This window comes from Hippopotamus amphibius, chromosome 16 (genome assembly GCF_030028045.1).
Source record: "Hippopotamus amphibius kiboko isolate mHipAmp2 chromosome 16, mHipAmp2.hap2, whole genome shotgun sequence".
Classification (NCBI taxonomy): Eukaryota; Metazoa; Chordata; class Mammalia; order Artiodactyla; family Hippopotamidae; genus Hippopotamus; species Hippopotamus amphibius.
Window position 1 is genome coordinate 54,675,392 of NC_080201.1, and position 144,179 is coordinate 54,819,570.

Genomic DNA, 144,179 nt, shown 5'->3' on the forward strand with positions numbered 1-144,179 from the left:
ATACAAACAGGGTATAGAACATTTCCATCACCAAAAGGATTTATCATGTTGCCCTTTTATAATCACACCCCCTTCCCTTTAGTCCCTCCTCTCTCTGGCAACCACTAATTTGTTCTTTATTTCTATAATTTTTTTCATTTCAAGACTGTTATATAAATGGAAACATGCAGCATGTACACTTTGGGGACTGCCTGTTTGTCACTTGGCATAATTCTTCAGAAAGTCATCCAGGTGGTTGTGTGTATCCACAGTTTGTTCTTTTGTAATTGCTGAGTCATATTCGATGCTATGTATGTACCACAGTTTCTTTTATATATTTATTTATTTTTGGCTGCGTTGGGTCTTCGTTACTATGCGTGCAGGCTTCCTCTAGTTGCGGAGAGCGGGGGCTACTTTTTGCGGTGCAAGGGCTTCTCATTGCGGTGGCTTCTCTTGTTGCGGAGCACGGGCTCTAGGCATGTGGGCTTCAGTAGTTGTAGCATGTGGGCTCAGCAGTTGTGGTTCACAGGCTCTAGAATGCAGGCTCAGTAGTTGTGGCACACAGGCTTAGTTGCTCCACGGCATAGGGGATCTTCCCAGACCAGGACTCGAACCTGTGTCCCCTGCATTGGCAGGCAGATTCTTAACCACTGCACCACCAGGGTAGTCCCTGTACCATAGTTTCTTTAACTGTTCACCTTTGAGGGGCATCTACATCGCTCTCGGTTATATTCAGTTTTCATATTATTGTGACTGTGACATTTTTTCACAACTAAGTCATGTAGTATACTATTTATTTTTCCTTTTTTGTGTGTATCAGAAGCTGTAACTTTTGTTGAAAAGTGCAGCCAACCTGTGACAACCCGGCAGAGAGAGAATTGGGGGGTTAGATATTCCAACTCACTTGTCTCCCTCTCTCCAAATTCTCCTGTTGTGACTGCCCATTGGCCAAAGACAAGCCAGGCCAGAGGGCAATGGCGGCCTCTCAGGGCAGGCGGCAGGGTGGAAAGGTGGGGAGTGGATCCGGAGGTAGAAAACCAAAGATAATACAGCCCATGATGCCTCAAGACCCTTGCTTTTCCTCACCTGCCAGAGCCCACACCCTCCCCCACAAATGCTTCTCATTCATTCAATCCAACCATCACTCTGATCTGAGTCACTGCAGCAGGAAGGAGACTGGGTGCCCATAGCAACCTCTCGAGGGCGAGAGGACTTAGAGGGCAAGCTGCAGCTGAATTTGGAACTGCAACTGCCCAGAAATACAATCAGAAATATAAGCCCTGTGTCCTCCCCCAAACACTGCTTCCAGATTCCCGGCTCATTTTCCTGGAAGTTCTAGAGGCTGCAGAACTGAGGAAACTCACCTGAATTCTTCCAGATGTACCCAGAAACCACGTGGAATCATCTGGGGACCAGGATAAAGACCATTTCCTCTGTGTGTGGGAGGGTCAATGTCATGTGATCAAGTCAAAGTTGTAGATCTGTGATCTGTGGCTATCTGAGCCAAAGGACTCTATTATGAGAACAGCTTCAGCTGTTAGGGCCTGTGGCAGGACTGCAGACAGGGCAGTCCTTCATTCACTCTAATTTGCCTTTGGGCAAATTAGAAAAACACACACCTTCCTCAAGATCCTTTCCTTCCACCTGCTGGAAAATTACCATAATATACTGATTTTGTTATAACAAGGCACTTTCACTGCCACCTGCTGAAAAAGTGTGTGTGTATTCTATAATATGAACGGTACACTTTAGGTGTGGTCTCCTTGTGCAGTACCCAACCTGCACAACTGTGCACTGTGGCTCTGCCCTCAGAAAGCCCATCCAAAAACCTAAGACTAGCGAGACGTGACTGTGTGCAAATGACAAAGCTTGTTACTGGCTAGGTTCAAGTGACTATAAACTATGGGACTGGGGAAAGCCTTTTCTAATGACCTTCCGTATCCCCCACCCATGGGGATCATTCTTCTACAGATCCTGTACAGACATCCATTGTAACACTTTTCACACTGTACTGCAGTTTTTCTGGTTACTTTTTCCTTCCTCTCTGGTAACATGTGCTCCTTATGAATAGAGATTGTATTATATTATTCATGTACATGTTCAGCATGCAATTGGCCAAACAATTCTTAGACTGAAGAGGTCAGATGGTGAGATCAAAAGTGCAAGGGAAACTGTTCATATTTGACTATGAGAAAAGGCAGCAGAGCCTGGGTATTGAGACAGTAGACTCTGAAATCAGACTGCCTGGGTTCAAGGCTTGGCTTTGTCATTCACTGGCTGTGGGTCTCTGGGCAAACTGTCTCCTGGTGCCTCAGTTCCTTCATCTGCACAAGACAGGATATTAAGAGAACCTATTTCATAGTGTGGTTTTGGGAATTTAAGTTATGATACGAAAAGAGCTCAGAAGAGTGCCTAGCATATAGTGAAGAGTCAGTAAGTGTTGGCTATTGTGCACTGGGCTGTGAGCTAAGTGCTCCAGGTGTAAAAGTAAGATTTAGTCCTTGATCTAAAAGGGAGGCAAACCAGAAGCTAGAGGAGTGAGCCAATTCATTCACTGGAATGTGAGAAGGGCTGCAACAGACACTCCACAAAACCATACAAAGACACAGGGAAATAGGAACCCAACACTCCCTGTGAGGGGTCCAGGCAGCCAGGGAAGGCTTTAGAGAGGAGATGACAGTTGAGCTGTAGCTGATGCCTGAAGAAATAGTAGGCATCTGCCAAAGTGACATGGAAGGGAAAGGATAAAGGACCACAATGGCAGTGTGAGCAAAAGAACAGATGTGGGAAATACTGTGGTCCAATCAGAGGACTGGAAGCATCGGGTACAGACAGGAACACAGAAAATCACAACAGGGCAGGGTGGCTAGGATGGTGTCAGAAACATTACCAGGGGCCAAACCCTGAAGAATCTTGGATGCTACGTTAAAAGGAGTTTGAACACTGTGTTGTTATTATTTTCTTTCAGGTCTCAGTTTAAAAATGTCACTTCCTCCAGGAAGTCTTCCTTGATAACCCCTACTATGTTAGGTACTGTCTTAGTCTGTTCCGGCTGCTACAACACAGACTGGGTGGCCTATAAACAACAGAACTTTACTTCCCACAGTTCTGGAGGCTGGAATTCCAAGACAGGGGCAAGGACCCCCTTCCAAGTCACAGACTTCTTGTTGTAGTCTTACATGGCAGAAGGACAAGGGCGCTCTCTCGGGCCTCTTTCACAAGGGCATTCGTCTCATTAATGAGGGCTCTGACCTCAGGACCTGATCACCTTCCAAAGCCCCAGCTCTTAACACCATCATGTTGGCCATCAGGATTTCAACATATGAATTTGAGGGGGACACAAACATTCAGACTGTGGCAGGTACCATGTCTCCTACCATAGCACTATACTGTGGAGGCTTCATTATCTTCTGCCTTTGGCTCTAAGCTCAGAGAGGACAAGGACTGCATTCCCTTGGGCAATGCATATTTATTAAGTGCCTACTGGATGCCAGGCAGTGATCTGGACATTGAAGATACCGCAGTGATCATCGCTATGGAGCAAAAACAAAGAGGGGGAGGGGGAGTAAAACAGCGTGGTCAGGAAAGGTCTCACTGAGGTGATATGTGAGTGAAGACCTAATGAAGTAAGGGAGTGAGCAATGCAAGTATCTGTACAGGGTGTTCTAGACAGAGGGAACAGCAAGTGCAAAGACCCTGAGGTGGCAGCATGCATGGCATGTGGCTAAAGTGCAGTGAGTGAGGGATTAGCAAGAGGAGAAGAAATACAGGTAAATGAGAGCCAGGTGGTAGATGGTGTAAGATCACTGGAAGGATCCGAGCTGTCAGTCTCATTAGTTGGGAGCAACGGGAGGATTTTGAACAGAGGAATGACGTGATTTAACTTAGGTATTAACAGGATCACGCAAGCTGCTGTTAAGAATGGACTACAGGGACTTCCCAGTGATTAAGAATCCGCCTGCCAATGCAGGGGACACAGGTTCGAGCCTTGGTCTGGGAGCAACTAAGCCTGTGCGCCACAACTACTGAAGCCCGCTCGCCTAGAGCCCGTGCTCTGCAACAAAAGAAGCCACCAAAATGAGAAGCCTTCGCACTGCATTGAAGAGTAGTCCCTGTTCACCACAGCTAGAGAAAGCCCAAACGCAGCAACGAAGACCCAACGCAGCCAAAATAAATAAATAAATAGAATGAAATTAAAAAAAAAAAAAGAAGAAGAAAGAATGGGCTACCAATGGCAAGAGGGAGAGTAGGAAGACTAGTTAGGAGGTTTTCATGAAATCCCAGCCAGGGATGTCGGTGCCTTGGGTTAGGGTGGTAAGGTGGAGGTAGTGAGAAGTGGTTGGGTTCTTCATTCACATTGATGACCTGGCAACAGAACGTGCTGATGGTTTGCATGTGGCCTGGGAAAGAAAGACAGGAGAGGAAGGTTTGGCCCCAGCGACTGGAAGGATGGAGTTGCTGTTTACAGAGATAGGAAGACCATAGGAGGGGCAGGTTTTGTAAATCTGGAGCTCAGTTTTGGAAATATTAGGTTCGAGATGTTGAAAAACATACCTATACTTACCGACATAGAAGAAAAAAATTATCCCTTTTGCAAAAGACAAAAGACATAAATGACCCATGAATCAATTTCATTAAGGAGGAAAACTACAGAATTTTATCGAAAGGCCTGAAGCTCCGATTGCACCTTGGAACTCACAGTGACTCTCAGGGCGTAGGGGTCTAATCTGAAGGGGAATTCCCACATGCTATGTGCAACTAAGAGGAAAATTCAACCTTCCTATGCTTCAGGCACTTCCTAGTTAGTTAACTGGAAAATTGTTTCCCAAATACTTAATTATGGACCTTTCTAACCCAGAGAATAGTATGATTAACCCCCAGGTAGCAATCACTTGACTTAAACAAGTATTAACAAATGGTTACTCTTGTTTCAACTATACCTCTATCGGTTCCCCACATACTCACATGTTATCTTGAGGCAAATCCCTGCCATCATATTAATTTGTCCATTAATACTTCATTAAGTAGCTCTCAAAGATATGAAACCGTTTTAAAAATGCTAATATTACACTTCAATAATTAACATTAATTCTCTAACTTTATCAAATGTAGAGTCAGTGTTCAAATTTGTTGACTGCAATTTAACAATTTACAATTTGCTATGTGTTTTATAATCCTCAAAGATTGCGCTTCCCTGGCTCAGAGCATGAGAAGTCAGAATGGGGTTAATTAATTTGGGGCAGTTCTTTTCAAACTGTATTCCGAGATACACTCCAGATTTATTACTATAGAGAAGGGATGTAAAGTCTGAGCTGACCCCTTATTTCCGGAGGCCAGAACTTCCACCAGAGCTGCCAAATCCCAAACGTTCAGAATCCAAGATTCCAAAAATCTAGGGGTGCTAAGCCCAAATCACTCCCCCCCACAAAACTGAGGAATGAAAAGCCCAAGCCGTCCCCCATACAGATGAAATGCTTGAGTCAATTCCTCTCCCCAGTCAGGGGCGCATAGCCGAAACCAGCATCTCCAAAACCTGAGCCAACGCTCCCTGTCCCCGGCCTGGGTCCAGAGATGCACGTGCCAGGACTAACACCAAGCCTGACCCGAGAATGCACATCCCAAACCACTACCCCGAAGACTTCAGAGGAACCACCTGAATCAATCCTTGCAAAAGAGCCCAAGTTCTCCCGATCCCATCCCAGGGAGGCCGGGCCGGAGTCCCTCACCACCGCATCCCTCCCGGAAGGCTTTTATCGGTCACCAGTCCCCGCCTCCAATTCCTCCTACTCCAGTCGACAAGACTGGGTTACAGCTTCAAACCCCCCACCCCCATGCCCGGTGACACTTCGGAAGGGGGCGCGGTCCCGGCCGCACTCACATCAGTGTCCCAAACACCGCCCACAGCACCCCCTCCAGGGACCACTGCGCATGCGCTAGGTAACCTGTGGACTACAACCCCCAGAACCCCTTGTGTGGCACCTGCAGCCGCGCCAGGTTGCCTGGGGGTTCGTCGTGCTGCCGGGTCTACCGGGCTTTATATTTCTAAGATAATACCAACAATCGCAATAGCGATAAAATAACAATGAAATGTTAATTATTTTAAAAAATCTCTCTCTACCCATGATGAAAAAGTAGAGGGAAGAGTCAATATCTTAACACCTGGAAATGAGCACTTGTATTTTAGTGAATATCTTTATAGGTTCTTATTCTATAGATATATCCTTTCGTTTTATAAACACGCAACTTTTCAATTAAAATTTACTTCGGTTTTTTTCACGGTTTGTTTCGATTGAAGGAGACTCTGGAAAATCTTCCACACTTGAGGCCTGACATAACCCTGTAATTTCCCCCTTTGGAGGAGCAGACAGAAATAACAACTAGTAAATACCTGCTGTCCTTTATCAGGGAAATAGTACGAGTCTGGGGTTCTCTTTAAAGAGACATATTTCAACAAATTACGAAAACATGAAAAGTTTTCAGATTCTCTTTGAGAAGTCTCCCTTGTTGGGACTTAACGCTTTTTCTCAGTTTAAGATATTAAAGAAAATATCGTCCTTTTTGATGCCCTAAAGTTTGAATTGGGATTAATTGAATTGGGCCCTAAAACTGAATAACGATTACATTAGAGTCTATAATTCTGGCCTGTAGGGAAAGAGCCACCAACAACAAAACCAAAAACAACCAAAACAAAAAACAAACACAAACAAAACCCCCCAAAATGGATGAGAACAATTCTCTGTCAGCTCTAATCCAAGATTAGACAGTTGGTGATTGGCAGAAGCTGGAGGAATAATATCCAATTTACAGAACTATAGCTTGGCATTGCAACTTGGGGCACATAGAGAACAGTGAAATGCTTTTGGCCTGTCTCTTGCCATTTTATGTCTTGCCATTTCACTTTCTCTGATTTTTTTAAAAACCTAGTAAAATCTGCCACAGAGATGAGAGTCATCCTTAGATTTGGCAGATCCTAACAGTCTCTTTTTTAATCAAACGGGGAGGAGGATGCTTTAATATGCCTCAGTGATATTTGTGATAAATACATAGGTCCTCCACATTTGAGTTAGTTTTTTCTTTTGGCCCCTCCTCTTTGACCTCATCGTCCATTGCTTCCTGACTTGCCCCTTCTGTCCAATCACACTGGGCTTTGTGCTGTCACACCTGATCACTGTTCCCTCTGTTGGTATGTTCTTTTCCTCTGTGGCCACAAAGTTTGCTTCACCTTCTTTATTCTTTGCTCAAATGTTACTCTCAGCAAGGTCTACTATGACATTGCTATTTAAAACTGCAACAGTCCCTGACCCATCACCATCAGCCTTACCCGCTTTACCTTTCCCTTCTTGGTACTTAGCACCTTCTAAAATGCAGGCATACCTCGTTTTATTGCACTCCCCAGATACAGTGTTTTTTCACAAACTTAAAGTCTGTGGCAACCCTGGGTCGAGCTAGTCTATCAGCACCCTTTTTTTCAACAGCATTTGCTCACTTCGTGTCTCTGAGTCACACTTTGGTAATTCTCAGTATTCAAAACTTTTCCATTATTGCTGTATTTGTCAGGGTGATAAGTGATCTTTTTTTCTTTCTCTTTTTTAAAAAATCTTTTATTGTGATCAGTGATCTCTGATGTTAACTTGCAAAAAGATTACAACTCGCTGAAGGCTCAGATGATGGTTAGCATTTTTTAGCAATGAAATATTTTTATTTTGTATTTATTTTTTGGCCATACCATGTGGCTTGCAGGATCTTAGTTCCCCAACCAGGGATGGGGCCCATGACAGTGAAAGTGCCAAGTCCTAACCACTGGACAGCCAGGGAATTCCCCAAGAATAAACCATTTTTAAATCAAGGTGTGGACCTTGCTTTTTAGACATAATGCTATTGCATACTTAATAGACTACACTGAAGAATAAACGTAACTTTTATATGCACTGGGAAACCAAAAAATACTTGTGACTTGCTTTATCTCAATATTCGCGTATAGCAGTGGTTTGGAATCAAACCTGCAATATCTTTGAGGTATGCCTGTAACTTAGATTCTTTTTCTTGCAGCCCCAGGTAGCAGAAAGGAACGCAGCCCAGGCCAAGTCTCAGGTCTCCCGAATCACCCAGATGGAGAAGTTAGATTGGAGTCATGGTGCGCTGTCCATGAAGCCAGGCCTGTGGGCTTACTGGTCCCAGAGGGCCAGAATGTAGAACAGGAGGGCCAAACGGGTCCTCCCAATTATGCAGGCCACCTCATTTCCTACCAGCCAGCAAAAATGATGCAGCCTCTGAAAGTACCTAAATCACAAATTTCACAGTTCTTTTGCATACCTTATATTTGGTACCGGGTGCTAAGTGAACAGTAGAAAGAGAAAAAAAAATTATAGAGGTTATAACATGGATCTTTGACCATAAGGGATTGCTCCAGCAGACTAATATTTAAAAAATAGTTTTACTGGTGCTACAAAATTGATATATACTCTTTGTTACAAAGTAAAATATATACAAGCACATAAATGCATTACAGACCCCATATTCCACCCGCTATAAATAAGCAGTTATGATATTGACCTTTCACACATCTTTTTCTTTCTCTTTATAAACACACACACACACCCTCTAACACTATGGGGTCATAGTATAATTGTCATTCTACAACTTTCCTGGTTCACTAGTTTGTGGGCAATATCATTACAGGTGTATCTGAATACTTCTAGTGGCTGGTCCTCGTATACATGTGCCTTAACTTATTACAAACAGAGTATTAACATTTGTGGGGTTTTGCTATGGTACAAAAAAAAATGCTACTGAGCTTGGCCATATACATACACCTCTTCCCACATGTGCAATTATCTCCCAAGTATAAATTATTACACACTTATTGCCACTTCAAAGGTTATACAAATTGAATTTGATACACTGACAAATTCTTTCAAAAAAGACTATTTTCACTCTCACCAGTAAGTGCGTAAGAATGCATGTTTCTACAGATCCCCACGGACATGGCTTTGGTGAATCTGTTTTACCACTGCTATTCTGACAAGTTAAAAATGATATTTCTGATTTTTAAAAATGTTCACATATGTGTCTTATAGGTAAAAATAAAAAGCCAACCAACCCAGCATGAGATAAAATGGCTAAAAATATTATATGCATGATAGCAATAAAACATAATCCTAGAAATATAAAAATATTCAGAACCTATTTTTTTACATTTCTAAAAACTTTTACTGAAAGATCACTTAAAATACTTTAGCAAGTGAATATAAAAATAAATAACTTGAAAATGGAAAAAAATTTCGCATTTCAAAGATGCAAGTTCTTCCCAAATTAACCTATAAATTCAATACCATGCCAATTAAAAGCTCAATCAGATTTTGTTTAAAAATGATAAAATACTCCTGCAGTTTACATAACCTCTCTATGAGAGCAGTTTATCTCTCTGAGATAAAACTCCATCACAGAAACATGATGAAGATGTGCTGGAGATACATTACCCAGACATGCCAAGAGAATGCCTCTCCCTGAAACCATCCCTGCCCTTCTAAAGGTTACTTTCCTCAATGAACGTTAACATCATCCTTTAATTTTTATAAAAAAACTATCTTCTAAAAGGTACTGATGATATCGGTTTGAGTAAGGGGACAACGTTTTTTCTACATTTGTGCCACTTGTAGGTATTTGCCCTCACAAAGAATCCATAATCTGCTTCTTTGATATATTCTCACTACTCTCATCATTTGTAAAACTTCCCTTGTGGGCCAACTCTGATGAAAGTAACCATTTTTACTGAAGCCACTGGCCAGGTCATTTCCTTAAGGACTATTTTCTGTGCAACAGACTCTTGAAGACTGAAGTTTGTGACTGAAGTGCTTTCCCTATTTTCAAAACTTCCACATTTTTCCTTCCTACTATGCTTCCCTTCCAGCTGCTAAGAAAACATCAGCCTCTCCTGAAGACCTCCCTACACATCACGTCTGTAAGGTCTGTCTCCTGTGTTGACTCTGAGATGAATGTAAAATTCTGAGTTCTAACTGGAGACTTCAACTCATGTCTACTTGTAAGGTTTCTCGCTTAAATGTACCCTCTGGTGATTTCGAAGACCTGAGCTATAACTGAAGCCTTTCCCACACTCTGCACACTTGTAGGGCTTCTCACCAGTGTGGACCCTTTGATGGATGTGGAGACAGGAGCTTCGACCAAAACCCTTCCCACACTTCTCACATTTATAGGGTTTCTCGCCAGTGTGGACCCTCTGATGGCCTTGGAGATGTGAGCTGTAGCCCTTGCCACACACATCACATCTATAGGGTTTATCTCCAGTGTGTACTCTCTTATGACTGAGGAGACCTGAGCCATATCGGAAGCCCTTTCCACATTCATAACAAGTGTAGAGCTCTCCCGTGTGCAGTCTCTGGTGGGTGTGAAGGTTGGAGCCATAACTGAATCCCTTGCCACACTCATCACATGTGTAGGGCTTCTTCCCCGTGTGGACTCGCTGATGTTTGTGGAGGCTCGAGGTGCATCTGAAGCCCTTCCCACACTCTTCACATCGGTATGGCTTCTCACCCATGTGGACCCTCTGATGGATGAGAAGCCCTGAGCTGTAACTGAAGCCTTTGCTGCACTTGCTGCATTTATAGGTTTTCTCTCCTGTGTGGACCCTCTGATGGGTGAGGAGATCAGAGCATAAATGAAGCCCTTCCCACACGTGTTGCAGATGTAGGGCCTCTCCCCTGTGTGGACCTTCTGGTGACTTTGAAGGTCTGAATTCCACCGAAAGCCTTTCCCACACTCGATGCATCTGTAGGGCTTCTCTCCCGTGTGGACCCTCTGATGGACATGGAGGTCTGAGCTTCGGCTAAAGCCTTTCCCACACTCACATCTGTAGGGCTTCTCTCCTGTGTGCAGCCTCTGATGCATGAGAGGCCCCGAGCTATAGCTGAAGCTCTTCCCACATGTCTCACACTTGTAGAGGCGCTGGCCAGCATGAACCCTCTGGTGAGTCTGGAGGTGTGAGTTGTGACTGAAACCCTTGTCACACTGGTCGCGCTGGTAGGGTTTCTCTCCTGTGTGCGTTTTCTGATGACTGCTGAGATGTGAGCTACAAGAGAATCCCTTCCTGCATTCAACACAGCTATGCGGCTTCTCCCCTGGGTGGACATGCCGATGCTTATGTAATGCAGACTTGGCGTAGAATCCTCTGCCACACTCGCCACACGTGTAGGGCTTCTCCCCCGTGTGCAGCCGCTGATGGACCTGAAGCACCGAGCTGTAGCTGAAGCCTTTCCCACACTCACTGCATTTATACGGTTCCTCCCCAGTGTGGACCCTCTGATGGACAAGCAGGTTGGAGCTTCGCCCGAAGGCTTTGCCACACTCTTCACACTAATAGGGTTTCTTTCCTGTGTGCACTCCCTGGTGAATGAGAAGGACTGATTTATACCTGAACCCCTTCCCGCAGACATCACATCCATATGGCATGTCTCCTGCATGGGCCCAGGGGAGGCTGTGAAGGTGTGTGTTCTGCCTGAAGCCCCGACCACGCTTGGTACTTTTAAAGGATTTCTCTCCTGTGGGGATTCTCTGATGTCTCTCCAGACAGGCACTCGTCCTCAAGCTCTTAGCAAACTCTTGATATGTATAGGGCTTCTCTTTCAAGGGCACTCTTGGCTGAGTGAGAAGGTTTGATTCTTCCCTGCAGCCATTTCCACGTTCGTTTCTTTTAAAGCCATTCTCTCCCAGGTGAGGGTGTTGAAGTACTGACTTTTTAATGCAGTTTTCTCTACATTTATCACAGTTACATGGTTTCTCTCTTTCAGGTTTTCTGTGGTCATGATGACCACATGATACCCTGAAGCCATAATCACCCCAGTCACATTTACACATTGTATCTTCCGAGCTGACTTTTTTACACCTTTCTTGAATGTTCCATGGCTCATTCACAAAGGCTTTTATCCAAGATTCTTGAGTGGAGATGGGTGTTGCAGTTTTCCAGGCTGGAAACTCTTGATTTTCTAAACTGATGGACCCATCTCCTAGAAGACTGTCTACCAAATTTTCCATTTGAGAACCCTGAGTAGATGCTCCTTTCCCCTCCTGACAGAGAAAAGCATCTTTGGAGAACTGGAAATCTGTCCCTGGAAGGTTTTCTCTACAGTCTTGATTCTGAGTTAATTCGCCAGCCATGCATTCCCAGATTTCCCAGTAGGAGAGCTCTCTGTACAAAAGCAAGCTTTGCTCCTCTTCTTGAATATACTCCATGTCCTTTTCATCCTTGTCTCCTATGGGGTTAAAGGCAACTTGTGAGAACAAGTACAAGACTGGCTCAGGGATATCAGGCTTTCAGACTTGGACCAATAATGGCCTAGAGAAAAATTCCGCTTTACATGTCATAATATGATATGATAACAACATGATATGACAACAGTATCGAACATTATTATAACATTTCCTATGTGCCAAAGAGGTACACATATTAACTTATTTAACCCTCAGAATAACATGGAGGAAGGAACCATCATGATCTTCATTCTTCAGAGAAGGCACAGAGAGGGTAAGTAGACTAGGTAAGTTACTCCACTGTGCATGAGGAAGTGTTGAGCTTGGATTCCAGTATACAAGCCTGGTTTTAGAGCCCACTCTTAGGGGGCGCTCTCTCCACACTGCCTCCCAGGGTAACTCTGATGCTGGGTATGTGTGAGCTGAACTTGGGAAAGGAACAAAGCCACAAATCCTCCGAAGTGCTCCATCTGTGTCTGTATCTTCTGTGAGCATATTCAACAGGAATCCAGGGGATACGAATAAAGTCTGGAGACATAAAAATTTCAGCATTATCCCCATCACTGCTGGCGAGCCAGCAAACTGTGATATTTGCCACGGGGCACCACGTGATTTGAAAAATGTGTCCATGCTTTCTGATATTCTTTATTAGTTAGCTTTTTATCTTTTAAGGCTGAGGTAACATGAGCCTGTTTATGGCCATGAACTTGTAGGATACTGGAGTTAAGTGAGAAATCCATCAGAGGACTGCCAACCTTCTGGAACAGTCTCTCTGCCACTGGCTTGCTTGTCTTACACTGCCTGTCTCTTTCGATCAGAGGGAAGGAAGTCCAGAGACGCCTCACTTCCTTGGGGTATGCTACTTTCTGGAAAGCATGAAGAAAGCATGGGGTTGAATAACAGAAATGAGGTTGCACAACAGTCACCTACTACCGTACCTGCCATATACATAGGCAAGATCAAGGGTGGGGAAAGGCCTCTGCATGGCCAGCTCACCCCTCACTGCCTGGCCAGGATTCTAGACTCCATGGTTCTCACCTGGATGTGCCTCTCTTGGAGTTTCTCTCTCTGTCACCCAAGTCTCTTCGTTTTGTTCCAGCTGGCACAGCTTATCAGGCTTGAAAGGTTGTTGCCCTGAAATTGCAAGAAAATGCAAGGCTAACGCTCATTTTTGAGGTGTAAAAAAAATAATCGAAGGGGACTTCCCTAGTGGCACAGTGGTTGAGAATCCACCTGCCAATGCAGGGCACACAGGTTCATCCCTGGTCTGGGAAGATCCCAAATGCCGAGCAGCAACTAAGCCTGTGTGCCACAACTATTGAGTCCACATACCACAACTACTGACGCCCGCACGCCTAGAGCCCATGCTCTACAACAAGAGAAGCCACCACAATGAGAAGCCCACACACTGCAATGAAGAGTAGCCCCCGCTCGCCACAACTACAGAAAGCCCTTGCAGCAACGAAGACCCAACAGAGTCCAAAAAAAAAAAAAATTGGAAAATACAGCCCTAATCCCATGGTTTTCAGGCATTTGAAGGACAGACAGGGAAAGATTCAGGACTGGTTGAATGAAACTGTTATAACATTTCTATATAAAGGATTAACCTGCATTTCAAGACCAAAAATATCCTCTCTCCAGGGAATAAGAACACACCAATAAGTTAAGTTTCAGTTGCTTATAGGTTTCTCTCACCCACAGAGACCACGTTCCGGAAGTTCTCCAGCATGACGTCTCGGTACAGCTTCCTCTGGGCGTAGTCCAGCAGCCCCAGCTCCTCCTCCATGAAGACCACAGCCACGTCCTTGAAGGTCAATGGCTCCTAGAACGTGAAGCACCATGAACACCAACACCCACTAGACGAAAGGAAACTTGGCATCACGAAGTAGACCAGGAGAGCAGGAAGTTGTTCAGGGCAGTGAGTCAAATCCAGTTTTATTAATGTTTGACGCCAATAATTTTGATTCTAACCAACTGACCCTCCATGGTTGTCCAAAGAGTTAAAGCAAGGAACATCCTTCACTTAGTGTGAGCACTTCTGAGGCCACTTCCTAGAACTGGAATGGCTGCACCACAGGGTCTGCACATTTTATACTTGGACTCTAACTGGCAGATGATTGACTTGTCCTCCAGAAAGACTGTGACAACTTATAGCTCCAACGGTGCCTAATTTAAGAGTGGCTGTGTCTGCATACACCCCCAAATCACCTTCTCCCCCACCAGCCCCTCACCCCTCCATCAACAGTTGGGCAAATCCTGCTCTTTTTCTGCCATAGCCCCCACGCCCTCCTTTTAGGGGCTTCCTTGTCAGAAGCAACCAACGTGTTCAAGCAACCATCTCCTCACCCAGAGGAGACCTCTAGAGCAGCAGTTCAAACTGGGGGATTTAAAATCATACTGTGTCATCCTTAGTTATGAACTGTGGCCCAGGTTTCTTGGTTTTTTTTTTTAATAAAGAAGACGTGGTATATATATACAATGGAATATTACTCAGCCATAAAAAGGAACGAAATTGGGTCATTTGTAGAGACATGGAAGGACCTAGAGACTGTCAAAGAGTGAAGTAGGTCAGAAAGAGAAAAACAAATATCATATATTAATGCATATATGTGGAATCTGAAAAAACTGGTATAGATGATCTTATTTACAAAGCAGAAACAGAGACACACAGACGTAGAGAACAAACTTATGGATACCAAAGGGGAAAGGAGGGGTGGTAGGATGGATTGGGAGATTGGGGTTGACATATATACCCTATTGATACTATGAATAAAAAAGATAACTAATGAGAACCTACTGTATAGCACAGGGAACTCTACTGAATGCTCGGTGGTGACCTAAATTAGAAGGAAATCCAAAATAGAGGGGATATATGTATATATATAGCTGATTCACTTTGCTGTACAGTAGAAACTAACACAGTATTGTAAAGCAACTATACTCCAATAAAAAAATTTTTTTAAATCAGCTGAGTACTTGATTTTATAATTGAATATATCTGACATATAACATTGTGTAAATTTAAGGTGTACAAAGCCTTAATTCAATACATTTATATGATTTCCAGCATAGCTATATTTAGCACCTCTATCACGTTACATAATTATCCTTTCTTTTTACTGGTTGGGATGTCAGTTTTAGTCTTTTAGCAAGTTTGATGATTGTAGCACAATATTGTCATCTATATTAATTATACTGTGCATTAGATCTCTACGGTTTATTTACTACTAGTTGCAAGTTTGTACCCTTAAACAGCATCAATATTATCACCCCACTCCCCCATCCCCTGGTAACTACCATTCTGTTTTTTATGAGATTGACTTTTTTAGATTCCACATATAAGTCATATGTCATATGGTACTTTTCTTTCTCTCTCACTTACGTCACTTAGCATAACATGCTCAAGGTCCAGCCATGTTGTTTCAAAGGGCAAGATATTCACCTTCCTTGTGGAAGAACTATATAGAGAGAGGGACCCAGGTTTTTTAAGAGAATTGCTTTGGTCCAGTGCGAAAAAAAAAATGGTATTTATAAATGTTGAAATGTAGTAATCAACTATATCATCGTCATGATCTTCACTTAGACTGCAAAATGCTTTCTTAAAGAGGGAGACAATTGTATAGAAGGGCTTTGAGAATGATACTTTCCCTTCAGCCAGTCCCTGGAATACCTGTGACAAGGTATTACACAGTAAGAGTGAGTTGTGATTCCACAGGTATTTCACTTAAAAAAAATTCAAGGATATATTTTTAATAAAAAGGAAGAGAAGGTATCTGTAGTAAGGTTTAGTGCATGCAGGTCAACATATTCAAGAATTATTCAGTTCCTATAAAACAGTATTAGGCCCCAGGAATTAGAAATAAGTAAGAAAGACACAGCCCTGCCTTCATGAGGCTTGTGTTGGCAGTCCCCAGGGTCACCTCCAAGGTCTATGATTTGCTAGGACTCAGTATATAATCCCACTCATAGCTAAGACTTATCACTGTTCAAAGGGAAAAGGCATGTGGGGTGAAGTCTGGAGGAAGCCAGGCACAGCCAAGGGTGGTGCTGTAGTAAATCTTAGCCACGAGTGAAACTATACACTGTGCCCCTTGAGTCCTAGAAAAATCTCTGAACACGGGGTAGTCTTGGGGACCCCGATCCAGGAGGTGGAGTAACTTGGCTAAGGTCACAGAGCTAGTAAGAGACAGGGCTAGAACTTGAACACACAGAGCCTTGTTCCACAGACACTGTACTTTAACATCTGTTCCTATAAAAGCCAAGATGTGTTACTAGAGGACAAGCAAATGAGAAGAAACTTTGAGCTATGAAGTAAGTCAAGGGGATGTAATGTACATACGGGGAATACAGTCAATAACATTGTAACAACTCTCTATGGTGACAGATGGTAACTGGTCTTATTAATCATTCCATTAGGTATAAAAATATCTCACTAAGCTGTACATCCGAAACTAATATAACATTGTGTGTTAATTATAACTCAATTTTAAAAAGGGAAAAAGAGAAGATATAAAGCAGATAATATCAATACCTTATATGTACAGCTCACTGACTGTAAGGTGGGTACTAGACTAAGTATTTTTATATGCCTTATCTCATTTAATCCTCACAGAAATCACCGACAGCTCCTGGAATGTCAGAAATGCTCTATTACCTTGGTTAGGTCAGCAACTACTCACAAGGTAGTTACTATAGCTCTCCCTTTCCACAGATGAGAAAAATGGGGTCTCAGAAAGCTGAATACTACTTATCCAAGGACATACACCTAATAGTGTCAAGTCAGGACTGAGCTTGGGCAGCCTGACTAACCGCACTGGAACCACCCTGCTCTCCTGCAGCCCAAATGAGATCAGAGGAGCACAGAGCAGAGGAACCTATATATCCAGTTTGGAGAAGAAGCATCACCAACAGAGCACATTTCCCAGCAGAGTCCTAGATCAATCTCAAGACTAGAGATGGGAGAAAGTTTAGGCCAGAGGTGGTCAGTTTGGAAATTAATTAAACAGACCAATCACTAACTTCCAAATCTTTATATCTAGCCCTGCCTTCCACACTGAGTCCTGCCATACCTAACTACCTTTTGGATGTCTAATACCACTTTGGTATCTTGAATCAAAAAAAGGCCAATTAGAATTGAGTCTTTCCTCCAAAGTGTTCTCTTCTTACCCCCTGGGGGTAAACAGTACCATCTACCTTAAAGTTATCCTGGATTCTTCCCTGTCCCTCATTTCTTGTATCTAATTCATTTTTTAAAAAGTCTGCTAAGAATAAAGTTTGGTCCATAGCAGATGTACAATACTTGCTGAATGAATAAATGAAAGGAAACATGAACAGACCTATGATTATGCAAATAACTGAGAAAAACTCATTTGAGATCAACCACGAAAAAGGGCACCTGGTTTGGAGATCACTACGACTCAGTTTCAGCCAAACGTTCATTTTAACATTATTAATTTTTTCCTTCATAATTTTGAATTTCAAAAGTATGTGTTCAGTATAAATAGTAAAACAATGCAGAGATGTACAAGTCACTCAGTGGACCAGAGTACAGAAGGCAGGAACAGTCAGATCATGTGAAATATGAATCAACTGATGTATTTCTCTCTCTTCATATATATAATATGTATATACATATATTCACTTATATATTTATATGTGTGTGTATATATTACATACACACACACATATAAATACCAAAATGAATACATAAATAAGGATGATATTCTGGTTATCTTGCAAATGAATGATTAATTTAACAAATGGCACTGTCATACTTAACTATCCATCTTGAAGAAAATCAAGTTAAATGTCCCCTCTATGGGACTTCCCTGGTGGTGCAGTGGTTAAGTATCTGCCTGCCAATGTAGGGGACATGGGTTCAAGCCCTGGTCCAGGAAGATCCCACATGCCACAGAGCAACTAAGCCCATGCGCCACAACTGTGGAGCCTGCGCTCTAGAGCCCGTGAGCCACAACTACGGAGCCCACGTGCCACTACTGCAGCCCACACACCTAGAGCCTGTGCCCTGCAACGAGAGAAGCCTCTGCAATGAGAAGCCCGCACAGCACAACGAAGAGTAGCCCCTAATCTCCACAACCAGAGAAAAGCCCGTGTGCAGCAACAAAGACCCAAGGCAGCCCCCCCCCCAACAACAAAAAAAGTCAACCTTATGCCATTTATAAAAGTAAATTAGTCATATTAGGTATTAAAAAAATTAATGGAAATATTAAAAAGCACTTAGGTGCCTTTTAGATTAAGCTTTGGATGAGGAAGGTCTTCTGAAATTAGATACGAAACCAGATTTTCAAAAGAGAACAAATCATTTACTTGTATAAAAATTTTAAATTTCTTTATGATCAAGTCACCATTCAGAAAGTAAACATTGAGAGAAAACAAGGGTAAGACTTCTGATAGGTGAGTTAACCCCACTACTGAAAGAGCGCCTAAAAACATAGTTAGAAATAATGCAATGATGGACAAAAGTATTTCATAAGCAATTCACAGATGAGAAAATACAAATGCAGCCAATAAACACAGGAAAAGATGCTTATTGTGCATCCACTATGCAGGAAACTGCAAAACAAAAAGGGAGAGCTTTGCCACACACCCTCTTCCATCAGATAAGCAACGTTTTGTACTGATATATCCTTGAAGATGTGGGGAAACAGTGTGAAAGGCTATGATTTCCTGTCAAATACTCTAGCAACAATGCATTAAAAATTTTAAAAAGAAGTGTGTTCCTTTTGGCCCAACAATATTTAGAAACCTATACTAGTGAATTTAAAGATTAAAGTAATAGGATATAAGGACATACGTGTTTGTGGGTATGAAAGGAGATTTATCGCTGTACTATTTGTAGTGCTAGAATTGGTAATAATCTGAATGGAATAATATAAGTAGTAAAATATGGACTACATGTAAAACACACACATTTCCATTTGTTTACAAAGGGGACGACCTACATACGTTTTTTCACATGACGAAGAGGCTGATGGGTACACATCCTTTTGTTATTGTTGGGCATCTCAGGGAGGACAGAATTGGAAGGGGAAGCCTAATTTTTTTCTCATAGACACTGATATCTGACTTGTATTAAATTTTTTATTTTGAAGATTATAATAAAATATATGTAAACCAGTATTATTAATGTGGCCAAGCTGCACAGGCTTAATCTATGAGTTAGTAAGATAGGCAGTCCAAAAACATCTATATGATAGTACCCTTTTATGTGGTATAAAAGGTGGGGTCAGGCAGGGGAAAAATCTCATAGCTGTGAACCACAACGGCTTTTGAAGAAATTAAGAAAGAGAATTTCCTGGCGGTCCAGTGGTAAGGGCTCCGTGCTTCCACTGCAGGGGGCAAGGGTGGCATCCCTGATTGGGGAACTAAGATTCCACGAGTCAAAAAAGTATGATACAAATGAATTTATAATTATCAGGAGGGAGGGGGAAGGGATAGTTAGGGGTTTGGGGACTGACATGTACACACTGCTGTATTTAAGATAACCAACAAGGACCTACTGTATAGCACAGGGAACTCTGCCCAATATTACATAACAACCTAAATGGGGAAAGAATTTGAAATAGAATGTACGACTGAATCACTGTGCTGGTACACTTGAAACTAACACAACATTGTTAATCAACTACGCTCCAATATAAAATAAAAAAGAAGTTAAGAAAATAGTCTTAACACCACCTGGGACTCAAAAGGTACGTTCCCTAGATTTTCTTTCTTTCTTTTGTTTTTTGGTGGAAGGGGAAAAACTTGCTAGGAAAAATAACAAACAAACCAGAATTCTTAAAGTGTAAAAAAATCACTGCTATGATTGCAAACAAACAAACAACACTTCAAGAGACCAGCCAAACTGAAGAATGAACATCAGTGAAGAACCAGCCAGAACTGGAAAAGAGATCACATTCCCGGAACACAATGGAAAATCTGAAGAAAAGAATAAAAGTTACTGCCGAGACCAGCTCGGCAACTCGAGGTGAGTGACGGGTGCCGCAAGCTTGAAGAAGACACAGACACAGACTGAAGAGAAAAGTGGGACCGGGGGGCTCAAGACCTCTCCGATCAAGAGCCCTGCTGACTCATCCCAGGTTGCTTTTATTGAGTTCCTGGGCTAACATTCTCAGGATACACCCATAAACAATCAAAGGCCTCACATGACTGAGGGAATTATCTTTTTTTGCTTCCTGGGTCCGAGTTGAGCAGGTGTGGATTTGAGCTGGGCCTGGAGAGCAAAACAGCCCTGGGGGCAGGAGACCTCTCTCAGATATTGGGGGTCTGTGCCCCACTCCTGTTGGCCCCTCTGCGACTGTGCCTGTCTTAGGTTGTTCCTCCCTTGAGGAATCTTACCCGTCTCTGGCTAACCAGTCATCCTTCAGGGCCAAACAGGGTGATATTAGTCTCCACGCCCCGCACCCTCAGCTCCTCCACTGCTCAAGCAGAACATTCTGAATCCCATCGCTCGGCCCACATACTTTAACATTTTCAAGGTTTCAGAAAGGCTCCTGAATGTCTTCCCACAAGTTACAGAATAGGGAAGACAGATCCAGAAGTTATACCATTTATAACATGAGTCCCAGTAGGATCAAATGAATAAAATAATAGCAACAATAGACATCCAAGGAGAAAAAGAACTAATCAATGCCAGGAAGATCACAGAGCAAGGGCAGTAAAGACCAAGGGTCACTGGCTTTCGAAGATCCTTGAAAATGATACCCAGCCAAGTTGCTGTCAAATATAAGCACGACAGACCTTTCAGGGGAAAATGACCAGAATAAACTTAGCTCACCAGGAGATGAATGGAGAAAGAACGATAAAAAGACCAGCACTTGATTTAATGCCAGTAAAAAAGGAAGCAACTTGTACAAAGTTCTGAAAGTGAATATAAGAATTTAAAGCCCAGACCATTTGCCATTTGAGCATAAAGACAACAGACCTTCTTTAGCATGGAAAACTCAAAGGATGTGGCATCCATAAGTCTTCTTTGAAAAAAGACAACAAACTGTGGAGGCAATTAAGCCAACCAAGAGAGAAATCAAAATAAAGTCAGGCATGAAGAAACCGCAGTAAAAGGACAAGCAGTGAGCAACGACTTATATAAAGAGACCTGAGACAACCAGCGGTGGGAACAGATGGTGACAGATGAGAAGGGAATGGTGATAGTAACAGTAATATACTATCAGGAGGTGGTGGGAAGTAAAAAAGTGCTGATTTCTTCAGCTTTCGTTACAGGGATTTCATCAATACTATTTAAAATTACAGCAAATGACTCAAACTTGCAAACTTTTTTTCCCCTTGGCCGTGCTGCTCGGCTTGAAGGATCTTAGTTCCCCGACCAAGCATCGAACCTGGGCCCCCACAGTGAAAGCGCTGAGTCCTAACCACTGAACCACCAGGTAATCCCTACAAATTTTTTTCCATGATCTCTTTTCATTAGAAACAGCTTTATAAAATATCATTATTACAAGAAGTATTTAAAATTCTGCAATTGCTTTGACTTTTTTCTCCCCAATTTAAAGATAAGCTACAATATAAGTTACGTGTATATAATGAAAGCGAAAGCATATTTCCACGTGCTAATATTTTCACCCACTTTATCTCACTTGATAGCAGCACAAGATTGAGACAAGAGGACACATGAAACCACATAATCCAGCAATCCAACACCAACCCAATGGATGGACATGGGGTCCACTCCACCATCTTTTTTTTTCCCCCACTGTTATAAACAATGCTGTGATGATCATTCTTTGAACACTTGCTCTGACTTAGAATTCTTGGAGTGGGAAATACTGGAGCAGAGGCTTGCACAATATCTACGAGGGCTGAAATGCCCCTGGAATTGTGTGGATGTACCCACTTCTCCATACGTTAGCTAACAGTGAACACTGATCTTTCAAATCTTTGGTCATCTGCTGGAAAAAGAATCAGATCTTGTTTCAATCTGCATCACTTTGATTACGAGACGCTGATCATCTTTTCATATGATTACTGGTCATTTGTTGTTCCTCTTTTTTCCCTTGCTGAAAATGAAAGCTCAGGTCTTTATTCCCAACTCCTGTTTTTAAAATAAGGATATTAAATTTTGTTGTCCATAAAGCACTGTGCACCTAATACGCTTTTAACTTTGCTCATGGTGTAGGTTTTGGTAGGGTGTATTAGGTGGAGAATACAACATCTGGAAATGAATAAGGAGAAATGTCCCACTGAGGAGAAAAACCTGGAGGATTCATTATCTGGAGAGTCACCTCTCTACATAATACGGGCTCAGGCCCTAAGGTGAAACTATTATTGACAGGCAACATGTAGAGCAAGAAGGCAAATTACAGAGTCCCACAAACCTGGGCTCAAATCCAGGACTCGCCACTCATTTCTTCATCTCTGAAGCAGGATCATAGCACCTCCCTCACACAGCTATTTTGGGGATAAATGCAGTGAGTAATGTAATGTGCTCACCTAATATGTTTTTTTTTCTCTTTTTCCTTCTACCAAGGGAGGGAGGTATGTTTACTCTCTGATGCCTTAAGTTGTTATTTCTGGAGAGAAAAGAAAACTCGACCCACCTGAAACTTGGTCTTGTCTTCCCCATGTTGGGAAAGGGCAGAGGCTTGAGAACACAGAGCTGTAGGAGGAGAAAGAAGCCTGGAGAAGGGTGGGGCCTGCCTGGGCTCTCTGACACCTACCTGGACCTCAGGAATGGCTGCCCCTTACAGACTGGTTTCTTTTCACTGGACGCAACTCCTCATCCACCTCACTCCCTCTCTCCATACCCGGCTTAGATTCTCCTCGTCCCACACCCTTCGTTAACTCTCACCTCTTTCCTCCTGGCTTGAGGTCAAAGTCTCCATGGTCTCCCCTCCTAGGTTTCTGGAGCATCAGCAGTTTTATTTCTTCTCTGATCTTCCTAAACTGGAGAAGGAGAAGATCCAGCGGTTCCTCATTCTTGAGACTGTCCAAGCTCTGACCAGGAGCTGCAGATGGACACCCGGTGTCCCAAGTATCTGCCTCCACCTTCCCTCTCCAGAGCCTGCTTGGCTGCCATGATCCAGGGACCTGTGGGCTCAAGAGGGAACTTGACTTCATCTGAGTTCTTTCCTCTGGGCCCCAAAGTTCACACCTTCTGGATGCCAGTCATTCAGAGGACATGTACCCAGCAGCTGTATGCAGTCCCTGTTCACAGTCCTGAGAGCCAAGAATGTCGCAGATGGCCGGACAGTCAGAGAAGTGTCTGCAGGGAGGGCCCAGCAGCAGAAGTCTCACAGGGAGACACAGGGCCTTACAGAAGGGTGCAGATCCCACAAACACATGGAAGCTGTGCCCTGTGAAGGAAAACCTGGAGTATAAAAGCTTCACTAACGCAATACTGTGGGGACTGCAAAAATAAAAAATCCTTATCCCTGTCCTCAAGGATTCTAAAAATCAGGATATAACAATGGCTACTCAGCCATAAAAAAGGAAATTATGCCAACTGCAGCAACATGGATGGACCCAGAGATTATCATACTAAGTGAAGTAAGTCAGACAAATACCGTATGATATTGCTTATATGTGGAATCTAAAATATGACACAAATGAACTTATCTATGAAACAGACTCACAGACATAGAGAACAGACTTGTGGTTGCCAAGGAGGAGGGGAGTAGGGAAGGGAAGGATTGGGAGTTTGGGATTAGCAGATGCAAACCATTATAGACAGGATGGATAAACAACAAGGTGCTACTGTAGAGCACAAGCAACTATATTCAATATCCTGTGATCAACCATAATGGAAAAGAATACGGAAAAGAGTGTACACGCATGTGTAACTGAATCACTTTGTTGTACAGCAGGAATTACAATACTGTAAATCAACTATTCTTCAATAAAATAAATTAAAAAAAGTAAAAATAAAAATCAGGATATGGGTGAGCAAATGTCTTGTAAATCAGAGTTTGTCACCTTTTCTGTTCCATGACCTCCTTTGACAGTTGGGTGATATTTATGGACTCCTGTTGAGAATAATGTTTTAAATGTGTAAAATAAAACACAGGATGATTTTCAAAGCTAGTTACACTGAAAGACAACCTTCAAAAATATTAAAACATCAAGTGTGTGCTTCTTTATTAGTTATCAAGAATGAATTAACTACTGTAATTTCAAAACAGTAATGAGCAGGAGCAGTATTTTGAAACATCTACATCAACTGTATTATAAGAATATCTATGATTTACATGGATAACGGAGTCACAGGTTCTGCTTATACTATTGTGGTTTGTTGCCTACATTCATAATGGAAGGAAATGCTAATTTTCAGTTTGACTAGTATACATTTTTCTTCCCACTCCAGTTCACTGGACCTACTGCATTTCGCCATGGACTCAAGTTCAGGAACTCCTTTTCTAAATAAAGCCTTCTCCTGTCAGCCCCAGACCGAATGACTCTCTCTAGGACCCAGCCACACTTGGTTTAAAATGCTGGCTTAGCCCCTACCTTTCACACAACCTGCCTTTTAACGTCTCTAAATCACTGAGGGACTCGAGTCTTCTTTTTATCTTTGCCATCTTGCATGGGGGTGGTATACCAGATGCACTTAGCAAATCCGATCAACAGGCTGGGATGCACATAGATGAACAGAACTCTCGGAATCAGCCTGGAGCTAGTGAGTAGGTAGCGCAAGGACACTGACCAGCAGCTTCCTCCTTCCCTTACCTCTTTTCCCTTAGACCCAAGCCACAGGGCAAGTTCAGACAAATAGATACACACACTTGAGATGTCCACTCTAAGATGCTCCCTGGACTGTAGTGCTTCAAGAGCTCAAGTCTCCACCTCTCCTCTAACCACCTGTCCCGCACCTTTGCAAAGCCCGCTCTGCCTGCCACCTGTCTCACACATGTGCACTGCCCTGCACTAGGATCACTCTCTCCGAAGCAAGTGCAGAAGACGGGGCCACGTGCTGACCTCCTACATGGAGGATAAAGGGGCAGAGGAAGGCAGAGGCCATATCTGTAACAAGCCCTCCACGCCAATACCTTTCAAACTCAACTCTTCAGGATCCTCCAGGACTGCACCTTGCAAACTTCAGTGTTTTTAAAATCACCAGGAGCAACTGCTAAAACAGATATCTGGATGCCACCTCCAAAGATTCTCACGCAACAGCTCTGCACTGGAGCCCAGGAATCTGTATTTTTAACAAGTTTCCAGGTGATGCTGATATGGCCGCTGCAGGGACCACACTTGAAGCAGCATGTGCTAAGACACTCCAGGCTGGTTTCCAGGGGCTTCCTAGTTTGCATGAAATTGCCTTGTGGTTCCTCCTCATGTCCCTGACCTCCGAGAGTTAGGGCTGCCTCAAGATTCAGTCCAGAAAGTTCTCCTCTCTCTTGACTCATCACTCTCTTGGTGGGCACATCTGGCTTCCTGACTTCAAAGTGCACCTGCAGGCTGATGACTCAACGCCAACTGACGGCTCCACTCGGGTGCCTAACAGGCGTCTCAGATGTGCCCCAAACCAAGCTCTAGATGTGCCCCCACAGGTCCCTCTCCCCTTTCAAAGGGGCAGGCCACGTATTCTAGAACAATCTGTGACTTCTCTCACTTTCATACTCCACATCAATCAGCAGCAGGAACCTTGAAATTATAGCCAGAATCAGACCAATTCTTCTTACTGCCACCATCCAAACCACCACCATCTCTGGCCAATAGCCTCCTAACTGGTCTCTCTGCTTCTATTCCAGTCCTGCCTGCAGTCTATTTCCTACAAAGCAGCCAGAGTGATCTTTTTTCTTTAATTAAAAAATACGTTATTGTTAAAAAATCCTAGCCATCATTTGCACCTTCAGAGAGTTATATTCTGGCTGGCGGAGGGTCCTGCCTGGATGCTGATGGCTGCTGACTGATCAGAGTGGTTGTTGCTGAAGGTTGGGGTGGTTCTAGTAATTTCTTAAAATAAAACAATATTTTAAAATTAGAAAGCCATGTCACTTCTGTGGCCAAAACCTTCACTTGACTCAAAACTTTCACCAAAGTCCTTTCAATAGCCAAATGACCTTATACTATGTGGCCTCCCAAGACCCAATTTCCTACTTATTTTTCTTATTCTGCTCAGCCTCTCAGGCCTCCTTACTGGTATTTAAGTAGACCACTCATGCACCCAACTCAGGGCCTTCACTGCCATTCCTTTTCCCCAGATGTCCACAGGCCCCACCACTTTCTTTGGGTCCCGACTCAAGCACCACCTTCTTGGTGAGAGCATCCCTGGTCACCCTACTTAAAGCTGTCAGTCCCTCTGCCAGTACCTCCAAAGCCCTTTTCCTGCTTCATTTTTCTCCATGAAACTTATCGTCTAAACTTCCATCTATTTTCCTTGTTTACTGTCTTTCTGTGCCCACTAGAATGTGAGCTCGCTGAGGGCTGGGATTTCAGTCTGCTCCTGCCACAATGTAGGTGCTCAATAAATATCTAAAAAAAAAATTTTTTTTATTATTGAAGTATAGTTGATTTACAATGTTGTGTCAATTGCTGCTGTATAGCAAAATGACTCACTTACACACACATATACATTCTTTTTTATATTCTTTTCCATTATGGTTTACCCCAGGACACTGAATATAGTTCCCTGTGCTATACAATAGGACCTTCTTGTCCATCCACTCTGTAGGTAATACTTTGCCTCTACTAACCGCAAACTCTCAGTCCATCCCTCCCCCACCCCTCAGTAAATATTTAAATGGAAAGTGGGACTTGCCTGAACTCAGCCTGCTGCTACCTGGATCCTGGGTCTGCTGATACCAGTTACAGAGCAGAATAGATTTTGTTCCCCAGCTTGTTCACTTAGTAAATTATATGCTAAGGATCTGGCTGGCTGTGTGGGGACACGATGGTGATCAGGGCAGACAAGGGCTCTGTGCTCCAGCAGCTGACATTCCAGCTGGTGGAAATAACAGATGAATAAATTACAATGAATAAAATTATGTACAGGGATGAAAAGGAGAACTCAAAGATGAGTCTGGGTTGAAGCTTGAGGAAAATGGGGAAATTCTGATGTTTTAACCCAGACAGCAAAAGCTGGAGCAAGGTTTTGGAAGTTATAGCTCTTGTCTCTCAATAGTGGAGTTGTGAAATGGTTTGGGCTCCAATTCTGGCTCAGCCACTTTGTAGTTGTACTGACCCTAGAAGAGTGACAAACCTCTGAGTCTCTTCTTTCTTCTGCTAAATGAAGATAATATTCCTTACTTACAGAGTGGAAAGAACTAAGTCTTTCTCTCTCACACACACATGCATGCCTATTTGAAAAAAGCTCACAGCCCAGTACTTAGCACTTAGAAAGTCCTCTATAAACTATTATCATTGCTCTTATTCATTCATCCCCCAAACTAGCCTGGGAATACAAGCATCCCTTCATGTAACAAATATACATTCAGCATCTACTACGTCTTAGATGCTACAACAAACACTGGGAATGCAGTAGTAAATAAGGTAGGCAAGGGACTTGTTCTTATGGTGCCTGCCTTCTGGTGGGTGAAAAAATCAACAAAGGTGATCTGCTATTACAAAAAGGGCAATGAAGAAAAGGAAACACGTGACCAATTCTTGTTACCACCCAGAATATAAGTTCTCGCCAACAGAACATCGATGGCAGGTGTGGGGGGGCAACATTAAATCAGGTGGTCATGGAAGGTCTCTAAGCCCTTCATGAAAATAAATCAGCTGTGCAAAGATCCTGCATGGGAAGAGTACAGAGGGAAGTGCAAGGGCAAAGGCCCTGCCTTCTGGTGATAACATCTCTCGGCCAAGTGACACTTGTTAAGTTTCTTAACCGTTCTAAGCCTCAGTATTCTTACCTGTAACATGGGACTAGTATCATCTAAATTCCAAAGCTGCTGAGCAAATTAAATATAAATTAATGTACTCATTCAAATATTTATTGAGACAGGCACTGTTCCAGGGACCAGGGATACAGCAGCGAAAGCCCTCAACATAATAACTGTCATGTAATAACCACCTCATTAATGCATACCATTACAGTTACTGTTAGTACTTCTTTCCTATATGTAGCACATGCCTAAAACAGTGTAAGCCTGAGTGATTTACTGACCAAATGAATCACTACTAGGAGCCAAGGGGAGAATATACTAAATAAAGACACCAGGAAATTCCCCAACCTTAGAAGAAACCCATTTCTGAGTAAAGGTGGGAAGGCTGAGAGGCCTGAATGGGACATTTGTCAAAACCACGGGATGAACAGTGAGGTCAGGAAAACAGGTCTCCATTTAGGAAGAGAGCTGGCATTGCCATAAAACAACCACAAGAGACCACAGTTCTACTCACCTGGAGCTCTAACGTCAAGAGACCTGCGGTTATTCCTTCCTCTTCTATGCAGTTCTCTCTGGCAAAGGAAGAGTCAGAAGAGAGAGAGAGAGAAAAAAAAAAAGAGCCATAAGATAACGTAATTTTATCACAATTCCCAATATCACAGGGAAAATATCTCTGAGCACCAGGTGGATGTAATCTACCCCTTCCTTTAATTTATGCTTCCTGTAATCTACTCATTACTGTACTTCCTTCAGGAGTCCTAGAAAGGAACCTCCCCTCCTACAAGACTCAGAGAGAAGGGTCCATGCCAGTCCTGCTTTGCGCCTTGTCTACAAGCCTGTACTCACTGTAGCTCCCAGGAGACAATGAGAATCAGGACAGTCTCAAAAACTGAATTCAGAGCTGTGACTTCCATATGCTGTGTCACATTTTATTTTGGTGGGGAGGGGGAAGAATTTTTTTTTAATTGAAGCATAGCTGATATATATTATGTAAGTTACAAGCTATACAATACAGTGATTCACAATTTTTAAAGGTTATATACTCCACTTACAGTTATTATAAAATGTTGGCTATATTCTCTGCGTTGTACATCCTTGTAGTTTATTTTACACATGACAGTTTGTACTTCTTAATCTCCTACCCCCATCTTGCCCCTCTCCCCACTGGTAACCACTAGTTTGGTCTCTTTATTAGCTACGTGACATTTAGACTGGCAATCAACCTGTATGTACTTCAGACGCTACAAAAACCAGAGCCGGCAACAATGCAAAAGCAAAAGAATCGCTTACAACTTGCACAATGCTTTAAAATTCTCCAAGGAATACATACAGACCATGAAGATTCAACTTCTGCAGATCTTTATAGAAATGCCTTCACTGACAGAAAGCTCTGAAATTAGTACAGAAGTGGGTGGGCGGCTACCGTGAAAGAATTCAAGATTATCAATTCGCGACTGCCTGCACTGGAGTCTCCCAAACCGGAGATGCCCGTCTCAGAGTCGGAGCTGCGGCTCTTAAACTGCTCCTTCCGAGCCCGGGAGTGTCAAGGGTGGCCGGCCCGGACCCCGCCCCCCATCCCAACCCGGGATGCTCCGCGACCCGCCTCCTCCAACCCTTCCTTCGCCAAGCCGAGCTCGATGAAATTCGCCGGTTCCGACCCTCCGCCATTCGCCGCCCTTTCCCCCTCAGGTCCTAGAGATCCGACCCCTGTGCCTGCGGCCGGAACCAAGACCTCCAAGAACACTCACGTCCCCTTTCCTACTCACCTTCGCAGAAGAAACCAAAGCACCGGTGCGGCGGCCGGAAGCGGAAGTGGCCGACTAGGGAGGGCCCGACTACACTTCCCAGAACCCTCTGCGGCGCGCGGTCTTACTTCGAATCCAGTTGGTGATGGAAATAAGCGTCTACCTGGAGCCCTGCCTAAAGCCTGGCGGAGGGCGGGGGGCGCTCAACGTTCAGACGCTCAGCTGTGGGGTACCCCTACACTTTTCTTTCCTTAAAAAAAAAGTTATCACTCAGTACTAACATGTTCACATTGTAGAAAATTTGACAATATTCTCAAATCCACACTCCCTCTCAGGGGATACAAAGCATTATTGATGTTTTGATGTAAATTATATATAATATATAAGATTATTATATATATATGTATTAAGTATATAATTTATATATAAAATTATATGTATAAGTTTATATATATACTTTTATATATATAAAATTCCAAAATAGTGCATAGAAAACAGGGAGAAAAACGTAAGAAAAAGGAGAAAAAAAGAAAAAAGGACTAAAGTCCTCTGTAATCCTAGCTCCCAGAAACAATCTTCATTAATATCTTGGCCTATTTACTTCCCAATCTTCTATGTGAGTAAATACGTATTAAAAATTTTTTTCTCCCCATAAAATTGGCATCATAAAATTCTGAAACTTTTTTCTCCCACTCTACATATCATGGGTAGCTTTCCATGTTACTAAATAATGAAATCATTTTAAGTGGTTGCTTAGGATTGTTTAGTTTTAGTTGTTACAACCTCATCCGCCAATGAAGTTATGCTTCCAGTATTAGTGTATCAAAACTAGCAATGAAAGTTTTCTTGAAATTTTCCCAATTTGATAGACCAAACACACTGTCTCTTTACAGAAATGTTGAATAAATGTTAATGTATCAGTGGTGGGTGAATTGCCTATTTATATCCTTTACCCAGTTTTCATAATGGATTTGAAACATTACCATGGCAAATACTAATTACAGTTCATACTCAAATGCGCATTCTGAATGCTCTGTCTCCTTCTAGGGATTATTCCAGCTGTTTGGATATTTTAAGCTGTTTCTTTTTTTCTGTTTTGTTTTCCCTGTAGGTTTATCCTGCTTTCATCTTATCTTGATTCCTACTGATTTCTTAATCCTCAATTATTTTTCATTCCATTTCCCAATTAGAGCTCTATGATTCATGTATTGGTTATATTTTGCTGTTGTGATAACAAGAGTTTAAAGTTATGCAAACTCCTAAAGATTTCAGCAAACTATAAAATTTAGTATTCTCTGTTTAGATTGCTGCTTTCCTGTACCTTACATGACTATCCTTTAATTGTGAGTTTAAATTCCCTTATAAACCAAGATTAAATAGAGATTTTATTCTTGCAAGTGATGGTTTTAATTATTTTTGTTTTAGTCTCGACATATAAAATTTTTAACTGTTGTTCTATGTATATATAGATACATATGTGTCATGGTCCGAGCACAGGTTGGAAAAGAATTTCCAGACACAAAGCAGAATGCAAGAAAGAGTTTATTAGAAGGGTCGCTGCAAGAACAGTGGGCCAACATCCTGGTAGCCAGGGAAGGTCAACCCTGAGCATGGGTTGCTTGCCTGTTTTTATAGCCAGGGAACCTGTGGTTATCTGCTGACTGGGCAAAGTATGTATACTTTGGGAGAAAAAATGGGGCAACTATCTTTCCTTATATGCGATGGGCAACAGACATGGCATGCTGCTTGGGAAGGCTTTGGGACAGTGCAATTGTTGCACTGTGCAGCGTGATAGGAGTCCTGTAACTCTTTTTTCTGGCAATATTGGCCCTTCTTTATCCATTCATCTGTTAATGGCTTTTTGGGTTGCCTCCATGTCCTGGCTACTGTAAATAATGCTGCTGTGAACATTGGGGTGGATATATGGCCGGGAGTGGGACTGCTGGGTCACATGCTTGCCTTCTTATATATACTTGAGTGCCTAGAAAAATAACCTGATAGATCGTAGTGATGATGTGGCAGATTCCTTTTACTACTGTAGCCTAACAAATGACCACAGACTTAGTGGCTGAAAACAACTACTTTATTATGCTCATGGGTTCTCTGGGTTGGGAATTTGGAAAGCGCACAGCAAGGATGGCTTTTTTCTGTTCCATGATGTCTGGAGCCTCAGCTGGGAAGACCCACAGGCTGCGTGGCAACTTGACAGCTGGGGAATGGAATCACATGACTGGTAGTTGATGGAGATGGTCAGCTGGGGCCTCAGCTGGGGCTGTCAACTACAATACCTACACGTGGCCTCTCCGTGTGGTTTCCCAGGCTGCTTCACAGCATGGTGGCTGTGTTCCCAGCGTGAATGCCCCAAGAGAACGAGAGAAAAGCTGCATCACTTCTTATGTCTTGGTATTGAAAGTCACATATAGAGTTGCTGTCATCATCATCACAAATCTGTTCAGATTCAAGGGCAAAGATTGATCCTCCTTCCCCAACCTCTCAATGGGAGGAATGTTAAAGTCACAGTGTAAGAAAAGTATGGATTTTTTGGAAAATACAATCTGCCACATGGTGCTTCCCCCAAAGTTACATTTTCTTCACTTTTATTTCCCATTTACCCCACTTGGAACAAGAATACAAATGAGGATCTGTCTGTGTGGCAACGGTATCAATCAGCTACACTAACTCCCTATTCTCAGAAACCTCACTTTGATGCTTAGGTGGCATGGCCCTCTCTCTCCATTTTTAAAATCAACAGCAATGGATCAAGTCCTTGAATCGCTCCGGCCTGACACTTCTGCCTACGTCTTCCATATTTAAGGATACCTGTGATTACGATGGGCCACCAGTATGCAGGGTAATCTCCCCACATTAAGAGCAGCTGATTAGCAACCTTAATTCCACCTGCTATGACTTTCCAAGTAGCATAGCCAGTAAGATGCCAATGAAATGCTGAAAAGAATTTGTAATCAGGAATTCTTGGCGGGACTTCCCTGGTGGTCCAGTGGGTAAGACTCGGTGCTTCCAATGCAGGGGGCATGGGTTTGATCCCTGATCCAGGAACTAATATTCTGCGTGCCATGTGGCCAAAAAAAAAAAAAAGGAATTTTTGGCTTCAGAGCTTGTATTCTCTCCCCTAGATCCAGCTGCCTCCCTCACAGAAACATTGAAGGGCAGGAAAATCAGAGGTTGAAGGTTGATTCATTGATTGAATATCTACATCCACCACTCATATTGAAGGATGTGGGTAGTACAGGATTCTTAGAAATTTTTTTCCTTGCTTATTTATTTATTTATTTATTTATGGCTGTGTTGTGTCTTCATTGCTGTGCGTGGGCTTTCTCTAGTTGCGGTGAGGAGGGGCTATTCTTCATTGCTGTGCCTAGGCTTCTCATTGTGGTTGCTTCTCTTGTTGCAGAGCACAGGTTCAAGGTGCATAGGTTTCAATAGTTGTGGCACTCGGGCTCAGTAGTTGTGGCTTGTGGGCTCTAGAGCACAGGCTCAGTAGTTGTGGCACACGGGCTTAGTTGCTCCTCGGCATGTGGGATCTTCCGAGACCAGGGATTGAACCCGTGTCCCCTGCATAGGCAGGCAGATTCTTAACCACTGCGCCACCAGGGAAGTCCCATTCCTTGCTCCTTTGGAAAAGTTATAGGAAGCCTTTCTCTCTCATTGCAAATAGTAATGATAAAGCCGTAGACCATATTATATAACTCTGAGGGGAATTGACCATGCATTGAATCATTTCTTGCAGACAGCAGAGAAGACAAAATGAAAGCAAACCTTGATGACCTTGTTAAACCAACACACCAACCAAACAACAGCAAGAGCCACCCCCAATGTGGAATAAGATTTTCTGATCATTGTGGGTGGACGCATTAACCTTGATATAGTCTCTGTAACATCCTTGTAGATTTGTATCCAAAAATCCTGTCAGAGGTGGACAGTGTTTTCAGTCATAACAAATATGATCATGACCACATCATGGGAATAAGTGTGAACTGCTCAGTGTGAAACTCTGTTTCCTTTTGTTTCCTCAGATACAGAACACTGTGTGGAGTCCCCAAGTCATTAGTACCCAAATGCTGAGAGACTGCTGTCTCCCCCAAATCATGACCTTCCTGGCATTTGAAGACACGGTAGGGATGGTGCTGGCCTGCACTGCTCTTTCCTGCTCTGTACTCACAGCAGTGATTCTCAGGATCTTTGTGAAATATCCAGAAATCTCCACTGTCAAGGCCCCAAATTGGGTGCTCAGCTACCTTATGTTCATTTCTCATTCTCTGCTTCTTCTGCTCCTTCCTTTACATTGGTGAGCCTAACATGGTAACCTGCACCTTCCAACAAACAACACTTGGAGTTGTATTTACTATGTATCTTTACTATTTGGCCCGAACAATCACTGGAGTTCTAGCCTTCAAGGCCACAGTATCAGGGAGAAGGATGAGGTGGTACTTGGTGTCAGGTGCTCCTAACTCTGTCATTCCCATCTGCTCTCTGATTCCCTCTGTGGAATCAGGCAGAAGGGTCACGCTGCCCAGCCAAGGGCTGCCAATGGCCAAAATAGTAAAGTCGGCCATTAGAAGTGTCCCTTCTGTGGACAAAGTGTGTGACAGTAGCTGGGGGGACACAGGGGATTCTCTGAAGGTTGTGGGTGAAAAGATAAGGGACATGGGGGTGGAAGCTGGTGAGTTCTGTGACTTTGTACGTGTTTCCTGTGGGTGATGGGCTGACTTGCAGAAATCTGGGGAAGGTTAGATAGTAGCATGTAGTTTGGGGAGTCAGGGCTGGGGGACTCTTCAGGCGAGGAGCCAGATATGACCTCACTCTCTTTAGATGAAGACATGATTGAGAAACCTGCAGCTCCCAGAGCCTCCTACTTTTTTTTTATGACCCCACAAATGGAGAGTAGTGTGCTGTGTGTGTGGTGGGACGGGGGCGGGGGTGGGTGGGTGGTGGACCATAGTCTCTAAGCAAATGCAGTAATAAACAAATGAAACAGACACAGAGAGATTTACTTACTGATTGTTCTGTCCTCTGTCTTCTGAGTTAGATTCCACACAGGCAGGACTCTGTATGAACCAAGCCCAAGGGGCTCGGACAACTCAAACTGAATGCTGCTCTCCCCTGAGAAGATCTGAGCAGAGAGAAGACGAGGTGGGTTTAAATACCAGGGAGGAGGTGGAGGCGGGGGAAGAGGCGGGGGAAGGGGCGGGGCTTCACGCCTTCTCAGGCATCTCATCCAGCTCTGACTGCCAGACTCTGCCCAACAGAAACTCCCTCTCCTAATTTGATTTAATGTTAAAAGTTTGGCACAATTTAAGGCAAGAACTTAGAACTTCTGTGAGCCAGATATATTATAAATTGATTCCGTTTTAAGTACTTAAAACCTTTCTAGAGCTGCGGTTCTCAGATTGTGTGGTCCTGGACCAGCAGAATCATTGCATACCCTCAAACTCCACCCCAGACATACTGAATCAGAAACTCTGGGTTGGGACCCAGAAATCTGTGTTATAAGAAGCACTCCCTCTGATTCTGATGCGTGGCAAAGTTTAAGAACCACCTGTGTAAAGGAAAAGTTTTTAAGTTGAGATATATGTTGTATAAATTAAGGTTTTGTTCTTATGTGGGGAAATCAAAGCTAGGTAGGCGGTGGATAGACTGCATTCATATGATTAGGTTAGAAATTCGAACATGTGGTTCTATATCATTAGGTCATCTAATTACTTAAATTATATTAAATTGTTTAAATTATATTTGTATAAACTGTGGGGCAGGAAACCACTGATAGTCTAATTTGTCCCAGATGTTTGGTAGATGGAGTACTGTTTTCCACAAGAGGAAGTAAGCCCATATTTCAATCAGCTTCTAGCGCATCTGACTGAGTGATGTGAGGTCCTCCTACCTTGACAAATGGAAGCAACTGTTAGGAGCAAGGGGATTAAGAAAACCATACAGGAAAAAGAACTATCCAGCAGAATTCTTTTTAGATATTTGGTTCCTAAGCCTATCAGTCATATATATACACATATACATATATTTTTTAAATTATTTATTTATTGGTTGCATTGGTCTTCGTTGCTATGCATGGGTTTTCTCAAGTTGTGGTGAGCGGGGGCTACTCTTCATTGTGGTGCATGGGCTTCTCATTGCAGTGGCATCTCTTGTTGCAGAGCATGGGCTCTAGGCACACAGGCTTCAGTAGCTGTGGCACGTGGGCTCAATAGTTGTGGCTTGCAGGCTCTAGAGCACAGGCTCAGTAGTTGGGTCTCGGCCATATATTTAATGTTGCTTTAGAATTGGTATTTGTGTCCCCACTCCCTTTACAGTTTGTCTCCCAGATAAATAATCTACACTTTGCCTGCCCTGCCCCCACTCCTATTTGATGACGTGGGCCATATTCATTTAAACATTTTTTCTCGTTTTCTTCCTAATCTTTAACAAAGAGCAAACGAGGGTTCTTGTGGAAGGTGAGTTATCAATAATCCCACTTCCCCCCCCTTATCTGCTCCCTTCAATGATAAATATGGCCGAGAACGCCTGGGACTCCTTTATTAACGTCATCTTTATGTGTCCTTACACAGCCCGTGGCCTACCCACCAGAGGCAAGTAATGAAGAGATCAACCTGGAGTGTCAGTTAGTGAGGGGCCTGAGCTGGAATGTTAGATGCCCCTTTAACTGTGAGATAAAACCTGTAGTTTCCAGATCATCATCCTAGTGACGGTTGCATTTTCTGGATGGAACCTTCATATAAAGCTATTTTTCATATGTCATAAAATTAGATGATGGCCAACACTGGCCTGCAGGGCAATTGAGACTGACCGATATAAGGCACCTTTTGTGAAGACTATTAGAAGTTGAGTTTGTGTCTGTTGTGGACTAAATGTTGGTGTCCCCCCCCCCCAAATTCATGTGTTGAAATCCTAACCCCAATGTGATATTAGGGCGTGAGGGCCTTTGAGAGGTGATTAGGTCACGAGGGTACCTCACAAATGGGATTAGTGCCCTTATAAAAGAGACCCCAGAGACCTCTCTCGGCTGTTCTGCCTTGTGAGACAGAACAAGAAGATGGGCATCGAACGAGCAGGAAGTGAGTCCTCAGACACACTGAATCTGCTGGTCCCTTGATACAGCCAGTTTATAGCAGCCTGAACAGACTAAGAATGCCTTTCTTTAGCACGCTTGATACTGCATCTCACAAAGGACCTGTGGCTCTGTATAGACCTACCTTTGTCCAGCTGTGCATAACTAATGGGTTCTCAATGCTCAAACTGTTCCTGCCTGGCTGGTAGGAATTCCACCCAGGTTAGTGGCACCTGTGGCATATGTAACGCCACCCAAATGTCTCTCAAAGTGTTTTTTAATCTATTAGCCACAAGATAGTATAAGCCCATTTCTATCTTTCTGCCTTAAGATAAACTACTCACCAAACAGCTCTGGTTTCACATTGCTGCTGCATCCCTGATGCACCCCCACGATGACGTACAACCCAAGAGGCTGCTCAGCATTTAAGGGTGTGAACTAAAGCTGCTGCACCGAGACCAGCTCAACAACTTGGGGCGAATGATGGGTGCCTCAAAGCATAAAGAAACACACAGACAGACTTCAGAGAAAGATGGGACTGGGGAACTCAAGACCTCTAGGATCGAGAGCTCCGCTGATTCATCCCACATTGCTTTTATTGAGCTCTCGGCATTCAGGAAATAAGATAGCATAAGGTTCCCATGCTCCAAGTTAAGTCCCACAATTAATGTTTTCTTTGAGGTAACCAATTTTCTCCTTGTACAAAGGGCATCACATGACTGGGGGCAGTGGTCCTTGCAAGAACAGCAGAAGAACAATCGGTGCGTGCGCAAGCAGCATTGTAACTTGCGCTGACTGGGCATTCCTAAGTCCGCACCCCTCGCTCCTCCGCTGCACAAGCAGGACGTCCTGCCCCCAGTTGCTCAGCCCATGTACATTAACTACTTTTAGCCATATTTTCTGTTACATTCTCAAGGCTTCAGAAAAACATCTGAATGTTTTCCCACACTACTGTTTCCAACTTAACTTTTTGTTTTAACCTAGTCTCCATCTTCTACTTAATTTTTTTTCTCATTCAATGTTTTCTGACCAAACTGAATGTTTGATAAACACAAACCCACCACAACTTTATAGTTTCATTTAAAGCTGGAAACTTTAGTTTTCCTTGTATAAAAAAAATGCAACTGGACTTTATCCAGCAATAACAGAGAACAATACTCCAAAGACAGTAGTCATTCCATCTTCCCACTTGAACATAGGAATGATGACTGGATACTCATGCAAGGTAGAGGCTACACCACCCAGGGATGGGTGTAGCCTGTGATGCCTGGGCATCCAGTTTTCTGGGGATACACTTTGGAACTGGCTGCATTGTATACAGGTCTAGTATCAATACTCTCAGCAATACCTAATTAAAGCACCAGATTACAAAAAAAGATTCCAACTCCCTTTACCCAGTGCCACATAAAGAAATACTAAAGCAGAGAGTATCAATGATGGAACTCCACATAATTAGTAGAGAATAGTAACACCAGAGACTGCAGATAAACAGTTTTGAGATTTCATCAGAAAACCCTCTTCTGGCTTTTCTGTAGGTTTGGCTCTTTTATAACCTAGCCCCCACTACTAAAATGCTAGCACATTCCACTTATGATCACAGCTACATATTACTTCTTAAAAATAATCAATTAGACATAGGATTAAGACAGCAGAGTAGGAGGACATGCGCTCACTCCCTCTTGCAAGAGCACTGGAATTACAACTAACTGCTGAACAATCATCAACAGAAAGACACTGGAACTCACCAAAAAAGACACCCCACATCCAGAGACAAAGGAGAAGCCGCAATGAGATGGTAGGAGGGGCTCAATCACGTTAAAATCAAATCCCATAAATGCTGGGTGGGTGACTCACAAGCTGGAGAACAGTTATACTGCAGAAGTCCACCCACTAAAGTGAGGGTTCTGAGCCCCACGTTAGGCTTCCCAACCTGGGAGTCCAGCAATGGGAGGAGGAATCCCCAGAGAATCAGACTTTGAAAGCCAGCAGGATTTGATTGCAGGATCTCCACAGGACTGGGGGAACAGAGACTCCACTCTTGGAGGGCACACAAAAAAGTGTGCTCACCAGGACTCAGGGGGAAGGAGCAGTGACCCCATAGAAGACTGAACCAGACCTACCTGCTGATGTTGGAGGGTTGCCGGCAGAGGTGGGGGGCAGCTGTGGCTTACCGAGGAGACAGGGGCACTGGCAGCAGGGGTTCTGGGAAGTGCTCATTGGCGTGAACCCTCCCAGAGTCCACCATTAGCCCCACCAAAGAGCCTGTAAGCTCCAGTGCTAAGTAGCCTCAGGCCAAACAACCAACAAGGTGCGAACACAGCCCCACTCATTAGCAGACAAGCAGATTAAAGTTTTACTGAGCTCTGCCCACCAAATCAGATTAAAGTCTTACTGAGCTCTGCCCACCCAGCCCTACCCACCATCAGTCCCTCCCATCAGGAAGCACCCACGAGCCTCCAAGATAGCTTCCTCCACAAGAGGGCAGACAGCAGTATCAAGCAGTATCAGCAGTATTTTGTCTTGTGGAACTAAAAACCACAGCCACAGAAAGATAGAGAAAATGAAAAAGCAGAGAACTTTGTACCAGATGAAGGGACAGGATAAAACCCCAGAAAAACAACTAAATGAAGAGGAGATAGGCACCCTTCCAGAAAAAGAATTCAGAATAATGATGGTGAAGATGATCCAGGACTTTGAAAAAAGACTGGATGCAAAGATCAAAAAGTTTACCAAAGACCTAGAAGAATTAAAAAGCAAACAAACAGAGATATGCAACACAATAACTGAAATGAAAAATACACTAGAAGGAACCAATAGCAGATTAACTGAGGCAGAAGGGCAAATAAGTGACCTGGAAGACAGAATGGTGATAATCACTGATGCAGAAACGAATAAGGAAAAAAGAATGAAAAGAACTGAAGACAGCCTAAGAGGCCTCTGGGACAATGTTAAATGCACCAACATTCGCATTATAGGGGTCCCAGAAGGAGAAGAGAGAGAGAAAGGACCCGAGAAAATATTGGAAGAGATTCTAGTTGAAAACTTCCCTAACACAGGAAAGGAAATAGCTACCCAAGTCCAGGAAGCACAGAGAGTCCCAGGCAGGATAAACCCAAGGAGAAACATGCCAAGACACATAGTAGTCAAATTGACAAAAATTAAAGACAGAGAAATGTTATTAAAAGCAACAAGGGGAAAACAACAAATAACATACAAGGGAACACCCATAAAGGTAAAGCTGATTTCTCAGCAGAAACTCTGCAAGCCAGAAGGGAGTGGCATGATATATTTAAAGTGATGAAAGGGAAGAACCTACAACCAAGAATACTCTACCCAGCAAGGATCTCATTCAGATTCGAGGGAGAAATCAAAAGCTTTACAGACAAGCAACAGCTAAGAGAATTCAGCACCACCAAACCAGCCCTACAACAAATGCTAAAGGAACTTCTCTAAGCAGGAAAAGTAAGAGAAGAAAAGGACCTACAAAAACAACAACAAAACAATTAAGAAAAAAGGTAATAGGAACATACATATCGATAATTACCTTGAATGTCAATGGACTAGATGCACCAACCAAAAGACACAGACTGGCTGAATGGATACAAAAACAAGACCCATATATATGCTGTCTACAAGAGACCCACTTCAGACCTAGGGACGCACACAGAAAGTGAGGGGATGAAAAAAGATATTCCATGCAAATGAAAATCAAAAGAAAGCTGGAGTAGCAATAGTCATATCAGATAAAATAGACTTTAAAATAAAAAATGTTACAAGAGACAAGAAAGGACATTACTTAAAGATCAAGGGATCAATCCAAGAAGAGGAGATAACAATTATAAATATATATGCACCCAATATAGGAGCACCTCAATACATAAGGCAAATGCTAACAACTATGAAAAAGGAAATGCAAGGCAGAAATAGAGCCACAGATGTAGAGAACAAACACATGGACACCAAGTGGGGAAAGCGGGGAGGGTTGGGGGGGGGGGAGATGAATTGGGAGATTGGGATACCAAATTGTACACACTAAATATATGCTGTTTATTGTCTGTTAACTGTATCTCAATAAAAGTTCTTAAAAAAAAATAATCGATTAAAGTTAATGGCATGTCCATGAAGTTTTTTCAAGAGTGCAGAAAAATCAGGGACTTACACCCATAGAAAGTTTCAGCCTTCCACAAAATATCTGGCAGGGATAGCGTGGTCCTAGTCCTTTCAGAAAATGAGGAATGGTGGGGAAACACGTGGACAAACCAAATATAGAACAAAAAGAAAAGCTTCTGGTCAGGAGAATCACCAACCTGTTGGATCTGGACGCAGTGAAACACAGGCATAGGTATCAACAGTCCAGATCTATGCAAACACTGTCAGAACGAACTAGTAGAACCTGGGCAGGAAAGATATTCAAGAGGCACATCCAACTTTCAAGAACTTGCTCAACAGTTAAATTTCAGGAATCCTCCCTGAAGAAGAGAGGAAATGACCATGAAGACTGTCATGACTTCAAGAGAACAAAGATGTTAAAGAGTCCAGACAGGTGATATAACTACTACAAAAAGGTTTATCAATCCTATTTATCAACCTATTTCCATTAAAATGCCATCCTCAGTGGATAACAAATGAATACCACATTGCCATAACACAGAAAGTCCAACTTTACTGTTCCAACATGAAGATCTACTTGACAAATGCCAAAAGTGATATTTTAAAATGGAACTATACTATTTTTACTGCAAAGCATAATAAAAGTCATTGATTTAGTTAGACCCCAAATGAATCCAAATAAGGATTAAATTATCCTAAGCAGTAATAACTCCCCATATCACCAACTTGTTTCTGGTTTTACAAAAGCAGTTTTAGAAAGCTTTTGAGTATCTACTCACAACCACCAAAGTTACTGAATATTAGCTTGGTAATTTGACCTGGTTTTACAATCCTCCCCCACCCCCCACGCCCTTTAAATGCCCAGCATTTGAACCATCTTTTTACGTGAGGAATTTTTCACTAGAAAAGGAACAGACATCACTCACAGATTCAAGACTTGCAAGTGGAAGCAAAGATGTGAAGCCCTGGGTTATCCCTATGTGAGGAAGAGAGCACACATGCTTTCGGTTCTAAGAGAGCTGTAAAACGTTAAGTAGGAGGCTGCATATACATATTTAAGTAAATGGAAATGCAGAGACTGAAGAAAATGTTGACATATGAGCTAGGCAGGAGTGGGCTATACTGGAAACCTTTTTTTCCCTTCCTTTGCTGTTGCTTAGCAAATGAGTAACAATTCCATGAATGACAAATTGCCCAAAGAATTAGTATGAGTGGAAGGCAGGGCCCATCTACAACTATGGACTCTCTAGGGAACACTAGGCACTGGTGGCCCTGGTGTTTTAACCTTCCACACAACTCAGGTGCAGACACAGCCTAGGATCCACCAGACCTAGGCACTTGCCCCAGACTTAGAATCAGAAGATATATTTGGTTCTTTCATATATCTCAAGGAACTCTGGGAACACTGAGGAACTCTCACAAGCTCTGCAACCACGATTCCAGCAGTTGTTTCTGTGAAGCCGTGAACATGGTCTTTCTTGCTGATTCTTGAAGCCACCTAACATCTTTTTCTGAATCAAATGGTTAGAGTTGGCTCGTGTGCTTTCCAATTAAGAACCCAGGCTGCTATAATTTGTAAAAAGCAATATGCTATTTACTGATGTGACCCACCAAGTCTTCTAAAGGGAAACTGAGTCCATGTGCAACCTCTATCAGCAAACAGGAAAAATACTGATTTTTCAAGATATAGTTCTAAAGGCCTAGGTAAGATTAACTGGTCTTATCAAGTACATTAAATATGACATACAAAAAAGAGGGTATTGATCAAGTACAAAATCCAGAAGAAATTTAGAAATATAAAAGGCATATCTGAAAACAGCATCAAAAAGTCTGGATTCCCTCCCCTCTCCTAGCTGAAACCTCATTAAAAACAAAATAAAACGAAACATTAAAAGCACGTTTACCTTTATCAGGCCTAGGAGTAAGCTAAAACATCAAACTACAAAATAAGGTGGAAATAGTACAAAAGCACTTAAGACTAAACAAGAGTGTGGGTGGAAAACATGATGACTATAGTTAAAACCCCCACTTTTTTCTTTTTCTTCTTTTAGTATCTATATGAGATGACGAATGTTAACTAATTGCGGTAATCATTTCACTATATATATAATATGTTTCGGCCATGCCACAGGGTTTGTGGGGTCTCAGTTCCCCAACCAGGGATTGAACCTGCACCCTTGGCAGTGAAAGCATGGAGTCTTGACCACTAGACTGGCAGGGAATTCCCCATTTCATAATATTCGTAAGTGAAGTCATTATGCTGTACATGTTAAACTTATGTCAGTTATATCTCAACAAATCTATAAAAATGTTTTAAAAAATTGGTTCTAGGGGAGAGAATATTCCTTAACATCCATGTATTTTAAAACATTTTGGTCACCTTTCATTTATTTCTAATTTTACTAGAGTATAGTGAAAGAAGTTTGGCCTGTAAAATCTCTATACATTTTTTCTATGGCAAAGTACAATTTTATTTTCTGAATTTTACACAAAAGTTTTTATGCAGGGGACATATGTGGTTATGTATGTGTCATATATATGTCATTAAAATCAAGTTACTGATTCTCCCTTTTTATTCTAAATTTTAGCTTCGGAGGTTTAATTATGTATTTTTGGCACGCTGTCACTTTAACTTCTCATTATTGGCTATTTTTTTTAAAACATAACTTTCCTACAGAGGGAAATTATTAAGCAAATAATGAAATTAACATTTTTTTGTTTACTTATGGGATCTATCTTACCTCAAAACACTTGGCAATCATAATTCACCATGTAGGAACTGATGTAATAATTATGACAGTGCACACAGATGACTCGCATATTCAACCTGGCCAGGAAGCACACAATCACACACATACTCACTTCAAAATTCTTTGCAGTTTTACCAATTTCATTTTCAATGAAATATTTTCAACACTAAAGAGATTACTTTGCAATAAATCCCTTTCCAAACTTGAAATCTTCAGAGGCCTCTTTCTTAGCCCAGTTGGCTTTTTTTTTTTTTTTGGGGGGGGGGTACACCAAGTTCAATCATCTGTTTCTATACACATATCCCCATTGCCCAGTTGGCTTTAAACTCATGTGTACAATCCTGTCGCCTGTCTTCAAAGTAAGATTCAACACGCCCAGTGAAAATCATCCACTTGCACCTAGTACTGGCATTGGTTTTATCTATAATTTTGGGGAAAAGAAGCCTAACCACGTCCCACTAGCAAATCAGCATTTTCACAATTTTATGTCCTCCCCCAAAGGCAGTGCATGGAGAACCCCTTCTGTTCCTCTATCTGGGGTGCATTCATGAACTGACTGAAGATTCTCCTGGGGCAGGGAGCCAGTTTTCCATCCATCAACAACTGTTTCCCCAGAACTTCAGTCACTGCCAGGTGTGCTGTACTCTCTGGCTTAATCCTCATAGGATGATCCACTTAGGGTCACCTCATGTGGACAAATTTTCTAAGGGTAACACCTATTAGATATCACTTTAGCTTTTTCTTTCTTTCTCTGGGGAATTTGCCTCTATTCTCTGGCCTCTCAGTTCAACTCTCAGCTTACTTTTCGATAACTCTCTGGGATCAGAGGTTTCAGGTCCATGTTAATCCACAGGATTAGAATTCATGATTTAGGGGCAAAGTCTAGAAAGACTTGAGAACCAAATCTAAAAAACCAATGAGAAGCTACAAATTTTACCCCACTAAAAGCATTCTTGTGAGCTTAATTTAGGTGGTGAGAACTTAGCCAGGGCAGTGCCTTCCCACTCAGAGGATTCTCATTAGGGAACATAAAACCACAAAATAAGGTGGAAATTTTCCTCAGAGGGGAAAAAAAGGGCAATACTACAAGAGTGGAGGGGGGAAAAAAACACCTTAAAAGTAGAGCTCCTTTGTATAGCTTTGTATATATGTTTTTTTTTTTTTTTAAAGCTCATTTGCCCTCCATACTGCCCATGCATTCTCAGTCCCTCTGGCTTAAATTTCCAGTTCCACATTCCCAGGGAAGTATTTTATTTTCAATGAGGGATACTCTTGGGAATCTCAGTCCTGAGGTGTGACCTGTTTATGCTAATCCAAGTGGAAGTCTCAGAACCTTGAGGGATCTTTGCTATCTGGCTGTCCTGTCTTTCCTAAATGGTCAAAGGAGGTGGAAATCTTTGTATTTTTTTGACTAATTATTACTCATCATATCTTTTATTAGTATTATTTAAAAAAGCATACATTCCAAAAAAAAAATAAAACCAGGCATAAACCTAAAATTAAAACAGATACACCTAGGATCCCTTTAGATTCTGATCCATACACAAATATCTTATCATGATGGTTTTAGAAATGAATGTTCTATACTCTTGCACTGCATTTTTCAGTTCATATCATAGCCATTTGCCTAATTAAAAAAAAAAATTTCACATATAAGAGAAAGTGCTGTATGAAAAAGTTTACCAAAGAGCTGCTGGGAAATCATGTTGGAAAATGATACACTGAAATATCATTTTCCAGTCTAAGTTCTAATAATTACAGCAGTTTTCCAACCTTCTCAACAACAAGCCCACCAGTGTTAGCATTCTCATTTATTCTTTATTGGAAAAGAGGTCTACCTCACTGGCAATCACTCCACAGCATATTGCCCATTTAACGGTAATTCTCTCAGATTCAGGCAGAAGTGCTTTCTGCAAGGAAAAGTACCAACAGTTATTACTTTTGTGGGAAAGTGTTATAAGGGCCAAATTTGATTTTTTAAATTGCTAAGTAAAATATGTGATTCATAGTTTTTCTCTCTTTCTTCTGCAGAACGAATTTCTAGATACACAATAACAGAGAGCTAACTGAAAGCTTTTTCCACACACACTGTTTTCATGCTAGTTCTTTCCAATACATGTAATCCTGGAGGAATGGAAGGAGGGAATGAGGGGTTGAAGGAAGGAAGGAAGGGAAGAAAGAAAGGAATGGAGGGAGGGAGACAGGAAGGGAGGGACGAACGAACAAAGGAATAAAGGAAGGGAGGGAGGAAAGACTATACTCTGGATGCAAGATTTCTAAACTAGTTACATTCATAGGGTTTCTCTTCAGTATGAGTTGCCTGATGCCTAATAAGTTTAGAACTATTAATGAATGCTTTCCCACACTGATTACATGTAAAGGGTTTCTCTCCAGTATGAGTTCTTTGATGTACAATAAGTCGAGCACTCAAGCTGAATGTTTTTCCACATTGATTACATTCATAGGGTTTCTCTCCAGTATGAGTTCTCTGATGTTGAGTAAGGCATGAACTCTGCCTGAAGGATTTCCCACACTGACTGCACTCATAGGGCTTTTCTCCAGTATGAGTTCTCTGGTGTACAACAAGAACATAACTCTGGCTGAAGGACTTCCCACACTGATTACATTCATACGGTTTTTCTCCAGTATGAGTTCTCTGATGCATAACAAGGTGAGAACTGCGGTTGAAAGATTTCCCACACTCGTTACATTCATAGGGTTTCTCTCCAGTATGAGTTCTTTGGTGTGCAACAAGTTGAGAGCTCCAGCTGAAGGATTTTCCACACTGATTACATTCAAAGGGTTTTTCTCCTGTGTGAGTTCTTTGATGGGCGACAAGTTTGTAACTTTGACTAAAAGACTTTCCACATTGGTTGCATTCATAGGGCTTTTCTCCAGTATGAATTCTTTGATGGGCAATGAGTTTATAGCTCTGGATAAATGATTTCCCACATTGACTACATTCATAGGGCTTCTCTCCAGTATGAGTTCTTTGATGTGCGATAAGTTTGTAGCTCTGCCTAAATGACTTTCCACACTGACTGCATTCATAAGGCTTCTCTCCAGTATGAGTTCTCTGATGCACAACAAGGACATAGCTCTGGCTAAAGGATTTCCCACACTGATTACATCTATAAGGTTTCTCTCCAGTATGAGTTCTCTGATGGGAAACAAGGTGAGAGCTGCGGCTGAATGATTTCCCACATTCGTTACATTCATAAGGTTTCTCCCCTGTATGAGTTCTCTGATGTGCAACAAGATGAGAGCTCCAGCTGAAGGATTTCCCACATTGATTACATTCAAAGGGTTTCTCTTCAGAATGATTTCTCAAGTTTTGAGCAAGGAGTGAACTTTGGGAGGTTTTACTACATTTATACTGACTCTCTTCAACAGGGATTCTCTGTTGTTCATTATGGGATATGCTGTGGTTCAAAACTTGCCCACATTCCTTAAAATCAAAGGATCTTCCTCGTGCATGTATTTTCTCATGTATATTTAGCGGTGTACCATGGCTAAAAGGTTGAATACTGTCACTAAATCCATAGGATTTATCTTCTGTTTGAGTTCTTCTAAACTGAATAAAATGAATGCTCTGGGGGAGGTTTCCACATTCATTACTTTCACAGAGTTTCTCACTATCATTAATTATCTGATGAGTGTTTACCATAGAATTATAATGCAGTTTTTTAACATGTGAAGCATGTTTATGAAAACAGTTTCTTATGGGTATCATCTGTGGTGAAAGACTGGAATTCAGACCACACTTCTCAAGGTCATCACTCTTGCAGGCTCTCTCATGAGTAACAGCTTTCCTGTGCATAAATGTCACTTCCTTCAAAAGTCTCTCTTGTTTTTCCTCTTGCTTCTCCATTAGCTCCTTACAATCCTGAACTTCTTCACACGAAGATAACCAAGGATCATCTCTTGTCAACCCTTCTATCTTCACTCTGTGGGATGGTTCATCAAAAATGCTCTGCTTTGATATTGACTCTCTTCTTTCAAGTGCAGTTGCTGAGTCTGGAAGAAAGCAAAATAAAACAGTCTAGCCAAAAAAATGTTAGAGCTGGAATAGTGGAATAAAAGCTGACAAGGAAGTATGCAAATTATATGTGGATTTTTTTCAGCTATGGACCTATAACATGAATTGAAAAAGCAAAAGGATGGGATGAAGCAGTAAGCAGAAAACTACCACAGTCCAAGAGCATAACAAGGCATTAATATAAAACTATTTCAATCTTAGTTTTGCCAAATAAAAACACTTTAGATATCAAATATCTTCATATTCCAAAATAAGATCACCTATGGAGAATCTATAGAATCTCAAAACAATTTTGCAATCCTTAGCAAAAAAAATAAAGGGTCCTTTCCACCCTCTTTAGTGTTAGATATATGTTCACTAAAGCAGAAATTAGTGTCCACATTTCTAGAAATTTCTGCAGGCATGAAACTTGCTTGCACAGTCTATGTTAGTAAGACAAGGTCATTAAACTACTTTGTGAACCAGGAAAAAACAGTGGGGGCACTGTTATCTCAGGTTCCCTAAAGGCCTTAGGGGCTAATATGGCCTCATGAATTCCTTTAGTTCCAAGTGAGAGAGGATGGAGGTTAGCTCATAAACAGAAACCTGGGTGGCTATTAGGCCAAGCAATAGAAAGTACACTTGGAAAAAATGGTGATGCATACAGTCCTCTAGGAGTGGGAGATGGAGAAATATGTGGCATGCCCTATGGGGATTTTTCAAACAAATCCATACCTGTAATGACTCCTAAATGTCTGTTTCTCACCTGGATATGTATGTTGGGAAACTTTTTATACTCATCCCCTTGTTACAACTAGGAGACTGCATTTGGTTTGAAAAGCTGATAGGGAAAGATACAGGACTTTGGGTATTTGGGCTGGGGACAAAGAAAATCATTGTAGAATTTGGTCTCAGTCTTTGGCCTTTAGGAACCAAGAAGACTGCATAAGCTCAAACCCAAGAAGCTGTACCTCTGCTATTCTACAAATTAAAACTAAATGTTCACTGGGGAATAAAAAGCACAATCTGTGCGTGGCCAAAATCATTCTGGCCTCTGAACTCCCTAGCTCTTGATCGATGGAAATGAGAAATCATTTCAATATATAGACTTCATTAAAGGGGACTGTACTCTTACCCCAAGAGACCAGGTCCCTGTGGTTCTCCAGGATCACATCTCTGTCCAGGGTCCTCTGGGCAGGGTTCAAAGTGCCTTCCTCCTCCTGAGTGAAGTCCACAGTCACTATTTTGAAATTCGCTCCTTCCTAAAACAGGACACACATTCCTGCTCAGCTGGGTATCATTTCCTCCCAGTGTTCACAGAGGAAAAGTTTGACAGATGGAAGAAGGAAAACCTGATGGCCTGGAAATTGTCCTGAGATGATCAGTGTTCAATGGATTCTAGTCAAGGGATATAGGTACCTTCTAGGCAAGCTCCTTTGGGTTTTGGATGCCAGACCTGTTTATAAAACCCCAAAGAGGAACACCAGATAAGAACTGACATAAACTGTTTTCTCTCTTGTCGACCTTAAAGAAAATGCTTATTCTGATTTTTGCATTGGTGAATATCAAATTCCTACTTAGAAATTCCCTCCAAATTCCCAAAAAACGAACAGAATAGGATCAGCCAACTTTTTCTGTCAAAGGTCAGAGAGCACATATTTTAGGCTTGGTAAGCTATATGGTCTCTATCACAACTACACAGCTCTGCTGCTATAGCAAGAAAGCAGCCACAAAAAATATACGAACAAATGGGTGTGGCTGTATTACAATAAAACTTAATTTACAAAAACAGGTGACAGACCAGATTTGGCACACAGGCTTTACTGATGCCTGAGACAGAAAATGTAATGTGAGCCTTAATGAAAGGCAGTATGCATAGGTTAAGAGCACTGGATTTGGAAAAGAGACTTGGGTTTTCTCATCTTTTAAGAGCAAATGTCTGAATTTAAAAAATATATGTACCTCATCTGACCATCTGTCTATTAATGGTGAGTATATTCCATTTCTATTTATTAGGCTTAATGATACCCATTCATTGTGTTATTGAGTGAATTAACTGTAATGATATATGGAAAGCCATTACCAGAGTTTACTGAACAAAAAACAAAGGCTGGCAATTATTATCAGGATGACTGGGTTTGAGAACCCTGAAGAAATAAGTGACAGCCAATGAGACCTTTATCCTCAACTCCTAAATCTTCAGAAAACAGTTCTGCTTTGTCCACACTATGAGCTACACCACAGGGCCTGCACCATTACTGCCATGTAAAGGGGGTCTCATGGACTGCCACCTCTAAGCAGGAAAGAACCTCCTTCTAAGACTATCGTGCACAAATTTTTTTCAAAAAAGTGCTGGAAGCAATCTGTCCGTATCTAAAGGCAGCAAAAGCCACAGAAGTCGAATGCCACTTGCCAATGCTTTTTAAATAGATGGGGTGTTCTTAAGCTGTGGTTTATGAATAGGACACGAGGTCCCTGAATCCCATGAAACTCCATGCAACATGCTGCTGTACCTCCATTTTTCTAAGTTGTGGCCCATAAATTTCACTAAAATCTCAAAGGTTTTCATAGTTAGCCCCAAATGGGATTCAGAAATATCATTTGCAAACTGCTCCCTGTGTTGAACATGGATCTATAGGCACTGTTTTTTAAACATCCAATCCATGCTTCCTTTGAATAAACACTCCCCTTCACTGTTTAATGTGGGCCCCTTTAATATCAAACTTCTTCAAATGTTGAATAAATAATACTAGACTAGATTAGCACCCTCCACTCCACCTCAGGCTTTGTGTTCTCAAAGTTCCAGGAATTTCTATCGTAAGACTCACTGTGCTTTCTTATTGTTTGCATAATGGTCATTTTTGTCACTAGGCTGTAATCCATGAGGGCAGGGACAAGGTATTTATTTTAACTCCAGAGCTTAGTACAGTGTTGGTGTATAGTTTGGACTAATTATATATTTGGTAAATTACTTTAGTAATTGAATCAACAGTATATCACTTGACTTTGTAATATGTCAAAATACTCCTGGTTCAAATTCTGATTTAAGTCCTCTCCTCTCACCTGAATCTCACAAGGCCTATCACATACCCATTTGAAAAAGTTCCTCAGAGTGTGGATACTGGCTTTTCTGGACTTCTGTCCCCTCTTATTCTATCCTTCCTCTAACCTTTCCCCAACTCCCCACTCCTCAAAACTCCTTCCCAAACCCCTTCAACTGTGCCCTTGGGAACTCTTCTTCTATAACAATGGAATCCTACATCTTCACCAAATAGTCTCTCTACACCCGTGTTAATAGAAACCTACACTTCCCCCCAAGGACTCCCTCCTCCGCGGTCCTCACAGGCTCAGGGTGGTTGTTCTCTCCCATCCCAGGGGGTCTCAGCATCAAAGGGGGGGGAGGGTGTGTGTCCTCCCAGTTACCCTGAAACTCATGCCATTTACCTCACTTCCAACATCTACCTACCTCTTGAACACCACCACCCCCTCACCCCTCCCATCCACTGAAGATTTATAATACCTAGCATTTATCCTCTAATTCAAGAACTTGTATTGTCTCGTCTTGCATTCTTGCATGGCCTCTAGCATCCACTTGTAGAGGTCTCTGATAATAATATAAAAATAACTGACTTTAATGAAGCACTTACTGTGTGGTGTCAGGCAGTGTGCTAAGCATGTTGCATAAATTACCGTTCATTTAATTTCCACAAGGTCCCTGAGAAAATACTATTAGCAGCACCACTTTTCAGATGAAGAGCTAGAAGGTTAGAGAAATTAACACATATGACTAAGGTTAGTGACCGGGATGCAACCTCAAATTTCCCTAACATCACCGACTATATTCTCAGTCATCAACTCATACGGCCAGCCAACTCCCAGCCTCTTAGTTTTAGTGTGAGACCCCAGATCTTGAAATCACCATAAAGTACTCCACCTCTCAAGGCACACACACAGAACTGCTCACTCTTTCGTTACAACATCAGATTTCTCCATTTTAATTGCTTAATCACTCTCTTTACTCTTCTCATTCTTTGATGGTTTCGGGCCTTTACTGAAATATCTGCTATTACTGTCCTCCAGTCTATAGTCTTTGCCTTTCTGTTTAGTGTCCTCTTTATCTTTCCCATCTTAATTATTCAGTTGAAAGCCTTTGAATCATTCATCTTAATCTTTCTATTTGATATGTCAAAAATTCTCTTTCAAATATTACCTTGACCTATGGGACTTCCACTGAATGTACCTGGCTACAAGAACTAAACAAATCTGAATGTCCATCTGCTCTCCATGGAAAGTAAGTTACAGAATTATACTGGGAAAGAAAGCCCACAAAAGCAGCTGGATAGAGTATTATCAACAGTCACTATCGGGAAGTCCCTGGCAGTCCAGAGGTTAAGACTCTGTGCTTTCACTGCTGAGGCCCCAGGTTCAATCCCTGGTTGGGGAACTAAATCCCACAAGCTGCATGCCACGGCCAAAAAAAATAAAAAATAAAAAATAAATTTAAAAAACAGTCGCTATCTCAGAATGAGCCTTTCAGACTGACCAGCAACCCTATTATACCTCCTGGAGCAGCCAGTCTCTCATAATTCAAATTACTATTTTAAGCCTTCTCCACTCTAGTCAAACATCTCTCCATTCCAATTCCCACCCTCGTGCTCAATGGATAATTTCATCTGCCTGCTCACAGACAAAAATGCAAGCCTTCAAATAATTCCATCAGCCTCAGCTTCATTTTTCTCATATGAGCCCTTCCTCCTCTAACAGAGTCAATGCATTCACATATGCTCTGAATTAATTCCCCTGGCACTAACCAAGGACTCTGATTTATAGCTTTTTTCTTTTTCTAATTATTGTTTTTAATTTTTACACAATTTTGAAAGGTTACTTTCCATTTACAATTATTACAAAATATTGATTATACTCCCCATGTTGTAGAATATATCCTTGAGCCTATTTTACACTCGATACTTTGTACCTCTCACTCCCCCATGCCTATATTGCCACCCCCACCCCACACTGGTAACCACTAGTTTGTTCTCTACATCTGTGAGTTCTGCTTTATAGTTTTATCTCCTCTCTCTCCTGACCGTTAACTTCTTTTCCTCCCCTTACTCTTTCCTACAACCATTTAAACTGAGCCAAATCCTTTCAAATCTTTAGGGGATAAAAAATAACCTTCAACCTCAAATTCCTTGCAGTTATCACTCTCTTCAATCTTCTATATGATAACCAACTTTTTGTGAAAAGTTGTCCACTCTTATCTCTGTTTCCTCACTTTCTACTCACTTCCCAGCTCACTTAAATGTGGCTTCTGCCATCCACCAGCCATGCACATTTGTTAATGTAAAGACAAGAGGGCGTGTCCAACTCACCTGGGATGGAACAGCCAGTGACCTGGCATCTTCTCTCTCGACCTTGACAACAATCTCCTGAGGAAGAAGAGAGTCCTGAGAAGACAAAGCAGATGAGAAAAAGGAAAACAATCAGGGAGCTAAGTCCAGCTCAAAACAACCATCGTGAGTTGGCTAGGATTTGACAGACCACCTGTCTTAACATGTCCCACCTACCAAACTTCTGCTCCTTCCCACTAGTAAGCCAAGTAGGCCACGTGGGGAGAGATGGGGGACATCTAGATGGGCAATGAGGCACTAGAAGTCTTTGTGCATCTTCCAGGCCAGCCCAGCTACCATCTGAACGGAGCTGAGTAACCTGACAAGATGTGGAAGAACAGAACTGCCCAGCTGCACCCCGCCTGAATTCCTGGATCACAGAATTGTAAGGAAAATAGGTGGAATACAGAAAGACCAAAGGATGACAAGAAAAAGATCAACAAATTAACTTCATAAAATGTCTGGCAAAAAGTGCCACTGATAAAGGCACCATCAATAAGAATCTATATTGTTAAGATTTCTTCCAAATCAGAAAGAAAAAGGTAGCTTCAACAGAAAAATGGACAAAGGAAAATGCACATGAAACTCAACTATGAAGAAATAAAATGGCCAGTGAATATACAAAAAGATGCTCATCTCTTTCAATCAGATAAAATCACATTTCTATTTCTATGACTATCTCTATACATTAAAGAGTATTAAATTCACACCGATACTTCCAATTACAATTCAACAACACATTTTATTCTAGCCTTCCTGCTTTCTATACATGTACCTTCCTTCTCTGGGTCCCATTATCCTATTTATATTTACTTATTGGCTCAAACTCCTGTATGTGGGACTTCCCTGTTGGCACAGTGGTTAAGAATCCGCCTGCCAATGCAGGGGACATGGGTTTGATCCCTGGTCCAGGAAGATCCCACATGCCACACGGCAACTAAGCCTGTGTGCCACAACTTCTGAGTTCGCACACCTAGAGCCCGTGCTCTGCAACGAGAAGCTACCGCAATGAGAAGCCCACATACCACAAGGAGGAGTAGCCCCCACTCGCCACAACTAGAGAAAGCCTTCACGCAGCAATGAAGACCCAACACGGCCAAAAAAACCCCCAAAAACCAAAAACCAAACAAAAACCAAAACAAACCTGTATGTAACCAATATCCCAACCACGTGGACTGTTTCTTTGGCCTGTTGCTAATGACTCCTGCCCTGGTGGCCCATTGGTCAAGAGTTTTGTATACTCTTAGTGGAAGTTAAAGTTGATACAACCTCCCTGAATTGGCAATATATTTTTTTTAAATAACATTTTATTTTGAAATAGTTTAAGACTCACAAGAAGTTACAAAAATAAAACAGAAGAGTTCCTGTGTGCCCTTCACCCAGTTTCCCCCAATGACAGTATCACATACAACTACAGCACATTGTCAAAACCAGGAAACTGATATCAGTTTAACATTTTTAACCCAGGAACAGACTTTATCCAGATTTCATCAGTTTTTATATATACTCTTTGCTTTTATTTCTGTTTTTTTTAAATGGCAACATTTAAAAAAATGTAATATCCAATAAGTCTACTTGAAAGTATTTCTTTAGGAAATGATAAAAAGTACACTTAGAGAATTCCCTGGTGGTCTAGTGGTTAGGACTCAGCATTTTCACTGCTGTGGAATGGGTCAATTCCTGGCTGGGGAACTAAAATCTCACAAGCTGCACAGTGCAGCTGGAAGGAAGGAAGGAAGGAAGGAAGGAAGGAAGGAAGGAAGGAAGGAAGGAAGGAAGGAAGGAAGGAAGGAAGGAAGGAAAGAGAGAGAGAGGGAGGGAAGGAGGGAGGAAGGAAGGAAGGAGAGAGAGAGAGAGGGAGAGGGAGAGAGAGAGAGAGAGAAAGAAAGAAAAGAAAGAAAGAAAGAAAAAGAAAGAAAGAAAGAAAGAAAGAGAAGGAAAGTAAAGAAAGTACACTTAGATATATGTACAAGAAATCTCATTAAAGGGTTACATTATCATAGCAAAAATGGGAGGGGGGATTAAGTGTCCATTAGTTAAGTGCCTGGTTAAATAAATTATGCTTCATCCAGATAACTGAATACTATCAATATTTAGTAGCCAAGAGAAAAAAAGATAGATTTGCATGGATTGATGCATATAAATAACAGAAAGATGTCTATACCACTGAGTGAAAAAATTAAGAACAGTATATAGACTATGAATACATTTTTATAAAATATAAACATGCACAGAAAAGTCCAAAAAGACAGTCTCAAAAGCATTAAAAGCAGTTATATTTTGGAAAAGCAGAATTGAGGGGCAGGTTCACAGTCTGTGTTTCAACACTGTACCCATTTTAAAATGGCATTTTTTTTCCTTAATTCAATATTTACAAAATGGCAAAAAGTGCTTCCCTCTTGAAAAAATCACTTTGACACAAGATAATTCCCTTGTGGCTTTTTGAAGTTTTTACTACCCGGTACAATGACTCAACCTGTCAAATGATAGTCCATGCAAGGATAGGCAGACCTCTTTTTCTTTTCTTTTCTTTTTTTTTCTTTCTTTCTGTTTTTTTGGCCACATCGCATGGCTTGTGGGATCTTAGTTCCCTGACCAGGGATTGAACCCATGCCCTCAGCAGTGAAAGTGCAGAGTTCTAACCACTGGAGCACCAGGAAATTCCCCAGGTATACCTCATTTTATTGCACTTTACTGCACTTCATAGATATTGCATTTTACGAACTAAAGGCCTGTGGCAACCCTGCAACAAGTGTCTATTGGTGCCATGTTCCCAGTAGCATTTGCCCACTTCATGTCTGTGTCACATTTTGGTAATTCTCAAAATATTCCAAACTTTTTCATTATTACTATATTGGTCAGGGTGATCTGTGATCAGTGATCTTTGATGTTACTATTGTCATTGTTTGGGGGTGTCACGAATTGTGCCCAAATAAGAGGGCAAACTTAACCCACAAATACTGTGTATATTTCTGATGGCTCCACTGACCAGCCTTTTCTCCACCTCTCTCTCCTCCTCAGAACTCCTTATTCCCTGAGACACAACAATATTTAATAAGGCCAATTAATAACTCTACAATGGCCTCTAAGTGTTCAAGTGAAAGGCAGAGTTGTACATCTTTCACTTTAAATCAAAAGCATGTCGAAAGCTGAGACAGGCTGAAAGCTAGGCCTCTTGTGCCAGTTAGCCAAGTTGTCACTGCAAAGGAAAAGTTCTTGAAGGAAATGAAAAGTGCTACTCCAGTGAACACACAAATGACAAGAACACACAAATGACAATAAAGAATGTTATGCTGTTTTAAAGTGTGAGTGAACTGGAGAGAAGATCAAACCACCCACAACATTCCCTTCAGCCAAAGCCTCATCCAGAACAAGGTCCTAACTCTTCCATTCAATGAAGCTGCAGAAGAGAATTTTGAAGCTGGCAGAGGTTGGTTCATGAGGTTTAAGAAAAGAAGCCGTCTCCATAACAACAAAGTACAAGGTGAAGCAGCAGGTGCTGATGGAGAAGCTATGGCAAGTTATCCAGAAGATCTAGCCAAGATCATTAAGGAAGGAGGCTACACTACACAACAGATTTTCAATGCAGACACAACAGCCTTGTGATGGAAGAAGATGCCATCTAGGACCTTCATAGCTAGAGAGGAGAAGTCAATGCCTGGCTTCAAAGGACAGTCTGACTGTCTCGTTAGGAACCAATACAGCTGGTGACTAAGTTAAAGACAATGCTCAGCTACCATTCTGAAAATCCTAGGGCCCTTAAGAATTATATTAAACCTACTCTTCTTGTGCTCTATAAATGGAACAACAAAGCCTGGATGACAGTACATCTGTTTACAACATGGTTTACCGAATATCTAAGCCCCCTGTTGAGACCTAGGGCTCAGAAGAAAAGATTCTTTTCAAAATATAACCCAAGAGCTCTGATGGAGATGTACAATAAGATACATCTTGTTTTCAGACTTGCTGACACAACATCCATTCTGCACCCATGGAGCAAGGAGTCATTTCAACTTTTTTTTTTTTCATTTCTTTTCTTTTCAACTTTTAAGTCTTATTATTTGAGAAACACGTTTTGTAAGATTATAGCTGCCACAGATAGTGATTCCTCTGACGGATCTGGGCAAAGTCAGTTGAAAACCCTCTGGAAAGGATTCACCATTCTAGATGCCATTAAGAACATTCGTGATTCATGAGAAGACGCCAAAATACCAACATTAACAGGAGTTGGCGTGAAGCTGATTCTAACCCTCATGGGTGACTTTGAGGGGTTCAAGACTTTGGTGGAGGAAGTATCTGCAGATGAGGTGGAAATAGCAAGAGAACTAGAATTAGAAGTGGGAGCTTGAAGATGTGACTGAATTGCTGCAATGTCGTGGAAAAACTTTTAACGAATGAGAAGTTGTTTCTAATGGATAAGCAAAGAAAGTGGTTTCTTGAGTTGGAATTTATTCCTGGTGAAGATGCTGTGAAGACTGTTGAAATGACAGCAAAGCATTTAGAATATTACATGAAGTTAGTTGATAAAGCAGCAGCAGGGTTGGAGAAGACTGACTCCAATTTTGAAATAAGATCTACTGTGGGTAATTGCTACCAAACAGCATTGTAGGCCACAGAGATATTGTTCATGGAAGAAAGAGTCAATCGATGAGGCAAACTTCACTGTTGTCTTATTTTAAAAAATTGCCACATCTGGGGAAAGTGAGGAGGGTTAGCGAGGAATGAATTGGGAGATTGGGATTGCCATATATACATTACTAATAAGAAAAAAAATACCAAATTGTACACTCTAAATATATGCAGTTTATTGTATGTTAACTGTATCTCAATAAAAGTTCTTTAAAAAAAAAATTGCCACAGCCACCCCAAGCTTCAGCAGCCACCACCCTGATCAGTTAGCAGCCACCAATAGTGAGGCAGGACCCTCCACAGCAAAAAGATTATGACTTGTTGAAGGCTCAGATGATGGTTAGCATTCTTTACCAATAAGGTATTTTAAAACTAAGATATGTACATTTTTTAGACACTTTATTGCACACTTAATAGACTACAGTAGAGTGTAAACATAACTTTTACACGCACTGAGAAACCAAAAAATTCACGACTCGCTTTAGTTCGATATTCACTTTACTGCGGTGGCCTGGAACTGAACCCGCAGTATCTCTGGGGTATGCCTGTATACTCTGTTCCTTCTTAAACCTTCAAACACTGAAAAACAAGTACAGTTGACCCTTGAGCAACATGCGATTGAACTGCACAGGTCCACTTATATGTGAATTTCTTTCAATAAATATGAACAATACTACATGACCCTTGGTTGGTTGAATCCACAGATGTGGAACCACGGATGTGGAGGGCCAATTATGGGACTTGAGCATCTGAGGATGTTGGTACACATGGGGACACTTGGAACCCATTCTCTCTTGGATACTGAGGGATGACTTTACTGTTGATTCTTGATTATAACTCAATTATTATTCAGTCTCAATCATAAACTAAAAGGAGATAAACTACTGTACTTTTCACAGGTGTGCCAATTTTCCTCCCTTCTCAACTTAGAGAAAATTTCACCATTGCATTGGGAAGGGTCATGAAAAGTGGCCAGCATTGGTGTGTTTAAAGTCAGAAAAGGATTTCTCCAAGCCTAAAAACATCTCTCTATAATTCCCGGGCAGCTACTGAGGGTAACGCTGAGTATTTAATAAACTGGAGTTGTCACAGTGTAAAGGTGGCCCAATGTGAAAGCTTAACTGCTAAATGCCTGCATTACTGTTAAGCACAAATGCCTGGATGGTTCAACTGCCTTAACATGGCTGCGTGGGCATTACAAAATAGCTCCAAACGCCTAAGAACACAAACATACAAACCTAACGCACGAGGCCCAAATAACAACAACAAAACTACAGATGGCTCCACAGAGCCACAAGTTTTGACCCTGAACTGCTAATGGACTCACATATCGTGGAAACTCAGCTGCAAAGAGAAATCACATTCCTAATGAGTGACAACACCAAAGGTGACTTTTCTTGCTATGAAAGTGGCAGATGTTGAATTCTTACAACTTAAGGGCCAGAAGTTAATTTATCCTATAATTTAAAACTACCTGGGAAATGAGATGTTTCTCAAGAAAGGAAAACTTAGAAACACTAGACTGTATTTTAAATTATTACATAATCTTTCAGGTTTTTTGTTTGTTTGTTTGTATCATTTAAGGCCAGTTAAGAAACAATGCCAAGAACTGAAAACTTCCTGTTTCTAACTCAGCAGGCACTAGATAAAGATAAAACTCCAAAATGTTCCTTATCTGCCACAACTGCTAAAACAATTTCCCTTGAGGAATGAGGATGAACCTTCTCTTTAATCAAAACTGTTTTTCAACACTTTTTGGTTTAAAAGTTTCCACAAGGAAAACAAAAGGGAGATGACTTCTCCTCACGGTCAACTCTGCATCAAATGTCTTTCCCTGCCCCCACCCAGCAGTCAATTCCACCACTTTACTCTGCTTTCATTTCTTCACATCACACGTATATTTATACCTTGTTTTTTGTTTGTTTGTTTGTTTAAATCCAACTTCCACTAGAGTGGGTTCCATAAGAGCCAGCTCTCCTTTCTCCTGTTTACCATGGTTTCACTGTGCTTAAATCTGTACAGTCTTCACTTGGTGTCTGTGGGAGCCTGGTTCCAGGACCCCCACTGAAACCAAAATCCACCAATACTCAAGTCCCTTATATAAAAATGGCGTAGTATTTGCGTATAACCTACACGCATCCTCCCATCTACTTTAAATCATCTCTACGGAGTTCCCTGGTGGTCCAGTGACTAAGACTCTGTGCTCCCAACGCAGGGGCCTGGGTTTGATCCCTGGTCAGGGAACTAGATCCCACATGCCAAAACTAAGAGGCCACATGCCGCAACTAAAGATCCCACATATCGTGACTAAGACCCAGGGTAGCCAAATAAGTAAATAAATAAATATTTTTAAAAAATCATATCCAGATTACTTATAATATCCAATTCAATGTCAATGCTATGCAAATACTTCTAAGTACCATGTAAATGCAATGGAAAGAGTTGCCAGGCAAGCGGCAAATTCAAGTTTTGCTTTCTGGAATTTTTTGGAATTAAAAAAAAAAAACGAAACATTTTTGATCCACAGCTGGTTGAATCTGCAGAGCGCTAGGATATGGAGGGCCGACGGCACTAACACGCAGTGGACATTTCATAAACGTGTGCTGACAGTAAAACAACCACATGAATGTGCTGCCTGTGCCACCTGAGACTTCACGTTTGTCCTGTGGTCCCCGAAGGCACCAAATCATGGGTGGAGCTCAAGTCCCTCTGTATGGTCAGGCCACTCAAGACGGCTGTTCTCTTGCTCTCTGTACGTCCCCTGCTTGACCTGGGCCTACTGCACCTACACCCTGCTCACTTGACTGACCTTCCTACATACTTGCCCCAGGCCCCAGCTAATGACTGGTCTAACTTTAGCCAGCATGATAGCTTATCAAAGGGGTGGTGAAGAGTGTGCCCCTCTGCTGGTTTCCCTGGTAACCAATGAGCCAACCTGACATCAATCCCACCTATAACTGGTAATCTCCCCTCCCCTCGGCGCAAAGACTGCCAGCTTGTCCTGCCTGCCCACCCCCACCCCGCCCCCCGTGTCTGCCTCACACAGGGGGTGTCGCTCCAGGACCTTGCTTTAGACTTGTAAGACAGAGTGTAGCCCAAGAAAACCTGCATTGAGTACCCTTTCTTCTCAGAAAATTCAGAGCAACAGCCTCTAGAACCTACCCCCAACTTACTTTCTCAAACTAATGTTCAAAAACTGTGTCCCAAAAGTATGCAAAAACACACACTCACACACACGCACACACATCTACACCCACCCACTCTTTCCATCCACTCCGGATTACTGACCGTTTTAGGAATGTCTCCTGTATTTACACCTAAGCTCCTGCAGTTTCCTTCAGATAATACCTATCATTTGCCTAGCGTGTTTAATAATACATGTAGCACTTCAACACAAACTATCACACAATTATCTAAACTCCTCTGAAGAAAGGAGTGATATGTCAATTTCACCAACACAGAAATTAATGGTAATTAAGTTTCGTAAACTCACTTAAGTCCACGGAGTTCACCAGAGATGGTCCAAACACTGAGTGCCTGATCTGAACTCCTCCCCTTTCCATGGCCCCACCACTCAAAGTTTAATCATTCAAGCACCACAGAAAATGCCACCTTTTCCATGAAGCATTCCCAGATCGCACAAACTCTCGTTTCTTCTTCCCTTAGGATTTCTCAGCTGTTTTTATTGGACCCTAACTGCACCAGTAAAATCATTCTCCTCGAATTATTTCCATGTCTATATACCTGGGTCATGAATCCCAAACTGTAAAGAACCATGTATTTTTCATCTTTGTATTCTCTGCAGTACTGACACAATGTGAGTCGTCTGAATTTCACAAGGCTTGACATACATGCATGGTTTGGGATATAAAACTGGAATGAAAAGCCTTTACCCCCAATTCTACGTGCTCTGGAGCATTTTTATTTTCAAAAGTTACTTATTTATTTATCTGCACCGGGTCTCAGTTGCAGCTCGCAGGATCTTCGCTGCCGCATGCGGGCTCCTTTAGTTGCAGCATGAGGGATCTTAGTTCCCCGAACAGGGATCGAATCTGGGTCCTCTGCATTCATGGAGTGTGGAGTCTTACCCGCTGGACCATCGGAGAAGTCCCTGGAGCATTTTTATTTTTATTCTTTTTCACTATTTACGATTTATTCTACAACTTTATTGAGGTTTACTTGACAAAAATTGTACATAGTTACGATTTTTTTGTGTGGTGAGAACACTTAAGATCAACTCTCTCAGCAAATTTCAAGGACATAATATAATATTGCTAACTACAGTCACCATGCTGTATGTCAGATTCCCCAGGACTCACTCATTCCACGTAACTGACCCTGTGCACCACCTGACCAACGTCTTCCCATTTCCCCCACTGCCTGGCAACTACCACTGTACTCTCTGCTTTTATGAGTTCGACTCTTTTAGATTCCACACTTACTGTGTAAGTGAGATCACGCAGTATTTGCCTTTCTGTGTCTGGCTTATTTCACTGAGTAAAATGTCCTTCTGGCGCATTTAAAAAAGTATCCTCTTTACTCAAACAATCACCTCTCCATGTAATGAAGGAACAGTTTTCTTTTTCCTTGTATACTTTACAGAATTGGAACAGGAATTAGACTGCTGACTTCCACACAGAGAAGAGTTACAGGTAGAAGAAAATAACCATTCTCTCTGTGACATGGGTGGAACCACGTGTGACCCAGGGCAGAGGAAGAGAGTCAAGCAGAGCCCTCCTGGAATGGCCTGTCCCTTCCCAGTGAGCCTCTGCTCAACTCAGTCCTAGGACTATTTGCTACTTGCTTCTCTGTAAACGGAGTTGACCAAACATACCTAACTCAGAGCATTCTTGGGGCAAAAAAACAAAGCTTCCAGTCAAATCACAGAATGATTACTGAATTCAATTATCGAATCTTTGTATTTGGGAAACTCCTACATCTGTGAGGAGGTTCAGGATATTAACTCTAATAGGCATCACACCAGGAAAATTTCCCTCTTTGGTGTGTGAATTTCTCTTATTGTCCACAGGAGATGTAGGGCAGAGTCCACATTTCAGCTGAAGCGAAGTGATGTGCAGGGCCCATGTGGAGGGCACACAGTTTCTTAACTACTAATGGAGGAAGTAAAAGCAATTCCCGCTCACACCGGAAACCTGAAGGTTCCCTGTCTGATCTTCTGAGATCCTCCTGACCGGAGGGTCTCACTAGTTCTCATATACAAGAAAATTCTCTCTCCCTTCCCACACTATTATCTATGAAAAGTTCTCAACTTCCCTCAAATGGACGGAACAGACCCTCCACCACAAGGTCACCAACTCACCAACATTCTGCCCGGCTCTGGCGTTGAGACTGACAGGGAACAGACGAGACTTCACCACCACCTTGGCAGGACTTTTTGGTCTCAGCCCCTAAAGGCAGGCAGGGCTCAGAGTTGCCTCAAGGCTGAGTAATTGCCTTCAGATACATAAGTCACTGAAACCTCTCAGGTGATGTCCCAATACAGTCTCTTCTTGAGTGTCCCTCATTCAAAGCCAAGACTTGGGCTCCCTGGATGTCTCTCTCTGCCAGGGCTCTACTTACTATCTCCATGCCCAAAGCACCAGTGCATCTTCTGGTAGTGACTACAATTAACTAGAGGACATTCACAGTTGAACAGTGGGGAAGCCAGCCTCCAGGTGGCCCCCAATGACCCCCGCCTCCTGGAAGTCACACCCTTATGTGGTCCTCGCCACTTGGTACCAGGGTGGGTCTTTGTGACCAACAGAATACAGAGGAAGGGATGGTGTGTCATTGTGAGATCAGATGATAAAAGACACAGTGGCTTCCATCTTGCTTGTGTGCAATTAAGCGTGTGAGCTCCTTCTGCCCCCCTCTCCCCCCACCCCCAATCTCACTCAGATCATTTGCTCTGGGAGAAATCAGCTGCTGTGTTGTGAGCAGCCCTGGGGAGAAGTCTATGTGGTGTGGGACTGACACCTCTCGCCAACAGCCACAAGTGAGCTTGCAAGTGGATCCCCTAGCCAAGCTAGCCTTCCAAAGGCAGCAGCCCTGGCCAACAACTTACTGTAGCCTCGTCAGAGACCCCGACTGCTGGAAACATCCAGATAAGCTGCTCCCAGAATCCTGACCCTCAGAAACTGTGTGAGGTCATAAATATTGGCTGCTTTATTTATTTATTTATTTATTTATTTATTTATTTATTTATTTATTTTTTTGGCTGCATGGCTTGCAGGATCTTAGTTCCCTGACCAGAGACTGAACCCAGGCCCATGGCACTGAAATACCGAGTCCTACACTATGGACCCCCAGGGAATGCCCTAACTGTTGGTTGCTTTAAGCTGCTAAGTTTGAGAGATGCAACCATAAATGACTAATACGAGAAGGAAGATGTTTTTGCTTTTTCTATCTATGTAGCCTTTCTGTCTGTGAGAACTAAGTCATCTTTCTCCCCAGTGCCTCACACAGGGCCTTACACTGATTAGGCCATCAATAAATATATGATGAAGGAAAAATTATGAGTAGCTTGCTAATTCAGTTGTGCAACATAGAAAAAGATAGCAAAGATAGCGAAAGGACCACTAAGATTCCCAGAAAACACTCGAAGTCACTAGCTTAAAGTACAATATCAATGGTCACATCAAAACTCATTTGGGGGGGGCACAAAGGGGAAGCTGGGACGAAGTGAGAGAGTATCATTGACATATATATATACCACCAAATGTAAAACAGATAGCTAGTGGGAAGCTGCTGCGTAACACAGGGAGATCAACTCAATAACTGGTGATGACTTAGAGGGGTGAGAGAGGGAGGGTGGGGAGGAGTCACGGGAGAGAGGGGATATGGGGATATATGTATAAACACAGCTGATTCACTTTGTTGTACAGCAGAAACTGGCACAACAATGCAAAGCAATTATACTCTAATAAAGAGCTTTAAAAAAAACTCATTTTACCTGTACTTTGGATAAAGATGTGTATGTAAATTTATATTTGCATAACTCTCTCTGATGCTCTTGTACACGTGTACAAGGAACCATATGCAGAAACATTTATAGCGCTGCTGTCTGTAATAGCAGAAAACGAACACTAAATACCCACTAACAGTAAACTCCTAAAACCTGTGGCATATTTAGAAGTTGAGATCTGGGCACTAGCAGTGCACACTGGTATCCAAATGTCACTGCTCTCAGGCCCTCACAGTGGACAGAGACAGAGAATATATGTGTGTATGTCTGTGTACACACACACACACACACAGGCACACAAACATCCCTACGTGTTTCTACATCTATGTATACTGAAAACCATGAGCCACACCAATACCTCCAATTCCACTAATCACCACTAAGTTCATCCCAAAGTCCTCTCTTTCCACAGCTGACGGTGAGAACCCTGCCTCCCATTGATAGGGACAGAGTAAAGGGATGAAGCAGGTAATTAAATAGCTAACCCCACTAGGGGATTGTAAGTAAAGAAAAAAGTATGGGAGACCCCTGTAAGTTAATGATCACTCAAGAAAGCAGGTTTGCTTAACCACAAAACCGAGCAGTCTTGCTTAGCAACAAAACCTTGCAAGAGAAGCAGGAGACGTGCCCAAACAATACAACAAGGGTGGCATGAGACCCACATCCCACCCAGTGTGCTCAGTAAGTTAATGATCCCTAGGGCACACGCCTCTGTGTTCACTAAAAACAAAAATATAAGGAAAAAGTGGCATTATACTGAAACCTGAGATGACATACCATTTTTAGCATACGGTACTGCCTTTTTGTTCATTTCCATTGCGCCATGCCAGTCCCGGCGTGACCATGTGGGGCAAGAAAACTCCCCTGCCCAACATGGAGGAGAAGCTGACGATGGAAACTTGACATTTACTCAAAGATGAGAAAGAAGGTGGTCTTCTCCCCCTCCCCACTTTTCCTTTGATTATGAAACTGTAGCCCACTAAGTTGTGGGGGCATGGCATCCTCTTGCCCATCTGCTTGTAAGCCTCACAAGTGTCTTATTTTAATAAATCACTTATCTATCCCTTTGCCTCATGCTGAATTCTTTCTGAGCTGAGACATAAAGAATTGGAGCGCTGAGGAGCTCCCAGAAACGCCACCTAGCAGTTTTACCATGACCCGCATTTGATTTACTTATCTGGTCAACCCCACTGTGAGTAACTGATCTCCCATTTCCACTGTCACTCCCTCTCCCACACAGATCTTAGCCCACCTGGGCTCTGCTGTCCCACAGGAGGCCGGCCTTGGCCAAGGGGCCCTCATCACCCTGCCTGGGCTCTGACTCTACAGGCCAGGCGGCCTCTTCTCATGGACTCACCTGTGTGCCACTTGGCCTTGGACTCTGGGCAGATGCCCTCAATATCCTGCCTGAGCTCTGATTCTCTATGTCAGGTCACCCTCACTTGTAGATGCCCTCAACCTGCTAAGGCTGTGACACGCCACACCAAGGTGTACCCCACCCCCAACACGGGTGCCCGTCTCACCCTGCTCTGGCTCCGACACCCCAAGCTGGACCACCCCTTGCGTGGACACCCTCACTGCACTTGGGCTGCCCATGCTAGTGGCATCGCCTATCTGGATGCCCTCCTCATCTGCTCTGTCCCTGTCACTCCTGACCAGAACCTCCTCCCCCACACGGACACTTACCTCACCCCACCTGGGCTCTGACTCCCCACGCCACCTTCCTCACCCCTCTTAGTCAGACGTCCCCACCCACGGACACCCTCCTCACCCTGATCAGGCTGTGACACCCCACAGCAGGCAGCCCTCCCTCAACTACAGATGCCTATCTAACTCTGCCCCACCTAACAGCTTCAGGATTGAACTACTCAGGAAGGGAAAGGTGAAACTCTTAAGTTAACATTGTTAAGAAATGAAATGTTCTCAAAGAATATTTGCTGTAAGAAAATGCTTTAAATTGTTAATTTGCTCACCTTAAATTGCCCTGTACAAAAAAGTACAAAAATGTTGATAAGTAAATAAAAACATAAAGTCACTGGGAATGTAACTTACAGATAATCTTTGTTAACTGATATATTTATAACATCTTTTCTAGGCACACACAAACTACATTCCTTTTTTGTCATTTTGAAATGCTATTTACCTAACATAGATCATAAATATCTGTTTATGCTTTATCCTATCAATGGCTACAGTGCATTCCATTTCATGGTCTTACCATAACTCATTTAACTCTCCTCTTGCATTGCATGTCCTCAAACATTCTTTCCAACTGCTTATTCTCAAGCAAAGTTGTGAGCCGCTGGCCAAGGGGGAAACAGTACCTTGAGGGCTTTGGATACAGCATGGCAAATTCCTTCCAGAAAGAGTTATTTGGTTAAAAGGGTGAGGAAATGCAAGGAGCCCCATAAAATGTATAGTGCCTGCCGACTGGGAGGGACCAGAAGCCCCCAAAACACTGCAAAGAGAGCTGGACAGTGTCCCAAGCCCAGGGGGTCAGGCTGTGGGGCGTGGGTGGGAGCAAGCTCTGGGTCTCCCAGGGGAAGGGTAGCTCCACTCACCTGCACACAAGCCTTCAGGGGCCCTGGGGGCTTCTCATCCCGCTCGTCCATGCTCCCCTCCAGGCACGGGCAGGGGCCTGAGGTCCTGAGCTGCAAGGGGAGAAGCCCTGAGTACAGCATCCTCATGCTGTATCCTATCCAGGTCCACTGTGGCTCCCCATTCCCTGGATGAGTGTCTGCTTCCAGGATGCAGTCCCCATGGCAACTGTGCTTCTAGAGGCTCCTGCCCAGATAGAGTCCTGCTTGAATGGCTGTACTTGCACCCAGAGTCGCTCTGCTAGGCCAAGGTTCTGCAGCTCTAGCCTGCTTCCTCCACTGTCTGGGGCTTCTGGACCACCTACCCAGAAGCCCACCACATGCCCAAGTGTGGCCATCCGCCCACCACCAAAATCTGCAGCACAAATCAGTCCCTCTCTATCCCACTGGATCCTGGGACCCCCACAAACACCCAGCACATTGAGGACCCCCTAGTGTGCCCCTACCACCCCCAACCTGGATCTGCAGCCCCAAACCAGCACCTCTTCCTAGGGCGAACAGCAGGGCTCTGGGCTTGATGGCCCAGAGTCAAACTCCATGACTAACTGTGTGAAGCTCATGACATAGCCCTGCCCCTCCCAGGATCCTATCCTTCTACTGACAAGCCTGAACCTCCGGCACCTCTCGGGTGACTGCCTCTCACTTCCTGTTCAAACAGCCAAGCGTATGCCACAGAGCTCAGCTGCACCCACGACCTGGTCCCTCCGCCATTCTAGGGTCGGTGGGCCCCTACCAGAAAAGTGCCAGGCCGATTCCCCCCCACCCCAAATCCTCCTGGGCCCCGAATCTGTAATTCTGACCTGGCCCCTCCACCCACCTGGTATCCTCAGGCCTGAGTCTGAAACAAGGCTGGCGTGGTACTGGGGGCTGCCCAACAAACACCAGCCACTCACCAGCCCCTCCTAGGCCCAGAACACGGGCCTCAGTTGTCTCTGTACTGGCTCGATGCTTCTGGGTCTGAGACGGGAACAGCCCTTGGCAAATCCCCCCCTTTGCACGCCATCCCTGCCCCATCTCTCCCTCTTACCCACCCCTCAGCCCCACTGGATTCTCAAACAGTACTTCGTGAGTTCACAATGCAGCTGTACCCTAAACCTGCACCCCAACTGTTTCCTCCACCAACCTCCCCAGGCACCTGCTTGAGTCACATCTGCCCAGATTCCTCCCAAACATCTTCCCGGGCACCGGAAGCTCAGGGAGAGCCTGTCTCTCCACCAACCTGGGCATCGTCAGGCTGTGATTGGGGCGCCAGGTGCACAAAGGCCCCAGCACCTTCTAATACCCACATCCAGCTCCTTGTTTCTCACCCAAACACCCGTGCGTGTGCACAGAGGACAACTGGCACGGCCCTACTCCTTTGTAGCCCAGAATCTGCAGCTGTCTCCTCTGCCCACCTGGACATCCTCAGGCAGTACCAGGGTCCTAGGACTGCCCATGGCCCCCATTCTGCCCAAATGACAGGGCATGTGCAGAGCGCAGCCTTGGTTGTCCCAAGTTCAGAACCCGAAGCTCCAAACTGGGGCCCTCAGGCCTCTACTCCAGCAGTCACTGCATAGGGGCCACCCACTAAGGCTCCCTCAGAACAGGCTCACCCCAGAATCTGCATCCAGGACCTGCACCCTCCTCCAGCCTGGGGCACTGTGCAAGTTCCCATGCCTGAGATGAGAAGCTGCATCTCCCACTCCGTGCCTCAACCTCCCTGGCATACCTCAAGCACCCACGGGCCTCTGTGAGGGGTCCAGGTCCCCAGCCCCACTGCCTGCTTACTGCCAGAATTTCAGAACACCCAAACAGTAGCTTGAGCAGAGAACTCCAGAATCAGCCCTAAGACCTTGGCACTCACCAGCCTGGGCGTTCTCGAGTTCATGATAAAGTAGCTCCCGTGGGAACCAGGTCCTTTTGCTTCTTCCAACCCCAAAAGTCAGCTACTGGGTGCCACCCAGCGTACAGCTTCTTCCAGGTCCAAATCTGCAGCCCAGACTCTGTCCCCTTACCAACTGGAGCATTCTAATGCCTACAAGTTAGGTCCCGGGAACACTTACTTCATAATCATGCTGGCAGCATCCTGCTTCCTACCCAAACAGCTGTCAATCTGATAGCCGCTGCTGCAGCTCTGTCATTCCTCAGCTCCAATCCTGTACCTACCACCCAGCGTCTCCACCAAACTTGAATGTCCTAGGACTCTGCACTGTCCTACATGGGTCCCAGGATCACTGGTCCAGGTTCCCGCTTCCCATTCAGACACCTCCAACATGTAGGGAGCCCTCCGTTTAGAATCTGCTTCTAGGCTCTGGTCCCTCTGCCAATTTAGGAGTCTGCAATCCAACAGCCAGTCCCACGGGGCGGGGGGGGGGGGGGGGGGGCAGTGGATGAAGTAGCGCTGCCTCTCCCAAAACAAGAAACTGCAACTCCAACTTGGTCTGTCCAGTATCCAGGGCGCCCCCAGGTCTGCAAAAAGAGTGGTGTCTGCTCCACAGTCAACTACCCAGAATCTCACCTCCCACTTCATGTTTCCTGCTCAAACACCTACTCAACAATATAGGAATAATGACTGAGCCCATCACCTCCGAGAACCAGAATCTGCAGTTGGGCACTTCATCAACCCAGTCGTCCTCAGGTCCTCCACTAAGCAGGCCCAACCTTGTATGAGGGGGAGGCGGGGTTCTCAGGATTCCCCCCACACCCATGCATATAGCCTATCCTGCACCAGCATGGGCATCCCCAGAGCATCCTATGAGCACCACCTGACCAGGTACCGGCGCACGCGTACAGAACAATCCCGGGATCTGCAGTTGCCCTAGAATCACCACCAACTTCGGTGACCCTGGGCTGAAGCACCGCCCACGCAGGTCCCAGATCGCCCCCTTACACTCGCAATCCCAGAGGCCCGCCTGGACCCTGCGCACGCGCGCATGAGACACCCCCCCCCCCACGCGACCCCGCCCCTCACCAACCTGGGCGTCCACGGGCTCAAGGGCCAGGCAGGGCCTGTTGGAGCCTCAGTACCCAGCACGGCTCTGCGGCAAAACAAGCTCGGTTAAGCAACTCTCTGACGCGACTCTGCACACGACAGACTCGGGTTATGCTAGTTCTGTCCCCTCCCCTAGTCGGCATCCGCAAGGCCACTCGACTTAACCTCCGCAGAGCCGAGGTACGCGGAGACAGCGAGCGGCGGCGCGCGGGACAATGGCTGCGCTTCTGGCCGAACCCGGAAGTACGTGTGGGCGAGGCGAGGCGGAACTACAATTCCCAGAAACCTCGGCGGCGCGGGTGGTGCTAGGGCCGCGTTCCAGCTCCTCAGGGAAGTTGGAGACTCGGACGCGGTTACACGAGAAAGGGGCGCTAGGGTTCGGGTCCCGGCTGGGGCCTGCGAGTGTGCATGTCCGAGTTTTTGCGGGGCGCCCAGACGCGGAGCCAGATCGGAGGCCGAGGCCAAGACACCGGGGCGTGGGGAGTAGCTGGCTTGGGAAAGGCCGGCCCTGGGCTCGGCTTGACGTCCAGGAGTGATGGTGAAAACGGGATTCGGAGTGAAACGGCGGGGACCCCTCCTGGGCGCCTGCTGCCTTGTCAGGTGCTTCGCGCTCACCGTCTCCTTTGGTGCTCGTGGGCAAAGATAGTCGCTACAAATCTGTTATACAGTCCAGGGAGCTCCTGTCAAGCCCTTCAAGAGTCTGATATGTTTTTGTAGTCAATAACAGTAAAATAGTAAAAAAAAATCCCCCCCCCCCTTTTTTTTGGAGTGTTTTTCCCCTACCTATAAGGACTTAAGAATCTGTTCACCACCCCTCCCCTTTTCTCTCTGTCCTCATCTCCTGGCCATTTTCCTGGCTCAGTTCCAGTCACGCTGGCCTTTACATCTTCTCCAACAACTCGAGCAGGCTCCCATCTCAGGACCTTTGCCTGTGCTGTTCACGCTGCCTGGCAGGCTCTTCCTCTGAGGAGTCTCCCACCATCTGGTCGTTAGGCGAATGTCATCTTCTCTTGAGGTATTTCCCCCACCAACCCTTGTAAACTTGCGAACGAAGTCTTCACTCCTCATGTACTCCCTGCCTCCCCCACCGTTATTTTTTTTGGGGGGGGGGGGGTACACCAGGTTCAATCATCTGTTTTTATACACATATCCCTGTATTCCCTCCCTTCCTTGACTCCCCCCGCCTCGAGTCCCCCCCACCCTCCCCGCCCCAGTCCTCTAAGGCATCTTCCATCCTCGAGTTGGGCTCCCTTTGTTATACAACAACTTCCCACTGACTATTTTACAGTTGGTAGTATATATATGTCCGTGCTACTCTCTCGTTATTTTTTTCTCTAGAGAACTTTTCAATAACGTAGTATATATTTTAGGTTGTTTGCTGTTGTTTGGTTTTGGTTTTGGTCTACTGTCTACCTGCCTTCGCCACTAGATTGTCAGCTCCATAAGGGGAAGGATTTATATCTGTTTTGATCACTGCCGTATCCCCAGCACCTAAGGTACCTGGCACATAATAGCTGCTCAATAAATGTTTTGTTTTGAATAAAGTTTCCTGGCCCTCCGTTGAACACTTTAACACTTTAACATCGTGTTAAGGAGCACAATCACCCTGTGAGGCAATTGTGATGGTTATTTCCCACCCCATCGGGGAGGAGGCTAAAAGTTGGAGCCCTGCTATCTGAAAATAGGGTATTTTTAAGCTTTTTCTTTTAATGCTGTCAAATAACTCACATGAATCTGACTTTAACAACAAAAAACTATTGCTGTTTGAAATGTAATCTCTACCCCCAAAGTTTCTTGTAATTGATTATTGTGGTTGATTTTTAAAAAAAAATATTTATTTTGAATCTGGTTAACCTACTGAAATGTTATGAATTTTTATAGTATTCCATTTGATTCTCCTGGCTTTTCTAGTGAGATAGTCATCTACAGATAATAATTTCATCTCTTCCTTAACAGTAGTTTTAACCGGATATTCCTTTTCACAGAAGATGAAACTGAAGCCCAGTAATACTAGGCAACTTACTTTAGATTGTATTGTAAGGGCTTAGCTGGTATTTGAGTCCAGGAGGTCTGACTCTGGAGTCCATGCTCTTAACTTTTACATTGTTTTGTCCCTTGCCTGCATATCAATATCTTTACATAAGCAATGCTAAGTTTGCAAACAAGACAGAGACAGGTTCACATTTATTCATAATAGAAGCAAAAAAAAAAGTCTTACAAATAAATTTAGTAAGATGTATAGAGACATTAGAAGAAAATTTCAAAACCCTACTAAGAGAGATAAAAGATATACAAGTGCCACATTACAGTGGTTGTGTTGTAAAGATGTCAAATTTTGCAGAATGATCTACAGATTCAGTACAAATAGGGCAAAATCACCATGGGGTGCTTTGAGTGTTAGCTCATCTTTTTTTTATGTTCACGTGTGTGTGTGTGTGTTTCTTGATGTTTTACTTCAAGATACTCAGATATTGTGCTCACTTCGGCAGCACATATACTAAAATTGGAACAATACAGAGAAGATTAGCATGGCCCCTGCGCAAAGATGATATGCAAATTCGTGAAGCGTTCCGTAAAAAAAAAAAAAGATACTCAGATATTAAAGCATTACTAATATATAACTTAAAACTGACTTTGTCTTTTGTTTGGTCTTTTTTTTTTCTTTCATAACAAACGAATGGTGATGTTTACTTCCAGGAACACCCACATCCCTGACCTAACCTGAATATTATAGGGACTTAGGAACCACTACTACTGTGGAACAGGAACTCCTTCTACAAAGATGCCCATCTATCCCAGAGATTTCTCTCTCAGTTGTTTGCGGATTGGCTGAGACCCAAGTTTCATACTGAGGTTCTATTGGCAAGGAGTTGGTTGAGAGCTCAACATCTACTGAAGAGCAAGAAGGTTGTGAATTCATTTGCTTTAAAGATAAAGATAAGGGAGAGGGAGAGTGAGACCTGTCCGTTACATATTCAGGCCAAAGTGAGGAGGAAGTTCTCAGCAGGAAAAAAAAAGACAGTCCTTTTCCTTTGCTTGATCCTCTGCCTCCAACTATTAATGTTGGAGGGACCAGTGCTTAGTTTGTCAGCCCTGACTCTTCTCTGTCTTCATCTACTCTCTTTGGGATCTGTAGAGGAAAGGGTTAACTCTGCAAGCCTGAGTTGCTCAAACCCTGCATGTTCCCCCGCAAAGGGCCTATTTCAGAGGACAAGTTCTTGGTCAGCTTCCAGGAGCTGAGCTTTCCTAATGTTCTATCTGATAAAAGTGTATTTGCATGCTTGTACCCGTTTGTCCAGCTAATTACAAACAATGTGATCTATAGTGGATGCACCTGCTTTCCTTCTGGGGGGTCTGGAGCTTCAGTGACTGACCCCCTGTAAAAACCTTGGATATTCAAATTCAGGGTGAGCTTTTCTGGTTGGCAACACTTCACATGCGTTATCATATATTGTGGGAATTCCCATGTGACTCCACAGAGAAAGGACACTTGGAAGCATATGTGTGGTTTCCTCCAGACTCCACCATTTGCACCTTTCCCTTTGCTGATTTTACTCTGTCCTTTTGCTGCAATAAGCCATAACAATGAGTATAATAACTTCTAGGTCCTCTGAATCCTTTTAGAAACCATTGAGCCTGAGGGTGGTCCTGGGGACCCCCGACATAAGATCTCATCTAGCCCCATAACTCCAAATCCCACTGACAACTCCCAGATGTGTATTTCCAGCCTTGCTCTACCTAGACTTTTATGAACATTTGCCTGCTTGATTCTCCAATTGATCGCTGACATGTGTAAACCAAATTCTTGATTTCCCCTCTCTAGCCCAAATTTGCACCTCCCCCACTGTAGCCTCAGAAAGTGGTCTGCCAGTCATTCAGTTGCTCTGGTCAGAAACCCGGGAGTCATCCTCGACTCCTCTTCACCTTTAGCAAATCTCATTCTCACATCTCCATCCTTGAGTCCCTCGGGATTCTAAGCATCTCATGCCTGCGCCTCCCCAGGTGCCTCATTCCCATGTTTCATTCTCTGTTTTCTCTTGTCATCTCTTAATAGTTCCTTGTTCCTTATCCTCTACCATGATTTGAAAAGACACTGCTTGTCTGACCCATGCATATATCCCATGCTCCACTCTGGCTGATTCAGACTCACACTTCTCCCTGGCTGCTGGGTCCATCAACAGTTTGCCCATTTTTGTGATGCAGCAAACACTATGGCATCTCCTGCTTCTGGGTAGCAGATCTGGGCTCTCTAATTCTAGGTCACTCTTGCCTTGTTTCTATTGCTTTAAAAAAAAAAACATGAGCCAAACGCTTAAGATTTGGTGGGAGCTAGGGTCCAGAGCCTGAAAAACACATTGAAACAGAACATCACAAGGTTTACAAGGTGAATTGCTAGAATATAATATGTACGCAATCAATGTCATTGAATATATGATTGAGCATGGCTTCTCTAGGATTTCTGGAGAAAGGATCTCTGCTTCTGTTAGGTGGGGGGCTTGATTTGGCAGTAAAGGTGGTGTTCTGGATTCACAAGCACCTATTACACAAAGAGAAAAAGTAAGTTCCAATCCTAGGTGGGCTTTCCTGGGCTACTTGCTGCAGGGACCCAAACTCTCTGGCATTCTCCTTTCCTATCCTTGAAAATTCCAGACATCTTCCTTCTTTCTCATCATACTTCAGTCACGCTGGCACCTCTCTGTTCCTGGAATGGCCCATGCTTGCCCCCTGAGGAGGACAGACTCTAAGGTGACCCCCATAACCCTCACCTTCTGGTATTCATGCCCTTATGTAATCTTCCCCTTGAGGGCAAGACCTGTGACTTGCATCTAACCATTAGATGACAGAGGTGACAGGATGTACATGCTTACATGTATGTGATCCTGTTCTATAAGAGCGTGACATCTGTCTTGGTTTTGAAGAAGCAAGATGCAATGTTGTGAGCTGCCTATGGAGAGGGCTACATGGCAGAGTGCAGCCTCCAGCTGATGGCCAGTAAGAAACTGAGGCTGCAAGGAACTGAAGGCTGCCAATCACCATGTGAGCTTGGACGTGGATCCTTCCCCAGTCGAGCCTCAGATGAGACCTGAGACTTAGCCAATGCCTTTATCTCAGCCTTGCACAAGACCCATCTAAGCAGGGCCTGGTCTCCTAACCCAGGAAACTGTGAGATAATAAATGTGTGTTGTTTTAAGCCACTAAGTTTGTGGTAATCTGCTATACAGCAACAGATAACAAATACATTCACTTCAGGGCCTTTTCACTTGATGCCCCTCAACTCAGAATGTTCTACTCTGGACCCTTTGCATTGTTTGCTCCTTCTCATCCCTTCAGAATGTAGCAGACACTGAGCTGGCTGACCTGACACTCCTCCCCATGTCTTCTCCCTTGCTTGCTTCTATTGAAGAGACTGGGAAGGATAACACCCCATTTTCTCAGCCTTCCTTGCAAGAAGAAGTACTATGTGACAGCATTCCGAACCAAGGAGTTATAAGAGGGAGTGTACTGGGTGAGATTTTCAGGAAGAACTTTTGCTCTACTGATAACAGGGAACAAATGTGACTCCTTTCCCCAGACCCTGATGAAGAGAGGGACCTAAGAGGCTGTGTTTGTACTGGTTTACAGCTAACTGGAGAGCTGATGAATGTCAGCACAACCCATACAATGGCCTGAGCGAGTGTGCTTCTCCTCTGAAGAATCTGAACCTAGAAACCTGGAAATAGTAGTAGGGGGTGTTGCCATACATAATCTGAAGTTATACAGGAGGGGCGACCAGGAAGCTTGCATGGGAATTAAATCTGGACCGAGGAGAATGGAACAACTCCATTGTTCCATGGTTGCTCACTGATCAGCAAAAATGAGCAAACATAAGAGAGAAAAAAAACCCATAAGAGAGAAAAAAAACCCTTCCTGATTCCAGTCCCCATGAGGCCCACAGGTGATTTCTGACACTGAGTTATCTGAGATTTCCCCCGTGTTCTCTCAATTAATCCCCACTTTAATGAATCTCAACTACTTTCAAGGGGCTTGTCTTTCTGATTTAAAAACCCTGAGATATACAGACATTCACATCTGTATGGATCATCTGACAGGTAATAGAGCAGAATGGAATTGATACAACAGAGCGGGATGGATTAAAGAGGAATGAACAAGAAATAGAAAGGTGGGAGGTGGATTGGGAGTTTGGGATTAGCAGATGCAAATTTATATGTATGTATAACTGAATCACTTTGCTGTGCACCAGGAACTAATACAACATTGTAAATCAACTATATTGCCATAAAAATAATTTGTTTTTTTTTGAAAGAAGAAATAGAAGGGAAGAGAATGCAATGAACGGGAACAGAAAACAATGAAATAGAACTGAGTGGAAAGGGAAGAGATGAGGAAGAGGAAATAAAGAGAAAAGAGGGACTTCCTAGGTGGTGCAGTGGTTAAGAATCCACCTGCCAATGCAGGGGACATGGGTTCGAGCCCTGCCCCAGGAAGATCCCACATGCCATGGAGCAACTAAGCCCGTGTGCCACAACCATTGAGCCCGTGTGCCACAACTACTGAAGCCAAAGTGCCTAGAGCCCATGCTCCACAACAAGAGAAGCCACTGCACTGAGAAGCCTGTGCACCGCAACGAAGAGTAGCCCCCACTTGCCACAACTAGAGAAAGCCCACGTGTAGCAACGAAGACCCAACAGAGCCAATAAATAAATAAATAAATTTATTTTTTAAAAAAGAGAGAAAAGAAAGAAAGAAATGAACAGAAAATGAAGTGACTAAAAATGAAATAGAATGAAAAGATATGCAATGCAGGGGAATGACATGGAAGCCAATCACATGGAAATGAGTATAAATAGGACATTGACTAAAAAGGACTGGAATAGTCGGAAACAGAATGAATGGAGTGGATTAAATACGTGGATGGAAAGAACAGGAATGAAATGAGATGGGAAGGAAAAGAATGGAAATGAAATAAAGTGATGGTATGGAAATGGAGTAGACGAATAGAATAGACAGTAATGGAATGTGGGATTAAGAGGAAAAATAAAAAATAAATAAATTAATTAATTTTAAAAGTGTAACAGGGAGGAGTGGGAAAGAATGGAAAGGAATGAAAGAAAAAAGAGACGAGCGGGACACAGTGAGATGAAGCAGAGTGGAGTGGGATGGAATGCAAAGGAATGGCATTGAGTGGGTGGGTGGGAAGGAATGGAATGGGAAGAAACAAGAGGAATAAGAGAAATGGAAAGGAAATAAAAGGAATGTTATGGAAAGACATGGAGTGGGGAGGAGTGGAGTGGAATGGAAAAAAACCCGAAATGGAATGGACAGGAAGTGGTTGGAATAAAGTGAGAAGGCGATGAAGTTAAACGGATAGAAAGGAAATGGGTGGAGTGAAAACAAACGTGATGGAAATGTGGGATGGAGTAAAGTGGAGTGGATTGGCAGGCAATGGAATGAAGGGAACCAGAAAGTGATAGGATGGAAATGAGTGGAATGGGATTGAAAAGATTTTTTAAAGGAAATCTCTTGATAGTTTATCCTATAGACTCTTCAGCAAGGAGGAAAAGGCAGATTAGTAGCAGCTCTCCATGTCCAAAGACTCTGTGTGGCATAAAAGTACCTCATATTTTGACTCTGTGTTTTCTTTGGGTAAAGTTGGGGCCAAAGAATGCAATGCAATTTGGGGCGATGGCTTCCTGGGACCACGAGAAGAGCCCCCATGGACGGTGGAAGGTGATTCCTTCTGAAAGTGAACAAAGAGATCAGTTAGGGCCCACAGGCACAGTCTGCCTTAGAATCACAGCATCTGGGAAGTGCCAGCTTGCACTCTTCAGCGATCCAGAGACAAAGAGATTCGACTCGGTTCTTACAAAGGATCAGAAGCAGCAATAGGTTTAGGACCCAGGGCCCTACCCCTGGCCCGGAACTCTTCCTTTTCATCTGGCTACCTCTGCAACCTCTGCTCCAAAACTTCCTTTGCACCCCATCACTTGCTAGGCCAGTGCCACCTCATGTGCAATCCAAGCCCAAGCCCTGGAAGTAGAAGCAGCACAGCATAGGAGCCAGAGTCCTAGAATGTGACCCAGCTCCCTGTGAGGCCTTGAGCCACCTCCTCCACATTCCTGGCCCTGCAATGCTCAATGAAAGATCTAGACAAGATGATTTCTCAGACTTGTCAAATATAACATTCTTAGATCGCATTCTCTTGCAGCTTCTTTAATAAAATCAAGCAGGGCCAACCTACCTCATAGAACTGCTCTGGATGGTCTACAGGCAGTATCTGGGGGAAAAGAAAGTAATGAAGAGGTCATGGGACTTGGGATAAAGGCCATCCCTAGAAATTCTTGAAAATAGCTTAGGCGTCAGAGGCAGTTACATTCCTTCTGATTCCCAGAGGGGGTCCAGATAGGCATTGTCATGTTGAAGAGAAAGAAGACAAGCAGAAGAGATGCAAAAGCCACGGAAGGTCTTGAGATGCCCAAAGAGAGCAGAAGAGGATATGCAGAGAGACCCAAGCTGCCACTGGGCATTCTCAAGAGAATATGCCTGAGCCCCTCCCCCACCACAAGAGGTAGGACTGTAACAGCCCTGCTGGGCTGGGTAAGGGCCAGACAGTCGAGGGAACGGAGAGAGTCCCTTTGGAGCACTACCCACCTTTTTGACTTGGATTTGTCCCTGAGTGTTGGGTACATTGGCATACATGGGCACGGGCCAGTCTAGAGGAAGCGAAAACCAGCCCAGGGCTGGAGTTAGGAAGAGATACGAGGGAAGGGGCGATTTGTCCAGGTCACTTCTATCCCCAGGAAGGATGTGGCAGAAACCTTCCTTCCTTTCTCCCCAGGACACCTCCAGTGATCTTGATCTGGGAATGTCCTGGAAATCAAGTTCTGGGGTAGATAAAGCTGTTTCATGACATAGATGAGGACAGAAGCCTAGGACAGCCCCAGTTGTGCCAGGGTCCCCTTTAGCCTGGGTTTTTCATATATCCTTCCTGGCCTTGGTTTTCTTCCCTGTAAAACTGAGCTGGATTGGACAATCTCCAAAGGATGTCCACCTCATGAGCCCACCATACGAAAATCTCAGGCCAGACATGGCTAAGATGTTTCATTTTGCCTTTGGTCAACTCCCATCCATCAGTTAGAGGCACTGTGTTGACATGGACTGTGAGACGGTTTTGGAGTTAGCAGAGAGGAGCGTTGTGATTGATTCCCTCTGTTTATAACAATCAATTAACACAATTTTCTGAGAGTGAGGAAGAAGAGAATGGCAACGCATTGCCCTATTTGTGTTATGGCTGTTGGAACAGGCAGAGCTCCTCTGAATTCTTGTCTCTGATCTCATCCATTTTCCAGATGGGGACGCAGAGGCTCCAAGAGTACAAGGCTGGTCATAGTGACCTGGGGACAAAGCTGCGGACAGGGGCCTGAGCTCTCTGCACCAGCCTCGTCTCCAGACCTCACTGCTGCCCTGGGCATCAGCTATGGAGTCACTTACTGTGAATGTGACTGGGCTCTTCAGGGGGACCCTCTTCAGAGCTGGTTGTCGTGGCCACACAGATGGGTTCCTCTGTTCTCCTTGAGAACCTGAAAACCCAAGACCCTTGTTCTTCTATGCCTGTAGTCCTTGCCCATCTCCACAGGCTCCGCCCATATCCCATGTCCTTTTTGGGCAATGTGCCAAACCCGCCACTTAGCACCACAGTCAGCAACACGTCTGCCAGTCAGGTCCCCAGTGGCCATATGCCCATCCCATTCCCAGCTTTACCCTCTGCCCCTTCTGATGTAGAGGAAACAGCCCAGCCCTGTGGCCAGAGCAGTGACGGCCAGGATCCCGATGACAATGCCAGCGATGGCCCCTTCAGACAGGGAGGACCGGGGACCTGAGCGAGGAGAGAGAGTCAGGACCTGGGTCTGACACACCCTCATCCCTGTCCCCAACCCTGTTCCCAAGTTTGTGGCTTTATTTCTGCTTGTTAACTCGATGAGTAGTTGTTTTTCAGCCATTGGGAAGCAGAAGTTTGAGTAGTAATAGAATCATTTCTGGAGTCAAACGACCTAAGTTTACATCTCAGCTGTGTGACCTTGGCCGTGCTACTTAACCTCTCTGTGTTTCCGTCGTCTCTCCTGTAAAAACAGAGAAAATATGAAGCCTACTTTATATGGTTGCTGACAAGATTAAACATATATGTATTCACGTTCGGTATATGTCATGTTCAGTATGTTCAATATAGGTGAAGTATTTAGACCCGTGGAAAGTGATCAGTCAATATTGGACTGTGATGATGTTACTGATTAGGATGGTGGCTTAAATACAGCCTTCAGAGAAAAGGGCTTTGGCAACCAGAAACCTGGCTTTCCCCCGAGTGAGTCACCTTTGACTCCCTGGGGCCCTGTAGACACGGACAAAAGTAACTACTCTTTCTGAGTCTCATTTCCTCATCTGCAAAGTGGGGGAAATGGTACCGACTGTATATGGATGTGGCAAGGATGAAACGAGATCACGAATGTTCATGCCTGGCACCCAGGAGGCGATTGATTAATACCTGGCAGTTGTTGTCATGAACACTGGCCTACTGCTTAGCCATCCCTCTTTTGCCCAGAACCTTTCTCAAGTGGGTGACGTCCAGCCACAGGAATTAAGAAGGCAGCCACGCAAGGGTCAGGGGTATGAGGAAAAGAGTCTGCTTTGGAGGGGCAGGAAGGGGCTTCCTAGATGCCTCAGGAGTTCTTGGTTTTATTCTCTGAGTATCCATCTCTTTAAATGTCACTCAAGCATAGTAATCTGTAACCCTACAGGCTTTTAAGAAGATTAAATGAGATCACATGTACAAGTACCAGCACAGCGCCTGACACTTAGGAGATGCTTTACAAAAAACAATGCTGCTGCTGATAGAAGCTGCCATCTACCAAGCTCTAAGCTCCAAGAGCCCTTCACACATTATCTAATTCAAACCCTACAACAGCCCTGTGTGCATCAACCAGGCTCACTGCTTCCTCCTCTGAGCCTCTGTTTCTCATCCATCAGATGGTCATAACAAGACCAGAGGGCTGTTCTGAAGACTGAATGAGATAATTTGGAAAGCTGCATGAGGTCCTCTACTTTGTGGACATCTAAGGACACTACTCTTGTGGGAATTCCCTGGCAGTCCAGTGGTTAGGACTCCGTGCTTCCACAGCAGGGGGCACGGGTTCAATCCCTGGTCGGGGAACTAAGATCCTGCAGCCAAACAAAAACAACAAAAACACTGCTCTTAGGGTTGCCAGCTGGTTTTTAAACCCTAGTTTAAAAACTAGGGGCTTTAATCTCTAGGTCTCAGTCTCTCCTGAACAGTGGAAATACCAACAGGCCTACCTCAGAGCTGACTGGCAAAGAGTACCCAAAAGGTGTTTGCTAGTAATATATATGGAAAGGCTTGCTTCAGGGTGTGGCACAGGCTTGATAAAGAATAGTTTTATTTAGCAAACACAATATGCCAGGCACTGCCGTAAGAACTTTACAAATGTTAATTAATCTTCGACCACCTTTTGATGTAAACACAACTATTGTTTGTTTTCCAGACAAGGAATCAGAGGCCCAGAGAGGTTAAGTAGCATGTCCAATGTCACACAGCATTGGAGCCAGGATGTGAACAGCGACTGGCTAACAGAGACACTACGTTGCCCTCTCAAGAACTCCAGGCTGAAATATGGGGACTCTTTGCCAGTCACACCCAGGTTGTTATTAATATAATTCCTGACCCCACTTATCAGCTCACTCCTTCTCTCAATGGCTATCTCCCTGACTCACTGTGCTTCTAAACAATTCAGAAAGGTAGGCATCATAAACGCCATTTACAGGTAGTAAAACTGAGGCTCAGAGCAGCCTGGAGAGTTTGCCAGGGCACACTGGTAGAAAGTAGAGGTTCTAGAGCCCAAATGTTAGCGGTTGGGATTCAACAGCTCCAGGTTAAAAATCTGTCCTTGCAGAACAGTCATTGCCACACCCCAGTCCATGTTAAGGTAAGATCAGATTGCTGAGGCCAGTATCAGGAAAAGTCACCTGGACCCAAGGAGGGGGTGTTCCTGAAAGACTCACCTATCACTCTGACCTGGACTGAGGCAGAGCGGGTCAGGTGGGTAAGAGAGTTAAAAGCCGTGCAGCTGTAAATCCCTTGGTGTTCCCAAGTCAGGGCCTCGATGATCAGCTGCTCCCCTGTACAGACGCTGGTGGAGGGTTCAAAGGTCCAGTGAAACTCAGCACCCGGCTGGGATTCAGCCCGACACTGCAGGGTCAGGCTGGAGTTGAGCTCTGCCTTGATGGGGTTAACCACTTCGGACGCTGACCCCATGGTGATGTCCACTCGATCAGGGCCATCTGTGTGCAGAGCCAAATAGTATGCACCCATCCTCCAGGGGAGAGATATCCTATTTCATTCCATTCAATTCCACATTGGAAGCTCTGCCTTTTTTTTTTTCTTTCCTTCTCAATTCTAATTAAGGGAATTCCAGGTTGTAGCCTGGAAAACAAGAGCTCTTCAACTGCTGTTGAAAGGAATCTCAGCAAGAGAAGAAGGAGAAAACGCTCCCTTTTCCTCCTTAGCTGCCGAGCAAACAGAGTGTAGTCCATGACATGGAGGGGGCGGAAATTCAAAACAAAAGAAAATTAAAAACAAAAATCCCTGCCCTTGCAAAAGTGAATTCTAACAAAGGAGCCTGATAAGACATCCAGGCTTCAGAAATTGTTGCTGTGTCCTGTGAATGTAGCTCCTAACTTCCAAAATGTTTACAATTCTGATGGAATCTCTTACTTAATAACAAACAGCCCTGTGACAATATTTAAATTTACATCCATGTTTTTGCAAAGGTAGAGATGCTTGTGGATTTTCTTTGTTAAGCCAACAGGTGACCAATGGTACCTGGCTCTCCTCCCATAGACAGGAAGGAAATATAGGAAATGGCTTTTGGAATTCTCATGCAAACCAAGAGCCTGAGTCTTGTCTTATTGAAATTACTGTGAACTACTGGAAAGAAGGATGCAAAGAGCTTCTAGTTGGGACATTCCAGGAGAGGAGGAAAGTCTTGCCCTTGTCCCTCAATATCCTTTGTATCTGTTCATTTCTCCCCATTCTAACCCCATGGCCATCAGGATCCCTCATTTGCCCTCATCCTGGTCTCCCTGTCCTGGTCTCAAATCCGACACACAGCAGCTAGAAGTGTCTTCCTAAGTACAAACTTGACACTATTCCTCCCCTGCTCAGAACCCCCCACAGCTCCCTAGTGTCCTTGGGACAAAGCTCATGGCTGATGAGCTCATTCACAAGGTCCTTGTAGACCCCTCCAGCCCCACCGCTCACCTCTCCACACCTCCAACTTTCAATCCAGGAATAAGATCCTACTGGGATACTTCATTGCCTCAGGGTCATCACATAACTCTCTTTCTTCTCTGGAATGCTCTCCTCCTGAGTCTGCTCTACCTAGTTAACTTATGTGTCCCTCAGATCTCGAGGTAGACACCACCTCTCATGGTGAGGCTTCCCACATCCCCCAGGCTGGGTGGGGGATTCCTTTGAGTTCCCCAAATCTCTGGTCCCATGGCAGGACCTATCACACTGTATTTTCTTCGCCTGATTACTGATCTCCCAATCCCAAGTAGGCTGTGAGCTCTGAAAGTCACAGCTCTCAGCAGGTGCCTTACTTGTTGCTCAGCACAGAGAGAGAACAAAATAAACATTTTTGGTTTCATGACTGGAGTTGGAAGGAAAGAGGAGACAGCAAGAAAGGAAGGGAAAACAATGTATTTAACCCATGTCTCTATGTCCCCCTGCTGTTTAATGTGCACATGTAAAGTGGACTCCTACTTTCTCTCCCTGCAGAGACCTCTTCTCCCCCCATTCTCCTGATCTCAGCTCATGGCTTCTTCATCCTTTGAGCAGCTCAGGAAAAAACAAAACAAAAAGCCCTTGGGGTCACTTTCTTTTTTTTTGCATTACAATAACTGTGTGCTTCTTTATTAATGCATTAATTAAGCAGATTTGGAAATTGGTCTCATAACTACTATAATTTTAAAGTAGAATTCAGAGTAAACATTATTTCAAGCTGTCAGCAACAACTGTCACATTGTATCAAAATATCTGTGATTTTTATTTGTGAATAACTAATGGGTACTACTAACACTGCTTGTTTTGCTGCCTGTATTAACAACTGAAGATGTATTCGTCAGGGTTCTCCAGAGAAACAGAACCAATAGGAGATGATCTATTTGATCTGTCTATTTACCTATGTATGTATCTATTTATCACCTATCTATCTACTATCTAAACATCTGTCTATAAATAAAAAATTAGCTTGTGCCGGGAATTCCCATGATCTGTTGTCTGAAAGCTGGAGACCTGAGATTGCTGATGGTGGAGATCCCAGTCCAAGGGAAGAAGACCCAGCCCTTGGAGTCATTCTTGACTCCTCCCTTTCTCCCTTGCTCCATGTCAATTAGTAGCAAACCCTGTGAGTTGGATATTTAAAATATATTCATGGCCCGACCACTCCTCATCACCCACAGATGCTCCTGGCGCAGCCCCGTCATCTCCGGATGGACGGCTGTGGCCACCACGAGAGGGCGCCTCACAGACCTCCAACAGTAAGAGTGTGATTGACCGAAAGCCCAGCTGCTACACCCCCAGATCCACTCCCAGGCCTCTCCTGGGCCGCACCCTGCCAGTATCTGTGTGTGTTGGGGAAACTAAGGCACACGCGTCTCCTTCCTGGAAGACATGGGCTCCCCAAGAGTCTTGACACTGTTCCTTAGACTACCTTCGTGGTCTACATGCCCCCATCCAACCCTCTCTCCCTCTCTCCCTCCCTCCCTCGGAGTCTGACTTGCATCTAAGTTTGATGCCTCTCCCAGCCTTTCGAGGCTCCCTCCCCACTTCTTCTGCACAGGAGCATTCCCTTAATAAAATCCTCGCACGTGTAATCCCACTGAATCCCATGTTGGGGTCTGCATCTCCATGGACCTGGATAAACACAACTCTATCACCTCCTCCCTCTCCCCTGCTTGCACCCCCTAGACAAGGGCCAGAGAGACCCTGTGCAAACCCAAGTCTAATCCTATCTCCCCTCTGCTCAGAAACTTCTGTGGCTCCCAGTGTCCTCAACATGGCCCACAGGACCCTGTGTGGTCTACCCCACCCTCCCGGCTTCTTCTGTTCTACTCTCCCTGTAATTTACCTCTCCAGTCACCTAGACCTCCTTGAATTCCTCTGACATGCCAAGCACAGTCCCACCTCATGTGCTGTTCCCTCCTCTGGAACTCACTTCCCTTGACCACCTGTATGGCTCACTCCCTGCCTCCTACTGCACAAACACCACCTCCTCCGGGAAGCCTCCCCTGACCACCCCAGCTAGGAAGGCAACACCTCCCCAACCTCCCAGCCTTGCCTGTCTTTCTCACTGCCTCTGGTCCCATCTGACATACCATGGATCTCCCTTGCTTAGCTATTTATGGTCTGTCTCCCCTACTAGAACATAAGCTCCATGAGGGTTGTCTTGTCCAGTGCCTGCACAGAGCAGGTATTCAATAATTATGGACTGAGTAGCTGGAAGGAAGAACTTAAACAAGGGAGGGAGAAGAAAGGAGGAGAAGGTCCAGGCTCGGGGCGACTCACAGCTGATGTTCAACTTGAGGGGGTCGCTCCGCTCCCAGCTGTCCCTATTCCAGATCTCACACTCATAGGGCCCTGTGTCACTGCGCTGAAGGCCATGGATGGCCAGGGTCCTATTGTCAGGTGACAGCACCAGGCGATCGCTGGGCACAAGCAGCTGGCCCTTCAGGAACCACCGGACTCCAACTCCCTCATGTGTTGTCTGGCAGGTCAGGACCACCAGGCTGGCGCTCTCCACGAGACTCTGGTTTGAGGCTATGACCACAGGCTTGGCCAGCCCTTCTGGAAACACAGAGAGAGAAAGGATGGGATCCAGGGTCCCTTTGTCAGTCTCCCACCCACATGGGGCCCACAGCATTTTCCAGGGATGTGTGTGTACGCTGTGGGTGGTGTGTATGCATATGTGCTTTGCAGATGACTGTACTGTGTGGGTGGTACATCTAAGTCTTTTGTGTACGAATGTGTGTTGTGTTACACTTATGTGAATGTGTTTTGGGTTTTGTGTATGGAGAATGTGTGGTAAGTGGATGTGTTTTATGGGAGAAGATGTTGTATGTCTGTGGCATTGTTGGTTGCGTATGTGAGATGTGTATGTCTGTGTTTTGTGTGTGAGTGCTGGGTATCTACATGCTGTGGGTTTGTGTGTATGGGATGCGTATGTGTTGTGTGTCTAGGGTGTGTGATGTCCTGTGTGTTTCCTGTATTGTGTGTACCTGTGATGCAGGTCTTGTGTGAGTGTGTGTGTTCTGTGCTTTTGTATGTTGTGCATATGTATTGTGTGTGAGTTGTATCTGTCTGTGGTGCACATGGGTGAGTGTGCTATGCATGTGTGATTGGCGGTGTTTTTTTTTTTTTTTTTTGGCCGCACTGTGCAGCCTGCATGATCTTAGTTCCCTGACCAGGGATCAAGCCTGTGCCCCCTGCATTGAAAGTGTGGAGTCTTAATCACTGGACAGCCGGGGAGGCCCCCTGTATGTGTAATTGTTATTTGTGTGTGTTTCCCTATGTGTGTATGGGGTGTGTGGGTGTTGTGTTAGTGTTTGTATGTATAGAGAATCGTTTCCCCAACTTCCAGAGACTCAAGTGATAGATGCCCTACAGAGAGCCCACAAGGCCCATGGAGGACGTGCCAAGCCAGGACCCAGGTCCCTGCCTGTGGCCAGAGCCACGATCTGCGACTGGCCACACGAGAAATCCCCACTCCACAGGGTCCTCCTCAAACCCTAGGATGCTGGTGTAGCTCTGATTCTCAGAGAAACAAAGGAGAGGAATAGGGAGAAGAGACTCACCAATGACACGGACTTTAATAGTACCCAGGTAGGCCAGCTCTGTGGCACTGTTGGACACCAAGCACCTGTATATGCCCTCGTGTTCCTTGGACACGGCATAGATGGTAAATGTGTTCGTGGTGAGAAACGAGCTCGTGATGGGCCCAGAGTCATTGGGGAAAAACCATAAGTAGGCAGCGGGTGGTTGAGACTGAGTTTCCACTGAGAAGGTCACGGTAGTGCCCTTGATCACGTCAACCACATCCCTGGTGGGTATACCAGGCTCCACGCTGATTTGGATGGGGTCAGGACCATCTGGAAGGAGAACAACAATTGTAGTGGTAACAATTGCATCAGCGACAGCTCTCTTAGGGGGACCTAGGCAGTCAGTAAACATTAATTTTCTCTTCTCCCCACTCAAGCTCCGGAACCATTACAAAGGAGATGCAAGAGTCTGATGGTGATGACACGTCAGCTTCATCCCTGGGTAAAGCAGGATTGGAAGACACATCTAAAGCACGTCAGCAAACGCTCTTTCCTCACCACTACCTAGGCAATATTTTGCATCAAACATGTGAAACTTAAGGAGCTCAGTTTCAGGTATGTCAAGTTGGACATTCCCAGGAGAATCCAAGTAGAGATGTCAGACAGTTATACGTGTGGAGTTCAAGGGTGGACAAGTCCGCATTTGGATGGTATTTAAAGCTGCGAGGGAACTTCCCTGGTGGTGCAGTGGTTAAGAATCTGCCTGCCAATGAAGGGGACACAGGTTCAATCCCTGGTCCAGGAAGATCCCACATGCCGTGGAGCAACTAAGCCTGCACACCACAACTACTGAGCCCGCGCGCCACAACTACTGAAGCCCACATGCCTAGAGCCCGTGCTCCGCAACAAGAGAAGCCACCACAATGAGAAGCCCGAGCAACGCAACAAAGAGCAGCCCCTGCTCGCCCCAACTAGAGAAAGCCCGCGTGCACAGCAAAGAAGACCCAACGCAGTCAAAAACAAACAAACAGATAACAGGCAAAATTAAAACACATACACACACACACACACAAATAAAGTTGTGAGACTAAATGAGATCACCGAGGAAGTGGGTGTTGGCGAGGGGCTGGGGAGAATGGAAAGGGACTCACAGTCCACGACCAGGTAGGTGGGGTCGCTGCTCTGGATCTGGAGGGCACCCCAAACTTCACACTGGTAAGTCCCGGCGTCCTCCCGCTGGACAGTGAGGATGGTGAGGGTCCTGCCATCTGCGGACTGCAGCATGCGCTCATTGAACACCAGGGGCTGATTGTTGGAGATCCAGTAGATGGTAATGTTGACGTCGTTGGTGCCACAGTAGAAAGTCACATTTCCCCTATGCTCTATGGCAGTGCCCCGGCTGACTGAGATGGTGGGCTTGGCCAGCCATTCTACACAAGGAGAAAGAGAGAGAGGGAGACAGAGGCAGAGACACAGATAAAGGAAGGCCAAGCAAAATATGGTCACAGAGGGACCCAGAGAAATAGGGATGGATTGGAATTGCATGCAGACACCCTGGAGCTTCACAGTTGGGCTGACATGCTGGATATACTTCTCATTCTAGGTGTCACCTTGGGCCCCTCACTTCCCCTCTCCAAGCCCCATGAAATGGAGCTTGGAGGGTCTGGGACATGACGATGGGTTGTGCAAAGAAATCGAGCTTGTAACAGGGATGACAGCCAGGTCCCCCTACCCACTTCTTAGCCAAACTTCCCCACCCACAGCCATGACAACCACAGTCCACCCCTTACCCCTCCCCCTCCTCGACACAACTTATTGGACCAGCTTTTGCCCCACCCTGAATGCACCAATCAGGTTTGTCCTGTTGGGACTTTGGGCACGGAACCCTGATGGGTGCTTGAAGTGTGGAGACAGAGGTCAGAATGATAGCCTTGTTTTCTGTGCCCTGAATCTACCATGAGTCTGGGGTGGCCAAGGGGTCCCAAATGCAGGTGGAAAAACATCCTTCTCACCTTGGGTGATTTTAAGCCGGTTGGCGTCAGGGATGAGCTGGGCTGCAGCTGGCAGGCTCCACACAGTCAAAAGTGAGGCTGGAGGGGAGAGAGGAGGCATTCAGGGAGGGAGAGGTGTGTTGGGGTGCCCCGTTATGGTCTTTCTAAGTGGGGGGAGATCTGAGGTCATAGATAGGGCCCTTCATCCCTAGAGGCTTGACTTCTACCCACTACTTACTGGCTGCGTGACTTGAGGCATGTTTCTATCTTCTCTGAGCCTCAGTTTTCCCAGCTGTAAAATGGGAATAACACCATCTTCCTCCTAGGATTGTTGTGGGTGGTCATGAACACTGGCAAGCTTTAACTGGGTACCCTGAGGGTCACTGTACTCTCTCCAATGATGTTCACTCTATGGGAGATGCATGGTCAGCTCCCCACTTCCACAGAGAGGTAAACAAATGCTCAGATTGGTGAAGTCATTTTCCAAGGCCAGATAGTAAGTGCCAAAACCTAAACCTGAACCTGGCCTGCCACCCCTTAAAGACTTCGCTCTCAACGCCATGCAATTCCCCTGGTCCAGGGATGGGCACAGAGACAACCCCTGATAAAGGAGAACTTCTTTTATTATCTTCAGTAGGAGAAATTAACCTTTCGTACTTCCTCATACTTGTCCTCAGGCGGAGATTTCCCCTGCACAGGGGAAGAAAAGGGAACAAGATAGTAGGAATTTCCAGTTTTCCATTTGGCCATTCTGCACACAGTATTATGGAAACCTAAAGACTTGTGGACATAGGTGGGGAGCCCCAACCCCAGCAGCCATGCCTATATGCAGCTGACCTTGACATCCCCCGTTGCCCTAACCGTCAGCCCAATTGACAGAGACTGGCAGCCATGCCCTTGTCCACCCCTCCAATGACCCCAGTTTAGCCCAAGCACTGCCCCATCCCCTGCTCAATCAGGCTAAGGCTCTTAGGATATTTGGGAGCAAATATGGACTCTGTTGCTTACTTTCCTTATTCTCTTGGGCAAGGGGCATTCTCTTTGTGAGCCTCAGTTTCTTCACTTGCGAAATAGGGACAACAGTAGAACTTAGTTCTTCAGGGTGTTGTGAGGTCTAATATCAGATGTGACAGTTCATAGTAAGTGTCCGTCACTATTATTAGTACTATTGTTTTTGCTTGTTTGCTTGGCTGCGGAGCATGTGGGATCTTGGTGCCCCAACCAGGGATCGAACCCATGCCCCCTGCAGTGGAGGTGCAGAGTCTTAACCACTGGACCACCAGGGAAGTCCCATAGTGTTATACTATTGTTATATTACTACTATTATCATTATTATTTCCTGTGCTTCTATCTCTCTATCATCAGTGCTGTTAGAGGCGAAGCCCATAGGCTCAGAGCGTCACTCCCTGGGTCTTGTATCCCACCTTTGCTGCTTGGGCAAGTGATGTCCGCTGAGTCTCAGTTTCCTCCTTTGTAAAACAAGGGTAATAATAGTTCCTGCGTTATAACTGACGTAGGATAAATGAAATAAGGTGAGTGAAAGCATCAGCAATGGGCCTCTTCCTATCCATCCAAGAGAGGAAACTTCTCTCTCTGCAAATCCTCCACTGGACCCTTTCCCCCAGTCCCTTCCCAGAGAGCCCTGCCTCCTGTCTCTTCAGGGGGAGGCAAACTTCAAAGCAAAACCCACAGATGCTATGGCGATACTGTCAGCGGCAAAGGCCCTGCGGCCTTTGGGGGTCAGCCAGGGAGCTCCCACCAGAGGGAAGAGCCGGTCTCAGGGCCACACAGCAAAGCCAGGCTGAGCCCTCACCTCTGCACACCACACACTGCAAAATCACGTCTTTGCCTCCAAGAAGCTTTTTTAAAAATCGAAGGATAGTTGGTTTACAATGTTGTGTTAGTTTCTGGTGCGAAGTGATTCAGTTTTACACACACACACACACACACACACACACACACGTATAATATATATATTCTTTTTCAAATTCTTTTCCATTATAGGTTATTACAAGATATTGAATATAGTTCCCTGTGCTATACAGTAGGTTCTTGTTATCTCTTTTATACATAGCAGTATGCATCTATTAATTTCAGGCTCCTAATTAACCCCTCCCCCGTCTTTCCTCTTTGGTAACGTCAGTTTGTTTTCTATGTCTGTGAATCTATTTCTGTCTTTTAATTGAAATATTCTAGTTTCTCCCTTTTGCCTCAGATGCCCTTTAAGCATCAATTTCACATCCATCTCCCATCCTGATGCGTGACCTGGCCTCTCAGGGGGTACCTCTGCCTGTCTCACTCCTGTCTCTCTCTTCTGCTCCATTTCTGGGTCTCTGTCTCTGTCTCTCCCTGCCTTGACTCCTCCTGAATCTCTCTATTTCTTTGTGTGTCTCTGAAGAGTTTCCTTGCTCTTTATGTCCAGTCTCCCTCTGTTCTCTCCTCCTCTCACTGTTTTCTCTCTGGTGCAGTTTCTACTGTTATTTTCATTCTGTTCTGTCTCTCTCTGGGTCTCTCTGGTTCTATGGTTCTGACTTCATCTCTCTGTATGTATGTCATTGTCTCTGCCTCTGTCTCCCCCTGTCAATCTCTTCTGTATTTGTGTTTATTTCTGTGTCTCTGTGCATCTCTTTCGTGCATGTGAAGACACACACACACACACACACACACACACACACACACACACACACCCTCCCATCCCACACCCCACCTGAAGGGAGCAGGACACTCACCTGAAAGCAGGATTCCTGCCCAGCGGCGGTCCCATAGGTCAGCAGACCCCATGGGTCTTGGCACCTGACTTCAGAGCACCAGGCTGGCTGTTTCAGCTTGCGCACACAGACACCGTCCTTACTCCAACGGCAGCCCCTCCGGCTCCCTTCTCTTCCCCTCTGCTCTGCTGCAGACTCACAGGCACTTTGATGATAGTGGCTCCCAGGACAGACAGGGGTGGTGGCAGGGGTGGAACTTTGGCTCACCTCCACCCTCCACCCCAAGGCTCACTTTCCTCTTCCTCCCAGCAGAGGGAGAACAGCATCCCTGGGAGCCCTGGGGTTTCCCCTAAGGTGGGGAAGGAGAAAGAAAGCCCCACCCTCTGGCCTGGATCCCCTGGAGAATTATGCCTCCTCCCATGCCTTCCACCCCAACGCCCATCTCCCCACTGTCTTTTTTGCCCGGATGAGGGAGCAGCCAGGGAGAGGTAGTGCCAGGAGGGGACAATTCAAGAATGGTAGAGTTAAAGGGACCAAGAGCTGAGATTATAACCCTCAACAGTTCTAACAATAAAATCAATAATGATGGCTCCTGGTCATCCAGAGTTTAATAAAACAGTGCCCAGCTCTGCACGAGCAGCCTGGAAATACTCAATGAGCTGAAGCGATGCTTGTGGTATGGACTCCTGGTCATAAACAAAGGCTCTGGAGTCAGAAGTGCGGGATGCACAGAGCACGCTGGGCTGGGAAAGCCCCAAGGGGTGCCTGCCTCAGCCTGTGGGGAGGGGGAGGGAAGGCTTCCTGGAGGAGGGGACATCTGAACTGAGACCTGGAGGACATAAAAAAGGCTCAGTATATGAGTGTTAATTCTTATTCTTTTAAAAAATTTCCCTATGGGCAAGACAAGCTGTAGGGAGCATAGGAAACCAAGATTAAACGGAACCAACTGGGTCAGGGAACTACCTTTAATCCATTTTTTTTCCACCTTAGTTCATTCATTCATTCACTCATATAACAGATATTGCCTGAACTCTTCCTCTGGGCTGATTCCTGTGCCTGTTAGTGTCGGGCCACAAGCTCAAGGTCCAGTGGGAGAGACAGACCTGTCCCCAGTCAGTGATGACTCAGAGTGGGCAGGGCTGGGGTGGGGGAACCCAGAGTGGATGCCTGACCTGAGGGTCAGAGATGGCTTCCTGGAGGAGGGGGCATCACAGCTGAGACCTGGAGGATGCAGAGGTGAGCCAGGGGTCGAGTCTGGTAGGCAGCGGGAGCCGCATAAGAGAAGGTGCTGAGTTGAAGGCTCAAAAGGAAATTCAAGTGGCTCCAAAAGAGAGGAAGCGAGAGGGTGGGTGGTTTAAGATAAGGCTGAGGAAACTCTACAGTGATCACTTAGGACATGAGGGGCAGCTTGGCATGGAGGGAAAGAGAGCTCAGCTCGCCCAGCTGCCTTGAATTGCTGCCCCTGTTTGGATCTCATCCACGTCACAGGCGGTCACCCAGTATCTGCTACAGTGAAGCATGAGGCTGGGCAAACTGGCTCTGGAGCCAGACTGCAGGGGTTGGAATCCTGGCTCCTCCACCAGTGAACCGTGTGGTCTTGGGCACCTCATTCCCCTCTCTGGTGGTCACCTCCTCAGCTATAAGAAGGAAATGGCAATGGTTTTGCCTCTTCAGGGGCTGTGGTCCGAGTTCTCCAAGCCCCAGCTGTGGTTTTGTTGAGAAAGTTACATCACCCCGTGTGTGACAGTGTCCTCACCTGTAGGCTGGAGATAAACGACAACCTCCCCTCACAAGATGCTTGCGAGGATCAAATGAGTTAACGCTGGGAAAGTACCGGGAACAGCGCCTGGCACAGAGTAAGCGCTCAGTACACACGCATCCCCTCTAGGTGGTCTGACTGTCGTGTGTTGTAATACTCACAGCAGCCCCTGTGAGGAAGGTATACGCTCATTCAGTCATTCAACACACAATCCCTGAGCACCTACCGCGTCTGCTCTAGGCACTGGGGAGAACGCAGAGGACGAAACAGACAGAAAACCCTGTCCTAGTGGGGAAAGAGACAATAAACAATAGACATAACAAGCAGGTAAATTAGGTGAGGTATTAGAAGAGGATACATGCTATGGAAAAAGGAAAAGTAGAGTAAGGTAAGCGATAATATTATTCCGTCTCATACTTAAGAACACTGAAGCTTACAGAGGTGTGATGATGTGCCTGATTCAGGCCAGGGATTCTGGTCTACCTGGCTCTTAACCTCCGTGCGCACGGCCTTCCAAGGTCCTAATGCAGCTTCTGGCGACCGCCAGCCCCATCTCCTCTGTTCACCCAGATCCATCAATGCCGGTGACCACATCACCCCAGCACACTGCCAGACTCCGTGGCTCCCTGCGCTGAGGGCACCTGGTGTAGACAGGTCAGCAATCAAGCCTTCCATCATCCATCCTGATCTTCCCGAAATATCTGAGTCTTCTGACCGACCACCCACCCACTCCTCATCCAGGCTGCTCTCCCAACTGCCTCTGCTCTCTCCACCCTGGGGTCCCCTCCCCTCCTACGTTCCGCCCCACCCAAGAGGACACAGCTGCCACAGGAATGGGCTTCTCAAACCTGCTCCTTCACAAGGAACAAAGTTTTCTCTCCCTAAATCTCCACCTCCCCACCTCCCCCCCTCTTCATGGCAGGTTCTGTCTTTTCCTGCCCCCACAATAAAGAGGAACTTTTTGGGCCCTTCCTCTAGCACAATTTACCCTTTCTTTCTAACAGGTGAAACTAAAGCCCAGTCCTTCCCGCCTCCACACCCTCACCTACCAGTCTCAGCTGGGCAGGCTGGCTTACCGCTGTGTCTTTCCATGCGTGACTTTGGCTGACCTTCTAACCCACAGTGCTGCCCCGGGGCTGCCCCCCACCATTCACTCAGCAAAGATTTGTTTGGCTCTACTCGTGCCGGGCACTATTTTATGTGCTTATTTAAAGATACAAATACTGTATTAAGTTCTCTGTATCAGTATCACTGCCGGGTACTATTTTAGGCGCTTATGAAAAGATACAGGTACTGTATCAAGTTCTCTGTATCAGTGTCACAATGTTTTAAAACTGATCCTTCCTGGGAAGTTGCTGTATAACAAAGGGAGATCAACTCCATGATGGGTGATGCCTTAGAGGGCCGGGACGGTGAGGGTGGGGGGGGGGGAGTCGTGGGAGGGAGGGAATATGGGGATATGTATATAAATACAGCTGACTTTGGTGTACCTCAAAAATAAAATAAAATAAAAAATAAAATAAAATAATAAAAAAAAAATAAATAAAAAATAAAACATCCTTCCCTAGAAAAAACAAAACCAGTATTGGTTAAATTGAACAGAATGTGGGAACCTGCCAACAGAAACAAGTTAATACATGATATCAGAAGGGGGAGGGGTCTTTTCTGGTACAGGGCTCTGCAATCGCTCAGCTTTGATTACAAAAGCAGGCCTTACAATACTGATTTCTTACAGTATGCATCATTTGCCCAATTTTAAGTTTGTCCTAATTAGATAACACGTACTGCTGTTAGCAATGAAATATAGACCTCAGCTTTTAAAGAAATTACATTTCATGCAAGGATGGGGGAGGGATGGAGGGAGACAAACAATAAACAAGATACAAAATTAATAACTGAATTTTCTATGAGGTTGGAACCTGACGGGGATCGGGACAACGGAGTCAGTGTTGGGGTGGGCATGCTGGATACGGGACTAAATCGGATGGTTTGAGTTGGCCCCAGAGAGGTTTTTTTTAAATATAAATTTATGTATTTATTGGCTGTGTTGGGTCTTCGTTGCTGCACACGGGCTTTGCCTAGTTGCGGCGAGTGGGGGTTATTCTTCGTTGTGGTGCGTAGGCTCCTCATTGCTGTGGCTTCTCTTGTTGTGGAGCACAGGCTCTGTAGTTGCAGCACATGGGCTAAACGGTTGTGGCTCACAGGCTGTAAAGAGCAGGCTCAGTAGTTGTGGCACAGGGGCTTAGTTGCTCCGTGGCATGTGGGATCTTCCTGGAGCAGGGATGGGACCTGTGTCCCCTGCATTGGCAGGCGGATTCTTAACTGCTGCGCCACCTAGGAAGTCCCCAGGCCCCAGCCAGTTTTGAGAACAACGTGAAGGAGGTGAAAGGGTAAAACAAACAGACATTGAGAGGTTCCTGGTAATTAATTAACTCTGAAAAAATGGAGGCAGGTTGCCAAGAAGCCATCCTCCGCTTCCTGCATTTTAATAATCATATGAGTTTCTTACTGCTGCCGTAACAAATGATTACAAATTTAGTGGCTGGAAAGGACACAAATTCATGATGTCACAGTTCTGAAGGTCAGAAGTCCAGGCTGGCTGAGCTGGTTTCTCAGCTGATATCCAGCTGTCGCTGGCTGCGCTCCTTTGGAGAGGCTGTGAGAAGAATCTGCTCCCAAGCTCACTGAGGTTGCCGACAGAATCCAATTCTCTGGAGTTGTGAGATCAAGGTCCTCATTTCCTCGCCGGTTACAAACTGTGGGGCACTCTTGGCTGGAGGCTTTTCCCCTGTCCTTGCACATGAACCCTACATCTCAGAGCCAGCAACACGCAACAAATCTCTCCCATGCTTGGAATCTCTCCGGCTTCCCTTTCTGCCGCACTTCTCCACAGCTTCCAGCTAGAGAAAGTTCTCAGCTTTGAAGGGCTCATATCATTCAGTTGGGCCTACCTGGGTAATCCAGGCTACTCTCCCCATCTTGAAGTCTGTAACCTCAGTTATATCAGCAAAGTCCCTTTTGCTATGTAACAGGATCACAACATGTTTACAGATTGGGGCATGGGCATCTCTTCTGCCTACTGCAGTGATGTCGTGTGAGGGCAGGATATCTACAGCTGAGGCAGCCATCTTAAGACCATGAGGTAGCAAGCTGGAGAGGATGTTCAACAAACTGAGGATGGGAGGGATGAAGGAAAGGATTTCACTGAGCTGTGAAATAAGCCTGGGGCACTTTGGAAAGTAACAGATGTGGGTTCTGCCACTGTGAGCCAGGTTATCTTTTGTTTGAGGTGGAATGCACCCTAATGGGTACCCTGTCCAGTCACTACTGGAAATGTTTATTGGAATCGCTTATCTTGTGATGAAAACCCCGGTTGTTTAGAAGCCCAGAGTTTCTGGCGCTTGTGCCCTTTGTCCTAGAGGATAATAAAACCTGTAAAACTTATTTTGAGAAGAAGCCTACTCAAAATGATTTCTCTATTTAAAAAGAGATTCCTGGGGCTTCCTAGGTGGCGCAGTGGTGGAGAATCCGCCCGCCAATGCAGGGGACACGGGTTCGATCCCTGCTCCAGGAAGATCCCACATGCCCTGGAGCAACGGAGCCTGTGCGCCACGGCTATTGAGCCCATGTGCTGCAACTACTTAAGCCCACATGCCTGGAGCCCGTGCTCTGCAACAACAGAGGCCAAGGCAATGAGGAGCCCACGCACCACAACAAAGAGTAGCCCCCACTCACTGCAGCTAAAGCGAAAGCAAAAAAAAAAAAAAAAAAAAAAAAAAGACCCAACACAGCCAATAAAATAAATAAATAAATTTTTTTAAAAAAAGAGAGAGATTCTTGTCTAGCTCCCTTCTATTCTAAATGAAGAAACTGAGCCCAGAGGGGAGAGTGAAGTTTTTCGCCAGAGTCATGGAGCTGAGTCTTCTTGGAGCATCTGGGAAACTCAGGTTTGTACCACTTACTTTTTGTGCCCACTGTGTAGGAAAAGCAGGAACAGTATCAATGAGAAGAGGAAGGATGCAGTATAAAAGGACCCAGGGGATGTCTATAACCAAGAATCCTACACGCACACATCATCTTGAACTTCTGAAGCTGCTACACCATACTTGTTGCCATGATTCTGTAAAATCCTAGGGCAACACGGAAGGTTGACCCACAGATCCTCAGGTATTTTATTGAACTCATGATGTCTACTGGAAGCACAGGAATGGACACAGCATTTCTCACTTATGGTTCAAAGGAGTAAACGTTCCCAGAAGCTTCTCTAACTTGAGATATTCTCTCTTCGTCACTGCAATAACTTCACCAACACTCTTGCAATTCTACCCCCCTCCATCACCATAACCGTCCACATCCCACCAGTGTGAGCCATGACTTCAAGAACTTGGGGCACCCCCAATCAGATGGTAAAATGCTTCAGATCTTCCACATCGCCTGTTGCCAACAGGATGTTTTAAGTTTACCTTAAGATTGTGCATCAACAACTTTGTAAGTGACCTACCTCCTAGCTAGGAGCAAGGAAGAAAGGAGGTTTCAATCTTCCAGAATCAAGCCAGCCGTGAAAAATTCCTTTAAGGGAGATGGTGGGGACAGGAAAGCATGGATGAGAAGGTTCTGCAGTGGGAAAGTGAGAAGTTCCCAGGAATTAAAGGACGTAAGAGACAAATTGATGACATGAAGACATTAGCCAAAGTTGCCAAGGACCATGTACGTCCTTTGAGAAAGGTAAGTGAAGACTGGAATTCCTACTTGAATTGTGAATTTTTCTAAGCTCTTTATTGGAGTATAATTGCTTTACACTGTTGTGCCAGTTTTTGCTGTACCACAAAATGAATTAGCTGTATTTATACATATATCCCCATATCCCCTCCCTCCCGCGACTCCTTCCCACCGTCCCTATCCCACCCCTCTAAATCACCACCAGTCATTAAGTTGATCTCCCTGTGTTATGCAGCAGCTTCCCACTAGCTATCTATTTTACATTTGGTAGTGTATATACGTCAATGCTACCCTCTCACTTCATCCCAGCTTCCCCTTCATCCCCCACCCCATGTCCCCAAGTCCATTCTCTACATCTGCATCTTTATTCTTGCCCTGTCACTGGGTTCATCTGTACCATTTTTTCTTTTAGATTCCATATATATGAGTTACCATACGGTTGCATTGTGAATTTTTGAACGTAATTCCGCTCCGGAACTGAGCTACACAAGCCAGAGTTTCTATAGGGTTACATGTAATATGTAAAGAAAAAATGCAACATGGAAGAGGGTGTTCTCCATCATAACACTTCTTGATTGGTGGACTAAAGGTTGTGGAGGTGGTCTATTAACTCACAAGGCAAGTCTTGTTCATCATGCCAACCTCTGTTTGAAGCATATTCTTCAAGGGGAGAGAGACTGGGGAGGGATTACAATCCTCTACTTTACTATGCAAATAATCACAAATCTGTTAAAATAGCTGGCCTCTGAAACATGCCTCAGCTTCTTTTGGCTTTGGAAGGTCTTGGCATCACTGGGCAGGTGTCGAAGGCTGGTTACAATGAGGTTGATATTTCCACCCCTCTGAAAAATATGAAAACTTGTCAACCCTATCCAAGGAAGGAGCTTTCTGTTCTGGCCACCACAGCCCAGAAATGCCTCTGCTTCCTCCCAGCTGTGGGACAGACCTGGTTCCTAACTCAGGATCACCTGCCCTCATTCTCCTTTCAATTCCTTTTTTTCTCTCTAAAACTCAAAACATCTGGACATCCTTCTGGATGCCCTGCTTCCTCTAACCCACCTCCAACGTCCAATCAGTCACCAAATCCTATGGGTTTCATCTTTTAATTATCTCTGTTAACTGTCCCCTTCTCTCCATCCCCACTACCTCGCCTTGGGTAACACCACCATCTTCTCTCACCTGAGAAACTGTCCCAGCCTCCTGCAGCAACCTTGACCCCCAGCCTCTCTCTCTCTGGACTCAACATCTCTAATCTGCCCATCACAATTCCTGCCACCTTCCCAAATCGCAGCTTTGACTTAGTGTCCTCCCTTCTAAAGAGTGATTCCAAGATCTCCAGCCCACCCTACAAGAAGTCTGGGATGCCTCCATCTCTCTCCTGATAAATCCAGAGGGTGGGACCTCCCTGGTGGTGCAGTGGTTAAGAATCTGCCTGCCAGTGCAGGGGACATGGGATTGATCCCTGGTCCCGGAAGATCCCACGTGCCACAGAGCAACTAAGCCCGTGTGCCACAATTACTGAGCCCACGTGCTACAACTACTGAAGCCCATGTGCCTAGAGCCTGTGCTCCGCAACAAGAGAAGCCACCACAATGAGAAGCATCGCAATGAAGAGCAGCCCCCGCTCATCACAACTAGAGAGAAAAGCCCCCATGCAACAACGGACACAATGCAGCCAAAAAAAAATTTAAATTAAAATAAATTAAAAATAAAATCACGTTTCCACAGGGTGAACATGTAACTCCTAATTCTGGCACCTGAAACTTCATTGCCTGGGGGCTTCCCTGTCTAGCTTCTATCCTCAGCAACTCCTGCACACAGAGTAGAGGGATCTTTGGAGCCATTTTACCTAGATGCATTTTAGAGACTATTTTTCTTAAAAGAATGTTTCATCCTTACCTTGCTGAGCTGAACTCCATAGGATTCCTGGGCTGGAGAGAAGGAAAGAAGACTGAAGCTCCAAAAGGAAGGTAGGAAAGGTACCTCCCTCTGTAGCTAAGCTAAAATGAGGCTGTCTTCCCTACCCCACCTTCAAAAGGAGGGAAAGGGGGCAAAAAGTTGAGATTTCTGCTTTAAGGATGAGCTCAAGGTCCCCAAGAATCTTGGAGGTAGAGCAAACCTTGTATGTCATGATGTGGGTAACATTGGGGTCCATCCCAGCAAGTAGAGCTTGTTTCATGTCTACTCACACGTGCTCAGATGTGATGCACTGACATGGCATCTTAGTTCCAGCACCCCCCCGCCCCCACAATCCTGCTCTAGTCTTCACGTGTTTGAGGGAGCCCTGCAGCAGAATGGTTAAGGACCCAGGTTCTAGGCCAGACAGAAATGGGTTCAAAGCCTGGCTACCCCACTAGCTAGCTGTGTGACCTTAAGCAAGAGGCTGAACCTCTTTAAGCCTCAGTTTACTCTTCTGCAAAATGGGTGTAACCATAGCACTTCCCTCTCAATGAGATGGTGAGATGCTGAAACTAGCAGCTCAGCAGAGGGTGAAGTTAATTTTTTACTTAATTCTTTAATTAAGCAATTATTTTCCATTGGTATTTACCCTTACACAGGCACAAGTACCAACTCTTTAACTCCTCCTAATAACCCACTGATGGAGGTCCTATTACCAGCCTCATTTTACAGGTCAGGAAACCAAGACTGTAAAGTTTAAGAATTCAACCAAAGTGACAAAAGCCCAGAAGCAGTGGTGCAGGGTCTTGAATCCAGGACTCTCTGCATGTGAGGCAGCTTAGCACATGAGGTCAAGTGCAGATCCTGTGTGATCCTGGGCAAGTCCTCTCATTCTGTGAACCTCCATTTCAACTGGAAAGAATAATATGCACAGCTTCTTCCTAAAGCTGTTGAAAGACTTTCATGAGTCAACCCAGAACCATGACTGGTGCAGTTAGCTCTTTGTAATTTGGCAGTATTTATGATTAATAATGATGTAATTATCATATTATGATAGCTAGAAGTTAGTGGGCACTATGTAAGTGTTAGTTATAATTTATCATGTTTAACAATATTAATGATAATAATAGATTTAGTGACCATTCACCATGAGCAGACACTGACTAAGCCCCAATGATGCCAGTGAACTGTCAGAACAATCCTAAGGCTACATTTATCCCCATTTTGCAGATGAAGAAACTGAGGCAGGAGGGGTTGGATCACTTTTCCAAGATCACCACTGCTAGAAGGTGGTGATGGAGGATTTAAGCTCACTTCTGCTAAGTGGAGAGCCCAGGATCTAATCACTACACTAAACTTGGGACAAGTGAGAAGTGCCCCACTCCCAGCCCCAGTCCTGGTCTCCAGGTCCTGGGGCACATCCCTCCCCTGCAGACCAGCCCCAGTCGATCCCCCAGCTCCCTGCCCACACAGCTCCCAGCATTGAAGCCCCCTCTGAACTCCCTGGACACTCATCCCAGCTCTGTGACCACTGAAGAGCCCAGAGCTGATACCTAGGATCTCATGACCCCGACAAGGTAGCTGGTTGTCCCTGTGAGCGCCATGCTGATCAGGACACACAACATGATCCCTGCAGTGCCCCCACCAGGAATGGTGGTCCTGAGCAAGGCCAGCTGCAGGTTGTTCTCTGGAGCCTCTGCAGGAGGGTGGGGGTGGTGGGGGGGGAGAGAGAGACAGAGCAAGGTACAAGGGCTCTGAGTTTCAGGTCCTCTGAGCTGAGCATGCCCTTTGTGTGCCCTTTTCTCCCTGCTCCCCATTTTACAGATTGGAAAACTGAGGCCCAGAGAAGAACCAGATTACAGTTATAATAGTCATGGCTAATTGTGATAATGACCAGTAAACTATATGATCTCATTTATTGCTCAACATAACTGTGTATGATAGACTTTGTTAATATCCCCATTTTTCAGAGGGAGAAACTGAGGCACAGAGAGGTTAAACTAACCTAAGCAAGATTGAACATGTGGTAGAGTTATAATTTGAACCATACTGATGCTAGAGCCCACACTCTGAACCCCTCCATTATTTAGCCTCTGGGGATCATATTTATCTATTCCCCCATTCAACAGACATTTGTTAAGCACCTACTGTGTGCAAGGCACTTTTTAAGGTACTGGAGATATAGCAGGGAACAGAGCAGACAGAAATCCCTGCCATTCTGGAACTTACATTTTAGGAGGGAAATGAGACAGAAAACACACAATTGGGCAAATTAGCTATCATTAAAGTTCTGCCAGTGTGATAAAGGAGCGTAATGGGATACTCTGTGAGGCTCTTACAGGAGGATCAGATCTAACCTGGGGTAATCAGGGAATGCTTCCTGGCAGTAATAATGACATTTAAGCTGCGATCCAAAGGTTGAATCCAAGACCAGCTGGTCAAAGGGTGAGTCTCCTGGGCAGACTGATTGGCATTCATTCATTTATCCATTCATTCATTCATTCAGGAAACCGTTCTAGTCACTGTGGACACAACAAGCAACAAGACAAACAAGGTCTTTGCCCTCATGGATCTGACCATCCAACAGGAAGACTGATAAAACAAAAATCAGTATGACTGAGTGAAGTGAGTCAGACAGAGAAGGACAAGTATCGTATGATATTGCTTATATGTGGAATCTTAAAAAATAGTACAAATGAACTTATTTATAAAACAGAAGTAGAGTTAAAGATATAGAAACCAATCTCATGGTTACCAGGGAGCAGGGGAAGAGGGATAAATGGAGATTGGGATTGCCATATACACACTACTATATATAAAACTACTAAGGTCCTACTGTATGGCACAGGGAACTCTACTCTGTAATGGGAAACATTAACCTATATGGGAAAAGAATCTAAAAAAGTGGATATATGTATATGTATGGCTGATTCATTTTGCTGTCCAGCAAAAGGTAACACAACATTGTAAATCAACTATAATTAAAAAATTTTTTAAAAAGTAAAATACTGAGAAACAATCAGTATGATAATTAAGTAAACCATATACTGTGTTAGAAGGAGAGAAAAGCAGAGGTCAGGGAAAGGAACCACAGAGCAGAAGAGATGAGGAGGAGCAGGAGAGCGGGCTGGTGTAGAATCTGAAATAGGGTAGTGAAGGTAGATGTCACTAAAAAGGAACATCTGAGCAAAGACCTGAACACAGGGAGAGAACCATGCGGATGTCGCCTAGGGGAAGAGAAATCCTGTGGCAAAAGTATGTCAGGCATGTCTGAGGAACCACAAAGTGGCTGGTGTGGCTGAGAGCAAGTGAGAGGAGAGTCATAAGAGTTGAGTTTAGAGGTTTGAAGAGTAAACTATAGGAGGTGAGAGTGGAAACTGGGAGACCCAGTGAGAAGCTGACTGCCATGGGCCGTGCAGCAGATGGTGGTGGTTTGAGCAGGGTGGAGGCCACGGAGGAGGTAAGAAATGATTCTGGATATATTTTCAAGGTAGAGCCAATGGGATTGGATATGGGGAGAGAGGGAAGTTGGAGTCCATATATGACCTGAATATCTGCAAGGATAGTTTCCATCTGATGAGATGGAGAAGAATTGGATAGAGTGGGTTTTGAGGAGAGTAAGGGGTGCAGTTTGGGCTGCACTGAGTTGGAGATTCCTATCAGACCTCCAAGTAGAGGCATCAAGCAGACAACTGGATATATGAGCTGGGAGTTCAGCTAGAGGAGCAGGCTGGGTATATACATAAACACTCACCAGCATATGGGTGGTGTTTAAAGCCATGAGTCTGGACAGGATCTATTAGCAGGGGAACAATGGAGATGAGGAGTGACAAGATGACGCAAAAGGAGAACACAGCGGGCCCCAACCAGAGGAGGTTGGGAGCAGAGGTCTGAATGGAGTCACAGGCTGCCAAGACCTGCAGAAGCAGAGCACATCAGGCTCTGGAGGTCACCCGAGTGTTCTGAATGTGTCCTAAGAGTGGTGGGAACACACATAAGGGCTCTAAGCAGGAGAGCAAGGCCACTGACTTGCACTTTTAAAAGCTCATTCTGTATAGCTGATTCACTTTGCTGTACAGCAGAAACTAACACATTGTAAAGCAACTATACTCCAATAAAAGTTAATTTAAAAAAATAACTTGAAAGAGAATTATAGCTAAATAAAAATCAACTATTACCTAGGGAAAAAAAAAAAACTAAAAGCTCACTCTGGCTGCAGAACTGATGTTGGGCAGGGCAGGAGGGTGGCATCACAGAAAAGGGAGACCAGTGAGGAAGAGGCTATTGTAGGTGTCCAGGTGAGACATGTGATATGTGTAACTTCGACTAAGGTGGCCACTATGGGAAGGAGTGATGAACATGGCTTCCCAAGAGCAGGCAAGACAGAGTCTAGAGCCAGAGTTCCTGGTTCCAATCCCAGCCTCATCATTCACTGGCTTGGTGGCCTTGGCAGGTCACTTCACCTCTGTAAAGTCAGCTTTCTCCATCTATAAAGTGGAGGTAACGATGGTACCTCCCTGCCGGAGTGGTTAGGAGGAGTAATTGAGCTCACATGTACAAGGCAGTTAGGAGGGAGCCTGGGACCTTTGTGCTTTTGTGACTCTTGTACAGATGACCAGGGCCAGGATGAATCCTGGGGACATTAGAACAGTAGATATATCAAGAATAGAGAAGGAGCAGATTTGGGGAGAAGATCGGTTTGGACCACGTTGGTCTCATGGATGCCTGGGAGATGTCTTAGCAATAAGCAAACAGCTATTATCTTTGAATGACCTGGAGTTAATGAAGGTTGGTGCAGGAAGCAGCAGCTTCCTTGGGGCAGGCTGGGGTGCCATCCCAGCTCCTCTAATTCCCAAGCGCATTCTGTAAGACCAACACACTGTGTAGTCATTGTCCCCATGGTGGCCCTGTAGTGGATTGCTTGCGAAGGTGTCCCCGTTAGGCTCTTGCCTGAAAACATGCCCTTTGCAATGTGACTTTTCAGCTCCTCCTACCTCTTCAATGAGCTGCTCATGTGACTTACTTTGACCAATAGAATGGGAAGAAGGGATGTTATGCAAATTCTAAGCATAGACCTCGAAACTGGCAGCTTCTTTCACCTTAGTGTTATTCTCCTCCTTCTTCTTTTTCTGCCTCCCTTCCCTCCCCTCCTTCTCCTTCCTGCTCCTCCTTTTTCTTCTTTTCCTTGTCATCCTCTTCCTCCTCCTCCCTTCCTCCTTTCTTCCCTCCATCTCCCCATCCCTCTGCCTGTCTGTCTGTCTGTCTCTCTCCAACCCCTGCCTATGCATGAGAATGAGCCCAGGCTAGCCTGCTGGAGGATGAGATACCAAGAGCCTCAGCCATCCTATACCAGCCAGCCCCCAAACATGTGAAAGAGTCCAGCCAAGATCAGCAGAGCCACCTACCCAACCACAGACACATGAGTGACCCAGCCAAGTCCATGAGACTCACCCATAGATTTGTGAGTCATAATCAATGTTTATTGTCTTGAGCTACTGAGTTTTGGGGGAGGGGTTATACAGATTTATTGAGATAGTGTATGGCTGACACAAACCCCAACACTACCTGTATAAGGGCAAGAGAGCCTGAGCCATTGTCACCATGACATCTCCACACCCACCTGAGATCTGGATCGTTCCACTGGCTGAGCTGCGAAGGTGAGTGAGTGATGCTGTTGGAGGCTTCACAGGTATACCTGCCCTCCTGACCCAGGGAGACCTCTGGGGTGAGTGGGTGCTGGGTGGCATGGCCTGGCTTCCCATCCACCTCCCAGCATACTGGGCAAGGGGGTTTAAGTCAGCAAAACAGAACAGGGTGAGGGCTGTGCCAACCCTGACCTCTGTGTCTGGAGGGTTGACCGTGGGAGGATCTGGGCCACCTGCAGAGAACTGAGAGGGTCAGGCCACAGGGAAGAGGAAGATCTGTCTTCATCAGAGCCTGTGAGCCACTGACCCAGAGGACACTTTTTCATCCCCATCCTGTGGACAACAGCATTTGAGACTTGATCATCCTCTCCTGCCTTATTTCCTATTGCTCCCCTGCACCTTATTCTCCACCAAGCAGCCAGAGGGACGCTGTTCAGGCCCTACCCAAACCTAAGTCACATGTCATCCCTCCTCTGCACAAAGCCCTTCCTTGTCTCCCATTTCACACAGAGTAAAAGCCAAAACCTTCACTAATGGCCCACAGGCCCTGCGCTATCTGCCCATTACCTCTTTTGCGGGAAGGTTGACCTCATCTCTTTCACTCTCCCCCTTCACCCTATTTCATTCACCCTGATCTTCTTGCTGCTCCTCAAACATGCCAAGCACACGCCCACCTCCAGGCCTTAGAACTTACAGTTTCCTTTCCCCAAAATACCCACAAGGCATGCTCCCTCACTTCCTCCAGGTCTGCTCTTCAAAAGAATTTTCTGAGCACTCTCTGCCATTCTCTGTTCTCTCACTTTGGTTCATCCTTGCACTGATCACCACCTGACATTTTATTTTTATTTGCTTATTTGTTTAGTGTCTTCCTCCTCCCACTAGCATGTCAGCTCCATGGAGCAGGGACTTCTACCTGTTGTGGTCACTGCTATGTCCCCAGCACCTAGAACAGTGCCTGCCACACAGTAGGTGCTCAGCACAGGTTGGGTACATAACTTTCAAGCCCATCCCCAGAGGCAGATACCACTCTCCACTCCCTGCCTCTGACCACCCCCTGTCAATCTCTCTGGGGGCTCCTCTTCCTCCACTGGAGCCCTAAGTCTGGTGGACCCCAGGACTCACACTCCTTGGCCTTCTACCCTTCTCATTTTATACACTCCCCACTCAAGACAATCTCATCTACTCCTAAGGCATAAATCACCACCCCCCCAGGGTGTTGAGTCCCAAACCTACTTCTCCAGTCAACTCTTTCTAAGCTTCACACTAATCTATCTGCTGGATCCTGGATGTCTCAGTAGCACCCCAAGATCACCAGGTCCAACACTGAACTTGGTGTCTGTATTAATCATGCCTTTTATTTTCTGTATTGTGATGCTTTGACATCTTGGAGCTTTTGGGGGCTGGGGGGAGGACTTGAATCCTGGGAGGACTGCCCCTCCCAGGGTTAGCCAATTCCTAGAGATATTGAATAACTTGCTCATGAGCAAGTTTTAAAAATGCAAACCAACCAAACCAGAGCCCACACCTGAATCACCTCCTTTATCATCTGTCACACTCCAGGCTACTATCTACCTTCCCTAACCACCCTGGGGCAGGTCCCAGACAACAAGGGGCAGCCTCTATGCCCCCAGAACCCACTGATATTACTCAAACTAGCCAATCTTAAACCTGTTTACTCTGCCTCCCCCATTTCTTCCTGCAGACACCACAGTGAAGACTCTTGCCCACAGTTCCCTCTGCCTCCTGGCTGACCCTGGTGCTTCCCCATGTAGCCTCCATGGCACAGTGTGCCCCCTCCTTTTGTGAACTGTAACAAACTATCTTTTCAATGGCAATTGTCTCCAGATCTGTTAGCCTTACCAAACCTCAAATTTCCAAATGAACATAGTGTACTTTAAAACAGTGTCTTCCCTCGAAAGCTGCTTCTCCTCCTGGCTCCCCATCTCAGAAGGTGGCACCACCCACCATCCAGAGACGAAGTCTCATCAGTCCTCCCTCCCTTGTGTCCCAGGATGCATCACCTCCATCCCCTCCCTGTGGTCCTCGCCCTGGTTCATTCTCATCATCCATCCTCCTGATTGTTACTGAGCCTCCAAAATGGCCTTTTCATTTCCCCTAATCCATCTTCAACATGACAGGCTAGAGGATATTTACGTGCAAACGTTAAAATGCAAATCTGACCATGTCATCCCACTATTTAAAACCCTTCCAAAGCTCTCTGGTGCCTTCAGGGGTAAAAAACAAACCACTGGCAAGGACTTCAAGACTTCGCATGATATAACCCTGAGTCTCCAGACTCATCTTTCCCTCTATTCACCTCCACTCCTATTTTTCTGCATTTCCATGATCTGTCTTGCTACTTTGTGTCTCTGGACCTTTGCACAAGCTGCTCTCTCCACCTAGACATTATTATCCCTAACCTTGTTACCTGGCTCTTCCATATTTATCTTTCAGGTCTTCTTTTCCAGGAAGCCTTCCTTGACCCCCAGGCTTGGTCAAGCACCCCTGCTGGATTTCCTCCAGCCTCCTAGATTCCCCCATATCAGCCCTGCCCACTCTGCACTACCATTGTCTGGGGACAAGTCTGTCTCCTCCAATGGACTAGAAGCCCCAGGAGGACAGGACCAGGGATCTGCCTTGTTTCCTGTTGCACACTCAGGGCCTAACACAGTGCTTTGGTGCACATTTAGGCTCCAAATATTTTCAATGTGTTCAATAATTAAGAGTCAATCAAACATCATGCATTAATTACCAATGACAACACCCACCATATCCCATGCCCCTACAATGTGCCAGATACATTTTCAGGTACCGTAAATGCTTTCATTCATTTGACTCTCCACCACATCCTATAAGGTAGGTTTTATCATTCCCGTTTTAACAATAGGGAAACTGAAGCTCAGAGTACAAAAACCACTTCCCCAAGGCCACATGTTCGTTAATGCATCCAATTAACACGTATTTACTGAGGGCTTACTTGGGTGCTGAAAAGAGATCTGTGAACTAACCTCCCACTCAGTGGAGTCTGTATCTTGCTGGTGGAGCTAGGGTTTCAAGTCCTGCACATGGGGTTTGCAAGCCTTTCCCAAATGCCCAGTTGGATTTGCTGCGGGGAAGTTGGGAACATGTCTCACAATGGGACGGGGATCTCTGGCCTGGAGAGACTTAAACAGGATCCCCAACCAATATGAGGCCTTTATGCAATTAATAAAAGCCCCCTGCCTCAGGGCAGACACCACCAGCTTGGCCAGCTGGATTTCAGCTCCTGCTTCACCCCTTAGCCACACCCTTGTGGCATCCCCACCCATCATTTAGCAAGGCCCTCAATTCACAAATGACTTCGATGAGAATCAGGTTGCTGATGCTGCTGGTGGCTGAGTTCCAGCTCTCACACTGGTAGAGCCCCGTGTTGTTCCTGGGGATGTTTTGCAGAGTCAGTGTCCTGTGGTCTGAGGACAGCTCCCTGCGGCCCCCACTGAAGAGATGCTGGCCATTGATGTACCACTGGATGGCCACAGTGCTTCTTGAGGGGAAGCAATGCAGGCTGATGGATTCCACATGCTCCACTGGGGCTAAGTTATTGACTGTGACATTGGGCTGGGGAAGTGTCTCTGCAGGAAAATTAGGAAGAGGTAGAAATGTTGAGTCCTGCCAGATCATAGGCTTAGGGACAGAATGCCTGGGCAGAATTCAGTACCCCTTACCAATCATCCTTCTAATAATCTGTCCACCCAATCACCTGTCCATACACCTGTCCATAAGTTCATTTATTTACCCACCAACTCAGCCATCAATATATCTATACACCCAATAGTTTACCCTCCCTCCCTCCCTCCCTTCCTTCCTTCCTTCCTTCTATCCTACCCACAAATCTACCATCCTATTGGGGGAAGGAAAGATAGGACTTGAAACCATGTACAAGCCCCCGTGTCCTTATCTTTTGAAGTAAAAGGCCGACTCAAGAGTTAATGATTGGGAAATGTGAAGATGTAGAAACAAAGAATAGCTGTTGGGCTGCGGAACTGGTAACAAATTAGACTCTAAACCAGCCACATCGCAGAATCACCAAGCTCCCAGTTCCCTGAAAGATAGATAAAGGCCTGATACACATTCCTAAGTTGTTTTTCACAGGAAGCAGACCCCCACAGATGACCATAAGAACATAGACTCCAGACTGGTTGAAACCAGAAGGTTAATGATGCTTGAAACTGCACCTTGATGTCAACCAATCGGAGAATTGTCCACAGGCTGATCACACCCTGCTCCTTGCACACTATAAAACTCCTCACTACCCCCTCCAGGGTGGGACACACAGTGTTGAGGGCATTAGCCCACTGTGGCCCCCTTTGCCTGGCAAAGCAATATAGCTACTCTTTTCTACTTCACCCAAAACTCTGTTTCCGTGTCTCTGTTCAGCACCAGTGAACAGAGGCCAAGTTCTGGCAACAGCCTGGGCCCAAGGACAGTCTCCTCATGCATAGACATTAGACAAAAAACCCAAACCACCTTGTTTTACACTGAATGAGGTCATGAAGCCTGGAGGAATGGCGTCAGCAATAAGAACATAAATTAGACTTTGATTAAACTTGGTGACACCTGAATAGGGAACTTTGACCATAAAACCTGCAGAGCGTGGCCGAGCACGTGCAATAGAAATGCACAGGCTGCAGATGACAGCTCTACAACCTTCCACGTGCGACACTTGGCTAGTAAGGAAAAATTTAAGGGAAAATGGCCTAGCGCGCATGTGCGGTGCCTTCAGGAGCCAGATGCGCATGAGTGGGTGCTGATGTAACCAGGTGCAATTAAGATCCCACCCCATCCTTCCAACAATGAGCATCCCGGCCCCTAACTGAAAAAACCTCCACCCATTCAAGGAACTAAAATGAAATAAAAGGGGGGGATCAGAAAGCCCTTTGGGTGCTCCTTATACGTGAGGATGCCCGTGTTCTTCGAGTGTGTACTTTCGCTTCTTAATTAACTGGTTCTTTGTTTTTCTCTATGCCTCAGCCTCTATGTGTTTTTCCTTTGTGTTCCTCAGCCAGATTCTTCTGTTAGAGTAGAACAGAAACCTGGACATTTAATTTAATCTGCCCAGCATTTCCATCTAACTACCTGTTCAGCCATCCATACGTGCTCATATCCATCTATTACCAGAGTTGCCACCAGACCCTTGCTCAAAACCCACCCACGCCTCCCTTGAACAGGACCTAACATAATATCTTTAAGTCACTGGGTCTGGACACAAGGAAAAGAAGCTATAGGAAGAGAAAAACAAAAACCAGATAGAACCAAATAAGTTCATCTAAGCGATATTACTATTTGCATAGCAGAAATAGAGTCACAGATGTAGAGAACAAACTTATGGTTACCAAAGGGGGGTGGGGGTGGGATGAACTGGGAGATTGGGATTGACATATATACACTATTATGTATAACATGTATAACTAATGAGAACCTACATATAGCACAGGCAACTCTACCCAATGCTCTGTAGTGACCTAAATGGGAAGGAAATCTAAAAAAGAATGTATATCTGTATACGTATAACTGATTCACTCAGCTGTAAGGTAGAAACTAACACAACATTGTAAAGCAGCTATACTCTAATACAAATTAAAAAAAAAAATAGAACCAGATGAAACCAAGATGATGAGGTGTCTGACCTCCAACTGACCGAGTCTCATTCTACGCTGATTTTACTATACCAGCAAACTAAATGACACACCTGCCCCTGCAGCCATGACCAGAAGGCATAGATCAAAAAGGGACAGGAAAGGGGTAGCACCCCTTTTCCAGGAAAGCCCTGCCTCTTTCCCAGAAAACTAATGCCTATGCCTCCCCATCATTCATCTCACTCCCTGCATTGTCCTTTCTCCTTAAAAGCAAATCCCTCTCACCGTTAATGTAAGAAGTTGATTTGTGAACTAAGTTCTGGCTTCTCCATTCTCTGGCCATTGGATAAAGCTCATGCTGCTTCAGTCTCAGCTTTGGTTTCCTTTTTGGCCGTGCAAACCCGAATGGAAAAACAACTTCCCTGCCGAGACAGGAGGGTCTCAGCCCAGTGAGAGCCCAAGTGGGGTTCCACATGACCTAGTACAGGAACACATCTATTCATCCATTCATTCACCCACCAATCCATCCATTGATCATCCCTTCTATATACTTAATAAATAAACCCCAGACTTGGTGCTAAGTGCTTTACAGATACAACCTGATTTAATCCTCACACCTATATTTCAGGAGGGATGGGTTTTAACCCCATTTTACAGGTGATAAAACTGAGCAAGCAATAAGAAGACTTTTTGTATATCGAGTCCGTACTTTGTACTAAATACTTTATATGTGTGCCCTTGTTTGACCCTCATAACAACCCTGTGAAATCAGGGCTATTACAATCCCCTTTTCATTAACGAGGAAACTGAGGCTCAGAGATGCCCCTTTCCTTCCTCCGTGATCGACATCACGCCCAGGGTGACTTTCCACACAGCTGAGATGCATCCTCTGTGTCTTCTCTGAATCACACGGATGCTAAGATGCATTATGAAATGACATCCTTGGACACTCCTAAGTCACAACCACGCCATACAAATAAATGAAGGTTCTCAGAAGGGGAAAGTGCAACAAGTGAGAAGAAAAATTATTCATCCACAAATGACTCTGATACCAACATTTTTTAAAATCTGGAAATAAGATAAATCTGCTTCTGGCAAATTCTGGTTCTCTCCTGGGTTACATTGGCCAACCTCACCTCAAAAAGAAGGTGGAGGACAGATAACCTAATGTGATGCCTTCTAGATTTTATATAAACATATTTTTTAAGAGATCAGAATATGCTCTCTCAGAGATGAAACATCTCTGGAAATTTAAAAACACTGAATAAACGTGAAATTGGAGGTCAAGCAGAGTAACCTTGAATCTTAGGGCTGGAATGGCCCTTTCAGATTCTGGAGTTACATGATTTTGTCACACAAATGGGAAAAGAAAGACCAGACAAATCCCAAAAGAGTGGCCTATCTGGTCTATCACTGGACGCTGGCCAAGCTGCCACCCCCTGCTCATAAGGAAAATACACATAGTATATAAAAGCTGCACTGAAGATCAGTATGTATTATTCTTTTTTTTTAAATAAATTTATTTATTTTATTGGCTGTGTTGGGTCTTTTTTTGCTGTGTGCGGGCTTTCTTTAATTGCGGTGAGTAGGGGCTACTCTTTGTTGTGGTGCATGGGCTCCTCATTGCCGAGGCTTCTCTTGTTGCGGAGCACAGGCTCTAGGTGTGTGGGCTTCAGTAGTTGCAGAACATGGGCTCAATAGTTGTGGCTCACGGGCTCTAAAGCACAAGCTCAATAGTTGTGGCGCAGGGCTTAGTTGCTCCACGGCATGTGGGATCTTCCTGGACCAGGGCTCGAACCCATCTCCCCTGCATTGGCAGGCGGATTCTTAACCACTGCACCACCTAGGAAGCCCAATATGTATTATTCTTAAGCAACATTCATGAAATTTTGTTAAAATAAAAAACTGGTTGTAAAACAGTATGCATAGTACACTCTGCTTTTGTAGCAGAAAATGCACGTGTCTTTATTACTTTATAGGAATAGGCATAGGGAATGAATCTGTCAGAGGATATACCAAAGTAATAGCAGTGGTCATCTCTGGAATAGGAGAGTTTTCCTCCATTTTCTAATTTTCTTTTTGCACTGAATATACAGTATGTGTTTAATAAAGAACACTCCAGAGAATTTCCTGGTGGTCCAGTGGTTAGGACTCTGCGCTTTCACTGTTGAGGACCCGGGTTTGATCCCTGGTTGGGGAACTAAGATCCCACAAGCTGCACAGTGCGGCCAAAAAATAAAGAAAGAAAGAGTCCAAATGTAGGATGTAATGTGGCTCTATATTAATTAACATAGACGGATACTGAAGAGTAGAAGATTAAAGTTTAAAAGTAAGTTAAACTCGTAAGTAGAGTATGATACTATTTTTGTTTAAAACTACATATATTTTTGAATGTAGATATTAAAATAGGGGAATTATAGGAGGTATGTGGTTGTCTCTGGGAAGCTCCTTTGCCTACTTTACCTTTTCTACTATTAATGTGCAATTTACTCAAAATATGAACAGGTGGCATACAATATTTTTTAAAAGCAATCCCTACCAACTACAAGTCACTTTCACTTGGTTGGTTTAAGAATGTGAAAAGTTATTTTGCATAACATGGGTTAGAAAAATCTTCCTGAATATATAGATGAGTGAAATGGCCGAGAAAAGAATCCTAAAACGAAACAAAACAAAACAAACAGGGACTTCCCTGGTAGTGCAGTGGTTAAGAATCCGCCTGCCAATTCAGGGGACACAGGTTCAATCCCTGGTCCTTGTCTGGGAAGATGCCACGTGCTGCGGAGCAACTAAGCCCATGAGCCACAACTACTGAGCCCATGTGCTGCAATTACTGAAGCTCGCGCACCTAGAGCCCCTGCTCCACAGCAAGAGAAGCCACCGCAATGAGAGGCCTGCACAATGACGAGTATCTCTCGCTCACCGCAGCTAGAGAAAGCTCATGTGCAGCAACAAAGACCCAAAGCAGCCAAAAAAAAAAAATCTAGTTTCCTGAGGTGGAAGCCGTGTTATTAAAAACAAACAACACAATACAATGACAACAACAACAACCCCCCCAAAACAAACAAACAAACAAAACCCCTCTATTAGCAAAGTCCTGGGGCAAGGAATGATTTTTCTCTTGATTTCTTTTTCTTTTTTTAATTTTGGAGATTTCACCTTTAACCAATAACCTTCAACCCTGGCTTCATACCTTAGTCCATTTGTGCAGTTATAACAAAATACAGACTGAGTGGCTTATAAACAACAGACATTTATATCTCATAGGTCCGGAGGTTGAAAGTCCAAGATCAGTGCCAGCATGGTCAGGCTCCGGTGAGGACCCTCTTTCTGGTTCTCACTGGGTCCTCACATGGTGGAAGGGACCAGGGAGCGCCCTGGAACCTCTCTTATAGATGCACTAACCCCACTTATGAGGCTCCATCCTCATGACCTAATCCCCTCCCCAAAGTCCCACTTCCTGATACCATGACCTTGTGGGTTGGGATTTCAACACAGGAATTTTTTTTGGGGGGGTGGGGACAAACATTCAGACCACAGCAGTACCTGAGACAGTGATGTTGGTGACCAACGCTGCTATGCAAGCCGGACTTGGAGTGTGAAGCCTTGCAGGTATAGATGGCTGAGAGTGCCCTGGAGAGACTGGGAATGAAGAGGGGCTGGCCCTCAGGCCTGGGGACCCCATTAGTGTTCCATGTGTATTGTGCAGGGAGCGGGGAGTCGGCCAGGCAGCTCAGGGTGAGGTTAGAACCAATCACAAAACCTGGGTCTGGTGAGGTAATGGTGGGGGTGCCAGGGCCATCTGGACCATGAGAAAAATGTCCTATTTGGGAAGCATATGAAGAGTAAGGACACCATCCCCTCCCCCCACCGCTAGCCCCATGTTGTGCACTTAGCTTGAGCTGGACGCCCCACACATTGAGGAGGGCACGCAGTAATGCAACAGAAAGCTTTGCCCGGTAAATGAATGAATGAACGAACAAACGAACAAACTATTGCCGTCGGCCCCTCACTGTTGTGTCTGTGTCCCTCATTGCCCCTCGTAGAATGTCAGCCCCATGAGACAGAGATGCTCGTCTGCTCACTGCTTGGACTAGAATAACATTCAGCATACAAAGCACACAGTAGGAGCTCTGAATATATGTTTCAAGAGAAGGGGGCGGGGGGAGAGAGAGAGAGAGGAGAGAGAGAGAGAACGGGATTTCGGTTCCCATCTGTACTCCCGACACTATGAGATCTTGGGTAAGCCCCTCCCCTTTCTTACCCTGAGTTTCCTTGTTTGTAAAATGTAGGCTTTCTGAACATTCTTTCAGTTCTGCAAACATTTATCGTTTGGGGTCTGGAATTTCTGGGAGGTTGGAGTCCTGTGATCTCCACCTGACTTTGGACCCAAGGTGGGGTGAGTCTGAAAGTCCCTAAGTGGGCACATGGTAAAGGCTCAATGAATACCTGTTAAATACATAAACGAGGAATGGACTTGTAGAATGGTAATTGTAAGCACCCCACGAGCACTTAGGTGCCAGGCACTGTTTTACGTTCTTAATAGGAACTAACTCGTTTAACCCTCACAATGACCCAAAGAGACAGATACTGTTGCGATTCCCACTTTGCAGATAAGGAAACTGAGGCACAGAAAGGCGAAGTAACTTGCCCAAAGTCACCCAGCTGAGAAATAGCAGAGCCAGGATTTGAACCCAGGCAGTCTGCAGAGCCCCTGCTCTAAGCTATAAACAGTGGATGAACCAGTGGAGGGTTGAGCGGGAGGTACTGTGCAGGTCAGAGGTGGGTCTGTTATGGGGCAGGGAAACCCAGACTCACAGGCCACATCAACCACGAGGGCTTCACTGAGCCTGGATCCCAGGTGGTTCCTGGCCTGGCAGTGGTAGATGCCAGAGTTATTTCGTGTGACTGTAGGGATGGTGAGGGCCCTGCCGTCCTGGAGGTTGCTGGTCCATCTCCTTCTCGAATCACCTCGAGGTTCTGAAACCACCGATTGTCACGTCATTGTTTGGGAAGACGCATGTCAAATTCAAGGCGTCCATGTGCTCCACTGGGGCCAGGTTCTGGGCTGCCACCTGGGGCTGCTGCAGCTTTTCTGGAGAGGAGAAACAGAGGATGACAGGACAGGAGGGGATCTGGAGCTCCAGGAATTATCAGGGGCAGAAAATACCCTCGGCCTCGGAAACACCCCACTGCTGCCTTTTCTGGTCCCAAGGTAAACGTGCCTGGTGCCAGCCTCTAATGGAAACACACACACACGCACACACAGAGTCACAGACACACAACAAGGATTCACCCACTTCACTGCAGAGGTCCTTAAACATCTGGGGATCCCAACCCTCTCCCCAGAAAGCATACACGCACATGTATTTGCATCGAATTTCAGGTGTTGTGGGTCACCCTGAGGACCTGCTTTGGAACACAGGTGAAGACTCTTATACCTAGATTACAAATTAGTAAAAATCTCTTTCTGGGGACGTCCTGGCAGTCCAGTGGTTAAGACTCTGAGCTTCCACTGCAGGAGGGTGTGAGTTCCACCCCTGGTAGGGAAACTAAGATCCTACAAGCCACGCAGCCAAAAACAAACAAACATACAAACAAACAAACAAAAAACAAAACTGAAGCAAACAAACAAAAAAACCCACCTCTTTCTGGCAATACAGATCAAAAGCTTTAAAGCATATGTACCTTTTGACCTAGCGGTTCCACTTTTGAAATGAAAATGTGTGCAAAGAATTAGGTATAAAGATATTTTGGGCATCATTGTTTATAAAAGAGAAAACTGACAAGAGTCTTAATTTCCAGTAAGGACTGTATTTTTAAAATGAGCCAATTCTAAGGAGGGAAGAGGGGTGGGATGAATTGGGAGATTTGGATTGACGTATATACCCTATTGATACCATGTATAAAATAGATAACTAATAAGAACCTATTGCATGGCACAGGGAACTCTACTCAATGCTGGTGGTAACCTAAGTCAGAAGGGAATCCAAAAAAGGGGATATATGTATATGTATAGCTGATTCACTTTGCTGTACAGTAGAAACTAACACAACATTGTAAAGCAACTATACTCCAGTAAAAATAAAAATAATAAAATGAGCCAATTCTGTAATATCTATAAGAAACTCAAATATAATCCTTTTGAAAATAAAAAGATGGAAAAAGGTGTAACATGCAAATATTATTCAGAAGAAAGCAGGAGTAAGGCACAAACTTCCAGTGGTAAGATAAATAAGTGCTAGACATGTACTGTACAACATAATTAACACTGTTGTACGTTATACACGAAAGTTGTAAAGTGAGTAAATTCTAGAGCTCTCATCTCAAGGGGAAAAAAAAGAAAGGAGGATTGGCTATATTAATATCAAATAACGTGGACTTCAGAATAAAAATTACCAGGGACAGAGAGGGGCGTTATGTAATAATAAGAGCTGATCCACCAGGAAGACATAGCAACTGTATATTGTGCGCACAACTAAACAGCAGAGCTGCTAAATACGTGAAGAAAAAGTGGATAGAACTGAAATGAGATGTATATAAATCCACAATTATAATTTGATATTTCAGTACCACTCTCAGCAATTGACAGGACACCTGGACAGAAAAATCAGCAAGAATATGGAAGAACTCAATACCATAATGATTGATACTTGCACATATTGTGAAATGATCACCACAACAGGTCTAGATAACTCCCATCACCACAAATACTTACAAAACATTTTTTTTCTTGTTATGAGAGCTTTTAAAATCTACTTCCTTAGCAACTTTCAAATATGCAATGCAGCATTATTAACTAGAGTCACCATGCTGTATATTACATCCCCATGACTTATTTAAGTTGGAGGTTTGTACCTTTTGACTGCCTTCACCCATTTCACCCCCCCCACCTCTGACAACCACCAATCTGTTCTCTATAGCTATAGCTTAGCTTGAAAAGAAATTTTTTAGCATCTACATATAAATGAGATCATATGGTATTTGTCTGATTTCTTTCACTTAGCATAATGCCCTCAAGGTCTATCCACGTTGTCACAAATGGCAAGATTTTCTTCTTTTTATGGCTGACTAATATTCCATATATATCACATTTTCTTTATTCGTTTATCCATCAATGGACACAGGTTGTTTCCATATCTTGGCTATTGTAAATAATGCTGCAATGAATATGGAGTGCATATATCTTTTTGAGTTAGTGTTTTTCTTTTCTTTGGATAAATAACCCAGAAGTGGAATTGCTGGATCATAAGGGAGTTCTATTTTTAATTTTTTTAGGCACTTCCATATTATTTTCCATAGTGGCTGCACCAATTTACACTCCCAGCAACAGTGCACAAGGGCTCCTTTTCTCCATATCCTCGCCAACGCTGGTTATTTTGCATTAACTTTTCAAACCAGCAATCCCACTCCTAGGAAGTTAGCCTGAAGAAATACTTCCAACAATGTGAAAACAAATGTGCACACGGTTATTTGTCACAACACTGTTTGTCATCGCAAAATACTGGAAACTACCTAAATGCCCAAGCATAGGATAGCAACTGAATAAACTACAGTATCTCTCTATACAAGGGAGTACTATGCAGCTATTTAAAAAATGAGGAAGAGCTCTGTAAACTGATATGGGTTGATTTCCCAAACATTCTGTAAAGTGGAAAAAAAAAAAAAACAAAGTACAAAGAGCATTTATAGTACACTATCTGTTGTTTAAGAAAAAAGAGACAATAAGAAAACATACATATATCTCATATATCTGCTTATTTTTTTTTTTAATATGGAACGCTTCACGAATTTGCATGTCATCCTTGTGCAGGGGCCATGCTAATCTTCTCTGTATCGTTCCAATTTTAGTACATGTGCTGCCGAAGCAAGCACCATGTCTGCTTATTTTTATACACACACCAAAAAAGCCCCTGGAAGGATAAACCAGAAAAACAATGAAGTTGGCTACCCACAAGGGTGGAAGAGACTCTGAGTACATCTCTGAGTACATCTTTCTGTGTAGTTTTGACTACTGGAATCATGTTACTATTCTACATATTCAAGAAATTAATAAGAATTGGAAAAGGGAGAAACAAAACTGAAAAGCAAACTAAAGCAAATAAATTTAGTTGTATTTCAACCGAATACCAAAATCATACTGAGGGGAGGGACTTCCTTGGTGGTTCAGTGGCTAAGACTCTGTGCTCCCAATGCAGGGGGCCGGGGTTCAATCCCTGGTCCGGGAACTAGATTCCACATGCTGCAACTAAAGATCCTGCATTCCAAAACTAAAGATCCTGCATTCCAAAACTAAAGATCCTGCATGCCGCAGTGAAGATCCCTCATGCTGCAACTAAGACCTAATGCAGCTAAATAAATAAATATTTTTTAAAAAATCATACTGCAAGGAAAGCAAGGGAGGAAGTGGGGGAAAGACAACCCAAATAATTTGCAAACATATTGTTTGACTATATACTCTCCCTTTTAGGCAGGGGGAACTGCAAATAAATTCTAAACTCGTTTTAGTAGGATTTTTGTGGTGGTGGTGGTATAGGTGAAGCAATTCAAAAATATTTTAAATGTATTACATTGAGAAAATTATTAAATTGAGCAAATAAGTAAATGTGCTAATGTTGTTGGGAGCCAGTGTTCTCACTGTGGAAGAAGAGACAAACAAGTACGGAATGGAGGAAGGTAAGAAAGAACCTGGAATTTGAGGCATTGTGGTAAACTCATGATTTTGAAAATATGCATAATTTTATGTATATGGGTGCATAAGTGCACTTGTATATAATGTATGAGTATAGGTGTGTATATGTGTATGTATGTGTGTGTACATGCATATGTTTCCTAGCTCTGCTCTCTGAAATGTCCTAGAAACAAAGACATCCCAGTAGTAATGAGTGCATCCTGATCCTGGTCCCTAATACCACCCTCCACTGAAATGAACCAGGGCTCCTCTCCCCAAAATGGTTGATCCCGGACTGGAGCAGGATATGGACGTAAGCCTGAAATAGCTTATGCCAGATAGGAAAGAGGTGTTAAAAGGGGGGAGGGGCATGACACAAGGAAGATTAAAGAGGCTCATACTGGCCAAATCTACAATATTTTAAGTACCAAAATATTAAGCACAGTGATGAGTTATAAACTATTAAAAAATAGAAATTTTTGAGTCCATACTGATGATAGATAGATAGAGATGATAATGAGAGAGAGAGATTAGATGGATGGATGGATGGATGGATAGATGGATGGATAGATAGATAGATAGATAGATAGATAGATAGATAGATTAGATGGATGGATAGACAGATTAGATGGATGGATAGATAGATTAGATTAGATGGATGGACAGATAGATTTAGATAGATGATACATAAGCAGGTAGATACATAGATAAGTAGGTAGGAAGGTAGGTAGATGTTAGATATGGAGAGAGAGAGAGATGATAGATGATAGATAGGAAAGACCGGGAGAGGGCTCTTGCTTATAGAGGAATTTCCAAGTGCTGACTGGCCAATGTGGAGAGAGTGCCAGACTTAGAAAGCCATCTTTGCAACCCTCTGAGTAAACACCTCCAAAGCAAGAATCATCAGTGAATGCTAAATCTCGGAGGGAGTTTCGATGAGGGATAGGATATGGTCTTAAAGTGTCTTCCACAGAATGCTGGTTTGTGGCAAGGGAGGAAAAAGAAAACAGTACTCATACAGTGGTGTAACTGGGCAAAACCCTTGACTCGGTGATCAAAATTACATCAACAATGACTGATGGACATGCCCTGAGAAGGACACAACACACATGCAGTATTCTGGCCAAGAATGCCCCATTGCAATCTAATCATGAGGAAACACTGGACACACACAAAATGAGAAATGTTCTATTTTGTAAAGGGGGGGGTATGTTCTTCAAAAATGTCAATGTCATTAAAGATAAAAAGAGGCGGTGGGGCAGAAGACCTAAATAGACATTTCTCCAAAGAAGACATACAGATGGCCAAGAGGCACGTGAAGAGACCCTCAACATCGCTAATTATTAGAGAAACGCAAATCAAAACCGCAATTAGGTACCACCTCACACTGGCCAGAATGACCATCATTAAAAAGTCTACAAACAGTAAATGCTGGAGAGGGTGTGGAGAAAAGGGAACCCTCCCATGCTGTTTGGTGGGAATGTAAGTTGGTGCAGCCACTATGGAAAACAGTATGGAGGTTCCTCAAAAAACTAAAAATAGAGTTATTGCATGATCCAGCAATCCCACTCCTGGGCATATACCCAGATAAAACTATTATCCAAAAAGATACATGCACTCCAGTGTTCACAGCAGCACTATTCACAATAACCAAGACATGGAAACAACCTAAAAGTCCATTGACAGATGAATAGATAAAGAAGATATAGTACTTCTTTGTAATGGAATATGGAGTAATAGAATATTACTCAGCCATAAAAAAGAACAAATAGCACCTTTTGCAGCAACATGGATGGAACTAGAGATTATACTAAATGAAGTAAGTCAGAAAGAGAAAGATAAATACCGTATGTATCACTTACATGCAGAATCTAAAATATGACACATATGAACTTATGTATGAAACAGAAACAGACTCACAGACATAGAGAACAGACTTTTGGTTGCCAAGGGAGAGGGGGGTGAGGGAGGGATAGAGTGGGACTTTGGGGTTAGCAGATGCAAACTATTGGGTTGGCCAAAGAGTCCATTTGAGTTTTTCCATTCTATTATATATAGGATGGATAAACAACAAGGTCCTACTGTAGAGCACAGGGAACTATATGCAATAACCTGTGATTAACCATGATGGAAAAGTATATGAAAAATGTGTATATACACACTTTGAATCACCTTGCTGTAGAGCAGAAATTAACACAACATTGTAAATCACCTATACTTCAATTTAAAAATAAGAGAGAGAGAGGCTGTGGGAAAGTTCCAGAATTAACAGAGGCTAAAGAGAGGGGACACAAAATGCAATACCTGACTGTAGACTGGGTCCTGTACTCCTGTACTGGATGGGGTAAAATATGCTAAAAAGGACTTTATTGTGTCAATGGACAAAGTTGGAATATGGACGGGTGATTAGATAAAAGTATTGCATCCCTGTAAAGTTATGAAGTCCAGAAGTGTGTTTATGTAAGAGAATATCCCTGTTCTTAGAGAATACACACTGAAGTATTTAGGGGTGAAGGGTCATGATGTTTGTAACTTACTTTTAGATGTGGGCTGAGGAAGGGGAGAGACAGAGACAGAAAGCACAAATGATAAAGTAAACGGGGTTAAGTATTAACAATAGATGAATCTGGGTGAAGGGCATGGACACTCTTTGTACCCTTTTTTATTTTTTCAATTTTTTAAAGTATCCCTACACCCTCATCAACCATGCCTGGGAGGGCTCACTTTCCATGCTCCGGACAACATTGACTGGTATCACACCTTAAAAATTTTTTATTTTATTGAATTTTATTGTATTTTATTTGGAGTATAGTTGACTTACAATGTTGTGCCAATCTCTGCTGTACAGCAAAGTGACTCAGTTATACACATACACACATTCTTTTTTATATTTTTTCCATTATGGTTTATCCCAGGAGATTGAGTATAGTTCCCTGTGCTATACATTAGGACCTTGATGTTTATCCATTTTATTTCTTTTACTTTTTATTTTTGGAACTTTTATTGAGATACAGTTAACATACAGTAAACTGCGTATATTTAGAGCGTACAATTTGGTATCCCAATCTCCCAATTCATTCCCCCCCAACCCTCCCTGTTTATCCATTTTAAATGTAATAGTTTATATCTACCAACCCCAAACTCCCAGTCCATCCCTCTCCCTCTCCCCTTCCCCCTTGGCAACCACAAGTCTGTTCTCTATGTCTATGAGTCTGTTTCCACAATTTAAAATTTTTAACAGCCCTTATTATCAAAAAGACAAGAGAAAACAAGTGTCAGGGAGAGTGTGGATAAAAGGGTACCCTTGCACACTGTTGGTGAGAATGTAAATTGGTTCAACCATTATAGAAAATAGTATAGAGTTTCCTCAAAAATTTTAAAATAGAACCACCATATGATCCAACAATCCCACTTCTGGGTATCTGTTCACAGGAAATGAAATCACAATCTTGAAGAGTTAACTATGCCCATGTTCACTGAAGCATTGTTCACAACAACCAAGGTATGGAAACGGATGGATGGATAAATAAAACTTCACACACACACACACACACAGGAATATTATTCAGCCATAAAAAAAGAAGGAAATCCTGACATTTGTGACAACATGGATGAATCTGGGGGACATTTTGTCAAGTGGAATAAGCCAGACACAGAAAGAGAAATACCATATGATCTCACGTATATGTGGAATCTAAAACAGACAAACTCATAGAACCAGGGAATAGAATGGTGGTTGTCAAGGGCTGAGGAAGTGGGGGAAATAGAAAGATGCTGGTCAAAGGGTACTAACTTTCAGTTTTAGGATGAATAAGTTCCAGGGATCTAATTGCAGCATAGTGAATATAGTCAATAATACTGTATACTTGAAATTTGCTGAGAGAATAGATCTTAAATGTCTCACACCACACACACACACACACACACACACACACACACACACACACAAAGGCATCTATGTGTTAATCTGTCATGCATTATGGATGTGTTAATTAACTTGATTGTGGCAATCATCTCACAATGCCTATGTATATTAAATCACCATGTTGTGCACCCTAAATACGTACAATTTTATGTCAATTACACCTCAATAAAGCTGGAAAAAAAACTTAGCCTTGTGGGTGAGGAATTGTATCTTGCTTTATTTTGTATTTCCTTTATTACTAGTGAAATTGAACATCTTTTCATATCATTATTGACCATTTACATTTCTTCCTCTGCATACCAATTATCCAGATCTTTCACTTGCTTTTTCTATTGAAGCGTTTTCCCTTTCATTGATTTGTGGGAACTCTTTATATATTGCATACAAAGGATTTTATGTGATAATTATGTAAAATTAAGTATTAGTACAGAAAATGATACAAAATAATTCCTCAGAAGAAGAACATGTTAAGAGTGTGTTACTTTAACAAAGGGGAGGGTGTAATATTATATTACTTATGTATGATAACACTGAGGCAGTACTCAAAAACATGGCCTTTAGGGTTAAGCAGAGACTGGGTTCAAATCTCAGCTCCACAGCCATGTTGTTAAGCATCCTTGAACATCAATTTCCCTGTTCATAAGCTAGTCTGAAAGTTTTGGTGAGGGGCCCATAACATCTTATCTCCAGAGGGTAGAGCATCAGGCACACAGAAAGCACTTAATAAATGCTTACAATTGCCAGTTGCGCCACCAGAGAGCATTCCCACCCCCAGCCCCCCACCCCCCAGGAATGCCCTTACCAGAGTCAAGTAGCATAGAATGATGGCCACTGGTCCCATCCACAGAGATGAGCTGCAGGGTGTAGATTCTGTGGTCCGACACTCGCACATCAGTGATGGTCAGGGAACCATCAGCACTGCCTGTCTCCCGGCCAGTGTGGGCTGGTCCTGGAGTGTGGCCATGGTTGATGAATTTAAAATTAAGGATCCGGGTATCCTGGGAAGTGGTTGCTCCTCGAAACCAGTTGTAGGAGATGAGATCTGAAGGAAGGATGGTGTTGTCCCCTTCCATGGCCCGGGGAGGGTTAGAGGTGATGGTCCACTGGGCAGACACCTGCTTGCTGCAGGAGCTCAGAAAGAAGGCTGAGGGAGGACGCAGCGTCTTAGCAGCATTCAGCACTAGAATCAGCCCCTCTCAGATGCTCACTTATAGGAGTTCAACAGTTAGAGAGGGGAAAGTGTGCGTCAGGGCCCCAAGGCAGGAGTAAGGTTGCTGTTTTGAGGGCACAGCAGAAGGATCAGTGGGGCTGGAACTGAGTGAGCAAAAGAGAGAGAGGTAAGTAGATAAGGTCAGAGGTGCTACTGGCAGTTTTGGCAAGACAGTCATTTATCATGTAGGACTGTCCTGTGCAATGCAAATAGTCCAGCACCTCTGACCCTCCCTTCAAGGCATTGAGACAACCAAGGAACATCCCCACACATTGCCCAATACCCACTAGGGGGCAGTATTAGCCCTGGCTGGGAACAATTCATTCAGGTTCTTGTAGACCATTGTAAGAACTGTTTTTGAGAGAGTTAGGGAACCACTGGAGACTTTTGAGCTAAGGGGTAACATGATGTGCCGTCTGTTCTGAAATGATTCTTCTGGCTGTAGAGTAAATTGATTTTGGAGTCCGAGGGTAGAGTTGCTACATTACTCAGCTCCACAGAGTGAACTACCATTCACCTTATAGTTAACACAAACAGTGTTGCCAGCACCTGTGTGCAGTGCACAACTCATGCAGCTATACGTGGCAACTCCAGACAAGGCAGAAGCAGGGGAGACCAGATAGGAAATATCTGCAACAATCCAGGCAACAGACATCAGTGATTTGGACCAAAATGATTGCAACAATAAAACTGAAAAATGGTGAGACTGGGGATCTGAAGCCAATAGGATTTGCTGACAGGATGTGGGGTGTGAGTGCGAGACTGAAGTCAGAGATGGCTCTGAGGTTTGGGGCATGAGCACTTGAAAGGATGGAGGTGCTATACCCTGAGATGTGAAGCTGCAGGGGGGCACAGGAGACTGGGGAAGAAAATCAGGAATTATGGTCTTGTAGCTGTTGCCCATGAAATGGAGTCATTTCCAAAGCCCACTCCCTCTGCAGGGACCCTCCAAGGGGCTAGCCACGTTTCTGTGATGCCTCAATGGTCTAATGGTTTTGTGATGTCCTTCTGCCTCCTCCTGTCAAAGAGTCCAGGCCTAGAAGAATAGCCAGAGTGTCTGAGAAGCCCCTCTCCCCTGCAGTGTCCTTGGTTTCCCCTCATCCCCAAAGACAGTTCATCAGTCCTCCCCCCTGAGTCCCACCCTTGTTCACCCCAGATTTCCCAGTAAGAGTTAGAAGTGCCCTAGGGCCTTGGGGGTTTGGAAACCTGGAGAGGGGAAAGGAGGGTCCACTTTCACCAGGCTGGGGTCTCACTAATTCTGCAGTTTCCTCCAGGCTCTGCAACAATCCAGCTACCTAGCTCCAACGCCGCCAAGGCCAGAAAGTGCAACTTGGCACTGCAGTTGCTGACGAGGCACTTGGTCTTGTGCCCCCAGGGCAGGCAGGGCAGCCTCCACTGTCCCAGAGGTCCTCTGTGCCACGAAAGGCACCACTACTGGGGTGGGATGTGGGGACTGTTTGTTTGAATTTTCCTTTGGTTACATCTTCTCAGGCTACTGCCACAGGTCAACCTTCTCAAAAGGATGCTCAAAGACCTCATATCAGTACAACCATCTCTCAGCTACACTCCTTCTAGGTTCATGCCAATAGTGCCATCCAGAAACTTTGACACTGAAATCTCCTTTGCTCCCATGGAAACATCTAAAGGATTCTCAGCTTTGATATGATTTGGATTCCCCTCTTAGGCTCTGCAACAACTTTTACAGTGACAACATGCCCTGCACGTTTACATTTACTCATAGCCCTTGTGTATAGGCCTCTGTTAGGAAATCATACCCATGTATAACTTTGAATTTGTCACTTGCACAACCATACACATACACGCACACACACACTCTTTTCACAGATGAACTAGTAACAAAACCAATTTAAGCACCGTCCAAATCCTGCCTTCTCCCTCCAGCTACCTCCCCCAACCCTGGCTTCTGCTACTTTTCTTGCTTTCTGCTAGGAGCTACCTTAGCAAAGGCCATTCCTTGGTGGAAAAACAAAGGGAACCTCCACGGACATCACCAACTGACAAAGAGAAGCCCTCGCTTTTTCAGCAGTCATCCAGAAGTCTCCAGGAGTTAGTTTCTTTGATTTAGACCAATAAAATACAAGAGACGGGAAAGAGCTCAGATAAATGCCCAAATCTCTTCAGCAGACTCTCCTGAGATGCAGTGTTCCACACAGCCTCTCCAGAGTCATTCTACATGACCTAACAACCAAATCTGTTTCCTTTGTTGCAGTTCCACACTACATCACATTGGACTTGTTCTTTTCCTTCCCTGCCTCCCTGATTTTTTCCCCTCTCTCTGGCTTCCCTGAGATTGCATCTTCCAATAAACCATTAGCAGCCATCTTTTGTTTTCTAAGGAATCTATGTAAAGAGACTATAAAATAAACTATTTGCCTTGGTCAAAAAAAAAAAAAAGGTACCACTAGTGTGGCTGGCATGCATTGCTGGTCCCACGTGGGGTTGTAGCACTGTTGGCACAAGCCTGGTTTCTAGGTAAATTTTTCTTAGGTGCCTGAAGCCTGGTATGGAGGTAATGACATTGGACAGCCTTGAAGGCTGTGCACAGGAGTTTATCTGAACAAGCGATAACAAGATAAAGGTAAAGGTGGCCTTTTGCTTCAGATTCTATGTGGCAGCAATTTCCAGGTTCAAAGGCCTAGAGATGATGAAAGAGCAACTTGCTTTTGAATTGGGACGTCCCTCGTAGTCCAGTGGATAAGACTCGGTGCTCCCAATGCAGGGGGCCTGGGTTCAATCCCTGGTCGGGCAATGGCCCCGTATGCCACAACTAAGAAGCCTGCATGCTGCAACTAAAGATCCCACGTGCCGCAACTAAGACCTGGCACAGCCAAAATAAATAAATAAATATTTAAAAAAAAAAAACAAAAACTTGTTTTCTAATCACCTTGACCCTGGGTTTTCCAAGTCTGCAGGCTGCTTGGGAAGTGGGGTGAAGCGGCAGAGAAAGTTAACAAATATTATTACCTGATCAGTAGGGGAGAAAACAAAGGAAAAAATAAGTTTGAAAATCACTGACTTGCAATTTTTAAATGATGGCATTCACTACTGTCAAGAATAAGGCGAGCGCAGGTTGAGGCAAGCTTTCTGGAGAGCAATTAGGCAAGATGTGTCCAAAGACAGGAAAATGCACATTCTCTTTGAACTCACAATGCCTCTTCTATTTATCTTAAGACAATCATTACAGATATATGAAAATAGTTACTTCTGGGCTAATCATAAAAGTACTGTTTATAGCAAGAAAAAAAAAAGGAAACTACCTAAATAGGGTATTCATGAAATACACTGTGGTAAATCCATTTAATGGAATATTTTGCAAATCTGAAAAGTCAAATTAGAGCGGAACATTTATTTACGTTAAAAGATGTTCACGAGTGTGATTAAAGATGGGTAATAAAACAGACATGGTCTATGTCATTAAGCATTCTTCAATAACTTCATTTTATGGCTTCAGAGTATTCTACTGATGCAAAATAATTTAACTAACATTTTAATGTTAGACTATTGGACATTTTTGTTAGCTCTGATTATTTTTATATTAAGAAATAAAGCTATACTATAGTTGACAATACTGTATTTTATATTTGTAAGTTGCTAAGAGACTAGGTCTTCAAAGTTCATATCACAAGAAAAATATTGTAACTCTGTGAGGTGATGGATGTTAACTAAACTTACTGTGGTGATCATTTTGCAATATATATGTATATCGGGATTCCTAGGTGGCGCAGTGGTTAAGAATCTGCCTGCCAATGCTGGGGACACTGGTTCCATCTCTGCTCCTGGAAGATCCCACATGCCTCGGAGCAACTAAGCCAGTAAGTAACTAAGCCCGTGCGCCACAACTGCTGAGCCTGTGCTCTAGAGCCCGTGAGCCACAACTATTGAGCCCGTGTGCAGCAACTACTGAAGCCCACGCGCCTAGAGCCCGTGCTCCACAACAAGAGAAGCCTTGGCAATGAGGAGCCCGCGAACCACAACGAAGAGTAGCCCCTACTCACTGCAACTAGAGAAAGCCCATGTGCAGCAATGAAGACCGAATGCAGCCAATAAATAAATAAATAAATAAATAAATAAATAAATAAATACATTTAAATATATATATACACACACGTATATCAAGTCATTATGTTGTACACCTACGAGGGTTAGTCAAAAGTTATCCACACTCTGGCTGTAGAATTTATTTTAATTAACTTTTAGAAAAGATAAATACATCATTTTTCGACATTATCTCCTTGCTTCTCAATACACTTTGTTCACCTGTCAACAAGCTTTCGTATTTCCTCATTAAAAAATGTTTTAGGCTGAGCTGCAAGCCACAAATGCACTGCTGTCTTCATCCTCGTAGGGCTGCTTTCAGGGGACCAGACAGGTGAAAGTCCAAAGGGGCAAAATCAGGACTATAGGGAGGATGCTTTAACACCACAAAACAAAGTTTTTGCATAGTTTCGACAGTGTGGGCAGAAGTGTGCGGACATGCATTGTCATGTGAGATCACAACGCCCTTGGATAGCAGTCCTCTGCGTTTAATCCAAAGTTTAGGCTTCAGCTCTTCAATAAGCAACTCACTGTAACGAGCACTGTTGATTGCTGAACCTTTGAGCCGTGGCTACCTTGCAAATGATTTGCCACATAATCCACTGTCACTCATCTATTCGACAGAATCATTTCACATGTAGGCTCAATGTTGTCATCAGCCGTGGACATGGACGGGCGTCCGGCTCCTTCTTGATGGCTAACACTTGTGCAACCTTCCTTGAAGTTCTCTATGCATTCATACACACTTCTTCGCAACAAAACACTTTCTCCATACAGCACACACAGTCTTCGATAAATAACAGCACCAGGTACACCCTCAGACCACAAAAAAATCACTACACACTGCTCTTCTTTCATGCAAATCGCAAGTGGGGCATCCATGTTTGCTCGCACCGCAGTTACGAATGAACTGCTGTAACACGTGCACACCTGCACAGCAGTGACTGGGCAGACAGTAGCCTTGAACGGAAAGCGCTGATAAGACAGTGCGGCCAACAGAAGTTTTAATATACCTGGAGTGCGGATGATTTTTGATTCACTCTCGTATTTGTAATTACAGTTAAAACTTAGAAGGCAAGGGGACCCCAGCAAACTGGAGGACTCAGGGGTAGCCAGGCAGGTGTGTCCTAAACCCCTCAGACTGTGTTGTGAGCGGGTCTTGCCTATCGACAACGATGCTGCAGTCAGACTGGTCCTTGTGGTTTTTATTACGATTGCAAAACGCCCTTCAGCAATATCCTTCAGCAAACTTGGGGGGAAACATTTTATTACAAGTCCTGGAAATTACACAGCACACCTGGGGCCACACAGTAAGGTCATGGGTAGCGAAACAGAGGTGGGGGGAGAGCCAGCACAGGCCTGGGGTTCTGCTTTCATTGGGGTCAAGGGTGGAGGCGCAGGCTTTTGTGGGTTCACTCTTTGCTGGTGAATTTAAAGCACGGGAAGAGAAAAACACAAGTGGCCCAAATGGTCAGTTATGGAAACCAACCAAGATCTCTAACACAAAGGAGTCTGGAGGGGTGGGGGCAGGGGTGAGTAGTCTGGCTTTTTATCTAGTTGCGTGGCTGGTGATGTTTTTTGTCCAGGTGCCTCAGCAATCAAAGCTTAAATCAGGCACTTGCGTTACAAAAAAAGAGAAAACCTAACTGTCAGGGCTTACACTACAGACTCTCACCCCTCACCAGCCCCAGAACCCACAGCCTCGACAGCCACCTCTCTCCAAAACTTCGCACCCACCAGAACGAACTCTGACCTTCATCCCAATTTCTGGTTGTCACCGCAAGGGGTCCTGGAAGCCTAGATCACCCTTCATCTGCTACACTCTAATCCCCATATGACTCAGCAAGGTCTATTTTCTGCCCCCAGCTTTCCCACCTCTCACCACAACTCCTGAAACCTTTCCACTGAGCTCCCAGAAAGCCAGGTTCTGTGCCAACAAAATCACAGAAGGCAACCTCTTCTGCCTTCTCTTTGCTCCAAAGGAAACCTGCTCCCCCTTAGGAACATCCCTTCCCTGTAGCCTTGTCTAGGGGTGGCTATTTTCTTCTCTCCCACAGCTCTTTGCCAACATGATTAGAGGCGGGTGGGTGGTCCCCTTGCTCCTCACTGCTGCTTCCAGACCAGGTAAGTTCTCACGGAAGGTTCTCTGACCTGACACTGCAGCTCACGTATTCATCTTTAGCTGCCTGCAATCTATGACACCCACGGGGCTTCCTAGGTGGCGCAGTGGTTAAGAATCTGCCTGACAATGCAGAGGTCACGGGTTTGATCCCAGCTCCAGGAAGATCCCACATGCCACAGAGCAACTAAGCCTGTGTGCCCAAAAAAAAAAAAAAAAAGTTGACTAATGACACCCACGTATTGAGCTTTTCATTTCAGCTGTTATATTTTTCACAACAAATGCCTCCGGTTGTGCTTCTCTGGCTTCCTATTTCCAATACTCTTTCATCTACCAGAGGATATCAAGCTTACATTCACTTCCTGTTCTGTCTGCTCCAGTTACTCTCCTATCTGGAATAGGTGATTCACCTCCTTTTTATTATACACCATTAGCTCTCTTAAGTCTTTATTCCATAGTGTTTGTTCTCCTAAAATACATGTGGAATTGAGGTTGGTCTGTCTGAACTAACACTAGAATCATGTGTGATCAGCACGTGGCCAGATCCACTTAGGAGGGAAGGAATAAAGGAAGTGAGAGAGGAGAGGGATGGATTGGCAGTCTGTGGTTATCAGATACAAGCTATTATATACAATGGATGGAAAAACAACAACAAGGTACTATTGTAGAGCACAGGGAACTATATTCAATAGCCTGTGATCAACCATAATGGAAAAGAACATGAAAAAGAATATGTGTGTGTGTGTGTGTGTGTGTGTGTGTGTATAACTGAATCATTTTGCTGTACAGCAGAAATTAACAGAATATTGTAAATCAACCACACTTCAATAAAATAAATCTTAAAAAAAAGGAAGTGAGACGTTTAGCAGCCTGGCTTCCAGAAGCAGAGGGCTCTGAACATATTGATTCAGAAAGCAAACTGAAAATGTTTCCAAGTGTGGGCTCTGGGTTTGAATCCTGGGTCACCACTTTCCAGCTGAGTGATCTTGAGCAAATCACTAGACCTCTCTGAGCTCCACTTCCTTATCTGATAAATAGAGATTATGATATGCTTTCAACATGAGGTTGTTAAGATATTAAAAGGGTTGCAAATTCTTTGTCACTCCTCCCATGGAGAAGTGGAGACCATGACCCCTCCCCTGGAATCTGGCCGGCTTGGGACTGTTTTGACCAATAGTGGAAGACAGAAGGGATGCTGCACGACTTTCCTGGTGAGGTCATAAAAGGCCACAGAGCTTGCATCTGGTTCTCTTGATGTATTAGTTTCCTGCAGCTGCTGTAACAAATTGCCACAAACGTCCTGGCTTACGAGAACCCCAATGTATTATTTCACAGTTCTGGAAGTCAGAAATTTAAGATGGCTTGACAGGGCTGCATTCCTTCGGGTGCTGGGGGGAAACCATTTCTTGGCCTTTCCCAACTTCTAGAGGCCATCTGCACTCCTTAGACTAGCTCACGGCTCCTTCCTCGCATCACTCCAACCTCTGCTTCCCTTGCGTCTCCTCCTCTAGCTCAGATCCTCCTGCTTCCCTCTTATAAGGACTCTTGTGATTATACTAAGTCCACCCAGATAAGCCAGGATGCTCTCTCCATCTCAAGATCCTTAACCTAATTACATCCACAAAGTCCCTTTTGCTGTGCGAAGTAACATATTCACAGGTTCAAGGGACTAAGACGTGGACATCTTTAGGGGGGCCATTATTCAGCCGACCACAGTTGGATAGATGTCTCCTCCCTGTGACTCAGTTTCCTCATCCTTAAAATGAGAGTAACAATAGTACTCACCTCTGAGGTTGTCATGAAGATGAAATGAAACCATACGTGCTTGGAACCAGACCTGGCATCAGGAAGGGCTCAAAAGTATTAGCCATAGTCTTAGTCTAGAATTTCCCAGAAGACGACTCCAAAACTTCCTAGTTAGTTTGGGATGTGCAGGGAACAGTGGTGAGAGAGAATACAGGGAAGGGAAATTAAATAATAAAGGGGGGCCACTAAGCCAGCTGCCACTGCAGGTAACCAGAGATCAAGCCAACAGGGAGAGTCTGGGAAGTGAGGCAGAGTGCACGCCTGAGGGGCGAGGGCACTATTTTTGCTCCAGTTTCCCTCAATTATCGCCCGAGGGCTGCTCCAACAGGGCATTAGTTCCCTGGCACTCCCTGTCTGGCCCATGCAGGCCAAGTGGCCTTCTGTGGTTCCAGAAAATAGCCCACAGGTACCAAGAGGCACACGGGAGGTCCACTAGAGCACCATGCAACATCCGAGGGATGTGGGCAAGGCTCCGAGAGCACCGGCTGCAGCTGTTTGTATTATTATATCCAGCTAAATGGGGTAAGAATTCACTCGAGCTGTGTGAATTGATCCTGAAACCAAGTCCCCCTAAAACCGAGTTCCTCTGCCCAGTTTATAATTAACCTGTCTATCCAAAACTTTCCTCCCTTTCTTGTCCTGAACCTGTTCCCCCTCAAGATTGAGGAGTATCAAAGAAAGGGAGGGTTTCACCGAGCAGGACCCCATGGGGCCTTCCTGGGACAGATCCCCCCATCGAGTCCTCTGCCTGCCTCTTGTTTGTAGAAAACCATTAGCCTCCCAGGCCTTCCCCAAGTTCCAACATGCAAATTTAATCAGAGAAGTGAGAAAATGCAGAAACAAAGGAAAACAAACAAGACAAAATAAAAACAGTTTCGCCATTAAACAAAGTCAAGGACCTTTAGTTCCTCCTCAAGGGCTAGACATAATATCCTGAGCCACATCCTTGAAGAAGCTACCTGCATGCTGACCACAAGCACAGAGACCCCAAACCGGTTGGAACCAGAAGGTAGATGATGCTGACTGCCAATTACCTCACGACCAACCAATCAGAAGAATGTCCGCAAGCCGATCACACACCCTCTCCCTCGTCCTGTCTTTACAAATCTTTCCCTGAAAGCCATTGGAGAGTTTGGGTCTTCTGAGTACTAGATGCCGGTACTCCTTGCTTGGTGCCTGCAATAAAACTGCACTTTCCTTCACAACCCAGTGTCAGGATATTGGCTTTACTGCGCACAGGTGAGAGGACCCATGTTTGGTTCGGTGACAATCCTGCGGTCGTGGAGGAGAAGGGCCACATCCAACTGGGGTTGCTAAGGGCACGGCCCTCCAGCTCTTCGTGTCTGCCCGAGGCTGCTTGAGCTTTCTGAGGGAAGGGACCCCCGAAGAAAGCTGTGAGCTTTTGTGTCATGGGTCACCCCCACCTCATCTCCTTGGCCATGAGACATAAACTAGGTATCAGTGGGCAGTGGACAAAGGAGGCCCAATGAGGCCACATGAGAGGGAGGCAAACCACTCCCAAGAGGCTCAGCAGGAAACTGCCCCCCGAGATGGATGCCGTATTCAGCGAAGCGAACCACCCCCAAGATGGGCCCTCAAAGCAAGTCAGAGTTTGGGGCCCCGGAGGAGGCCCATGCACTGCCAACACCCTGCTGGCCTCAAGGGGTCAGAAAGCCCAACGCAAAATCATTCATGTGGGATGAAGTTTATTATTCGGAGACCGAAGGCTGCCTCCAGGTCAGGGACAGGATGGGGCTGGGTCTCATGGACCCGAGCAGCCAGGGCCCCCACATCCTCAGAGCGACTTCCTTCCATTTCCCTGAACTCAGATGGCCCAGGTTCAAATCCCACTTTGCGTCCCACAAGCTGAGTTCCCTCCACTTGGGTGACCTCTCTGACCCTCAGTGTCCTCATCTTGTTCTCACACACAAGAAGAATAATATTAACTTCCCTTCCTGTGGGAACACTGCCTGGCCTACAAAATGGCTTTGGTTTTGTTGTCATATTTGTATATTATGTGTGACTATAACATGTAATTATATATGTTACACACAATGTGTATCATTATTATTATTAATTATCCTCTCACTGACAAGCTCTCTCCACCAAGGGGAGAAAATGGCAACAGTAGGCCCCTGACTTTATCTCTCTGAAAGTCAGCCACCAGAGGGCGCCTGACTCTCTGGTTTTCAGTCCCAGACATCGCTTCTCCCTGAAGCCTGCTGGTGCCCAAAGCCTTGGACATTCTGAGGCATCTTTTCTAGAAAGTTCATGAAAATGAACCAGATGTCACGCAGCCTTTCGTGTTCAGTCTCTTTTGTTCAGCATCATGCATCTGAGACTCACCCAAGTTGCTGGGTGGATCAAGAGCTCATCCCGTTTTATGTAAACTGGTGCAGCCACTATGGAAAACCATATGAAGTTTCCTCAAAAAACTAAAAATAGAGTTGCCATATGATCCTGCAATCCCACTCCTGAGCATATATCCAGAGAAAACTATAATTTGAAAAGATACATGCACCGCTAGGTTTATAGCAGCACTAGTCACAATAGCCAAGACATGGAAGCAACCTAAATGTCCATCGATAGATGAATGGCTAAAGAAGAGGTGGTACATATATACAATGGAATATTACTCAGCCATAAAAAAGAACAAAATAATGTCATTTGCAGCAACATGGCTGGACCTAGAGATTATCATACTAAGTGAAGTAAGTCAGACAGAGAAAGACAAATATCATATGATATCACTTACATGTGGAATCTAAACTATCACACCAATGAACTTATCTATGAAACAGAAACAGACTCACAGACATAGAGAGCAGACTTGTGCCAAGGGGGAAAGGGGTGAGGGAGGGATGGATTGGGAACCTGGGGTTAGCAGATGCAAACTATTATAACATAGCATGGATAAATAACAAGGTCCCTACTGTATAGCACATGGAGCTATATTCAATATCCTATAATAAGCCATAATGGAAAAGAATATGAAAAAGAATGTATGTATGTGTATAACTGAATCACTTTGCTGTACAGCAGAAATTAACACAACATTGTAAACCAACTGTGCTTCAATAAAATATATTTTTTTAAAGAGCTCATTCCATTTTATTGCCAAGTGGTCTTCCACTGTGTGGATGGTCCACAACTTGTTTCTCTGTTCATCTGATGACAAACGTTTGGATTATTCCTGGTTGGGGCAGTTGTGAATAACAATAAACATACAGATGGTGCTCTGGACATTCACGCCCAGGTCTCTGTGTGAAGGCGGTATCTCAGCTTTGAACTGCATTTATGCTATTTGGGGGATGGCCTCCTCAGTGACTGAACTTGGTGGGGCCCCCGGAGCCTGGACATTTCTGCCCAGTGCAGGGCTTCTCCAAGGGGCCGTCTTGGCTCCGGAGCTCCTCCTCGGGTGGCTGGGACTTTGTCGGGTGGGCACATGGTCTGCATCCCCCTCTCCTCTCCTGTTACAGGTGTCTTTCTACCAAACCTCTTGCACCACTAACTCAGTGTCTCAGTATCCGCTTTCCAGAGAACCCAGCCTGAGACACACAAGAGTACCTGGCACACTGTTCATCATCGTGATTATAACACAGAGACAGGCACATGGATTCTGGTGCTGGATGCCTGAGTTCGGCTCTGGTCCACAAAAGCCCCCGCTGAGGGGAGAACACCAGTGCCAGGGCCTGCCCCACCTGGGCCCACCCATGGACAGCTTTCCAGGTGCCTCCACGGCTCAGCCAAAAGAGCGAGGGAGGTGAGGAGGGAGAGGGCCAGAATCCCAAGGAGAGAAAACAGAGGAGAATTTCCCACTCTCTTTGTTCTGCCCTCAGCTTCCCAGCCTGAAGCGGCCTTCACTGGAGGAAATAAAAATCTTTGTAACATTCTGAGTCTTCATGATGAAATGGTGCTGCCTGCTTTTATCACTGAACCAAGACAGCTCTCAGGACAAAAAGTGGCTTCAGGGCCTTTTATTACTGAAGAGCATCTGAAACATATGCGTCCTGCCTGATGTTGTGTCCAAAGGGCATGGGCGAACTGACCCTCATAGTAGTCTACATGGATAGGGAAGGGAAAAAACAGACATGAAGTCAGCTTGTGCCCCTGGAATCCTGATACCTCCATTTGGAAGACATGGTGATTCCACCACGGTGATTCCCTGCCCCTCCCTGAATACTCTGGGACAAAAAACCATTAGGTGGGACAGATCCATTAGGCAGAGGTTGAGGGGGAGCTGTCTGGCCCAGAGCACGAAGTTAGAGCCTGCCCAAGGTGAAGCGGACATCTACACATGGGGCCAGGGAGCACACATGGGAGAGGGTTACACGAAACACACAAGGGGATCAAATGAATTCACGATAACAGGAGCTGGGTATCCATCTCACTGTCGAGTGGGGAGGTCCGAAAACAGGAAGGGAGAAAGCTAGCACGGCACTGTGGCGGTGGGTTGGAATTAGGCATCCGTGTGAACTTGAGGTTTTCCCCAGGTATTCAGAAATACAGGTAGACATAAATGTGTATGTGCACTAAGTAGTACCGAGCATGCAGATTTTGGCTTCTAAGTACCATTAACCACTAACAGGAACCAGGGCTCTTCGAAGACAGAGCTCATTCTGAGGACAGGGCAGCAAAAGTTCAAGGTGAGGCTGGGACATCTTGTTGTGCCAGAAAGTAAACACGTGCACAGGGAAGGATGGGGCCATGTCGACAGGATGCAGAAGCTACCTGACACCTATGGCCAACAAAGGGATGATTGGGGCATCAAAATAAATAATGATAACGCGTTCGTCTGCTATGGTTGACGTAACCCAGTGCCACAGAGTGGCTCAAACAACAGAAGCTGATCGTATCACAGTCCTGGAGTCCAAGATCAAGGTGTCAGCAGGACTGGTTCCTTCTGAGGGCTGTGAGGCAGCATCTGTCCCCTGTCTCTCTCTCAGCTTCCTATGGTTTGCAGGCAATCTTTGCTTTCATTGGTGTGTAGAAGCATCACCCCGATCTCCATTTTCATGCTTACACGGCATTCTCCATGTGTCTGTGTCCAAACATCCCCTCTTTATAAGGACACCAGTTATTTTGGAGTAGGGACCCACCCTACTTCAGTACAACCTCATCTTTCATGACATCTGAGATGACCCTACTTTCAAATAAGGTCACATTCTGAGGCCCCAGGGAGTTAGGACTTCAACGCATTTTGAATTTTGAGGGGGACACAACTCAACCCACAATACACAATAACAGATTATAATGCAATGAACAAATAGGAAGCCACATGTCCATATGGACATTAAATACTCATTTACATAAATTCATTCATTCATAAAGTGAATGTGTGATGAGGAACATGATATTTACATAGTCTCAAAGTACCTCCCCACTAGCTATTCATCACAAAGGGGGAAAGAAGAATCTTTAAAAAGGCTCCATCTCCAGACATAGTCACTCAGGGGTTAAGGACTTCAACATATGAATTTCAGGGGCGGGGACAAGATTTGGTTCATAACAACTGCCTTGCCCCCGAGGAGGGGAGCTCTGAGGCGAAGTTGTACAGTGGTTCTCAGAGGTCCTCAGCAGTAACTCGCTCATCCGCACGTCCAGGCTTGCCTCCTTCTCCTCCCACTTCCCCACCCCCATGGGTGCTTCCTGGGATCGTGCAACCAACCCAACCACACACCCTTGAATCCTGGTCACAGGAGCTACTTCTGGGGACCCTGAACTCACCCGGTGCCCCTACCTCCAGCCTTGGACCAGATGCCCAGCCTGGCAGGGAAGGGGGGTCCAGATACCAGTGTCCCTTGGGGCAGGGGCAAGCACATCTCGTGCAACTTCAGAATCCCAGTCAGGACAAGACTCTTTCCCAGGGAATTTGGCACTGAGACCAAGAGATTCTGGCTCAGCCTCTTAAAGAGAGGATGTGAAAATGAGAGCTGGAGGCAGCCTCTTTTCTCCACGCTGGGTGCTGAGAGGCAGGGGAAGTGGAGCTGCAGGAGAGGAGGGGAGAGATGGACACCTCTGTCCCCACAGAGGTGAGGTAGTGTGGGGCTTTGATGAGGCTCTGATGCTGTCCATTTCCATTTCCTTTCTCTTCTGAGACCTGGCTGAGCCCTCTCACATGTTCTGTGTTCTAAGATATGCTCCTCCCTATTTTCTTTCAGGTGTCCTGGGTTAGTGCCCCAGTCACTACTGCTGCAAAGCAGATTACCCCAACATCAAGCAGCTTGACACAACCACGTTATTCTCTCGCGCAATTTCTATGAGTCAGGAATACAGGAAGGGTTCCATGAGGTGGTTCTGGCCTAGGACCCCTCAGGCAGGTGCAATCAGCCATGCCACTCCTACAAGCAGTGAGATGATTCCTTCTTATTTTAAGCTACTACATTTGGGGACAACTTGTTTACACAGCAATTGAAAACAAATATGCCTAGGAAGTGGCAGAGCTGAGACTTGGACTGAGATCTGAGTCTAAGACTGGTGTTTCCCTCCTTAGAAAATATTGAAGCTCCAAGACTAGGCAGGGCTGGGAAGACTTTTGGGGGATTGCAGGTGGTGACCGTTGGGGAAGGGGGCAGATTTAATGATTTCCTGAAAGGGAAGAATGGAAGTTTTGTGAATGAACCTGAAACAAGACAGACAGACACACACAAAGGGATAGAAGGTGGTCTGCCTCCTGCCTGTTTCTTTGGGAAAGCTTTTTGGTTTTGGTTTTGGTTTTAGTGTCACATGTGCTTGTTTCTTTGTAATTCTACTCAACTATTAGGAAAAACTTCAAGCCTACTCACAAGGTTAAGAGCAGTAAAATGAACATCTATATCCCTTTATGTAGATTTCACAAATTATTATTCTGCCACATTGGTTTTACCACACTCCAAAATTTTTCTCATGCATTTAAAGGAAAAGTATGCAGGACATAAACAGACAGTTCAAATTCTCACAAAGCCAACACCCATGCAAGCATGAGCTAGAGCCTGCCAGGGACAGACGCCACCCTTGTGTGCCACCCCCCGCCCCCAGTCACCACCCTCCTCCCCAAAGGCAATTATTGGCATGATTCTCACACCGGATCATTGGGGCAGGTTTGAAATGAGATTGTTCATCTTCTGCGGAGGGGTAAAGATTCCTTGGAGAACCAGCAGAAAGCTCTCTAGGCCTCTCTCCTAGCTGAAAATGCAGATACACACAACAGTTGCCATTCAATTGGAAGAGATTCCCCAACCCTAAGCTCCCCCGGGAATGAACCTCCGGGAAAGGGCAGAAGCAGGTACAGCTGGCTCCAGGGGGTCCCTGGGAGACTCTGGGCTCAGGCAGCTCCGCAAGGACCAGCAAGAGGTCCTCGCCTTCCTCTCCCTCCCATGGGAATCTAGCTGCTCTCCCAGCTTCTCTCTGAAAGCGACCAGGGGATGCGCTTTTGCATGGATGCTGGCTTTGTCAATGCAGAGCATCAGGGAGCAGACGTGAACAAGCAGGTCCTGGGCCGGAGGGAAACTCGGAGCTCACCCCGATGGAGTCTGGGCTGACTGATGGGTTTGTGAGCACAGATGGGACATTTTAAAATGTGGACTTTATTTTTACTCAGGCGTGGTGAGGCCAAGAAATCAGGAGACGATTGCCACTAGAAAGACAGTTTATGACTCACAGGTCCCAAGATGAGGGGGATTAGCCAAACCACGAAGGGTCCCACGAGAGAACGCTGAGGTTGGTCTCAGGCCTGCGTGGGGACAGGATAGACGTGCAAGAGCCTTTATTGTGGTTTTCACAGGAAGGAAGGGGGTGGAAGCAGGGTTAAGCATGTTTAAAACTGGCTCGTTTGAATCATTTCAGCGGGCTCTGGGGAGTAAGGGACTGTCCCTAGTTGATTAATACCTGGCCCTCGGGTAATCAGGACAGGAAGATGGTGGCCCCAAACAGGAGAGTCCCAGGAAAAGAAAGGTGTTGGGGTAGCGAGCTCTGGGTTGGTTAGTTTGCATATGAAAGGCCTGCTGGCAGGCAAGTCATTTGCTATCTCTAGGAATCAACCAACCCTGTATCCTGTCCAGGGTCGGCAAGGCCCCCAGGTGCATCATAATACAGAACAATTTTTAATGCAGTTAAAACAATTCACGAGCCAAGAAATCTGCTAAGCACTTTGTCTACATTAGCTCTTTCAGCCCTCACAGCACAATAAAAGGCATGATCAAATTTACCTGATAAAGACGTTGGGAACATTTCCCCGCAGTTTGACGACTCAGATTTATTCATGCTGCAGTAGAGGAGTTAGAATCCCCATGGGCTGTCTGCCCCAGCAGAAGACCCGGGGTTATATGAGATGTGGGGAAGGGCAGTGTGTAGGTGCAGTTTAAATGACACGGGGGTTTTTGTTTGTTTGATTTGCCTCAAGGCGTGGCTTGTGGGATCTTAGCTCCCCGACCAGAGATTGAACCAACGCCCTCAGCAATGAAAGCTTGAAGTCCTAACCACTGGACTGCAAGGGAATTCCGGACACAGAGTCTTGATGGACACAAAGAAAAGGAGGGCTGTGAGCAAGGGGGTTGATAAGGCCTGGCCTGTGAAGAGAACTCAGGGCCCCGTTGCCTTGGAAGCTACTAAAGTAAGCTAAGCGTGTAACCCTGAGTCTGGAAATCCCTTCTGTGAAGCTCTGAATCTGGGTTGGGAATGAAGGCTGTGTCTCCAGGTTAGAGCTATTTAGATCCCCCAGGAAAGAGTGGGATGTCCCATTCTCATTAATTTAATTTCAAATGGTCAAGTCTCTGATAACTGATTTTAGAGAAGGATGTTTCTCTGCCTCTTGTCCTTGGAAGTTAATTAACAAAAGCAATTTTACAGATTCAGAGATAAGAACTATTCAATACCCATTTCATAGATGAGGAAACTGAGGCTCAGCAGTGTAAGTCACTTGCTCTAAGTCATGATTTACTCAGCAGAAAACCATACCTATTTGGCTCCAGATTCTGAGGTCTAATACTTCCCAGACTGTAGTGTGGGCACTCAGAATCCCCTCCCTCCCCGACCCCAAGGCTTCTAATCCATCCCAGACTCCCGTGTGGAAGGTGCTAGACATAAATTTCTTAAATGAATTTTGAGGATGTGTCAAATGAATCTTGAGTGTGTTAGATTTCTTGCCAACTGGGGGGGGGGGGGGGGGGGCGGGCGGGGACCAGCAAACAGAGTGAGCCTGGTGGAGCTGGGCAGGAAGGGAACAGGGCAGCCAGGCACAGTCTTGTTTATTTCCCGAGGATGTCAAAGTGCCACATTCTCATCGGTGGTAGTGTTAGATTTGGGAGGACATCTTTAGGCAGGAGACATTAATCAGAAGTAATAAGCAACTTCTGAGAAACAAACCATATGCCAATCAACCTGAGACAATGGAGTTGATTCCCTAGCAGGAGCCAATCAGCGCCCAGGCACTGACAGCCCATCTCAGCAGACTGGTGGGGGTCTGTCAGGCAAAGCGGCTCCACGAGCAGTGATCTATATATTTCTCTAATGGGCAGAGATGCAGAACACACAGTGGGCTTCAGTCTCAGTTTGGGGACAAAATGTTTTCTTTCTCAGAAGCAAGTGAGGGTGGCACGGTGTTTCGTTGGGGGCAAATTGTGCATAGAGACTGAGATGGTCTTTGCCAATATTTTACCTAACACAGGTTCACTGTGGGAATTTTAACAATTTCACAAACCAATAGCATAGAGGAGAGCGTCTCTTAAGAAGCCAATAAAGAAAGAACCTTCTCCAAATCAATGACAGATGAACTACACTATTGTTCCAGGCAAGGGAAGATGAAAGAAAGTCCAAATTTAGTTGAGCTGTACCTTTATGCAAGTTGGTTCTCGGGAGAGGCGGCTTAATCACAAGCCGAGGTCCAGCTACCCACCAGTGAAAACGGAAGTCCCTCATTGCTGGAGCTCGTTGCTTAGGGAACAAAGGAGGGGTTGGCGGGCAGCACGATCTTACTCCAGGCTGCTGATGACTTTTTGCCCCTTCGGGGAAAAGAGTTGCCTTCCCAGTGGCAGGAGCTGATGCCCCGAGGTCTTCAGAGAGCTTTTTTTTTTTTTTCTTTCTTTCTTTTTTTATAATCTTTATTGGAGTATTGTTGATTTACAATGTTGTGTTAGTTTCAGGTGCACAGCAAAGTGAATCAGTTAAACATATACATATATCCACTTTTTTTTTTTTAAGTAAGTCAGAAAGAGAAAGACAAATATTGTATGCTAACACATATACGGAATCTAAAAATGGTACTGATGAACTCAGTGACAAGAACAAGGACGCAGATACAGAGAATGGACTGGAGAACTCGAGGTTTGGGAGGGGGCGGGGGGTGAAGGGGAAGCTGAGACGAAGCGAGAGAGTAGCACAGACATATATATACTACCAACTGTAAAATAGATAGTCAGTGGGAAGTTGTTGTATAACAAAGGGAGTCCAACTCGAGGATGGAAGATGCCTTAGAGGACTGGGGCGGGGAGGGTGGGGGGAACTCGAGGGGGGGGAGTCAAGGAAGGGAGGGAATGCGGGGATATGTGTATAAAAACAGATGATTGAACTTGCTGTACCCCCCAAAAAATAATAAATTAATTTAAAAAAATGATTATTTTCCCATATAGGCCATTACAGAGTATTGAGTAGAGTTTCCTGTATTATACAGCAGGTTCTTATAAGCTATCTATTTTATATATAGTAGTGTGTATATGTCAATCCCAGTCTCCCAATTTATCCCTTCCCACCTTATCCCCTGGTGACCATAAGTTTGTTTTCTACATTCATGACTCTACTTCTGTTTTGTAAATAAGTTCATTTGCACCCTTTTCTTTTGTTTTTCTTTCTGATTCCACAGAGAGCTATTTAGAGCAGCAAAGGGTAGCTATGCCCAGACT

At 44.6% G+C, this 144,179-nt stretch overlaps 3 protein-coding genes and 2 non-coding genes across 6 annotated transcripts; 1 reads left to right on the forward strand and 4 right to left on the reverse strand.

Moving 5' to 3' along the window:
- Positions 1–8,268: 8,268 nt before the first annotated feature.
- ZNF229 (zinc finger protein 229) lies at positions 8,269–70,413 on the reverse strand. Its single transcript, XM_057711317.1, is given in 11 exon segments — positions 8,269–10,647; positions 10,650–12,245; positions 13,282–13,377; positions 13,939–14,065; positions 22,818–22,876; positions 23,069–23,307; positions 28,561–28,618; positions 29,813–30,041; positions 34,808–34,922; positions 53,120–53,194; positions 70,282–70,413. Coding segments are annotated over 6 exon segments (2,544 nt in total). The 5' UTR covers positions 23,103–23,307; positions 28,561–28,618; positions 29,813–30,041; positions 34,808–34,922; positions 53,120–53,194; positions 70,282–70,413; the 3' UTR covers positions 8,269–10,015.
- ZNF180 (zinc finger protein 180) lies at positions 41,805–70,420 on the reverse strand. 2 transcript variants are annotated; one of them, XM_057711319.1, is made up of 6 exons: positions 70,282–70,313; positions 67,292–67,381; positions 66,949–67,086; positions 53,120–53,194; positions 48,883–49,009; positions 41,805–47,746 (listed from the first exon to the last, which is right to left on the reverse strand). In XM_057711319.1, the coding sequence occupies exons 3-6, from the start codon at positions 66,949–66,951 to the stop codon at positions 46,011–46,013; spliced, it is 1,941 nt and encodes a 646-aa protein (XP_057567302.1). In that variant the 5' UTR covers positions 66,952–67,086; positions 67,292–67,381; positions 70,282–70,313; the 3' UTR covers positions 41,805–46,010. The 2 variants fall into 2 exon arrangements, with proteins under 2 accessions (XP_057567302.1, XP_057567301.1); XM_057711318.1 differs by lacking the exon at positions 66,949–67,086 and having other exon boundaries at positions 70,282–70,420.
- A 2,351-nt stretch (positions 70,421–72,771) lies between these two features.
- Positions 72,772–72,878, forward strand: LOC130839446 (U6 spliceosomal RNA). Its single transcript, XR_009049843.1, has one exon. It is a non-coding gene; the product is annotated as a U6 spliceosomal RNA (small nuclear RNA).
- A 5,682-nt stretch (positions 72,879–78,560) lies between these two features.
- On the reverse strand, positions 78,561–125,187 carry CEACAM20 (CEA cell adhesion molecule 20). Its single transcript, XM_057710882.1, is given in 15 exon segments — positions 78,561–78,573; positions 80,058–80,172; positions 82,368–82,646; positions 85,933–86,211; positions 87,219–87,512; positions 88,334–88,608; positions 89,125–89,272; positions 91,903–91,970; positions 105,879–106,032; positions 106,035–106,136; positions 109,236–109,551; positions 115,091–115,320; positions 116,337–116,456; positions 116,459–116,512; positions 124,917–125,187. Coding segments are annotated over 15 exon segments (2,718 nt in total).
- Positions 119,287–119,393, reverse strand: LOC130839439 (U6 spliceosomal RNA). Its single transcript, XR_009049837.1, has one exon. It is a non-coding gene; the product is annotated as a U6 spliceosomal RNA (small nuclear RNA).
- Positions 125,188–144,179: the final 18,992 nt, after the last annotated feature.

What these genes read in the sequence shown, in the direction of transcription:
- ZNF180 (XM_057711318.1), bottom strand. Translation starts at nt 67,342, where the DNA reads ATGGACGAGCGGGATGAGAAGCCCCCAGGGCCCCTGAAGGCTTGTGTG. An exon ending in CACTGGCTGTTCCATCCCAG is followed by an intron (nt 49,010 to 53,119) that starts GTGAGTTGGACA and finishes GTCCTGTTTTAG; the next exon opens with GAAGGAGCGAATTTCAAAAT. An exon ending in CAGGGACCTGGTCTCTTGGG is followed by an intron (nt 47,747 to 48,882) that starts GTAAGAGTACAG and finishes GCTTTCTTCCAG; the next exon opens with ACTCAGCAACTGCACTTGAA.